At 41.0% G+C, this 143,097-nt stretch overlaps 5 protein-coding genes and 2 long non-coding RNA genes across 12 annotated transcripts in view; 6 read left to right on the top strand and 1 right to left on the bottom strand.

Moving 5' to 3' along the window:
- The window catches only part of LOC146707415 (uncharacterized), a 36,282-nt gene extending 29,284 nt beyond the window's left edge, over positions 1–6,998 (top strand). The window contains exons 60-66 of the mRNA XM_085460758.1: positions 62–97; positions 209–262; positions 405–732; positions 871–983; positions 1,154–1,222; positions 5,772–6,005; positions 6,097–6,998. Of these exons, the coding sequence (XP_085316884.1) occupies positions 62–97; positions 209–262; positions 405–732; positions 871–983; positions 1,154–1,222; positions 5,772–6,005; positions 6,097–6,243 (981 nt within the window). The 3' untranslated portion in view covers positions 6,244–6,998. The remainder of the gene's footprint in view (positions 1–61; positions 98–208; positions 263–404; positions 733–870; positions 984–1,153; positions 1,223–5,771; positions 6,006–6,096) is intronic.
- Positions 6,999–11,405: 4,407 nt separating this feature from the next.
- Positions 11,406–58,685, top strand: LOC146707416 (noelin-2-like). Of its 4 annotated transcripts, none has more exons than XM_085458756.1 (9): positions 11,406–12,294; positions 12,682–12,966; positions 31,206–31,355; positions 35,703–35,858; positions 41,819–42,038; positions 44,362–44,468; positions 56,528–56,704; positions 56,819–56,992; positions 57,768–58,685. In XM_085458756.1, the coding sequence occupies exons 2-9, from the start codon at positions 12,910–12,912 to the stop codon at positions 58,086–58,088; spliced, it is 1,362 nt and encodes a 453-aa protein (XP_085314882.1). In that variant the 5' UTR covers positions 11,406–12,294; positions 12,682–12,909; the 3' UTR covers positions 58,089–58,685. The 4 variants fall into 4 exon arrangements, with proteins under 4 accessions (XP_085314882.1, XP_085314883.1, XP_085314884.1 ...); XM_085458757.1 differs by having other exon boundaries at positions 11,406–12,290; XM_085458758.1 differs by having other exon boundaries at positions 11,406–12,290; positions 12,686–12,966.
- Positions 58,686–85,511: 26,826 nt separating this feature from the next.
- On the top strand, positions 85,512–89,196 carry LOC146707417 (microfibril-associated glycoprotein 4-like). The gene is made up of 5 exons (XM_085458759.1): positions 85,512–86,162; positions 86,961–87,152; positions 87,486–87,582; positions 87,753–87,920; positions 88,390–89,196. The coding sequence occupies exons 1-5, from the start codon at positions 86,154–86,156 to the stop codon at positions 88,659–88,661; spliced, it is 738 nt and encodes a 245-aa protein (XP_085314885.1). The 5' UTR covers positions 85,512–86,153; the 3' UTR covers positions 88,662–89,196.
- A 2,786-nt stretch (positions 89,197–91,982) lies between these two features.
- On the top strand, positions 91,983–112,891 carry LOC146707418 (cdc42-interacting protein 4 homolog). 2 transcript variants are annotated; one of them, XM_085458761.1, is made up of 15 exons: positions 91,983–92,271; positions 98,415–98,530; positions 98,651–98,704; positions 99,573–99,720; positions 99,881–99,943; positions 100,302–100,406; positions 100,682–100,810; positions 100,989–101,135; positions 101,894–102,055; positions 103,407–103,430; positions 108,876–108,985; positions 109,454–109,586; positions 109,682–109,749; positions 110,261–110,382; positions 110,471–112,891. In XM_085458761.1, exons 1-15 carry the CDS (start codon positions 92,248–92,250, stop codon positions 110,614–110,616), a joined length of 1,551 nt encoding a protein of 516 aa, XP_085314887.1. In that variant the 5' UTR covers positions 91,983–92,247; the 3' UTR covers positions 110,617–112,891. The 2 variants fall into 2 exon arrangements, with proteins under 2 accessions (XP_085314887.1, XP_085314889.1); XM_085458763.1 differs by lacking the exon at positions 103,407–103,430.
- sh2d3a (SH2 domain containing 3A) lies at positions 112,620–130,799 on the bottom strand. The gene is made up of 20 exons (XM_085458760.1): positions 130,581–130,799; positions 130,277–130,368; positions 130,038–130,155; positions 128,802–128,831; positions 128,651–128,712; positions 128,384–128,532; positions 121,796–121,835; positions 121,533–121,649; positions 120,765–120,908; positions 120,093–120,382; positions 119,919–120,004; positions 119,105–119,224; positions 118,870–119,027; positions 118,536–118,736; positions 117,481–117,642; positions 117,204–117,319; positions 116,700–116,871; positions 116,475–116,586; positions 113,758–113,943; positions 112,620–113,250 (listed from the first exon to the last, which is right to left on the bottom strand). Exons 2-20 carry the CDS (start codon positions 130,364–130,366, stop codon positions 113,075–113,077), a joined length of 2,529 nt encoding a protein of 842 aa, XP_085314886.1. The 5' UTR covers positions 130,367–130,368; positions 130,581–130,799; the 3' UTR covers positions 112,620–113,074.
- On the top strand, positions 125,749–128,996 carry LOC146707420 (uncharacterized). Of its 2 annotated transcripts, XR_014920832.1 has the most exons (3): positions 125,749–126,323; positions 127,501–127,596; positions 128,405–128,996. It is a non-coding gene; the product is annotated as an uncharacterized LOC146707420 (long non-coding RNA). The 2 variants fall into 2 exon arrangements; XR_014920831.1 differs by lacking the exon at positions 127,501–127,596.
- Positions 130,800–134,430: 3,631 nt separating the features above from the next.
- On the top strand, positions 134,431–135,239 carry LOC146707421 (uncharacterized). The gene is made up of 2 exons (XR_014921067.1): positions 134,431–135,028; positions 135,160–135,239. It is a non-coding gene; the product is annotated as an uncharacterized LOC146707421 (long non-coding RNA).
- Positions 135,240–143,097: the final 7,858 nt, after the last annotated feature.

Raw genomic sequence — 143,097 nt, forward strand, 5'->3', positions numbered from 1 at the left:
GGAGATTTCTGAAACAGTGCATCCGTGTTTCCTCTTTTTTGCTCTCTCATTTCTCTCATAGGGTGTGATTGGTCAGAAGGGCTCTAAAGGAAATCAGGTAACTCTGAGATTCATCATTTCACACAACTGAATTATTCAGTGCTGTTATATTACACCATAACTACTCATAACTGAAACTGAAAGACTGATCATTTTGTGGCTCATTTAGGGTCCAATTGGTCCTAGAGGAGACACTGGGCCCGCAGGACCTCCAGGACTCCCAGTGAGTAATATTTAGTTCATTCAAGAATCGTATGACCTTTGTTTACTTTGCCATTGATCCATGTGCATCTGGACTCTTCTCTTCTTTTTTTGTCTACTTCAATCCATTCTTCTTTCTGTCTTTTCATCTACTTCCGTCTCAGGGACTACCAGCAGCTGGTGTGGTCCCTCTGCCACAACGAGGCAGAAGGAGGAGAAATCACTCCTGGGTGGATGGTGCTGCACTTGAAGATGAAGAGGATGGGGAGGAGGAGGCCATAGGTGGGGGAGAGGAGGAAATGATGCAAGGGGATCAGGCAGAGCAGGACAGCCAGCTAAACGAAAAGAAGGGCCAAGGCATGGAGGAAGTGTTTGCCTCTCTATCCTCGATGAAAGTCGAAGTAGAAGGTCTGCGCACCCCGCAAGGGACATACCACAGCCCCGCCCGCACCTGCAAAGAGCTTTGGCTTCTCCACCCAGATCTCCCCAACGGTACTTCATCAGTTTATGTTCTTGGCCATCTGTTGAGCACAGCTGTCTCATTTCAAGATAATCTGTAGATTTTTTCTGCTGCTTCTGTCTGCTGTGGCCTTGGCCCCCCTGAGGTCCTCTCTTTGTCTCTCTATCCAGGCGAATACTGGATAGATCCCAACCAGGGTTGCCATAGAGACTCCTTCAAGGTGTTTTGTAACTTCACCGCACAGGGAGAGACGTGTCTGTACCCCGACAAGAAGTTCCAGTCGGTTCGTTTACATAAATAACACAGTGTGCTATTTTTTTGGAGCAATACGATTAACATTAAAAATAAGCAGGAGGCTGTATCAAAAGCTGCATGATGTAAACACTATTTAGTCATCACCAGTTTGCTGACTGTGTGAATTTGGAGGTGATTCTTTTGTTTGTCTATTTTTAGGTAAAATTAGCATCCTGGAAAGAGGAAAAGCCTGGCAGATGGTACAGTCAATTCAGGAAAGGAAAAAAGGTATAGTTTGATGATTATTGCACATATTTGTTGGGCTTAACACATCTGGATGAGTGCCAGTTGCAAAGCTTTAAAAGAAACTCTGAATTTTAGAGACACTTGGGGCAGATTTACTAACAGACTGTGCCAGCACAAAATCCTCTTTTGGCATAAGAAAAGCTGCTGCTGGTATTTACTAAAGACACACAGTGTCAGTTTGCAACTGAAGGATGTTTTTGTAGCTGGCCTCTCCACATAAATATTTGTCTGGGATTCTCTTTCAGAGCTTAACATTTTGAGAGGATAGGATTTAAATGATTAAACGTGATTTATTAAAGTTTGTAGCCTCACATTGAGTTAAATTAATAGTGAAATAAGGCATGTCTTATTTTTTTCACCTCATCCGGCTTAGGAGTTAGACCAGATTATCTACTCATTAGAAGGTTGGTGATTCGATCTCTGGCTCCTCCAGTCTTCATGCCAAAGTTTTCTTGGGCAAATTATTGAACCTTGATGCACTGATTGGATTGTTGAATGTTAGCTAGAAAGTAGGGTACAAAATGCCTATGTAAGGACCAGTAAATTTACTTAAAATAACATTAATTTTAAATAACAAAGAGAACAAGTTAGTTATAAGAATGAGTAAGGCAGATGGCTCAAAGCTGTGAGTCCTGTGCCAAAGCTTTGGCTGTCTAACTCAGAGTCCTCACCCTGCATGTTTAGACCCAAGCCCCACATATTTCTGGCTCTCAGTAACACTGTTTTTATCAAACAGAGCTGAACTTAATTGAACTGTAGTTAACGCGGAGTGTCGGTGGATGATGCCTCAATAATGCAACCTCTTTTACAGAGAGTCAAGTTACTTTTTACAGTGAGCAGAGGTACTTATAGTAAATCACACTTATAGTCACATTTCTACACAGAAATCAGTACACAGTGAAAAAGTCTTTGACGCCTTTACTCAGAAGCACTCGCACAAAGAGTGACTTTCATGTCATTTCTTTTTTCTTAGTTGTTTTTAACATATTGAAATATCTGTTAGATTCATGTCTGAATGTTCTGTATGTAGTATTAAAACATTGATCCAGCAGCCACAGAGTGAAAAAGACACACACAAAAACATCTGGGGTGAATTTACACACATTAACAGTATCTTCATCAAGGCTCTGGATCTGACTGTAAACACTTTTACAAGTGGTACAGGTCACCTGTTACCCACAGATTTAAGGTTTAGAAAGGTTTGTAATATTTTGCATCTTTGTCTTTGCTTTTTTGCTATTGTAACATCGTGTTAATTTGTCGAACCAAGTAAATCTGGTCTAAGCATCTTACAGATTTCATGAGTAATTCCAAACCATCTGATTTAGACTTAGACTTTGGCAGCAATCGTATCAGTGATGGGTACACCAGGAACTGTCTCCCTCACTAAAGGCCAGTTCATGCTTTTTGCATGCAAACGTCAGAGTGACGCACATTTCATCATGTACATAAATCTGTGTGGGTGGATGAATACTCCTCTGCAGACGTGCAGCCCAAAATATTTGACTGAGTGGACTGCGCAGACTGCATGGGCCAGTGGGGAAATAATAAATACTGTGGGATATGTGACGAGGTTTTTTGTTATCCACAATTTTAGATTTCAGCTTTAAATGAATACAAAGACACAGATGGCTTTAAACTCCTGCTAAGAAATAGTTCCAACTTCTCCAGAAATCCTGTCCGCCTACTGTGGTACTGTAGAGATGGGATGGAAACACACTCTGGCTTTAAAATCGCTTGGCTCACCTAAAGAATCATTGGTGTGTTGCAGCAAGCCAATTTGTGACTATAGCTGCTGCATTCTACTGCAAAGATCCTGAAACTTAAAATTATTTAAAAGTCAAAGCTAACCTCTCATGAACATCCATGGGGACCATGTGTTTTTTCTGGTTTGATGTAAGGGGCAGCAACCCTGTCAATAATAAAATATTTATCTGTCTGTATTGCAGACAGGTGCATAGTATTTGTAATAGCAACCATATTCACATCTGCATGTGTTTACCTTAGCTGGCTATTCTCATGGGAAAATTGGCTGCATTAAAAGCTAATAATAATAATAATAATATCATAATAACAATAATAATAACAACAACAATAATAATAATAAAGCTTGAATAGGTTTGTGTCCTTGATGTTCAACTGCAAAATAAACATACATTTTTATGCTAATTATGGTACTTTCGTACTTATCATGTCAAGTAAAAGGAAAGTCCAGCGGTTAATAGCGGAATAGGCAGCATGTTCTGCAAAACTTGCTAACTCCAACAAGAGGAAGAAGAAGTCTGCAGGTGAAGACAGAGAATAATTGTGCAGCCAAAGCTGCCCAGCTAAGACTGTTAAAGAGGAGAAATTAAAATGCTTTTTGTTTTTTTAAGTTTTAGTGAGGGAGGATTCAGGTGAGGGCAAAAATCTGAATGTGTGCTGCTCCGTCAAATGAACTGCTGTGGCCTGGAGGGACGCAGGTGCTGCTCCATTCTTGTCTTTACGAGTTCAGAATTCTGCAAAGGGTAGTAGACTTGGAAAAACAAGCTCAAAGAAAACTTCAGATTAATGTTAAACAACAGTTGTGTGGTAAATTTAAATTTAAAAATAATATAACAGTTTAAAAAAGCTAAGAGGTATGAAAGTTGGTTTGTAAAACTAGTACTCTACGTGTACTAGATGTGCCCGTTTCTTGTCATTTCAAAACATGTGTCTCTCTGACTTGTGCTGCACTTTGCTCGGCGCAGCAGGAAACCATTATAGACACGAATGAGTTTCAGAACACAGCGCTGCGTGTGCTGCGTCCGATGTGAAAGGGCCTTAAGGCTAGGAAGCTTGGTTAACAAGTTTTTGTGTGCATATTCTGATTTACACTTCTAGGGCAAACATTTGTAGAACCAACAATGTAACCTACTTAAATGCCCAGCGGTCAAAGGAGATTGCAAAGAAAAGCGTCTGGACTTCTTTAAGTTGCTTGAAGACGTTTCACCTCTCATCCGAGAAGCTTCTTCAGTTCTAAGGTCAAATGGTGGAGAGTCCCAGATATAAACCTAGTGGGAGTGACCCCCCACAGAGGGACAAAAGGACCCCCTGATGATCCTCTAATCGCCTGAGCCAAGGTGGGAAACTGGGCGTGGGTCCCAATCAGCCAGAGTTTCGGGTGTGTTCATTGTGAAACCTGGCCCCACCTTATCATGCGAATTCCTGAGGTCAGATGGCCCAGGATGTGTGTGGGCGTTAAGGCGTCTGGGAAGGGAACTCAAAACTGGATTATAGATGGCAGAGAGTTGGTGCCGTAAACCACCGCCTCTGTTCAAAGATGGTCGCTCACAGTGGACATAGATGGCTTCTTTGTCCATTCCCATTTTATTACAGTGTATCCATATGAATGGCCCACCCTGTATAATGACCTAGTCTGCAAGATCTTCATCTCCAACCTCTAGCAGAGCTATGGCAGCATTCCAAGGGAGACTGGGGACACTGAGTCCAAATAGATCATGTTTAGCATCTCCACTGGTGAAGCTGCTACTCTGAGCTGCGGCTTCAGGGTGTTTGGTGCCCGTTGTGGTGGTGACTCCCAAACTAGATGGTGGACACTGGAGGTAAAGGGAATAATCAGGCTGAAGGAGTCCTATCAGGCTTGGTTAGCCTGGGGGACTTTGGAGGCAGCCGATAGCTACTGACAGGCCAGTGGGCAGCGGCTGAAGCAAAAACTGGGAGGAGTTCTGCAAGACCATGGAAAAAGGCTTTTGGACTGCCTCGGAGAGATTCTGGCAAACTGTGAGGCAACTTGGGAGGGGAAAGATGTGCTTTACCTGCACTGTGTATCGTTGGTGGAGCGCTGTTGACTTTGACTGAGGATATAGTCGGGCGGTGGAAGGAATACTTCGAGGACCTCCTTAATCCCTCTGACATGTCTTCCGTAGAGGAAGCAGTCTGGGGATGAGAGGGCCGGTGGCAGTAAATCGGACTTGTTCCCGGCAAGGCTGCTCTTTGCCTTTGTCATCGATCCTGTTCATAATTTTTATGGACAGAATTTCTAGGTGTAGCCAAGTGGGAGAAGGCATTTATTCGGGTGGTCTGAGAATCTTGTCTGCTTTTCATACATGATGTGGTTCTGTTGGCTTCATCAGGTGGTGGCCTTATGAAGCCACCCTACTCTCATCTATGGTCATGAGCTTTGGATAGTGACTGAAAGAATAAGATCGCAAATACTAGGGGTGGAATTGAGCTTTGTCTTTGCTGGTCTCTCCCTTAGGGAAAACAACATGTTTGTTTGATTTTTTTTCTCTCTATTTGCCCAGCATTCAGATAAGCGAAGAACCTTTGTAACGCAAGTAACAAGATACTTGCAACCGTAAGGTGATTACCGAATTTAACATAGCAATGCTTTACATACCGTGCTACTGAAAAATGTAATGTGATTGCAGTAATGTGTTACTTTGTAATGTGTTACACCCAAAACTGTTTGCAGTTATATTTGCTTTGTCTGCACTGTTTTGACTTTGTATGGTGTTGTTAATGAGTCAGTGTGATCTTGGTGCTCCAGTTTTCCTACTCCGGGTCAGATGGCGTTTCAGTCCACATTGTCCAGATGACCTTCCTGAAGCTGCTAAGTGCCACAGCCAAGCAGATATTCACCTACCACTGCCTTAACTCTGCTGCTTGGCTGCACACCGCCACGTACAACCACGAATACGCACTGCGCTTTAGAAGCAGCGACGGCGAGGAGCTGACATACGAGAACACACATTACATCACTGCACTATACGACGGGTGTCGGGTGAGGAACTCAGACACGCTTTTGAGGATAACTTATTAATTAATGATTTTATTATTTATTTACTTTATTCAATTGTCTTTGTCTGCTCTAGACACGCTCAGGGCAGGAGAGGACAGTTTTGGAATTTGACTCTCCGCTGTCCAACACGCTTCCCATCATCGATGTAGCTGTGTCCGATTTTGGAAATAAGAACCAGAAATTTGGTTTCGAAGTTGGCCCGGTTTGTTTCAACGGTTAACAGAGTCAGGGAGTAATTTACAGGGAAAACGAGCCATGGACATTTTTTACATGCAGGGATAAAAAGAAAAAAAAAATGATTCAAAACCACATATTTATAAGTTGATATACCTACAACAGTGTTCCTTCTTCTGTACACACACTCGTTTGCATACTCTGTCCTTCATTCACACAGCCCTGTCATGCATTCTCACTGTGGGCTTACATGCTGTGATTAAGAGAACTGCATACATGTAATGATTGTTAAAAACCCCTCAGCGACACTCATTTTGTCCTCTTTTCTTTTTGAAGGAGTAAGTGGTGCTCTCACAGTTTCATTCGTGTCCTTCTGTTCTTACAAATAATGAGCTGTGCACTCAAATCTCATCCATATGTAGTCACACAGAAGCATGTTTCTGCAACATTCATTCTCCACGTTCTTCAGCATTGTCATCAAACCTCAATTTGTTGTGTTGTTTTTATCTGTTGTTGTTGTAATTTTTCAATTATGCCAATTTGTTATGTCATGTATATTGGAGTTTAATTCATCATGGTGCTATAATGGAGCTCCTTCTGGAGTAAATATTTTTAAAAAATGGGTACTGGGGCAGTGCATTTTTTTTCTTTTTTTTCAACATTGCGAAGCCATGTTTAATATTTTTTTCTGCTTAACAAACTGTGGTGTGTGATTGCCTCGAGATCTTTCTATGCATATATGTGTGGGGAAGTGACTGATTAACATATTTTAATAAAAGTACACAATGTACATTTAAGTTAATATGATGAAATTTGTTTGTTTTTTTTAGTGAATACATTTGCTTAACAAAGACAACTCCAGGAGCAGCTTTAGTTCTGCAATTTCATAATACATGTCAGTTTGAAACTGTTCTTAGAGCCTGCAGGTGTGTCGGTCTCAGCAAATGTTGATGGTTTCTTATTGGTAACTTATTTTTTATTTCCTTTAAACTAAATCGCACTCGTGGACACATTTAAAAGATAGAACATGAAAATAAATAAATAAATAAATAAAAACTAATGAACAAGATTAGCTACATAAAAGCTGCATAAAATTGCTAATCACATTCCTTAATAATCAAATTGCATTTGAAATTTAGCTGAATTATGCACACTGTCATGTACAATGTTGAACACACTATATCAGATTAGTTGTGTGTGGTCTGCTAGGTTGTGTTACGTTACAAGTGATTACCAATTCCTTCTTTTACCAACATTCAACCTTTATTTTTAGTTTTTAAAATCTAATTTATTTATTTATTTATTTATTTATTTTGTATCTTCAAGTACTGCAGAGCTATGGTAGTTAGCATATCTGACAATTGTTTACAGTCACTTCATTGTTTCCAATTTCCTGTCACAAAGAGAGGTGCTGCCGCTGTCAGGGCTGGAGCTCCAGTTGGTGGTCGGTGGGACGTCATAATCTATCTTTGACACAACAGGTAACTGCTGCGTGATACTAAAATGAGAATAATTCTTAATTGGCTAGTATTTCTCGTGATGACTAGCAAGAGCAGCAATCTTTAAACGTCTAGTTGTGCGCATTCTTAGTTTCTTGGTATGAAATCCACCTATAATAAAGTATCTTGACCATAAGGGTAGAAAGTATAAAATGTTACAAAAATTGATTTATGCACTAAAATGCCATTCATACACAGCTGCACAGAAACCTGCTTCTGCAACATTCACTCTTCATGTTCTAAGTAAAAGTATAAAAAGGGGGAACCTTGTTTCAGGTGAAAGCAGAAGTGTCTTAAACGAGCATTCTTTTTAATGGCCACCGGTGAGGCTACAGTTGTCACAAAAAGATGTGTGGTCTGATAGAAGTCATCATCTGTCAGTCTGCCCCAGGGCAGCTGTGGCTACAACTATAGCTTGCCTCCACCAGTGTGTGAATGTGAGAGTGAATGAATAGCAGAACTGTAAAGCACTTTGAGGGCCCAGAAAAGCGCTATATAAATGCAATCCATTATTATTATTATTATTATTATTATCATAGACAGCCATTGGACTTGACATTTTCCTGGTGAGTTTATGGGCTCAGCCATTCATTCATGGGGTAGCTCAGGAGGTAGAGCAGGTGATCTGCTGATTGGAAGTTTGGTGGTTCAATCCCTGGCTCCCCTAGTCTGTATGCCAAATATCCTTGGGCAAAATATTAACCAACTCCAATGGATGCTCTCTGATGCATCCATTGGAGTGTGAATGGTAAGTAAGCACTTAAAAGCATAGAAGACAGTGCATGTGTCTGGTGAATGTGGCATGTTGTATAGAGCGGAAAAGTAGAAAAGCGCTATAGAGGAATCAGCCCATTTACCATTTCTGTTCATACTATTTCCATTTTTAAAATTTGGGTTATTCCAAGTTTCATAAAGGAGGATTATCTGTGATCCGATCATTACCATTTCAGATCAGTCCCTTTGCTCTGCCAAGAGGCCAAGACGGCAAAAGTAAATTACGATCATCTCAAGACTTTGAAATGGGATTTGAAGAAACAGAGGATCACACTGAGGTAGTTATGTCTCTGGAAGTGTCCATATTTTGGGGTAGTGTGGGGGTACTTGTTCTGAAAATTGAATGAATCACATAATAAATTACAAAATACATTAAGTTACTTTCTCTCAGCAGATAATTATTTGTTACAGTATTCGTTATATTACTTTCTAGTTAATCTTCAACATGGCCTGAGATGTACTGAATAAGCAATGCATCGAATTAACATAAACCAAAGGCTACAGCTCCACAGAAGACACACTTTCTTATAGTGATTAATTACCACCACGAAGCCAAGAGCAAAGCTGGGAAGGAAAATGTGGCCAGGCTGACTCTGCTGGAGAAAAAAGTAGTGCTAGAAATGGAGATTAATCCTACAAGCCTGACTGCTCATCACTGCTTTTGCTCTTTCACATGGGTCAGTTTCTCACAATTTGCTTTATATAAGCATGCTGTCTTTACAAAGAGTTGATGTCCTGTTAGCTGCTGCATTTGTGGCTGTTTGCATTTTCATCACGTTCTTGTTCTTTCACAAAACAAAACAAAAACAACATTGCTCATATCTTCACTGCACACAGCTTCTGAGGAGTGAAGATTGTAACACAAGTGCAGGAAAAAAAAGACCTGAAAAATGAGCCAATTTTCCAAATACTTGAGATACTTATGGAGCTCTTCATGACGTATAGTAAAACTACATTTTGTGAGTGTAACGAGCACATGTTTGAACTCCCTTATTTTGAAAGGTCACTGTGTAGGCTGATGTGTAAAATGTTAAACCTATCGTTAACTGGATTGCAGTGACCTTAACATGCTTGAAATGTCATCTCTAAACATGAATTTAAAACCCAATTAAATTTTGAATCATTTCCAAAGTGCAGAATATCGAAGGTGAAAATAAAGCCACTGCTGGGTTTACATCAGCAGCATTCAAAAGCTTTCACTGAAAATAATAAAAATACAAAAATAAGTAATAATAATAATAATTTCTTTAACCAGAACATTTGAGTGAAAAGTGATTCATGAATTTCTGGCTGGGCCCTGTTGTTTGGTTGGCATGAAGTCAGGTTTGTCTTTAATTTCAGACACAGCTGGAGTAATGAGGTTGTGCGTAAGGTGTATGACTATTTGTTATTGGGTTTATACTACAGGCCGAGCATGCGTGCACTATATTTCTCTCTCGCCACCCATGTCTTCTTCAGTTGGCCTTTGCTGTTACTCTCTCTCTCTGCCTGCTGTGCCGTCTTGAAATCTGCATTACAATCATGCTGAAACTTTAATGAGGGGAAGCGAGTGAACACAGCGAGCTCATCCAAGAGTATTTAACAGCTAATTTCCAGCAATGAAATATGGATTGTGTGACATGAAAGTCACCTACATTGTGTTTAAAGCCAGAGTGGCAGGTTCACATGGAAGACAGCCAGCACAAGTTAGTAATTTATTCCTGTTCGGTTTGTGTACTGAAGATAGATGTCAGTGTCCAGAGAGAGAACAATGCAGAGGAAAGGAAGTTTTTTTTCTCTTTATCTTATTTGTTTTAAGCCATCTGAGGTGTGTACTGGGAATAATTACCAGAATATATGCTAACATTTTACTTACCAACATGACAAAGCTTGCCTTGACTTGTATCATGTTCGTTAACTGGGGCTAGCCTAGCCTTTAACCTAATGCTCAAAACCATAGACATTATAACACATGGACATAACTTATAGGTGGAAAAAATTAACCCAATACATCAGTGCCTAAAAGGCTGCATTCTGCCTAAAGGCCACCAGATGGCGATAGCTGTGGTTGAAAAAGACCTGGGGTCCCATAGACGTTTATGGGAAAAAGGCTTTCTGTCATGGCCTCTGTAAACACTTTCCTGCTAGGTTTATATGTTTAGTCACTCCGTTTTGTTCTTATTGAATAAAACATTGAGTCTGTTTTCTTAAAATTGTGGTATGTACCCAAACCCTAATTGGGTAAACACTTGTCAATCACAAGTCATTAGACTTATTATTAGAAAACAATGGGTGACGTTACTGTACCACACCAGCATACGTGACAGTTACAGTACAACGTCCATCTTTTATACTATGCTGTAAAATGCTGTTCAGTCACATCTAATATTGATTTAACATGCTGCTACCTTAATCATAGCTTAACACAGGGCTAGTGATGGCCAAATGAATCTATTAAAAGAAAGCTGACACATGTGAGACTTAATTAGAGATGTAAACAGAGAGTTATGAAACCTGCAGCTGCAGAAGCCAGCGGGGAAAAAAAGAGGCAAACACAGCGCGGACCCGACGACGCACCAAAATCTGACTCTGACGCGTCGGGTCCGCGCTCTGTGTTCACGTTTGTATGCAGAATCCGTAAACCTGCTCCCAGGTACTGTTTTAGCTGTATGGTGTTTGACGACATGTTGTGAGGTTTAACCTGAGATGCTGGCGTTTCAGGCATAATAACGTTAATTTACAAATCGACACGGGATTTTAATGAATCAATATCACTTTATTCAATTTAGTATGGATTGTAATCAGAAAGGCGATAATCAAAGCCCACCCCTAATCAAGAACTTGCAAAGTAAAAACATGATCAATGTCAGGTAGCCCTTTTGTTATTTACATTTAAAAAGAGGATTAGTGTTACTGTGCGCTGGCTGAGTCTGTTTCTTTTCTTAGAAATAGTTTCTCCTGCCCTGGAGAAAATCCACTTGCATGGAACAGAAGAGGCTGTGGAGTGCAGGAACTACACTGCAAGCTGGTAGATATGCAGGTATTCCTGGGTCCTGCAGACTATCACCTAAAAACAATAAACAAAATGATTTTCTAAACTGTAGCAATGTAATGTACGTATAGTGTCAAATACATTGTTGTAGTCTTCATTAGCTTTAATTCACATGGAAGTGTTCCTAAAGTCATATGCTGTAATGATATTTCCATTATGAAAACATGATTTTGGACATTTCAAGTTTTTCACTTCGGCAGATAAAATAAATTGAGCAAAATCAACTCAAAATATTCCCACACGCCAGAACGTCCTCTCTTCCTCGCTGGCTCCATATCTGTCAGTGGAATGATCACCTCTTCGCTCTCTGTCACCATCAACACACTCCACGAATCCCGTGGATGATTCACTTCCTTATATCCGTTTGAATCAGGTACCGAAGCAGTTACGTGCGTAATGAAGCTTCGGACGTCACTGGTCACGTGACTTTTGCCAAACGAAGCAAGCCTCGACACAGTGCTTCTGAACCAGTGTGTTGTTTTTTTCGACACGCTCCGGAGCGTCAGCTTCAAGCGGGCCATCACTACACAGGGCTAAACTACTAGCAGTTAAAAGGCTAACGTTAATGTGCGCGGCAGCTAGATTAGCATTAGCAACTGTTTAATGTTCCAGTTTTGTGAAAGTGAGGGCTTTGCTTAACTTTAGAAAATGTTCAGTGTTGTGAACTATGAGTGTAAAAAACTCTTTTATATATCACTCTTATATAGTCATGCGATATGAGATGAATCACTATTCCTGTGTCATGAGGGGCTGAAGTCGTGTATCAACTGCAGGAGCCAAGACAGCACTGTTGGTATTATACCAATTTTTAGTATCGATTATTAAATTATCTGAGTAATGATTTTTTTTATTTTGACAACCTTACCAGTGAACAGTTTTTATTATTACATTTAGGAGTTTTTAAAAACTCCCAAATTTGGGAGAATTTGAGAGTTTTTAAAAACTAAGATTCCGTACAATTACGCCCCTTTTTCCAAATTAATAGAAAAAGTTTTCCTGAGTTCCAGGGAGTAAGTTTATGATACCAGAATCAGCAGTACAATCTCACATGCAATCTGTTACTAACAAGTGCACCCACTCACTAATTAACTGTATATTCACTGGCTGTGTTAAGCACCAAATAATCATCCTTTTCACCAACTCCTCCTTCCCTACGCCTCCTCTCTAATCTTCCTCAAAGACAGTTGCTGTCTCCAGTCAGCTCCTGAGTGGCTCTCCACAGCAAGAACACTAGCACTGTGCTCTTCTTCCACAGCCTGAGGGGATTCAGTCACTCCAGACTAGTCAAATTAGTCATAACCTCAAGGCTAAGCAAGGAAGGTGTACAGTACCAAGTTTTCTTTCATGTCTGGTGCGTGTCAAAGCTGGGTCAAGACCAGGAATACCAGAGGGAGAGAAAAGGACAGCCATGAGTCCACCTGAAGCCCTGTGGTTGCTGCTGCTGGTCACTGTCAGCTCATGTAAGGTAAGGAGACACCGTGTCCCCAACTTATCCATTCAACCTTTGTGTCAAATGAGTCAAAATTTAAAAGTTTCTAAACTTTAAAGTGGTTCTTGGAAAGAATTGATGTACTCTGATTTATCATTTTGTTAACCAACCTTGTGTCTTTTATATCTCCTGGTATTTGCTGGACATCCCCAAAATAGTTTAGCCATATTGCCTACATGCTAACAGTTAGAGCATGCATTTTTTTTTTTAAGGGAAACATATAAGTCACAAAAACAGGACTAAAATAAAATGAAATAAATTGACTGAAAGAAATAAAATGCTTTATATAGATCCACATCTTAAAACATATTAGATAAAATATTGCTGACAAAGGAGTTTAGATCAAAATCGACCTCCCAAAATTTTTTTTATAGATTTGTTTTGCCAAGTTTTATGCTCAGAGAAATCACGATCATCTATATTCATTGTTTGAGTTATTTTTTTTATTATATTATAGTTTTGAGTTTTCTTCTTGTTTTGATCTGTTGTACTGTATTGTTCTGAGAAACTTTGTCGTTCCACTCTACTGAAAAGATGGCGATGATTAGTTTGTAAAAATGCAGAGAGGCAGCCACCTGAGTCAGTGACCAGAAACACCCTGAAGGTGTTTTACACCACTCACTTGTCATGTTGGCTCTGTTGTTGCCCTCCTCCTCATGACTGTGTAACCTTAAGTGCAGCTGATTGAAATATTCATGTTTAGAATATTTGCTGAAGGAGATTTTATGTATAATCCATGTGTATTCTGCAGACTCTTTATCTAGAAAAAAACAACGAGTATGTTACTCCTGATGAGAACAAAGGCGCTATAAAATATTTAGTGTTGGTTAGTTAAATTGTTGACACATAATTGCTCGAGGCAGGAGACGGGGAAGAGCCATGTCCTTCTATAGCTCTTGAAGTTGTTACAGGGCTGCTAGTTGTGCACTGCAGTCTGTTTAGCATCACGGGTGGCCTTTTACAGCTCAAAAACACCAGCCTGATGTGTCAGTATTATCCTATTTTCATTAGACTCTGTCATGAATCGCTGTGCGGCAGGCAGGAGTTGGACCCAAAGTGCAGGACTCACAGACTCAGGGAGGTGAACTCAAAACTCAGCTTTATTTGCTGGCAGGGAAAAAAAAAAAAAAAAAAAAAAAAAACATACAAACTAATCTAAACTGGGAACTTGGAAAACTCACAGAGAGACACACAGGGAGATCCACACAGCAAGAGGGACGACGCGACACTGACTCAGAGAAACACAGGGTTTAAATACACTGGGAAGTAACGAGGGGAATGAGACACAGAAGGAGGGCACAGCTGGGAGAAATCAGGACTGACGAGACAAGCAAAGCAGGACGCATTCACATGAGACACGGACCATCAAAGTAAAACAGGAAGTATCACACAGAGACGCGAACTTGACACAGTGGAGACAGCAACTAAGAAATACAGAGACATAAACCATAAGGCAGAGGTCTAAGAACCAAAATACACAGGGAAATACTCAGCTGGGAACACAAGAGACTAGACTAGAGAGAGTAACAAAAAAACCAACCATGAGAACATAATGCACAATGCAGAGTGACAGAAAACAAGAAACTCAAACATGCAAAGACACACAATTACACAGAACAGAGGGGACACAGAGACATGAAGGGCAAGGGATCAAAACTAGAAGCCATAGAATAAATCACACACAAGTACAATAATACAAAAATCACAAAGAACTAAAAACGCTGGGTCAGGAGACCCAGGACCGTGACAGTACCCCCCCCTCAAGGGCTGGCTCCAGACAGCCCAAACACAGAAAAACAAAACCAAACAGAAAACAACCCAGGGCGGGCGGCGGGGGCCCAGGACGGAGGGCTCGGAACAGAAAACAAAAGAAGAGCACAGCAAACACCGGAGCCCAAGAAAACAACCCAAACACAGAGCAGTTCAGGGGGCCGACCATGCGGAAGGCAACGGCGGAGACGCGGAACCAGTTCAGGGGGCCGACCGTGCGCAAGGCAACGGCGGCGACGCGGAAACAGTGCAGGAGGCCGGCCGTGCGCAAGGCAACGGCGGCGACGCGGAAACAGTTCAGGAGGCCGGCCGTGCGCAAGGCAACGGCGGCGACGCGGAAACAGTTCAGGGGGCCGGCCGTGCGCAAGGCAACGGCGGCGACGCGGAAACAGTTCAGGAGGCCGGCCGTGCGCAAGGCAATGGCGGCGACGAAGGAGACAACGGAGCAGTTCAGTGGGCCGACCGCGCGGAAGGCAGCGGCGGCCCTCCAGTCTCAGGCGTGCAGGCCATGGCCTGGTGGGCACAGGACCAGACGAGGCAGGACCAGACGAGGCAGGACCAGACGAGGCAGGACCAGACGGTGGCGATGCGGGGGCAGGACCAGGCGAAGCACAGGCTGAGGCCGGACCAGACGAGGACGAAGACTCGGAGGCCGGACCAGACGAGGACGAAGACTCGGAGGCCGGACCAGACGAGGACGAAGACTCGGAGGCCGGACCAGACGAGGTTGCAGAGGCTGAAGGCTGAACGGGCTCCTCGGGCCCTCCAGCTGACGTGGCAGAAGGCTGAACGGGCTCCTCGGGCCCTCCAGCTGACGTGGCAGGTGGCTGAACGGGCTCCTCGGGCCCTCCAGCTGACGTGGCAGGTGGCTGAACGGGCTCCTCGGGCCCTCCAGCTGACGTGGCAGGTGGCTGAACGGGCTCCTCGGGCCCTCCAGCTGACGTGGCAGGTGGCTGAACGGGCTCCTCGGGCCCTCCAGCGGAGACAGGTGGCTGAACGGGCTCCTCGGGCCCTCCAGCGGAGACAGGTGGCTGAACGGGCTCCTCGGGCCCTCCAGCGGAGACAGGTGGCTGAACGGGCTCCTCGGGCCCTCCAGCGGAGACAGGTGGCTGAACGGGCTCCTCGGGCCCTCCAGCGGAGACAGGTGGCTGAACGGGCCCCTCGGGCCCTTCAGCGGAGACGAGGAGGTGCTGGCCGGGCTCACTGGAACCCCCAGCGGACGAGGTAGATGGCGGCGTGGGAGCCGCGGAGTCCTGGATGAGCTCATCCGAGCTTCCAGCAGGAGCTGATGTAGAGCCAGAGAGGTTTGGGACCCCTGGCTGAATGTTAAGCCGAACAGAAGACCGTATTGCTATCGGGGACTGGGCCAATGGTTCAGGTGCGAGCTGAGCTACTGGAGATGCGGATGAGAGTGGGAGCTGAGCTACTGATGGTGGTGAAGTAGATAACTGCACGGGAGACTGAACTGAGGGCGTCTGCACTGGCACAGGGGACTGAACTGATGTCTGTTGTAACGGAGGTGGTGAGAGTGGAGTAGGCAGTGGAGTTGATGACTTCACAGGAGAATGAACCAGAGGTGAGTGCACAGGAGACTGAGCTAGAGGTGGTAGTGATAGTTGAGGGGAAAGTGGAGCTGGTGATTGAGTGGATGACTGTGCTAAGGGATGCTGCACTGGGGACACTGGAGACTGCGCTGGGGACACTGGAGACTGCACTAGAGACTGCAGTGACGGTTGTAGTGGAGGTGTAACGGGTGGAGGAGTGGCTGAAGTGGCTGCGGGTCGGGCAGCTAGTGGCTCAGCTACAGAGTGTATTAATGGCAGGGCTATGGGTTGAATGTCTGACTGAGTAGCAGCCTGAATGGCTGGGTGTAGTGATGGTGGTGGTGGAGGCGGCGACTGGGCTTTAGGCCGGGCGGCTAACTGAGCTGAGGGCTGGGGAACACACAGTTCATTTTTAACCGAACCCTCAGGACCCTTCATTTCAGTTTGTAGCTCACAACCATCTGAGTCTAAAACAGTCTTTGGATCCTTGGAGTTATTGAGCACAGAGACACCAATCTTCCTAGTTTCATGGATAGGCTCGAAAGGAACAGGAGTGACACAGTTTGAATGGCTCAATGGGCCAGAATAATTGTCCTTAAAATAAGCAGTTCTTTCATTTCCGGTGCCGCTTACACAACAAGCCGGCCCGGAATTAACAGTTTTTATTTCTGCAGGAGCCAAAAGAGTAGCTCCACCACTCACCCTAGCCGACTGTACAGGAAGAAATCCAGGCCCTCGCTGGGGCTGTGAATGCTGGCGGGGTGTCTGCCGCTTCCCTGTTGAAGAGGGAGAAGGGCTGGCTGAAGGTGATGTGGGAAAACTCGGCTGCAGTTGCTCCTGCTGCGGTGTGGAAATGTTGGGTGCACTGGGGGGAACAATGATAATCCCCAGCATTTTATAAAATGCCTGTGCTGGCGTTAGCTGGTTGCTCGCAGGCTCATAGTATTTCTCGCGGTGCCGCCTCGGGTGCTTTCCTCGGGTCCGGGTCGCAGGCGTCAACAGTGGAGAGGAAACAGAAAAGTGAGTAGACGGGTTAGTGGCAAACGAAGACGACCGGCTACACGGAGGACCCCCAAGAACCAACCGGGTCCCATCAAAAGCCAAGCGGCGCCTCCTCATTGAGTCCGCTGGATCCTTTTTGTGGTCGCGTCGTTCTGTCATGAATCGCTGTGCGGCAGGCAGGAGTTGGACCCAAAGTGCAGGACTCACAGACTCAGGGAGGTGAACTCAAAACTCAGCTTTATTTGCTGGCAGGGAAAAAACATACAAACTAATCTAAACTGGGAACTTGGAAAACTCACAGAGAGACACACAGGGAGATCCACACAGCAAGAGGGACGACGCGACACTGACTCAGAGAAACACAGGGTTTAAATACACTGGGAAGTAACGAGGGGAATGAGACACAGAAGGAGGGCACAGCTGGGAGAAATCAGGACTGACGAGACAAGCAAAGCAGGACGCATTCACATGAGACACGGACCATCAAAGTAAAACAGGAAGTATCACACAGAGACGCGAACTTGACACAGTGGAGACAGCAACTAAGAAATACAGAGACATAAACCATAAGGCAGAGGTCTAAGAACCAAAATACACAGGGAAATACTCAGCTGGGAACACAAGAGACTAGACTAGAGAGAGTAACAAAAAACCAACCATGAGAACATAATGCACAATGCAGAGTGACAGAAAACAAGAAACTCAAACATGCAAAGACACACAATTACACAGAACAGAGGGGACACAGAGACATGAAGGGCAAGGGATCAAAACTAGAAGCCATAGAATAAATCACACACAAGTACAATAATACAAAAATCACAAAGAACTAAAAACGCTGGGTCAGGAGACCCAGGACCGTGACAGTCTCAACTAATTACAAACTGCAAATGTCCATTGCTAAAAATGTATATCATTCAATGATTTTGATCCTCCTCTTGACTGGTGATTAGCGTGAGGCCTATTTGACACTATTCCAATATTGTGTTTGATCCTTGCATTACATTTTCATACACACGATGAATTTACAGTACAGTATACTTAGTTTGTGTTTAGTTCTTTTTTTAAGCTTTACATTCATTACCGTATTTTGTAGACTTCATCAAAAATTGCCACTTAAGTGCTGTCCTAAATACGGTCAGAAAAAAATACAGTGAAATGTGTCTCATGGGTAAAGGATTCATTTAGCAGCAGCTCACAACAACACTCAACTCAAGCCACTGTTGCAAGAAAAAAAAAGATGTATGTGCAGGCTTTAAAAAAAGAAATGTACAGCGTCTTTCACATTTAAGGTTTTATATGTCAGGTTATATTAAATAAAAGAAAAAAGACTTTATATGGGTTATTATAAACATCAGCCAAAATGCAGAACACTTACTGCTTCCATAACAATTAAGAGTAGCCAGGCGCTGCTGATCAAATACACGTGATTAACTGATCATGAGCGGGTGCGAGCGCCTCTATAAAAGCAGATGTTTCGTCAGTTTGCTGGTCTGGAGCATTCAGGTGTGTGTTAACACACTGCCAGTGAGGAAACACAAAGACGCAAATGTTGCTGCCCATCGATCTGAGAAGGGTTATAGGGACATTTCCAAGCAATTTGAAGTCCATCGTTCAACACTGACAAAGAATATTCATAAGTGGAAAACATTCAAGGCAGTTGCCAGTTTTCCCAAGAGTGGACGCTTCTAGGAAATTTACCTCAAGGTCAGTACTCAGAGAAACTGCAAAAAATTCAAGAGATTTCCAGGCCTCAGTTGGCATGTTAAATATTAAAGTTCACAACAGTATACAGTTTAAAAATGACTGAACAAGTATTGCCTGGCTGGACGGGTTACCAGAAGAAAGCCTCTTCTTTCTGAGAAGAAGCTGTTTGGAGAAAACCAAACACAGATTATCAGCACAAGCCCATCATACCAGCTGTCAGCTTTGTTGGTGGAGGGCTGATTATTTGAGCTTATTTTGAAGCCACGGGACAAGTCACTCGTTCAAACATGAACTACTCTGTTAACAAAGTATTCTGGAGTCAGCTGTCTGTCTGACAGCTCAAGCTTGGCCCAAATTGGGAAATTCAACAGGACAATGATCCCAATCTACAAATTAATGGCTGAAAAAGAAAAGAATCAAGGCATTGCAATGGTCCAGTCAAAGTCCAGAGCTCAACCTGACTGAAATACTTTTGTGGACTTTAAAAGAGATGTGCATAAAACCAGTGAACTGAATTAACTCTGTCAAGAAGAGTGGGCTGAAAATTCCTTCAATATTTTTTCTATGACAAAGTCACACAGCTTTTTTTAAGGTTAGGTTTAAGGTTTTTCTACAAGCTACTAAATCTTACAGTGCTTCTGCATCCTGGCTTAGATGTTATTAAATAGATGATACATGACATGGTCTAATATGTAATGTACCCCCCTCCCCCAATCTGTTGTGCAAACCTTGTGTTTGTGAAGCACAGCCAATCACAGGGAAGAGAAGGGAAACAAAATGTCATGGCTCAGCGTAAGACTAACAAATGGGATTGTTTTGAACTACTAATTGTGCTAGTTAGCATAATAATGGCACTTAATTTTTTTACGGCCTGCAAGGCTTTCATTTATTCATTCATATAAATAAATAAGCCAGTGATTAGGGCAGTTAGTCATTTGGTTTAAAAAAGTGCCAGAAAACATTTTTTTAAAGAAACACAGCTCACCGCTTCACAAAAATTAAGACAAACTGTGGTTGTAAGTTAAACCACTGGGAAAATAAAACATATCAAGCTAGAAAAACTCATCTTCATTGCAAAAACAATCAATAACAGAACAATAGTCTGAAGAGTAGCAGTGTTGCAAATGCTGCTGATAGACAGAGTGGGTACCAGGAATAAAAGCCTTCAAAATGCACATAGAGACTTAGACTTAGGTAGTATAGTGTATCGTGTATACAGTAAGTATATTATTTAACTGGGACACAGTTAGGCTTTGTGCATAAGTGCTGTACCAACTCCTTTTAATCTGCAGTCCCCAGCAGGTGGATGCAAACGTTGTAAACACAGTGACAGAAGTGGCACACAGGCTGAACTTTATTTTTGGAGTTTGTTGCTGCCATGGAAATGCTGCAGAGCCAGATCAAATAAAGCATCTGTACATCTTGTACTTTCTCTGAAGTTTTGATCAAATCCAGTGTAAAATCTCTTACACAGTTTGGTTGTCGGCAGGCACCGAGGGCCACGTGGTGGCAGTGTTGCATCAGTGTGTGATTTACATGAAGCACAAATGCACACACGCACGCACACACTTAAGGGAGAGGTCAGTCCAGATCATTGTGCATTCCTGTAGGCGTCTGCATTTAATCAATATCAACATTGGACAGAAAGGAAAAAGAAAGGTGTTGACTGCAGTCAGGATGAAAAGGGAAAATTAAAGGTCAGGTAAAAGAAGAAGAAAATGGGTATGGAAATGATAAAAGGGTGAAAAAAGCAAGAGAATGGGATAAGTGTCAGATGAATATTCTTTTTTTTCTCGTTAGCACTTTTTTTGCGGCGTGCTTTTTTTCATTGAATGAAATATGGTTTGAGAGGAGACTGTGGCGCTTGGATAAAGAAGTGGAAGGAATAGGTGAGAGTCTGGGAGAGAGATGGAGGAGTGTGTCTGCGAGAGAGGGTGGAGGAAAGGCGGGAGGGAGGGAGAGGCAGAGAGTTAGAGCATAAATGAGAGAGCAGCGCTGGCTCAGCCACAACGCCTCACTGCCAGACGAAGGAAGGAGTCCAGGAAACACACACATACACACACGCACACACACATACGCGCACAGTTCAGACCAGCTGTTTCCAGGAGCACCTCCTGCAGCCTGAGCTGGATGTTTGGACTTGATGCGTCTTTGCATGGATGCATCTGGATTTATCTACTAACCTGTGGCAGTGTCTTAGACTTCAGAGGGAACATTCGTGGTTTTTTCTCTTCTTTTCTTTTTAAACAAACACTACAGAGCGACTGCACAACCTGTAACACCATGCTGTGCAGCTGCTCTTGTTAGAATGACTGCTGTGAACAGTTTGGACTGTGTGTGAGAGCCGGCCAGAGTTTCTGTTAGTGTGTGTGTGTGTGTGTGTGCGGTGTGTGAATGTGTATGCATCAGGATGAGTGTTCCCATGTTGAAAATTGGAGCGGTGCTCAGCACCATGGCTATGGTAACTAACTGGATGTCCCAGACCTTACCGTCGCTGGTTGGACTCAATGGAACCATCATCTCCTCAGAGGGCACGCATGAACGGATCGTCAGCGTACGTATTCATATTCATATGACTAAACACGCACGCATACACGCTGCATCTGTGCACTTCCAGAACTTCGTCTTCATCAAACGATAGAGACGCGTTTTTGTTGTCACTTGAGTTGTGATTTTCAGCAGCACCTTTACATACTTCTCTTTTCTACACAGCAACATCCACTTTCAGTAAATATAATGACATAAGCTCTCCTTTGTGACATGATCTGTAATTATTCCAAGATAAATGTCTGCTTATTCACTGTAGAAGAAAAAAAGCCCCAGCTTCTAAGATATCTACAATGACGGGGGAAGTAAGTCAGATTCAATTATCAAGATCTTCGGGGATATTTTAGCCTGCATGCAGCAGATATTTGATCTGTTCACTGGTGCAGAAAAGACATGAAAGAAGGTAGAGGAGGAAAAAAAAGCGCTCACAAGATCAGAGTCAGAGCACAATTAGAAAATACACTACAGCAGGTGGCACAACTGAAGAATAAATGGCACTAATGAATAAATAAATAAGCTTTTATGAGTCATAAAGAACACATGTACAGTATGCACACACTGCTGCACACACACACACTACACCCACAGACCGGTAATAGGATTGCTCTTTCTCAGACTTACTGGGGTGATATTTCTCCTAGGGAAGGCTGACTCACCCAATGGGACAGCCGGTGATTTGTTGCCCTAGCAACCCCCCTGGCAACCCGAGACATGGGGGATCACTGCACGCACCCTGGTTTCTTCACCCCGTATGCGTATCCTGTCCGTGCATTGCAGTTTGTGTGCGTTTGTGCGCACACTCAGGGTTTGCATGATTTACCTTTCTGGCACCTCGCATCTGCTGCGTGGTGGCACTTTGCAAGTTCAGCAAAGTGCATGTAGTCTCATGCAAGCAGGTGCCCACACACACACACACACACACACACACACAGAGACCGTGGCTGAAGCAGATGGAGATGTTAGATGGGCAGTGTTGCTACTGCAATAGTTGACAGACAGTTTCTAAATGGGAAATGTCTGAAATCTGGCTGTTGTGTCTCTGTAATCCAGCTTAATTGCACATAAATTTAATTGTTAGCTACATCACTTTCGCCAAAGTGTTTATTTATTTATTTTTTGCCAATTGTGCTTCCCTGGAGTCTTATCAAATGAACTCAAATGCTCTTTAATCAGCACTACTTGTCAGGTTCCAAATGTGCTTCAACTTTGCTGAATTAATTTTAAACTGCATGGTAATTAAAACATAAATTGTATTAAAAGGTTTTTCTTTTTGTTTTTTAAGATAAGGGCTGCTAATGAATTGGTGCTTTGTTCAGCTTACATACTGAGTAACAGAAGCATTTCAATGGATTCTTTATTGTTTTAAGCAGCTGTTGTAACTATTCACTATCCTCTGACTCTTTAGCATTTAGTTTAAGCTTGATTGAGTTTTTATTGGTCATTTTTAAACTGTTCTATTCATTTATTTACCCATTTAGCCTGTTGCCACAACACATTTCAGTTGTTGGCCTTTTAATTTTTGCTACATAATATTATTATATTGAGATTAATGTTGCAGCGTTTCTGTTGCTAACCTGTTTTGCCATGCTCAGTCAGAGCATTCAGTGTTTATGTGTTACTGCTGACTCACTATGCATATTTTTCTTATGTCATAAGAGCATATGACTTTTAAAAAAGAAGGCTTCTATACAGTCTATTCATTGCAGTGCTAGTCTGGGTAAACACACTCTAAGCTACATGGTGTCAGTAAGACTTTCCGATTTTTCTCTTATATAGGATGTTACACACATTTTTCTGAGTTGCGTACGTCCTCCTGTCTCCTCAGCCTCTTATCAACAATTTGTCAACTGCAGAAATGCGGCTCTGTTTGCTCTGCGCTCTCTGTATTTGCTCTGATCACAATCAGTCGAGCTGCCTGTGTAGATTTTTATCATTTTTCCCTCGTGTGAAATGAGCCCCGAGGTGCCATATGTCCTCTGTTTAATTACATCGAGCAGGAGGCACAGCCGATGCTCATACATTCAGCTCATTCACATCTTCCTCTTTTTAAACCTCAACGCTCGCGTCATCAGCTCCATTGTGAACATTGTGAAGGTTACCCCTCTGAACCCAGCTGATAGATTTATCAGATGTTTCCCTCCAGGCCACCATGGTCCCCCCTCCATATTTCCCTCTCGTGCCTTCATCCTCTCGGCAGCCTCCTTCTCTCATCCTCCCCCTCTGCCATTATTCTTTTTCAGGGTTTTTAGGGCAGCTCAGTGCGACAGGCTGTGAGTGTCAGATCAAACTCAGCCGTTCCTTTACATTGTTCTAAAGTGTTATCACTAAGTAGGTCAAGCTGCAGACCTGGATAAACCTCACAGTAATGAGCTCGTGATTTAGCGTCTTCTGTGTTTTTGTCTTTATGGTTTTTAACTTCCTCTGCTGTTACTTGCTTCCAAATGGTCAGCCCTCTGGGAACAATCGGTGTCGCCTCAACCTAATGAGTCCCAAATAACCCAAAACATAAAAAAAGGGTCTGATTATATAACAGCTTAGACTGTATTTTTCAAGTGCTAATAATTGCCTGTCCACTCCTCTGTGCTGCAGTTTTTAAAATCACCTCAGCAGGTTGGATTTGTGCCATTCTTTAGGCTACAAAAGGTTAAAAATAGGATTCCCCTGTGGTGAGGCAAATAATAACTTTTTTTTTAATTTTCCTACTGTCTGAATAACAAAAAGCAAAACGTACATACTATTACACCAGCAGGAGTGCTGACATTTAAATAGCTGCAAATGTACAGCGTACAAACAGAGTTGTAAAGGAGCCACTTGAAATGCCTCTTAAATGCTAGAATTCGCACACGGTGTGCCTCTTAAGCCCTTTCAATTAAATCTCTGTTTTGTTTGTTCTTCGTATCACGATGGAGACTCTCTGATCTGAAACCCATTGTTTGATTCATGAATTAATACTTTTTTGTCTTAAACCAAAGCCCCTCTGATTTCGTCCCCCACTCCCCAAATCAATACCAAGGACTGCCATTAATAATAAGCACAAACGTTGTTTTTCTTTTTGAACATTAAAATCTCTATTCGACCGCTGGCCTCGTCTTTGAAGAGCACCTGATTGTGGATTATCAACACTAATCTTCTGACCCTGTGCTTTTTTTCTTTTTCACTTTAATCAAATATTCAATTAATAACTGGATTTTAGATCCTCATGGGTAGATTCAAGTGGTGCATGTTAAAATAAATATTGATTTTGAAGTGATTTTTTAAAGGATGTCATAAATGCAGGCTCCAGAATCCTTTCATGTTGAACATGCAGACTGACCCACAGTGATTTGATTAGTTATTGAACTTGGGCCTGGTTAAACATAGACTGTTTAGAACTGTGAGATGTGTAGTGAGAGGACCCAAATGCAAGATGCAGGGAGGCAGAGTTCCAATAACAAAAGGCGAGCTGTTCATTTAGGCTGTAGCGAGAGCCAAGAAACTAAATAGCAGAATTCCAAAAACAAGGCAACAACATGGGAACACAGAGAGAAGGTACGACTACAGGCAGCTCAACAAAAGACCAAGGGGATGCGGGACAAGTTATACACAGAAGGCTAATCAAGGCAGGGAGTAATATCAGCTGTACAATCAGCTAGATGAGGACAGATGGGAAGTAAAAGCAACTGTAAAACACAAGAGGCAAAGGATTACCAAAGTAAAGCAGGAAATGAAGAATAGACAAAAGAACACACTGGATATGTATAAGCTTGACAGAAGCAAATATGAAACATTAACCAGAAGTAAAACATGACAAGTACTTAATGCTCAGAAAGCTCAGGAATCAATGAAAATCAGATCCTAAAAGCTGAGATGTCAAACTCATTTTACACTGTGGACCACATGCAGCCCACTTTGAGTGGACCAAACTCGTGAAGCTCTCCTCTCTGTCAGTGCAAAGACATTTTATTACACATTTAGTCCCTGAAACACTTTAATATAAGGAAATGAAGTGCAGTTGAAACAATGCGTCTCAGTTTTTCTTCATGATGAAGAAATGATGCTGAAGTCTGTCGTCACTAATCTTTGGCCTTAGATTTTAAGACATACATGTGTAAAATTAAAGAAAAAGTCCTGTTAGCTCCTGTAATTATAAAACTGAACATTTTTGTTAAATGACAGAATGTCTTTCTATCAAAGATTTAAAAAAAAAACCCAATAACTTTCTGTCATTTATTTACTTTGGTGTGTATCAGTGGCCACGAGGGACATTTTTATTAGTAGGAAAAGCTCTAAAATCTACAAAAATATCGTTAAAATCCCCAAATGTATGCTTTCCTTTACACTTTACAGTGCTGTCCCATGGGCCAGACTGGAGTCTTCAGCAGGCCTCAGGCCTCATGTTTGACACCCCTGTCCTAATAACATTAAAGAACAGGACAAATCCTGTCATATTATAATTTCTTGCTGGAATCTCGTGGTACGGTTAAATAATACGTTTATACTTACTGGCTAAACAAGAGCTGAACATGACCTTATATCTGTGTGTGTGTTTGTACCAGGCTTGTTTCACACATTAGCTTGCTGAGGTGCTATCTATTAATAGCCAACTCGTACTACTAGGGCTGAACGATTATGGAAAATAATCTAATTGCGATTTTTTGCCCCAATATTGCGATTGCGATGCGATATGCGATTATTTTTTAAGGTCTTTGTCTTCTGTATTATTAAACAAAGACAAGCAATACATCATATAGTATGGCCAATACTATATTACATTAATTTTAAACTGTTCTTTCCTGGAAGACAGACCTCTGTTATGATGACATGAGGTGATGCATGAATTGATGACTGACATTTTTATTTAACTTCTTCAATCACAACAGTATATTTGAACATACACAATAGTTTATTTTTAGCTTACAAACATCTGAGCATAAAGTGCTGACAAGGAACCCTGGTGTAAACATTAAAATGAAAGTCAGTACAATGTGCAGATTGCAGAAATATACATAAAAAAAATCAGTGGCTTTACCACACTCAGTTTTTCGACATCTGTGAACTACTAGACAGTCATTCAATTAAAAAATAATATTAAATAAATAAAACTAATAAATAAAAAATACACACATCTTACTGATCTCTGCAGTCAGTAACATTACACATAAAGTGCAAACATAATAGCAATTGTATAAACACACACACAAACACGCCTTTAAAGTTTAAAGGCGTGAAATTGGACGGTCTAGCCTTCTGATTAGCTAATCAGAAGGCTAGTTCTGATTAGCGTCACCGCTGTCTCGGTGGAGTTTAATAAACTCGGCCGTCTGCTTCTTGCTATCTAAAATATAACCAGACACTGGCGTAAATTCTCGACTGTCTCATACTTCTGTTTAATAAGTTTTCTGTTTGACGTTTAGTCAGCTGTGTGAAAACCAAGGAGGAACCCACCCGGGGGATTAATAAAGTTTTATTTTATCTAATCTAATAACTTTAATCTCAGCCAAACCGATTTACTCACGAACAAACAAAACACTGAAAAAAGCCCAACAATAACATTTTTAGGTTGTCTAAGTGACTTATATATTACGTTTAACCCGAGCAGCGAAACTCCGCGGTGATCTGAAAATGATGTGCCGGGAGTTGTGCCGTTCTCGGCCGCATCAGTAACCCTCGAGCTCCCGGCTAGCTGTCGAGCTGGTGGGTAGCAGACGCCTCTGAAAACGTCGAAGCACTTTTGCAAATATGGGATATCTTGATAAACCGAGCAGATATTTGATGTTTACACAACTACTTTCTCGCCTGAAAATATGTTAAAAGTTTATTTTGTGACCCAGAAAGATTAGTATGAGTAATTTTAAAACTTAGTAGCGGCCGCCATTGCTGGAAACTGGAGTTTGGCTGGGCCGCGCTATGAATTCTGGGATATGGTAGTAATTTGGACAGCCTTCGGCACGTCGCTGTGACGTAATCGGTCTACAAATGCGGCCTCAGGAGGATGCAGCCCATGAATTGTATAATATAATCGCAGTATAATCGCAGCCTTTGCGGTTAGAAAATTGCACTTGATCATGTCGCGATATTATCGCAAATGCGATATATCGTTCAGCCCTACGTACTACTAACTGTTGTTGAAGCCAGTCTTGATTTCAGTCAGATTTGCTTTATTAAGTGATCCACAGAGCAGATAAAAGTACTTGTTCATATCCATAGGGAAGAAAATCTGCTAACACAGCTTTTCTCCTTTTTTATCAGCTTACCTGAAACTACTGAATCAACAAAATGGCATTGATCTCTCCCCCACCTCTACAACAGCCAAACCACACACTACTACAGTGTTTCCTGTTTCCCTGCTGTTAGCTTTGTGACAGCGTTGTTTAGCTAATTCAATTTTTATGTTTTCTTAATGTAAAAAAGAGAATTTTCCTCATACACAAAAGAAAGTTCAATCCTGCAGTTTATCACAAACCTGACATAGTCTTTACTCACCAGGACGGTTATGAAAAATTGTAACAGGAGAAATAACTTGTAACTATAGTTAGATAAATGTAGTGGGGTAAAAAAGAAAAAAAGCACTATAAAAGCAATATTTTCGTTTGACTGTTAAGTAGAAATTGAAACCTCAGTGAAAAACGCCCACTCCATTGCAGCAGGAGGACCTATAATAGGCACTTAAGGACAGTACTGGAGTCGACGTATTTTTGCAGCTGATAGTTTTATAAGAATTGTGAACGTAATGAAAGCCGATAACCACTTTAGATGAAAAAATGAGCATTTTGTTGTCCATGTGAATGAACACACAGGTGCTTTTCCTTGGATGAGCTAATGTCATTTAGCGGTTCAGCCATTTTTATGATGAGATTCATTCTTAATAACTTGGAACACCACGTTTCCTGCTGCGTTGCTCTGCAGCAGTGGGTCATCCATCGTCATATTCACGCTCTCAATACAGGCAGAACAGACAACAATTGTACATACTACTATAAAACAATGACTAAAAATACCTTGGGCTTCATGTCGCCCCCGCTAAGGGAAAAAACTGCAAAAACTCTCATTTGTTCATTTGAGTAATGGCTGCTACAGCAAAGCTATTTTTAACTTTTGTTGTTTTACATTTTGGGAACAGAAGCGTTCGACCAGAAGGAAGAAACTGGAACTGTCTGGTGTGCAGGGATGCTGTGGTTAACCAGTCAGCCTGTTAGACCACTTAACAGTTTGATTGAGTGAGTTTGTGTTATTTACAGATAAGAATCCAAACCACGACAACAAAGAAAAGGATAAAACAGATTCAATAAAAGCAGGATAAAATGAAATCATCATGGTTTTATCAGTGCGGAAACAAGAAAGCCTTCTCAAACATGGGAGTCGCTGGGGCCCCTTCTTGCACACAGCTCCACAGTTTGCTTTAAAATCAAGCTTCGGATCAACAACTATTCAAAGGCATTAACATTAAACACACTCCACAATCTGACCTTTAATAATTTAGTATTTAGTATTTATTTATTTATTGTCATTGTCAAGAACAATGAAATTGCGTTTGGGGCAATAAAAGTAGCTTTGTGTTTAGGAGGGCTTTTCCTAAAATCAGTAATTGTGTATTTAATCTTAGACGTGTTCAGCTGTTTATGAGTCCTCACTGAGATAATAAGACAAAGCTCCTTGTGTTTGTTACCTTCCAATTACGTGTTGCCAACAAGGAAGTTGCAGAGTGCCCTCTGGTGGACACACTATGCAGCCTCAACACTCGTAACATGGTTAAAATATTTTTTCCACCTCAATTTCTTACCTTTTAAATTTTCATTATCAGTCCCGACTCCCAACCAATATATTGATCAGGCTCTGATTTGTGTTATCAAAATCATTTGTACTAGCTACTGTTTCCAAGGTGTCCAGAATATTATCTAAAAGAAAGTCAGGCTTAATTGGATTTATCAAATCTATCAAAAACATTTTCCCTCAGTCACTGTGATCACTGTTGAGGGTGTTATGAATGATTTTACCTTGAATCACATGCTTCAATAACGGCTTCGCTTAAGAATGAATACATTTCCTACCTCCCATTTACAGTATGTGCTGAAAGATAAAAGTAGGCATACATATAAACAGATCATGGGAGATGTGCATTCATCATTTGGAAAAAAAACCCCTCATATTTTGGTGTAAAGGTAGAAATAAAGATAAGAGGAGTTACCGCTCTGTGCTTTTTTCTTTTTCTATTTTTTAGGAGAATGTAGTCTCTATTAAATCTCCGTTTCGTAGCCTTTGTAGGGTTTTTCATGTATTTTTTATTTTCAGCCAACACACTTCTTTTCAGCGTCTCAGTCTTATTCAGGTCAGACTGCAGTCATCAGGGCTGAACAGATATTTTCCTTTTATGTCATTATCGTCGTAGCCAGCACGTAAATCTCTGCGTGATCTCACCATGATGCATCTCGTGATTTCAGCGTCTTTTTATGTTTGTCAAACGGAGATTGTGCGCTTTCTGTGTTTTCATTGGGCTCGACTTCACCAGAGACATCCATGTCCAATTCTGAATTTCTCATTTGTTGCTAAAATCAGCTGTGACGCCTCCCACATGTCTGTGTCCAGGAAAGCTAGCAGCATTACTGGAGAGTTTCCACTCTCTGCCTCCACGGACGGAACTGCTGATCTCTCTGGCAGAAAGTCACCGACTCCCCAGAGCTCCCACAAATCTGCACAAAAGATGATTTCTACCCTGCAAACAGTCCACACCAGTGCACAACCAAACATCTATGAGCAACCACTTAATCTCTAAAAACTTCAATCATCAACTTAAATTTTAATCACTGATATTTGCTTTCTGTTTTGTTGTATTATTATTATGCAATGTCAAAGCATACGAGTGAGTTCATAGCACTGAAGCTTTTCGCTTTAATCTCTAAATGTAGCATCCGGTTTTCAGATTCCTCTAAAAACCCTTTTTAAGCTAAATTTAAATCAAACTGACAAAGCAGAAATAAATAACCACCAATACCTGAACCTCTGCTTTTTTTCTTTCTTTTTCTTCTTCGTTTCTTGCTGTTTTCACAGTTGAAGAACAAAATGTGTCTCTCAAAGATATTCGACATTCACAAGACCGTGAATGTTGAACATCATCACCCTACATTCATCAACAACTTCAAATGAATGTCAATGTTGCTCCATCCATCTCTGGATGTTCATTGTTTTACCAATAAGTTTCCTGCATTACTGCATTTACACATTTGTTTCCTGCTACCTGGCTGTAGCATGCAGACCAAAAAGGCATTTTAACCATAAATCATTTAATCCCTCCCAGTTTGATTTGATGGTTTCAAATGTCAAACCTGTGCATTGTTAAATGTCAGTTTTACACATTTTAACTTGGTTTCCATTGTGGTTAATCTAATCTGAGCCAGACGTTTTAGAGTCTTTTTACTGACAAAAACAGTCCCATGGCCTGCGTGTCACAGAAGCATAAAGTAGTTAAGCCAAGGAGCAATGGTGAGGTGTTTATTTGGTAATGGAAATAGTTGTACTCCAGCTTGTTGTGTACATCATCTGCTCTGCTAATAGGTGATGAATTTGTTTGTTGTTCTGTTTTGCTTTCTGTGCTTTCCTCTGCTCACCCTCTCGTCTGGTAATGTGTTATCCCGCAGTGACTTCATTAACACCGGGCGTGTTTGTGTGCAGGGGCTGTACCCGGGCTCAGAGGAAGGCTGGCAGGTTTACAGCACGGCCTCGGATCCCGACGGCAGGTGCATGTGCACGGTGGTCGCCCCGGCACGGAACCTCTGTAAACGAGACCCTCGGAGTCGACAGCTACGCTCGCTGACCGAGCAGGTGCGTGTGCATTTGTGAGTGTTCGTCTCGCGCCTTGACGTTTCAGTGGTCAGCATTGACATGCGGCACGGGGCAGAGGCGGTGTACTGGAATGAAAATATTCACTGGACTGTCTCTTTGTTTTGACACTTGCAGAAACACACATGAACAGACACACACGGGCTTCGCTGACAGATGTATTCCTGATAAATCAGTAGCCAAATCCTCTGTAGACTGCCAGTCATTCAGCATGCCAAAAGAGTTTAAACTCAAAGAAACGCTGACAGATGGGTGGGAAAGAAACACTTTGTTCTGTGTTGTGGGTGCAGCTCAGCATACGACCATACAAGCGTGTAACTGCTTGTGTGTGTGTACATGTGTACGGGGCTATTCAGTTCATGCCTGTGTCCTAAGAGAGGGTAATAAAAGTGATTTGTGACAGAAATTGATGAATTATTGAACGGCATCAAGTAAGCAAACATTTCTGAATGCATTCGCTATTCTCAGCCTCGCACACGACGGCACGTTTTCTCACCAACGCTGTAGTAAACCGGAGCACACCAATGGCAATATCACAAAGATTACTACTCTTTTTGTCCTACACTGGTGCTGTTACATCCTGTTCTCGCTTCACACAAAACGAGAGAGAAATGAGAAAAAGGTAGATGAACACTATCAGAAATAACTCCCTCTTCTCTCCTCGCTCTGCTCTTGTTGAGAGTCTTTTGTATTTATGAATCTTAATCAGCTCAGCATGTCTGTGGAAGTGACACCTAGATCCCGCTGTGAGTTTGTGTGCGGTGGTATGAGCGCTTATTTTTTATTTTTCTATTTTTTTTGCTTGTCTGGCCTCCACAGAACGTGTTGTACAGGAGATGTGTGGGCGGGTTTGTTTGTTTGTTTGTTTGCATATCACTCCTGAATATCTGGAAATATCTGGGTCATTTTTATAGTAGATTTTTTTAAACACTTGTTTTTCATTCAACATTAAAAGAGATTTCAAGTGTGTGGTACACCCTCTGCCTGGTTAATGAGACGGGGCGTGAGTGGGGGTTGTTTTTTAGAGCAGGACACGAAAGGAGAGGGACTTCTGTTTAAATGGACCTAATGAGATCTAAGAGAGGGGAACTGCTTTTAATTTACAAAGCATATTTTCCTCACACTCTTTTATTTATCCATTTTTATTTATTTACCTATTTCTATTTTCAGTTAGGAGCTAAAAATGTTACGTGTTACGTGTAAAAAATGTTTTTTAATGTGGTGCCTACAACTTTTATGAAACAACAATAATAATAATAATAATAATGATAATGATGATGACGATGATAATAATAATACTAATAATACTACTAATAATAATATATTCTACTACTACTACAACTTTAAAAACTCTCACCACCTTCCTTTAATACAGAAAATTAAAAACATATACACAATTAAATTAGTAAATAAAATTAATCAATTATTTAAATGAACAATTAAATAAAATAAACACATAAAACCACAGAACAATAAAACTGCCCACCATACTGTTTGCAGTTTAAATTTTGAACCACATGAACAGAATGACTGTATTTAGCACTGCCAGCCTGTTGGTCACTGCTTTAGACTCAAATATCTCGACCAGTTTGGAAGAATTGCTGTAACCCTTGCTGCAGATATTCACGGACCCCAGAGGTTATCTCGGATAACTTTGGTGATCCTTTTGTTTTCATCTTTTAACATTCGAGATCTGTTAAATCTGCCAAAAAAAACCCCAGCCTGTTAATTTTGTTGGTAGAATTTAACTCCAAGGATCACTGTGTCACTGTACAGTGCTGCAAAGTTTACATCCAGAGTTGCTAGCTTAATTGTAACTCTGTCCCTTTGTTGCATATAAACATTATGTAGTATATTATGTATACTTTGGGGTTTTGGAGTCCCATCACTATTAACCACTTATATATCAAAGGTAGGGTCAGGTGACTAAAGCCCCATTCACACAGTGCCAGAGACTGGTTAGTGACCCTTTTTGAACCACCGGTTGCTAGCAAAATGTTTATACTCTGGTCTGTTGGTGAAAACCTTCTAATGATTGCCTTTATCACCAGCAGATTGCTGTGGTCACCAATAGTTTGTATGGACCTTGCTGGCATGTTAGCAAACATTTGCTAGCTACTTTCTGAGAGGTAGTAAAACTGTGAAAAGTGAGACACAAACTGTAAATGGAGACTAGTTGTCTTCAGAGTAAAAAGTCTGCCCTTGAAATGTGTTGGAAACAGCACTGTGGCACAACTTTTAGATTAAAGCGACCATTTACAGTTTGTATTGCACTTTTCACAGTTTCACTACTGCTTGAAAGTAATTTCAATCTTCCATGCAAACAACACGTGACTGTGGCAGCCTGCTAACGACCAGAGCAATCGGAAAGAGGTTTGTGTTGCAACCCTCTATTTATAACTGATTTCTCTTAGAGATTGTCAGCAACGTCCAGAAACCACTTGGCAACCAGTTGGTGAATGCACATTTTTTCACTTCACAACAGGCAGTTGTATCATGTCCAGCATGGTGGATGGCTCTTGAGGAATATGCACATGACATCACACGAGAAACCTCTAGCATAGTGCGTGAATTCTGCCAGGGTAGTGTTGTCTCAAGTTGAAAACAGCAAGCTGTGAAGTACTTAATAGCAGCTACGATATTCTTCTTCAGTGAAAATGAAAATTTAAAACAATCACCAATGAATCCCTGAACACCTGTAACATCAGTGTCTGAAAACATCTGCAGCTGTTAGCTAACACTGGCATCACTATCAGTTCTGACAGCTTGTCTTCCTCCTGCTGCCTCCTCCGTCTTGGTTGGTGGCCCGTGTCACTACTAGATCCATAAAGGTGTAGACCTAGATGGCATTGCATCACCAGGGGTGGGTACTACAAAGTAAGATTACTGGGCTAGCAGGCTTAACATCAGAGTGTACTCTGTCAAGAAAGTGGCTCACTTTTTACCGAGCTAATTCACCATGGTAACTTACATTGAACACATAACCTGGTCAGGAGCAGGTTCTTTCACTTACGGCATGTTTTCAGAGCAATATATATTATCTGCGTAGAAAATGGAGTATTTGTATAAGTAGTTGTAAACCTTACTAATGTCAGGAAAGAAGCCAAGGTGTAGGTTAAAGCAGCTCAGACTGTGTGCTGCATTGTCATTAAAATGGGCATGTATTGATTTTGTGATGCAAAAAGTGTATAAATGGTTTTATACTTGATTTAAATTCACTTAGTTTTACACGGGTAGAATTGCAGCAATGAGAACACAGCGCATACTTTAAGTATATCTATTCAATCAATAAAAATAATTTTACTTTGATCAGCCAGTAAACTGAAGCAATTTCCACATCTTTATCACATCTTTCCACTCAGTGTATTAGGCTGTGGGACAGTAAGCTAGTCTCAGAACTCTAATATGCAGCAACCACTTTAGAGATAACTAGCAGCACTGAGAGCACACTCAGCTGTAAGATTATGAACGCACATTAAAATGTTTATTTTAAATGATTAGCTAAATACATAAATAACCAAGTTAATGATCTTCTATAGAAAAGATCTGTTATTCTATTTGCTGTTGTTTTTAGGGTCTCTAAAGAGACCAATTTATCATCATCATCTGATAACTCCTCTGACTGAAGCAGGCGTTGCTCATAGGGATCATTTTGTGTGGTAGAAGGGTCAAACGCTCATTGATTGTCATTTACAAGTCGATAGCTAATGAGCATACTCCAGATAATACTTCTTTCTGAAACATAGAATTATCAACATTTAAAAATTGATCTAATTTTTTATACATTATGTTTTCCATAGACTTCCATAGGATTTTGCGTCCCCTCTGTTGGCCATTAAAAAGACGAATTCCACATTGGTTTCACTTTTCAGACCTGGAATCTTTTCTGCTGTCTGTGCTACAGACAGCAACTACGTGGTTCTTCCTGCTCTTTCATTTCACAATAAAAGTCCCTATATACATATACATTATAAAATATAAAAAATAACATAAAATAATAAGTAAATGATTATTGAAATACAGCATTTGTTTTGTTGTTTAACATTAACACTCAAACCAGCGTGCAACAACTTTTTTTTGTCTTTGCTATACTAGTTACCATGGGGGGTTAAAAATTCAGTGAACTAGCCCTTTGTTTGTCATCATATCACCACACAGCCATATTTGTAGGCAAACAACAGGTGTTTGGAAACAAATAACAGGTGCCAGTAATCAGACAGCATCCAAAGCCAATCATAAATATTAATGGAAGGGACAAACAGTAATCACTGATGGCATCAGCAGCATTATGCATATGCGTGTGTGTGTGTGTGTGTGTGTGTACATCAGGTCCAGAACGTGAGTCAGTCCATGGAGGTGGTTGACCTGCGGACATCCAGAGACCTGCAATATGTTCGAGACTCTGAGCCACTGCTGAGAGGAGTGGATGGACGGTTACACACTTATGTGGCCAGTCCCCGCAGTCTGACAGCTAGGAGCCTGCAGGTAAACACACACACAGAAACACACACACAAACAGACACACACACACATACACATCAAGTCGCATACAATGCAGACAGTCGCTGCAGGGAACATATAACCTTTGGTGTGAAAACATTGATTTCACGCATGCCAAGCTGAAGTTTCTTGCCTGCTCTCAGACACGCGAGCATCTTTCATCAAGAGGACAAAACTTGTCTTGAAGCTGTCAATTTGCTGGCTTCATGTCTGCTGTGTTAAAGTGTCGCACAGCCTTTTTTCTGAAGGTTCCAGTAAAACTGCAGCATCACTGCACACATTAAGGCTTCAAGCTGTCATAAAAAAAAAAATCTGTATGGAAAGAGTCTGAATTTTAATATTAATGACCAGATTAGAATAATATTGAAACACAAAAGCACAGAACATTTTTTCTGCATTTGTCTTTTATAGTTTGTTCCTTGGTACTTTAAATTTGCAGGAGAGAAGATAAGATTGCCTTCCTGGATAAGTATTGTGTTTTACTGAGGGAAATCTGAATGTATTTCACTTTCTAAATTAGGAGTACTAATCTCATTAGGCTTGGTGCTTTCTGCCATGATGCCACTGGCAGGCGTCTGTGCCAACAACAAAACATGGGGAGGGGTAGTGAAAGATTATTTCAAGAGCTACAGAGAATGACAGGCCGTGGATCTCAGGAGGGAGAGTTGAATGATCTAAACAGTTAAATCAGCTGTGAAACGGCTTCATTTGGCAGCTTAATGACACTGAAGTGGAAGCCTAGCATAACCCAGCTCACTGTTTACACATGGATGTAACTTTAAGCAGTGATTTAGGGACTTTCATCTCACGGAAAAGATAGGCAAAAACTATATGGTAAAGTATGGTTGACATTTTTCCACATTTAAGGTTTGTTAATCTGCTGCTTTTACAGGTTTTTTAATCTATATTAAGTTGATCAGAAACGGATGTAAATGGATTTTATGAATGGAAAGTGATGTGAAAAAGTAATTATTTTCTTGTGTGACTTTAGATAGACAGATAAAAGTAATAAATAAAACAGCCAACACATTTGAAATATGGAAATGTGGTCAAAAATCATATTATTGTGCATTAAACAGCTGCTGTAAAGTGGTCGGTTTAAAGGACCTCCTGGAGCGCTCTGACTGAAGGTGCTACTGGTGATAACCTCCTGGGCATGGCGTGGTCATGTTAGCTTTAAGAGCATTCTTCTCTCTGCCACAACAGTGCTGAACTGTTTCAAATTCAGACGTGACCACAGAGCCTTCTTAATAAGTTTTCTCTGTTCCTGTCTGCTGTGCGGTCTCCTTCCTCCCAGCAGGCCAAAGCATAAACAAAGCACTGGCCACCATCGTATTGTCCACACTGCACAGCAGGAGTGGAAAGGCCTCAGCCTTTGTCTCTTACTGTACCCCGCCTCCATATGGTTCTTCCAGTCCAGCTTATTATTGGTCACACCAAGATACTTGCAACTGAAGATAACTTTCACCTCGATGCCTCAAGTGTCATTTATTGTCATTTGTCATTTATTATTTTTGTGGTTTTCTTCATATACCACACTGCAATACGGCCAAACATCTCGACTTTGTTCTTGTCTGTCCAATAGACATTGTTCCATAAGTCTTGTGTAGATGCAGCTTTGCAAACACGGCCATGCTCTGACATGATCCAGTGCTAATTTCAATTCACACAGTTCTCAAATGCAGTGTAAAATAATGAAAAAGCTGTCATAAAACTGCACAACCCCATATTCACACACACAAATAACAGCCCTATATTACAGTGAACAGAGATAAACTAATACAACAAGCATGAAAACAACAATAACTAACAAATGTACATAAGTTAATAACATTAAAGGTTTATCTTAAAACACAATGAGAACAAGTTCAACAGGAAGTTATTACTATTTCAGTTAATTGGACCATGTATATAAATGTAATAAACTGATATAATAGCAATCAATCTTAAAAATTGTTGGTCAGTGCTACTATTCACAGAAGTAGATTTCTACTTAAAAATAATGAGTATTTTTACAGCCAAACATTTGAATTATTTGCTCTTTCTATCAAATTACCTCACTTCCAGCTTTGAAAAGGCAACATGGGAGGAAAAAAATGCTTAAAAGAAAGGTGACATAAATGTCAAATAGAAAATGTTTAAACCTCAGTTAAAAACGATACAGATCCAAAGTAAACATTGTAATTCGACAGTCATTTTGAGGGGTCACACACAGCACACATTATGCACAGTAAATTAGATCACGGGGCCAAACTGTCAAGCTCTGCTGTAACGTCTGCAAAACAACATTCGTGCAAACACCTTGACTTTGGCACGCAGCACAAATTCGGCTTGCTTCTGCATCCTCTTCCTGAAAATGAAACAAAATGTCACCTTTTTGACACAGTGGGGGAGACAAAGAATCCATCGCAAATAGTCAGAGCAGGACTTCCCGGGAGCGCTCTGAGGCTCACAGCTGTTGACAAAAAAAGACAACCCGATGGAGGATAGCAGCCAAATATAAATCAGGTTTTTTTGTTTTGTTATGGACGGAGTTCCAGAAAACTGAGCACACCTCGTGGCCTCAGTTGTTGCCATCTTTAGACCATCTACTTTTACTCTACTGAAATACAGCCTTTCACAGTCATAGTACCTTAAAGGTATACTTAATAGATGAATAAATGCAGAATAAACACAGGGAATGGCATTAACCTACATTCTAATCTTGGAGACCTTTTGGATTTTATTAAATTTAGATTTTATAACAAAATGTAAATAAAGAACAACGAACAATGAGGCAAGCAGCTGCAAGGGCATTTATGTGCACTCAGCTTAAGTTTGCAGAATTTAACGTTATTATCCATTTTTATTCGTGTTTATTTAAAGAAAACTTTTTTAATACAGCATATTTACACTGGAAAAGGAAAGAAAAGCTGTGTAAATTTGAAGGAAGCCTTTTTGACTCAACTAAGCGGTGAACTGTTGTATCAACTTGATTCAGTCAAGTTTAGGATCACTGATCTAATTGTGTGTTCAGTGACTAATTCAAATGAAAACACTTCTATTGTCCTGTTTGAATGGCTAATGAGGTAAGGCCTGTGCTAATTCGGATTAAAACTGATAATCTACTATTGGAAAGGTAATTGCTTTTCCACCGTGCTCTCCAACTGAGAGGTGAACTCAGACAAATATTCACACACATGTGTGTATGTGTAGCCTCAGGAAGTATAACCTAAATTCAGTAGGTGATAGCTGATCGAAAGACTGCCATCCCAGTTCATTCAGAAGCTTGATATCTCGGGTTATATTTGTGAAATATTTGCTTGCTCATCTTGTCAATGTCAGTAATTCCAAATTTACAGGTGAATCTTTTCAATAAATTCAGTTCAATTTTATTTTTATAATGCCAAATCACAACAACAGTTGCCTCAAAGCATTTAATATTGTAAAGTACAGACAAACCTCAACATTAAGGCGACCCTCAATGAACAAGTGCTTGGCGACAGGGGGAAGGAAAAACTCCCTTTTAATAGGCTTTGGGATCCGTCTGTCGTGACTGGTTGGGGGTGATTGGAGGAAATAGGACAAAAGATCCAGTACTTCACAGTCCTTCATTGGTTAGTTTGTCTTATCATGGATTTATGAAATATACATTTAATATTCTGTGGTCCCAGGACGAATAGTTTTGTTTTTAGTGTGTACAAGAAATAACCCTCCACAAACCATCTTGTCCGACTGTAATCCTCACCATAACCCCAAACCAAGTCTTCATATTAGAATTCATTAATAATTAAGAATTAAAAATATTTAATTCATGCGGACTTTGTCTACAAAAGGGACGCAAGCTCCACACTGTGACTGTACACACAGATTTTTTTTTGCCTGCTCATAAAAAGCAGTAGAAGTACACACACACACACACACACACACTAACCCTTACTTACCCCAATAGGGCATATTACCGCCTCCCCATAAATCCATTCTGCCTTTCATCTCTTGCCGAGCATATCTTAACAGCTGGGGGGGGTCTGTTTTTAAGTTTTTATATAGTTGGTTTATGCATACGCGTGCGTGTGTGTGTGTGTGTGTGTGTGTGTGTGTGTGTGTGTGTGTGTGTGTGTGTGTGCATATGATTGTTGCTCCTGGGGGTTTTCACAGTCATAAGCTTTTGCCTTTGCACTGAGAGGAAAGACTCCTGAATATTTATGTGGAACTTCAGTAAGTTTATCAATAACTAAACAGTATTTTTAACCCATGGAGGAAGGAAACAAGGGTGGAGGGCGGGAGTGGAGAATGGGATGTCAAATGGGAGTCATAAACAGAGAGAGGTGGTGGAGGAAAGAGGAGGAAAGAGACAGGAAAGTAAGCCTTATTGCACCTAAATATTTCTTGGTGGGAGGGAGGACATGAGAGGACTGTGCAAGGAGAAGTAAGAGGGAAAGTAAAGGTTAAGCAGAGACTGGAGGAGAGATAAAAGTGTGAATCAGGAAGGGAGAGATTAGAGAAATCGAGATGAAGGCGGAGACGTGGCAGGGGAGGGATTAGCCAGGTAAAGTGGTTCGCTATCTAACAAACCGTGGCACCTTTGGCATTTTGTCAAAATTGGGGTTTTAATGAATATTTAATCAACTTGCAATTATATGCAAAGAACACTGCCAATATCAATGAGCGGTGATGATGTAGTGAGCTGAAGCTGCTTGGAATTACAGAGTTTTCACGCTGTGCTCTTGTGACATGTAGAAATTGGAAAAATGCGTCGTAGCGATGTTGGAAAAGTATTCAGGTCGTGATTTCAAGACAGCAGGGGAGGGATTGGATACATAAAGTGTTTGACTGACTGCCAACTGCTGACTGTTAACTGGATATGTTGTTGTGTTTGTGTGCGGGGGTGCAGAGATGTTATAAGAAGATGATAACATTTTTGTCTTCGCTTTTGACACTTCTCTTTATCCTTCTCTCTTTTCCATATCAAATCCAGATCTTTGTTCAGCAAGCTGAAAGAGAAGATACATCTAAGTATCAAGGCTAAAAGTAGAGATATAAAAGTAGCAAATAAAAATTTATTGTCCCTCTTGCTGCAAGCACAATTGTTTCATATGCTATCCATATTTTTATTGATCTCCATTTAAGCTGATTAGAGGGGGGAAAGGGGGCCTTTCTGGCCCGATATGATCCAGAGTGCATTTTTTTAAAATGAGAGTTTTCCTCCATCCATTTTATGCTGCTTATTTGGGTCACGTTGCCAGAAAAGACTTGCCCAGATGTACTCTCTTCCAGCACATCTTCCATCACCTCCTGTGGGACTGTGAAGCGTTCTCAGGCCAGATGGATTGCGCAGTCCCTCTAGCATGTTCTGGGGGCGCTTTCCATTCGGTTAACGTGATTCTCCGCTTCCCTCGCTCACGTCTGTTCCTCGGGGTGAGCAAAGAGATGCGGCGACAGAGGCAGAAATGAAATATGATGTGCAGCATCTCAGCTGCCAAATGCACAGAAAGAATTAAGGACGCAAAGTAAATATTCTTCTGAACCAAACCCAAAGGAAATGAGAGCTTTATGTGTCTCAGTTCATTTCATTTGTCTCCTACCAACAAGTTTATCAGCAACAGGTAGACCGGGGGGCTGCCTTGTGACACAAGGATTGTCTCAAACATGTGCTCAGTTTTTAGCATCGACGAGTGAACAAAAGGGACAGGTGAACAGATTCATTTGAAACATTCACAGGTGGAAGGCAGCACAACGGGAGATTAAGGATGACAAGGAGAGTAATCAGCCGAATGAGAAACAAACCACCAACCCTGTTACACATGCTGGGATGAGGTCACCCTTACGGGGCACCCTGACCAGTCCGGACACATAAACTGCCTCAAGTGTGCCTCAAAGGGTGGCACTACGCCGAACTACAGCAACTGAAAGAGAAAAATAATGACTGCAAATGGCCTCTCTCACTTTCTTTAACTCATTCGCAGGAGTTAAAGGGTCAGATGTCTCAGCTACGGCCCCTGTTGTCAGTGGTGGAGCAGTACAGACTGGATCTACAGACGCTGGCCACCTTGCGGATGGAGCTGCTTAACCTGTCGATCGTCCTGACAGCCATCCAGGAAGAGATTGGAGCATACGACTACGAGGAGCTTCAGCAGAGGGTCCTGTTGCTGGAGACCAGGCTGCACAGCTGCATGAATAAACTGGGTACGTGCTGGAAAGAAAGCAATAACAAAATATGACTTGTGCTGCTTTTGAAAGTAACTCACGCGTTTGCAATTTGAACATGAAAGCGAAGAACGTGAGCGCGCGGGGGGTGGAAGCACGCAAAGGAGCACTCCGCAGGTTTACACACTCAAAGATTTATTTATACAACGATTCATCAGTCTGCAAAAATAGTTCTATAACAAACTGAGAAGAAGAACGTTCAGGAAGAATAAAGGAGGGGAGTGAAGTTTAAAAACATGCAAATTTACCACAGGGAGTGAGGAAGGAGTGTAACAGAAAATAGGACCAAGTTTCATCAAGTTGGTACACAATTTGCAAAGTCAGGCCTACCAAACTAGGATATACCCAACTAGTTCACTTACACTAAATGAATCTGTGTAGGTTCTCAGTCGACTGTGAAAGCGACTGGACTTCTTTATATTTGTTGAAAATATTTCACCTCTCATCCAAGAGACTTCCTCCGTTCTAAAACCAAAATGAAGCGACTCTGAGGAATTTAACTTCTAGCAGGGTTTCTTTGCATCCGGTGACCTCAGTAGTTCACATGATAGGGTGGGTCAAGGTCTCACAGTGGTTTCACCCAAAGCCCCTGGTGATGTCATTTTTAACACCTTGGCTCATGCGATGATGCTCAATAGTGGGTCAAGACTTCACTAAACAGGATATTTAGGGAAAGATGCATACATACATAAGGAAAATCTGAGCTTGAAAAAGATGACATTGGGAATACAAATTAAGAAGTTGGCCTAGCTGACTTAGAAGCAAACAGGACCAACTGGCAAAGGAACAAAGGGAAGCAGAGGAGTACAAAGTGGACATACAACCCAGTATCGTGGCAAAACGTATAATAGACATGCCGGTCCACTGTGTCCATTCCACAATTTGTCTCTCCAAAACATGAAATCGACTTCACTGCGTGCAGAAGTTGCATTACCAGCAGGGGGAGATAATATTTAAGCCACGAAGTCAGTAGTGAGCAACAAATGTATTAAGTACATTCCAGGGTCCTTAATTGGCAGAACAGATTAAGCTAGGCGGCTAATGTGTATATACATGCAAAGGTGTTAATAAAGTCTGTTTAAGCACTTTCCCGTGATAATTTTTATGTTGGCTTGAAATAAAATATTTTCCTCTGCTGTTACTGCAACTTCTGCATGCATGTACAATTCACGTTTTAGAGAGGCAAAGCTCGATGTGTCTGTTGCAAGCTTTGTCATGATATCGGGTTGGAATATGTGCAGCTTTTGCAGAGGAGCACATGGAATAGCTGTAGTGAAGTAAGACTATGGTTTAGGATTAAAGAGATTTTTAGGAAGGATTCTTATTTTATTTACTTGGTAAGAGTTGAGGGTGTTTCTTCAGTAAAAAGAAAAAAAGACGGATAGCCATCGGGTAGTAACATGCGGAGACAGCTATGGGAAAACAGATGGACATTCCCAGTTTCCTCTTTGTGCTAAGCTAGGCTGCTGGCAGTCGCTTCATTTTTACTGGACAGACATAAGAGTGGTATTGATTTTCTCATCTAACACTCCAACGGGCAGTGAATAAATATTTTCCACAAAATGTCAAAGTATTGCTTTAAGAGCAGCAGAGAGTGCTCTAACAACAAAGTCTAACATGGGGACAGAAACAGAAGTGCACCTATTTAGGCCCATTTTGAGGAAAATTGAAAAGCCGGGACATAATAAGCCTGTTTGTGGAAAGCATACAAGTGGATGTTGATGTAGAAATGCATTTTGACATTGGGTTTGATCTAAATAGCTGTCTCTGTTGAGAGCCATTATAACTGATGTTAATTCAGGTGGCTGAAAAGGCTCTATTAAAACTCTCAGTGAAATAACCAACTACACTTTTCAAACCTAAAAACGGTGTTTTATAGTTGGAATAATGTAAATGCGGTATCACTGTGAGTGGGCAGTTTCATTTACCTGAAAAACAAAATGTCTTAAAGTTATTATCTAAATGACTAAAACACCCAAATGTATTCCTCTGTGTTATCTTTTCGAGAAATAGAAGCTGCTTTTTCACAGCTCACGCCTGTGGCGTCAACACATTTTCAAGTTTTTATGAAGCATTGCTGAAGTGAGTTAAGACTGGTGGCAGGTGATGGCTGCTCATAAACCAGCTGGCCAAGTCACCTTGACGACGAGCATTACTCAGACCAATCCGGATAACATGAGCACAAACTGGTGCTCCATCTGCATTATCTTCTCCATGTGGCTGCTCTATGCATAAACAACAGATCTAGGATGGAGGATCTCCGCCTCAGCGTTTACATGGTCCGTTTATCATTTGTTAACAGGATGTGGTCGTCTGACTGCTGTTAGCAACCCCATCACTGTGAGGGCCTCGGGATCCCGCTTTGGCTCTTGGATGACTGATGCCATGATTCCCAGCTCTGACAGCAGGGTAGGTGTACAGTGTGATTTGTCTTTTTTCTGTTTTTTCTTCTTCTTCAGTTTGTTCCATTTATATATTTAAAAAAAAAAAGGTTTACAGTCGGGGTTAGAACAAGGTTTAGGTTGGGATTGAGGCATTTGGTGGTCTGGCTCGGGGAAAGTCCTTCTAGAAGCAAGTCTCGCCACTCAGTAGCCATATATTTGTAATTATTTGTAACTCTTACAGAACCCCGTACTTACATGTAAGTGGACAGAGATGTTGCTTTAATTTCACTGAAACATAAAAAGTGCAGCTTTAAAAAGTCTGATAACTTGGTTTTGCTCTGACCACCATGCAGACTGCCCTCAACCCTTAAATTATCATCTCTATCTCATGCATTTCACTTCTTTCTGTCATTTATCTTGTTGTATCCTGTTTTTATTGAGTGTTTATCACTATTTCTGAGATTATTTAATTAATTACATTTATTTATTTATGGTTGTAGCTGGAGGAATGTTTGTTTGTTTGCTGCTGGGTATTTAAATCTCTGCAAATTTCATGATGTTACAGAGTCATTATTACTCAATCCAGAGTGATGTCTTTGACGGCCCACCAGAGCAGCTGAACAAACTAAGACCAGTGAAACTCTGCTGTCACATGTGGGCAACATGACTGGCTAATAGTTTCCTGGTTTATATAAGCACCTTTTCTGGTAGTACAAACTTCCTCTGCTTTCTTCTTTAGTTGGAAATGCACCAATCAATTTCCTGGCTGAGGTTCAGACTAGAGATGGACCGATCCGATATTACGTATCGGTATCGGTCCGATACTGACCTAAATTACTGGATCAGATATCGGAGAAAAATAAAAAATGTAATCCGATCCATTAAATATCACGAAAGCACCTCGCAAAACTTGCAACACGCCGTAACTCACCTCAGAACGTTAGCAGTCGGAGCAGTATGCATCACGTGATAGAGCAGCTGTGGCATGCCGGACCGGTGGTCTGGATAGCATTTGGAGCTTCGCTAGCAACCTGGCATTTCATCGCCGACAAAGTTATCCCCGAGAGAAGTAAAGCAAGTGTGTAAGTCCATCTCTGAATGTTTGTAAAGCATTCCCACGTTAAGCTTAACAAGCGACTGCCTCTCGCTCTCCGGCTGCTACTTCAATCGTGAAACTGCTTAAATGATCAGCTGATCGGCTTTTCTGTTGCGAGTCCGTGTCTCTAGTTTGCTTTTGGCCCACTTTGCACCAGAAAGAGCAAACCAGCGGCTGAACAACAGCAGAACGTTTAAGCTTGATAAGCTGTTGTTAGAATTTATTTAATATTTCTTTCTACACCAGGATCTTTTTCTACGTAGCTGACGCTGGTAACTGTGCAGGGGCGGATCTAGCAAAGTTTAGCCAGGGGGGCCGATAGGGCATGAACAGGGAAAAGGGGGCACAAAGACATACTTTTCTTTCTTATTCTCATTTAAAATGTCTAGCTTTTAATAAATAATTATCTGACACCCAAAGTTTTAATTTGATGTAAAATGAATAGAAGTCAATTACTGTATATAGTAACTATTAAGTCTAATATATATACCCTAGTAAGCTATAGTACTTTTTACTTTGGGAAGGTACCATCTGTGCAGTTTGCAATTTTGTTGAAGAAAGATGTTGAATCTATTTAATATTTCTTGAAAAATAATTGATTTCTGTGCATTTTTTTTCACACTGCATCAAATTAAGGTTGATTACGTCGATTAAGCATCATGAGGTGGAGCGTGAGGGGTGGTTCCTTATTTTTTATTTATTTCTTTTTGTTGTTGCTGGGAGTTGGAACCCTATTAGTTAGGTTACTTAATATTTACGCTAAGTACTCTTTAAAATACCAGAATAGGGAGGATGGTGTAGGTCTAAGTTTATTAGATTGATCAGTATTGCTGAACTATGAAATTTTTTTTTGTATACAGGTATAACAGAATAGCTTTAGTGTAGTTGTTGTTTTAAACTTGAGTATGAACTTGCAGACTTGCAAAATGCAGCAAGATATTTTAAAAACAGTTTTGTTGATTAAAAAACACTATATCGGATTCATATCGGTATCGGCAGATATCCAAATTTATGATATCGGTATCGGTATCGGACATAAAAAAGTGGTATCGTGCCATCTCTAGTTCAGACTGGTGACTGGTTACCTTCTCCTGTGCGTGTGCGTGTGGGAGCCGTTCTTTCTGTAAACATGATAGCTCGAAAAGTTTTGAATGAATTCTCATAAAACTTTGCAGGAATGCAGAGTGAGGTCACACATACTTACATCCACCAAGGTCGGCAAGGTCAACTTAATGATTTATTGGTCAAAAACTGACAAAAAGCTCAATACTGTAGAAACTATGATTCTTAGAAACTTAGAAACAAAGTGTAGCATGTATTGTCAACATATACATTATAAAATATCATCTCAAATTTGACCTCTGACCTCTTCTTCAAGGTCAAAAGATTGATCTGAAGGTCAAAGTGATAATAATGCTATATAGAGCTGTGTTTATTAAAACTATATTCCTTACTGCTGTTGTTTGTATTGACAGCATATAGACATATAGGGAATGATATATCTGGATTCTAGATATCATGTTACTTTGGACCTCTGACCTCTTTTTTAAGGTCAAACGGTCAAACTTTCACAAAATTGTTTTTTTTATTTTTAAATTGTGTGTAAAATGCTTTTGCTTTTGTTTGTATTGGCAACAGTTAGGAAATGATACGGCTATTTGGGGTTTCTTCTGTCATATAGTTTGCATCCAAATATCATGCCAGTTGGTAGATCTGAGATGTGTTATATCTCTAACAAAAGTATTATCAAGTGAAAGAGACAAGCTGCTAGTTAGAAATATGGTGTAGTATCATATTATATAATAGGCTCAAGTTATTGACAAATCAACACTCGTTATCCATCGCCTACTCCCACACATTTTGTTTTTATAATGAATATATACAAAATAAAATACTATTTCTTTAAGAGCAAATACAGCCCAGAGAACGAGCTGCCTTGATGGAGGTTTGTGCTCTTGGAGTGCTTCTTGTTTATTTATGTAATAGTCTCTGGCTCTATCTCGCCTCCTTCATATTGCCAATGTAACTATTTGCAGTTTCTTCTTTTCACTGCCCCGCTGAACAATTTACGAGCTTCATTGATTTAACTTAAATTACTGCACCTCAAAAAAGGAGACATTTTCACACCACCTGCATTTCGGTGTTTATTTGCTCCAACTCACACATGATCCGCTCGATGCAGTTGTCGCAGCGGCATCGGGTCACCCGCTAATGTTCTGGAGATATATTTAGATGTTAAATCATGTTAGGTTAAGTTCTTAGCAGGTCAGTTTTTTTTTTTAAATCAAAAATTTTCTCTGCTAGGTGTTCCATTCATAAGGGTCCCCACAAAGATAGGCATGCAAATATATGTGTATGTACTTGTTAGTATTCGTGTTGTGAGGGGATACATGAATGTCATATTAAAGTTTCAATACACATGCACCCATAAGAAATTAATTTTTAGTGTGAAGTCATGTGTGAGCTTAGATGTACTGTAAGTTTGGATTTAGATGGAGTAAAGGGAACTGATGTAATCATCAAAATAAGACTGTGTGCTCTTGTGGGCACATGACAAGTACGGCAGGTGAAAGTGGTCATAAAGTTGCCCGCTTCTATATTTTCGCTGATGTATTTTTCAGTTTCTTTCAGCCTCATTTCTAACATGACTCCTGTGTGCACTCTGTCTCCGCTCACTGCGAGACACACACACACACACACACACACACACACACACACACACACACACACACACACACACACACACACACACACATTCTGTTCAGGGAGTGCATATTAAGCTAGTTGTCAAGGCGACTGTTTCCCAGTTGCCAGGTGTGATTTATATCGCCATGGTGACCCTTGCCTGTTCTCTATTAGAATGTCTCCCTGGTGATGAGAAGGCGCTATACACAGCAGCAGTATCCCATTTATTGCTGTCTGTTTTCCAGTTCCAGGTGTGACTGGTGTAGTTATGGGTGGCGGCTCTTTCTCAGTCTCTCTGTCTATTTGCACCTTTGTCCCAACAATTGGAAGCTTTTTCTGGTCTTTTCATGCTGCACAGTAGGTGATGTTCCTGAATCGGAGCGTGGAGAAAGCACAAGAAGTGCACTTTTATAAATGCACTGGGGTTTTTTTCTGTATTTGTATTGTTTTTAAATAAGCCAGCAAAGCTATTATATGCTGTAAAGTGCTTCAATCACTTTTATCTTATTCCCCCCTCTCAGCCTTATGGAGCCCTGTAGAACAAAGACAGTAATGTTTATCATTAAGTCCTTTACATTTCCTCCCTCACAAGACTATTGCAGGGCTGTTTCCTTTTACAGAAGTAATTATTTCTGCATGTGTTTGCCAGGCTCTAAAAAATGCATTTAAAATTTTACAACCACTCCTGCACTGGCACAACAAAACAAAACAGTTGCTCCGTACACAGCTGGAAAGGGCGCAGCTATAAAACGGTGAATACATTTTACTGAGTGACGCTGCATATGCACTCTTTGGATGCATTAAAGAGAACTAAAAACCAGAGTCAAGATGACTCACTTGGATTAAAATTGCACACTTGGTTCACAGGCACAAAAAAGCTTCAGTATTTGCTCCCATGTTGTGAACAAAAAAGTGGAGCTTTCAAACTGTTGAGTAAGTTCAGCCTGTTCTCATTTCCACTACAGCAAATACTGATGTACTGTAGAAGTCTCTGGCACCTCAGAGTGTCCTCTGAGTTTGATTATATGACACGCCAACTGATGCTTTTTACATATGGGTGCATGTTAAGCAGCTTTAGAAGCATGCCTTCTCTGCTTTCATGCTGTTTACTACAAATTCTGACTCTACCTCCAACATGTGAAAATCCCAGCCGATTCATCGGCTTTTGAAATATTCAAACCAGCCTTGCCACATTCAGTCCACTTAAATCACCTTTGTTGTCCATTTTAAAGCTCGCTTTGAACTTCAGCAGGTCGTCTTGACCATTTTGACATTCCTTAAGGAATGCCATGTGATTGGCTGATTAATTAACAAGCTGAACAGCTGAACAGCAGTGCCAAATAAAGTGGGAAGTGGGTTAATATGTAAACATAGCATACTGATTTGAGCAAACATTTCTCACATGAAACAGAATAATAATACGTAATGGGCTGTGACTGAATCTAGTTTACTTGTAATGATAAATAACATTAGCATAATAACTGACTGTAATTTATAAGGAAGCCATTAATCTGCCAGTAGAACAGCTGCCATTTCCTTGTTTCCATTCGTCTGCCACTCGATCTAATCTTCTCTCTTTTTGTGTTGCGGTAATTGAAAGTTAAAAGATTCAAAATTCAAGATTCAAAGTGTTTATTGTCATGTGTCACAAGAGAAAAGGCATTTCTTTGTGCAATGGAATTTTTTCTTTGCTGACCACCCACAGATTAATATATAAATAAATAGCTGAAGACAGAAAAGGAGACAAAATATGGAGATTTGAAACAGATGTGTGCAAAAGAGCAATAGCTTAATATGTAAGATGACCAGACGGTCAAAAAAATATTATTACTGTTCAAAATGTGTCAGTGAGTCTGATGGCAGTGAGGAAGAAGGAGTTAGTGAGTCTGGATGTTCTGGATTTCACACTTCTAAACCTTCATCTCGAGGGCAGAAGTGTGAACAGTCCGTGTTGGGGTGTGAGGGGTCTTTGAGGATGGAGGCAGCTCTCCTCTGGACTCTGCGATGGTAGATGCTCTGCAGAGAGGGCAGCGGGGTCCTAGTGATCTTCTCCGCGGTTGTTATCACTCTCTGCAGGGGTTTGCGGTCCATAGCAGTAGTGCTGCCGTACCATGCAGTGATGCGGCTGGTCAGGGTGCTCTCCACAATGCAGCTGTAGAACCTGCTGAGGATCTTGGCCGGCATACCAAATTTCCTCAGCCTCCTCAGGAAATACAGCCGCTGCTGAGCCTTCTTGACCAGCTGTGTGGTGTTCAGTGACCAGGTGAGGTCCTCAGAGATGTAGACGCCCAGGTACCTACAGCTGCTCACCCTCTCCACTTCAAGGCCCTGGATAGACAGCGGTGGGTGAGGCCCCCTCAGAGTTAAAAGTTAACTTTGTAGCTATTTATAAAAAGGAAAAAAAAAAAAAGCTCTGTGCAATAACCTGGATTTTAAAGTAGTAATAAAAAAGACCTTCGGTTAAACAAAAGTTACAAACAAGATATTGTGTGTTGTTAAGTTGTCTGGTTACTCTTTAAGAAACAATTTTATCCACTTAATTTTAGTAAATGTGACCAGGTTCTGTAGTTTTTGGCTTCTAAAACTAACTGCAAAATTATGAAGGAGTGAAAATGAAACTAATCAGGGAGTGAAAACAAGGTGTGAAACACAAAGCTCCAGAGGAGGAAAAATCACGCTCTGACAAATTTGTGATTTATTAATATTCTTAAATGCAAATTCAACACCCTAATGATGCAAATTCTGTTTTCTTTACTTTCCTTCCAAACGTTTTTCCAAGCACACAGCAGTTTTGGCATTAATTTCATCTGCTGTGTTCTGAGAAAAAGAATCAAACCTAAGCGAGGCACAAAAGAGTGGTGTGGGTGTAGCGGAGAAGATGATGTGACTTTGACAGCCATTGTGTTCTTGTTGTTAAAGCTGTTATTCTTCATGATTAGACCAGCCAACTAACGGACAATCATCTTATTGAATCGATTTCCCCCCAAAACGGCGTCTTTTTATTCTCATCTCATCAAAAACAGACAAAAAATTCCAAACAATGATGTTGATAATATTTTCTCAGGCTTTGTTTGTAGTAGTGCACATATTGAATCATCACAAACATCACAGACCAAATTAGTTTGTTTGTAAAAGTTTGTTCTCTTTAACAAAAAGACACACACACACACACTGTGAGTCAAAATGAGTAAAGTCATTCTCATACATCCTTTGGTATCCATGACTACAGGGTGCCACTTTGGCATTTATGAATTCTTCATTAGCTCATCAGTGCACAAATGTGCATGTGTATGTGTGTGTGCATATGCACGCGGCACACACTCACACGTGCGCGCACGCACGCATGGACACACCTGTCGCTGTATTTGAGAACAGCTGCTGAGGTGTGGATATCCCCTGATCTGTCAAGATGCCTCAGCTGATAGTGTGAGAACGAGCGAAAGGGCGAGAGAGACATAGCAAATGGAGGGGGCTGGGGGTGGGAGGGGGGCATGAGGACGGTTGCTGAAGAGGTGTTAGGCAGGGAAAGAAGAAGTGAAACAAGGGGCGAACAGAAGGAGGGGACGAGACAAAGAGAAGAAGAAGAAGAAGAAGAGGCAGTGAAGGCTGATCAAAAGAGCAACTGTAGAGGGAGACTAATAGGGGAGCCGTCTGATGGTGAAGGTGAAAAATGTGAAACCAAAGAAAGCAGAAGAAGAAGAAGCGAAAAAGAAAAGGTCAAGCATTTTAGTGCATAATTCCCCAGTTGCAGTGGGTTAAATCAGGGTTAATTCTTCGATTAGCTTCGAATTGTAGTTGTTGATCTGGTTCACCCTGCTGAAAACTACACTGTGAATGCTGCAGTAGATCCTCTTTTGGTGAGGGTTTTTAGGAAGATGCTCTGTAAGCGATGGTGAAATTCAATGCATTTGTTACTTCTAGGCTTCGTTTTTGTATTTCTATGCTATACAGTTATCTTTAAAGCTCCCCGAAAAGCCTCCTGGTGATCGAAAATGCAGCGGCAGGAGAGCTAACAGGGAACAAGAGTAGGAGATCACATTTCTCCTGGATTATCTTCTCTTCATTGCCTCCCTGTTAAAGCCAGAATTAAATTACAGGGTTAGAATATAATACTATGTTTGCATCAAAGCTCAAGCGTGCTTAACATGACATTACACTGAGATATGGTTAAAGATGAGCCAGGTTCACAGCCCTCTGGTATTTACTGTAGCCCTCTGCTTGCAGGCCTTTGATTTGTCAGGGTTGATCAGGTTAAATAGGAGCTGCGTTTTTGTCAGACAGTTAGGGCTGAATGTGAAGCAGTAGTCTGACATTTTGGCAAATATGCTCATTGTTGTTAGGGTAAGATGTAAAGAGCCTAACAATGGGCAAGTTCTGCAAATTACCTGTGTCTAGTTGTCCTATAAATACAATGCATCAATGACCTTTCACTTAAATAGCATAAGTACTTTAAGTAATGCATCAGTATTAGTGGTGTAACTAATGTATTGGTATTTCCAGTACTGTGCTAAAGTCTCAAGCCACCCCTCGTTTCCTTGTATTTTCCCTCCAAGGAGCCAAACATTCTTGTAATTTTTTAAAGTGGTCTTGAGCAATAGTTCTCCAGGTTTTCTGAAGGTCTTTCAAAGGTTGCCTTTGGACACTGGATGCTTTTTCACCCAAGGGGTGAAGTTCTGTCCAAACATAACAGGCAACAAATGAATAATCAGCAGGCTTAAAAACCATTGAGATGAACTCACATCCTTAAGAAACAGGAAATAATCCAGCAGTGACCTGACACAGGACCTGAGAGATGCATCTGGGGCTTCAGTTGATCCATCTACTGTTCACTGAAGCCTCATCAGAAATGGTCTCAGTGAAAGGTTTAGTATCAAGAAGCCGTTTTTAAAGAAAGGAACAGGAGAAAAGGTTGAGGTATGCCAAATCATGCAATAACACTATCAGTCATGGATTGGCCTCCCCAGAGCTCAGACCTCAACATTATTGAAGCAGTGTGGGATCATCTTGATACAGAACAAAACAAAAGGCAGCAAAAAACCAAAGAGCTTTGAATGTCCTTTAACAAGCCTGGAGAAATATTTTAAGACTACTTAAAGAAGAGACTTTGTCTATGAAAGTTCAGGCAGTGGCTCTAGCAAATTTACATGGAAAATATATATTTCCATGTATATTTTCAGGTGATTCAATAAATCCCTGTATCTATTTCCCATTTCTCTAGAAAAATATTTTTAAAAAGAGAGTGACTTTTGCACAGTACTGTATGTTTCCCTCTTAAGAAAATATAAATACAAGAGCCTACTCTATATGAAGCTACAAACCGCTAAGCTAAGCTAACTGGCAGTAGTTTCAGAGTAGGATCAGTCCACTGATCACAGCAGTGTTTATTCGGCCTCTGGCTCCTCATGTTTGAGTATCCTTGTGAGAGATGCTGATCCCTAAATTGCACCTGATGCTGAGATCGGTGCCTTTACTGGCAATAGTGTATCAGTACATCAGTTACATGCTAAAAATGCCCTGTAAATGCAGTCCAACCCACTAATGTAAACCAACATGTGACTGCCAGTATGAAGAGACCCACTTGAAATGTCAGACGTGCTCCCGAATGAATATTTGCAGGACCTGTGGATATTCTTTCCCCTTAGTGTAGTCACAATGGGGAGGGATCACTTCATAGCATGTGGATACTGTAATAGGATACAACTGATCCTTTAAGGGCGTATGTGAGTAGGCCAGCCGGGAGGGGAGCAGAAAGAAAATAGCTCACTAATTTGTAAAACTTAGACGTAAGCTCTAGAAGCAGAAGAAGAAAACAAAATCCCAAGTCACTTTCCGTGCGCACCGTTTGCTATATAATCAGTATCTGGAGCTTGTTTATTTAAAGTACCGTATTTCCCGGACTACAGAGCGCACCTGAATATTAGCCGCACAAGCTAAAATCAGGGGAAAATCCTGTTTTGTACATACATTAGCCGCACCTGACTAAAAGCCGCAGGTGTTTCAATGTTGACTTATCATATGTAAGAGAATATGCACAAATCGAATTGTCAGGAAAGAGATGGCTGTTTGGAGACACACCACTTTTATTAATATTTTGAAAAACAAGTTATGGGTACATATTTGCATAACCTTTTAGGGTATATGTACAAGTAGCGGTAATTACAAGTACAAAACATGTACTGTGCTTCATAAATGAGTAACAAATGTAGTACATAACAATAACCTACAGCACACCAGAAAAATAGATTCGGACTACCTTTTAGGCTCAGGTGCAGTGACACGGCTTTAACAAGAAGAAAAGTCAGTCATTCACCACCATCTTTCTCTTCTTCCTGCGCACTAAAACCACCAAAGTCCTCTTCTCCAGTGTCGGAAACGAACAGGCTCAGGGTGGCTTCATCATCCACTCTCAGCTCCTTTCTTTCGTTGTCACTTTCAAAACCAAAGAAATCCTCATTGTCAGTGTCAGAGTCGAACACCCTCTGAAGAGCCTCCTCTCCATCAGGCAGCAGTCCAGCCCTTCGAAATCCGTTGGTGATCGTGGATGTTTTCACACTTTTCCACGCTGTCAGAATCCACCGGTGGAGTTGGGCATAACTTGCTTTTTGCAAGTTTATCGCCGCTCATCATCCACGCCTCCAGCTGAACGCGTAGTGCTACTTTGAAGTTTGTTTTTCGCGCTACTTCGTACGGCACTACGTTGCCTGGTGGATGGACATGTGACTAACATACCACTCTTGAACTCCGATCCTTCCGCCAGGCAACGTAGTGCCGTACAACAGCGGAACAAACAAAACAAATCCGCTCATGGACAATCCATAGAAAAGCCGCACCTGACTAAAAGCCGCAGGGTTCAAAGCTTGTGCAAAAAGTAGCGGCTTATAGCCCGACAATTACGGTAAATGGTGCATTCAGACACGAGAAGATTACAGCTGCCAATAAACAAAGGGACTCGTCTTCCTTTGAAACCTATTTAAAAGCGAATTAAAACTGAGAAAGCTTCATCAGTGTTTGGAGGAGAGAAGAGAGCGCACTGGAAGGAGCGGGAAAGGCCAATCAGTCTGCTTCATTGTCTTTTCAAACCACTAGCCGAGTCTCAATTAAACTCTGTTATTGAAGGCCCTCAAAATAACCGCAATCAGTTACCTTTGTCTGAAAGTCTCTAATTCAATGTGAATTTTAAATATTGCTGCTACAAATGAACTGTAATTTAAAAAATTGCTGTTCTACTGCAGGAGAGGGTTTTTTCCCCTTAACAAAAAGGTTCCTTTTCATCTGCCCCCTCCCCACCCCCCTTTTTTTTATCTGGCCTCAGTACTTTTCAGTCTTTGCGGGGGGGGGGGGGGGATAACGAGCATCTTTTTCACCAACAATGCTCTCTCTTCCCAGTGCTCTCTGCTCTTTTCTTTCATCTGCTTCACCTCTCGTCCCCTCCCCGGGTAATTAATCCTCCACGCTGCCGACGCGCAATTTTCCACCCATCCCATTTCTTCTCTGGTCGTTTGTTTCACCACTGATCTTTTTCATCTTCTGCTCCCTCCCCACAACTTCTTCCACTGTCCTATATTTACAGCTCTTCTCATTACACTAAGATTATTGGGTTTTTACTTCTCATCGGGCGGTGATTTAAATTCAGGTCAGCTTGATTGAGGAGGTGGGAAAAAGGTGGACATCAAACATCCATACCTGGGATAGATCAGAATTTATTGCTGCTAATTATCTCCGGGAATGTTATAAACTGTGGAAATGCATAGCCAAAACTGCTTGCACTGTCTAGTCCTGAAATAGGAATATGATAGGGGGGAGCAGGCGTTCCCTAGATGGAGGCAGACAAAAAGCAGTTTTGTTATTTCTGGTGAGCAACCTTCGCCGAACACCGACTTGCATACACTTTTTGCTATTTGTGATGCAGGAAAAGCAGCTGAAGAAAAGCCCTATAACCTTTTGTATATTGAGCATCTCTCTTGCTGCGGCCTCATGCGCACAACTTCAGCATGCTGACAAATCCAGAGCTTTGGCAGGCCTGCTGAACCTGCATTTGTTATCTTCCCCACCTGAAGGTCTGGGTGATACCAAACTGTTGCCTTTGCTTTTATTTTATTTGACCGACTCGAGGTTTGCATCATCCAACTGCGACAGTCTGAGTACATTATGTCGTGATCTAATCAGTTTTTTGGACAGCAGGAGGGGGGGGGGGCATGATGGATCACTCTCAAAGCGTAACAGAATTTATTGCTCAGCAGGAGTTCATTTTACGAGCTGGCTATAGATGAGCCATCTGCGCTCCTTTCCCTTCTCTCCAACAGGTGTGGTCGATGGATGGCTACTATAAGGGCAGACGTGTGCTAGAGTACAGGACCATGGGGGACTTCACAAAAGGCCAAAACTTCGTGCAGCATCTCTTACCCCACCCCTGGGCGGGAACCGGCCACGTGGTCTACAACGGGTCTCTCTATTACAACAAGCACCAGAGCAACATCCTGGTACGAGACTGGGTCACGATCAGTAACAGCTGATGCTGATGATTGACGGTCGAGTAAAATGAGATGCTGTACGTGTATGTACGTGCATATGCGTGTGTGTGTGTGTCTTTCTAGGTTCAGTACCATTTCCGCTCTCGCAGTGTGTTACTCCAGCGTAGCCTAAGCGGTGCAGGATACAACAACACTTTCCCCTACAGCTGGGGAGGATCCTCTGACATCGACCTCATGGCAGATGAGACAGGACTCTGGGCTGTCTACACCTCCATCCCAAACGCTGGAAACATTATGGTCTGTCTCCGTTTTCTCTAACTTTCCTTCACAGAGACACATGAGACACATTGCCACACAGCAAATTTTGACTGATTTAAGTGTTATGACTAGCACACTGAAACAGAGAGAAGAAGCTGCTGTGCTGTACATCAAATTCATGTGACAGCCAGGATCTTATGTATGGTACTGGATCTTAAGAAAACACCAGCAAATAGAAACATCCAGCAAAAGCACACGATATGCAGTGGAATTTGAATAAAGCAAATACAAATACAATGAAATGCAAATACAATGAAAACAAACGACAGAGATGGACAAAAAAGCCACACGCTCACAAAAAACACCCTTCACAAGACACAACAGTTGTGTTTTGGGGAGACAGTTAGTAATTAGCTGTGCCCTAAATCATATCCTCGCCATCATCTACTTTATAATGCACCAATGAACATTGTGCTGTTTTCAGTGAAGACAGAAACTAGTGATTGAGTGTTTTCTGAATCAGTTGAAATGTAGGGTCATTCTCTCATCCACCTCCATCAGATAGAAGACCGGTTTATGGCTCCTTGGCTTCTCTTTTCAAGCCCACAGTTTGCATCCATCTTTTATGCAGACGGTCTGTGATACTGTGAGGCCCTTTAGAAAACAAAAAATAAAAGTCCTCTCTCATGTACAATCTACGACAAACACGCTGCTTTCAACAAATTTCACCATTTCTGCAGCTACAGATTTACCTCAGCTTATTCACAACCGTGTGAGACGGCATCATTGCCAACCCTGTCCTCTCTGCCTCCAGGTGAGTCGCCTCGACCCTCATTCGCTTGAAGTCCTCCACAGCTGGGACACGGGGTTTCCTAAGCGGAGTGCTGGGGAGGCTTTCATGATTTGCGGCACCCTGTACGTCACCAACTCCCATCTGGCCGGAGCAAAGGTCCACTTTGCCTACCACACCAACACCTCCACGTACGAATACACCGACATCCCCTTCCACAACCAGTACTCCCACATCAGCATGATGGACTACAACCCCAGAGAGAGAGCACTGTACACCTGGAACAACGGTCACCAGGTCCTCTATAATGTCACACTGTTTCACGTTATCAGGAGCGATGGATAGATTTACACCTAAAAGATATAAATAAAAATGAAAATGAAAAAAACAAAGTAGAGATGAAGGAGAAAGGTTTTTAAAGGACACTTCAAAACTTGCAAAAATACACACGCATGCACACACACACGCACACAACAGCGACTGACATCTCAACAAGGTAATAAGTACTGTCTGTGTTTGAATTTGAATGACTTCTAGATGATGTGAGCTCGCTGAGCTAATAACTAGACACAGTACATGGTTGTCAAACACCAGTCTAAAGGTCACAGACAAGAAGTGTTCATCACCGCGACGATGGGCTTAACTGCCTCTGCAGCAGGGACGCTGATAGAAAAGAAGGAAGTCAGACATTTTGAGCTCATCCATATTCTGTTACGTTTCATTCCACTCGTATATCAAGAAGTGACTTTGGAAGTAGAGGTCGCATTGTTGGAAAAAAAAAATTATATATATATACACACAGCTCATGAACTGAATTTCACCTCGCTTCAAACCTCGAGCTATGACGATGGCCCTGACTGAGATATTCCGGGTTTGTGATGTGATCGTGGACGTGTTCAGTCAGCATGGTTGTTCATTCAATAAAGTTTACTGTCAAACTTTGCCAAGACTTCTTTGTCCTGATCTCTACACAACATAGTATACACAAATACACCAAAACAAAAAAGGCTTTGTGCTTTCTCTCCTTCTACCTTTCTCCACTTGGGCATCTGGTTGGATGGAGCCTCATGAATTTAGAGGATTAAAAAACACAAACAGGGAACCAAAGATGTCCTCATGGGATGGCAGGTGTAAGCAGTATATTCAAATAGCCACAGATGCTCTTCAGTGCACATCTTCCAGAACAAAGCAGCATCCAATCATGTGACAGTCTGCTAAATTTTTCCTTCTTAACGTTAGCTTTTCAGGATCTGCTTGCTATGTTGTGTGAGGTACTTTTTAACATGGCTTTGGAAGAGCTCAATACAGAGTGAAAAATAAAGAGTGTAATGGATACTAAAGGGCAGTGACGATCGCACAGTGTCTGGAATGCCATTCCTATAACCAGTGCACTGATTGCAATTAGCTCCTCAAGTAGAGCTGGGCGATAGAACGATAACGATATGTATCGCGATATAACTTTTACTCGATAGAGAAATTAAGCTATCGCGATAGACCTTGCCGCTCTTGTCCTCTTAAAAAAAAAAAAAAAAAAAAAAAAAAGGTCAGCCAATCCAAATTAAGTAGCGCAGAGCCGAACCAATCACAGCCGCAGCGTCACATCGCGTGACTTGTTACGTACAGCACAAGTGCCAAGCCGCACGTGTGTTTGTTTGGGAAGCAGCCAGCGGGTAATGGAGCCAGCGCGTAATGGAGGAAATGAGTGTGCCGACTAGAAAAATCAACCGAGCGTGACCGAAGAGAAAACAGATGCTGGTTCCAATGCCGGAGAGATTGTCGAACGGAAGAGCCAAAGAAGTTCCGTAGTGTGAAGGTATTTCGGCTATTTCAAGTCTGACAAAAAACAGAGTAGCATGCACTGTAAATTGTGCCGAAAGCAAGTCTGGAAATACAATGAACTGGTGCATGCGTCACACTGTGCGCCACGTTATTGTTTCGGTGAAATGAATTTCTACAATACTGTTACTGTTAATTCTACTCTCTGCAGTGTTTAAATGCTTACATATACACACAGTTACTGTCCGTCCTCACATACGACTCTGTTCTGCTTCTATGCCCCAGCTTTGTTTACTTTTTCCCACCGAGGCTTCTAGACTTCTGATTGGCCAACATTTCTGCACAGTTAGGAATCTAGCGCCACCTGCTGCTTTGGCATGTTCATAGCAGCGTTTTCCTTCATTTCTGCCTTTATGTGTGGACGGGATTATTTTTTAAAACGAAAACGGAAAATCTCCGTTTTCAAAAATACCCGTGTACGTGTGGACGTAGCCTCAGTCTCTGACTGGAAGCGCTAATTCGCCATTCGGCTTTTGTCAGACTAAAGTAACTGTTAAAACTGTTTGAAAAGCTCAGCTATACAACAAGGAGAGATTGAGAATTTCCTTTTAGTTCTCAGTTTACTTGATATTGACAAAAGTTAGTCAGTTTTGTCTGTTCTTCTGTAAAACAAACTAAGATTTATTTTTAGAATTAATATTTTGTTTCTAAGTGGAATTGACAATTTAGTCTGTTTCATTTGTTCTATTTTGAAACTTAAACGCTTTAGCGGCTGCCTTTTGTGTAGTTTGCAATATTTGCCTTTATTTATCTGAAAAAGTCTCATGTTCCTTAAGTACATCTACCCTGTTGAACTTATTATGGGAAATAAATATTTAAATAAAAACAAGCTGCTGATTATTTCACATTTTACTTGTGAGCAACGGCACATTTAAATCTTACAAATATAGTTATTTGGCTTATATCGTGATAGATATCGTTATCGCCTGAAATGAAAAAAACATATCGTGATATGAAAAAATCTCATATCGCCCAGCTCTATCCTCAGGCATGCAGCAGTGTGGTTGGGCAGCTGGCTTCCATGAGTCAGTAGACCATCTCCCACATGTTGCTGTGACAGAAAATACAAATGCTGCTTACAAAAACACCTGAAAAAGCCATAACTCCACATATAAACAACTGGTTCCTCCAATCTTAATAACAATATATGGAAAATGCCTCTTATGTTTATGTGCTAGCATTCCCAATGAGGGTCAAAAAATTGAATTTTTCTGCAAGAAAAAACCCCAAATGAGCATTTCTAAGGGAAAATTATGTGATCGACATGTTAGTAATGATTTCCACCATGTACCAAAGGAAACTTGGTAAATTGTGGTTAGTGTAAACTGTGTCTCCATTTTTCCTTCTCAGTTTCTACACTTACTAGAGTGATTATGTGTTGGACACACATATTTCTTAATTTGGGCAAATTTGAATATCGAGCTGATGGTAATCTTCTCTCACAGCAATTATACATCTGATTTTGAGGTTTAGCTTTGTAAGTAACCAGGTGAGCATATCAGGGGACAGTTTGTCTGCACTTTATTTCTCTCATGATGGTGATAAAAATCAGTTTATTTTTTCATTTGATGGGTCAAACTACACGTTTACTCTTATGCTGTGCATTGAAATTTAAAAGGATAACTAGCTAGCAAATTCTGAAAAGAATGTAAGTGTAGTCTGCCGTAACGCCACGTTTAGGAATAAACAAGCACAGCATATTGGCACAAAGACCCCAACTAACTGTCAAGCATGGAGGTGGAGGGGTGATGATTTGGGCTTGTTTTGTAGCTGCTGAGCCAGTTGCGAACGCCTCAACATCGATCCCAAACATATCAACAATCTCGAACAGAATGGCTGAAAAAGGAAAGAATCAGAGAGTTTCAGTTGCCTAGTGAAAGTTCAGACCTCAACCTGATCGAAATACTGTGGATGTGTATAAACAAATCCCTGCTAACCTCAATAAAAGAAGGCAATGATATACAAAAGAGTTGGTCAAATTTCTTCCATGACAACACAAGGTACTGATAAAGTCATAGAGAAAATGACTACTTCAATTATTGCTACAAAGAGTCATGAGAAAACTTTTTTCACAGTACTGTAAGGAGCTGGGCCTTGAAATTTCAGCTGGTAGCTACCAAGCATCAGTTTCCTTCTTACTGTATGTGGATGTCTCTTTAAATACTAATGTTTCTGTCATCATGAGGTCTCCCAGATGATACATTGGTGCTGTACGATAAGATAAAACTTGATGCACATTTTACTAATTTTTAGCAAATGTTCTTAGTTTTAAAATTATTTTAGGGAGTATAACAAGTTAATGCGGAAGGCAGATTCAAATACGACTCAAAAACACACAAAAAAATATCACGCTTTTTATTATCCCAAAAAAAAATTAGGCAGCTGGGACAACTCGGAATAGGATGGTACACCTGTAACTAAGATCCATGTGATACAAATTAGTGTATCGCAGGTAATCACAGAGAAGGAAAACACACAAGGGCAGGATGTCAGGATCTGAAATGACAGGATGGCTCAGTTAAAAAATAATAATAATAATAATAGAAAACTTCACAATACAAAGTAGAGTCAAAGATTGAAGAAAATAATAGCACTGTGTGCTGTATAAAGCACCCCCCCCCCCCCCCCCCCAAATAAAAAAAAAAAAATTAAAAAAGATTTGATGATAACTTGTTTTCCGATGTTGGACCTCAGCTTGAAATCAAAAAGAGCCCAGCCGTGTTACACGGGATTTGAGTTGAACGAGCTTGGAACAAGCACAGCTGAAAAGGTTAACCTGCTCATTATAATTTAAGTGGCTATTATGGGCTGAAAATGAAGAGATTACACAGCCAGAAATTAGTCAGTGCTGCTTCTTAAAACCGGCAGTCTCACAGAAACACACACTCGCATTCGCACAGATGAGCTCACGTACACGAAATGCATACTGTAACACAGCAGATGTACAGACGAGGCAGGAGTCACAGGCGGTGGCGTGCTCATGGATAACAAGATGAACAAAATATTGGATTGATAGAAAGCGATGGAGGATAATAAAGACAGTGGAAACATCACAAATGGCCATTCTGTTGCCATGGTGACTGTGATTATATTGTGTCTAACTGCTTTGAGTTCAGGTCACTGCTCAGAAACATCCACTTATTTTAGCACAAAAATGAAGAGACATTAAAGCAAATGAAATTTCTTGTGTATGGACACTAATCTAAAATTTGTGGATTCATTCTACAGACCGTGCTGACAACACTCAGCATTACTGAGTCTGCATAACTGGCTTCTTTTACACAGGCTGAGCTTTTTTCCATTCTCTGGAGAGAACAGGTGTGATCCTACCACCTCCCTTCACTGCCTTTCCAACAGCAATAATTAGCTGATTATAATCACCAAGGCAATGCTTTTTAATTACAACAATTATACACAGGGCTAAATGAGGTTTTTACATTCAGGTTGTAATGGCAAGAAGCATAATTCAAGTGACAAAACTGAAACAACTGAACAAGCATGTGTAACAAAATGTGATCATATTAGTCTTTGGTTGAGCAAAACTGCTCCATCTTTCGATTTGCAAACAGCAGGACTAAAAGAAACAAGCCGCTGTGAGTGCTGAAAAACTGCAGTTCCTCGGCTGGCCACTTGAGGCTGGCTACCGAAGTGAGTCAATTCTTGCAGACTCGCATGTTAACATTCTCCTCTTTAGAGGGTAAAAAGAGGGGTTCACAGCCTGGAAAAAAAACTGTTAATTTCTCCCTTCATACCAAATGTTTGCACTATAAGAAAAAAATCCCAAGATGCAAAACAGCCAAAATGTTAACGGTTGGCAGCGTACATTTTATGAATCAGCTTCACCAGATGTTCTGACATCATGGTTTCTTTTCAGTTAATACAGGAAACCCAAAGGAGACCAATCAGATTGTAAGCTTTGTAGTTTTTGTCACGTTTTCCGGCGCTGAACTCAAAAGGCAGAACTCTGAACTATGCAATCAAACAAGTGGGTTTGTACATATATAAAGTGAGGCGGGGAAAAGAGGATTCCAAGTGCAGGTCCAGACCTGGGAAAAGGGGAACACACGCTCACACTCCACTATGTACAGTCCAAATCCAGACAGTGGACTCTCACTCACGGTCAACTGGGAAGGGTCCAGAAAAGACAGGTTCAGATCCCAGAAAGTCTACACAAGGGAGATGGAGACAGACGTCAGAGAAACACTCAGGAGCACAGGGAGAACAACAAGAGACTAAACCGGGCTACACTAACACTAGTAAGTACAACACTTCAGTGAGGAACGCCAGCCAGGCCTTAAGTTTGGTTGGTGTTTGTCAGCCGTGAGGAGCCACAGGTGCGTGTGCGTGGGTGTGAAGATCAGGTGACCACTGGTAAACAGGCACCACACCCCAGGACATCCACTGGTGGATCATGGCAGTTTGGGGTTTGACTTTCTCTAAGTGGGAGTTGTTGGGTCTGTGTTTCCACAAGCCCCGCTAATTCTAGAGACTTATTCATCATGAAGAAAACAAGACAGTCGATCGATCAAACACTTGCGCAAGGGAGGCCTGTGTCCACCACGAAAATGACCTCGACGACGACCTCCCTTGCTGCCCTTTTTATTGAGACACAGTTCACACAAAACACGTCTAAGACAAAGCATTTTATGTACATTTGTGAACTTCTGTGAGAATGTGTGTGTGTGTGTGTGTGTGTGTGCGCGTGCGTGCGTGCGCGCGTGTGTGTGTCAGACCTCCTGCTGTCCAAAGGGTCGTAAACGCAGGAAGCTTACATCAAAAGAAGCAGATCTTCCAGATAGGATGTATCTGCAATAAGACATTACAGCCCCCCACCAGAACCTCGAGAATCTGGGGGGAAGGACAGTGGAATTCCTTTCATCAGAGTTAAAACACTGTACAAATGGTAAACATAAAAATGACAAACATTTAACAATTTAACTCTAACAGGAGTTCTCCTAGAACTACTCTAGGGACAGGATGGCGCACAGAGGTTTAACTGCATTAACAGATTTACTTACATTACACATGGGAATGTGACCATGATATATTTGATCACATTTAACAGTTGTGATTTCTTAGTTAAATTCATTTTTATTGACACTATCAGAAATATTCAGCATCACGATAATTCCGGCCACGTGCAGACAAGTCCTGTTGTCTGAGAATATGATTTTACTGCTGCACTTTTTCTCTTATGACTTAATATAGTGACTCAATTCCAATTCACTTTCCACTTGCAAATGCAAAGTGTCTCTTAATTAAGTCTTTTGGAGCAAGCATGCTGGCTCAATCTCAATGCCCACACTCACAGACTTTGAGACACGTTCCCCTTCAGACCTTGAGAGCTCAGGGCTATCCCACTGTTAAATCGGCAATGCATGAGCACTCTCTATTGCAGACGTTTTAAGCCCTTTATGCACACTTTCCTGTTCAACAAGTCTGCGTTTCTACAGACTTTGCCTGAGGGAATTACCCACAGTTCATAGCGCTGTGACTTTAAACGTTTACCAGGGAAAGCCTGGGAGAATTAAACAGTAAACAAACAAGGGCATAATCAGCCACTCCACTGCATTACAAGGAAAAGGAAGATGGAACTATGAAGCAATGTTATAGCTTTAATTGTGTGCAGTTGCTTTTCTTGTGATGGCAAGATGATGAAAGTCATATATTGTTTAATCAGATATGAGCCAACGGGATTTTTCTTAAAACTGTACATGTCAACAAATACTGCCTGATCTCTGTTTACACTTTCTCAAGCTCGTGCAGCCTGTGGCACTCAATCATTTACCAGGTGACTTCAGTTAAGTCTGTGAGGGTTTACTGATTGGGCCCTTAGGGTGGAGATTGGAAATGAGCCACTGGCAGGCTGTAAGAAACCTTCACCTTTTTCAGATGGAAACAGAAGCTTCGAGCATCTGTGGTGATTTATACTGCTATCAGATGGATGTATTATTCCACAGATTCTGCCTTCAAACACGAAGCACTGCCAATATCCTTTTTTTTATATTTCCAACAAAGTCATTTCATGTTATTTATTAGTAAGGAACTGCCTCTGAAATAACTATAGGGAACTTCTATTTGTAGGTGTGTGGCACGCCATCCATCTGGAAAACAAGGCAGGTGGTGTGCTGGTGAAGATTGTGCTTAATAAACCTGCATACTTTGTATGCAGTCTTCACACCATGCTGTTATTTTACTGTTGGCCAGTTTTGAAAAAATAAATAAATAAAAAAGGTCTGTACAGATAACCTGCTATGCAGCGGTAGGCTTTATGCTTTCTAGCTCAGTCACCTGACCTTCCACACCTGCCTGCTCACCTGCTTCCCACTCCATACTGAGCCATTCAGCAGTTTTACTCCCTACTTTTCAAACAGAGTACAGTATCAAGTCAATTACACTTTGTAATACTGATCTGGTCACTTAAGGAATATAGAGTACTGTTTTGACTTAGCTGACTGAAATGAAATAAACTAGCCTGGATCATCATTTTTTTAATTTGACTTTCCAGGTTGTCTTTAAATTCAATCCTCTGTACACCGATCATTTCCATTTCCATCAAACGATGTGGATAAGCAAAAGAGGCAGGGTTCTTTTAATTGTTTTGAATGATGTATATTCAATGTGGTAGCCTTCCCAGTCCTGTTTTTTCTTTTTTTCTTTTTTTTGTTTGGGGGGGGGGGGATTTTCAAATTCCCATCATATCCAAACTAAGTCCTGTTTGCTTTTACTGAGTCATGATGTGAATGCCAATTAGCTTTGTCTGGTGCTTGGATATGGGCATGTAGTTTAGAGTGTTTTTGCTTTTTAAAAGCTGGCTCTGAAATAAGCGAACCAAAGGGTCATTTGTGGCTAAAAAAGAACAAAAAACAAAATCACACACACGCACACACACACACACACGCACACACACAAACAATCCTGGAAGCCAGTATAAAGCTGTAGGTTGATGTGTGGATTTATCATATAAGCAATCAGAAGAACAATCATTCAGTCTGTTGATGCAGCATTAAATCTTATGTTTTCACATAGAACAACAACAATAACAATAATAGTTGTAATAAATGTATATAGCACATTTCTACACATGGCGTCTGACTGACACTGTTTGTCGAGCATTGCAATATCCAAGTCAATAAAAGGAAAAAATATATAACAGCATGCATAAGGTTTGGAAATTGTGACAGACAAGAATGATCTAATTTTGGAAATTTGGTTAAGCCAACAGCTGCATGACTGGACAACTTTTTCTTTTTTTTTACATGTGCATCGAAAGTGAGCGCAGTATCAAAAATCACTCCCCTGTCATGAGTGCAAGGCTTGACATTTTGGTCAGTGAGTTAATTTTCCTGTAGGCTCAGGCAGTAGAACTTTTAGAAAGGTAACTAATACATTGGATTTACTGTCAGGGAAAAGTGCAGGTAAATAAATTGTCAAGGCTACTGGGATTGGAGAGGGACATGTGTCATCTGCATAGCTGTAACGGCAATGTCATGATTATGACTGATCTGATCAGGAAACATATATATTAAAAAACAAGAGTGGGCCAAGGATAGAGTCTTGAGGAACGCCGCATTTTAAACTGAGAATTAGAATATTTGAATTAAAATTAGCCTTTTTTTTCTAAAGATGAATGCCACCACCATGATTTGTGCAAAAATAGCCTCAAACCAGTTCTGAAATCTTGAGTTGACCTTTTTGCCCATTACTATCTTGTTTTTTGAAACTGGACATAGCAAGTGAGAGATGAATCTGAGTGAGGAACCAAGAACACTGGACTCTCAGATGTTTGTCAAGCACAAATTAAGTATACTCTAAAACATTTATTTGATCTTAAATTTAACCAACAAAGCAAGCATTAAGTTGCATTTAGTGAATATTACACTAAACTCACGAAAAAAGGTTTCTATTTACAAAAAGTGAGTCCTATAGTTATTTTTCCACAGATTTATGTACAACCAGGCTTCAGACCTTTCTCAGACCTGAAGGTCAGAATCCTTCTTATATTTATCATTTACATTCAAGTTTCTAAGAAAATAAGAGGGAACAGCATAAGTGAGGTGTGAGTCATCTTCTTTGCAGACGCTATTATCTCAAATAGTTTAACAGAAAATGTTTGTGTGCTCCTATGTTACCCTCCAAAGAAAAGCTGGTTAAGGTTCTAATTTTCAAGAATTTCCATGTAAAACTAATTTGGCACTAATAACAGGGAAATATCAGGCTTTTATCTATCCAGTAAAATTAGATTAGCAAGTAACTGTACCTAATGGACACTGCTTTTATTTCCCCTATAATTAGTACCAAATTGCGCAGCTCTTTCCTGGCAGCCACACAGGAAATTACCAACCCATAATTTAGTGTCATCTTCACATCCAATAATGGTTGCACTTTTTAAAAACACAGGTAGCAGGAGGTTTTTCAAACACACACACACACACACACACACACACACACACACACACACACACACACACACACACACACACATATATATGTGTGGATTCTTGTGTCAGTATTGTGTCACTGCTGCCTATTGCATGCAGTAAACCACGGTCGTTGTCTGGTATTGCAGGTTGTGATGTTATCCTTGCAGACATGTTACATAACAGCTTGGCACACATTTTTATTCCGCTTTCTGAGACAAGTGAACATATTGTTGAATGCACATCTCAGTGATAGACTGCAGGCAGACAGACTCCTGGAAAATTTACTCCAGTTGCTTTGTGCACCTCCACCTTTATGTCTCACTTTTACCATCTATCTCTTGCTCCTTTGTTTGGCCACCTCCCTGCTGTCTTTGGCAGGGCCCCAGTCAGTCTGGCATGGTCCCTGCTGCAAGGTTCCCTTCTCCCCATCTATCACCATCATTGGCTCAGATTTTCTGCATAGTGGAAGCACCTCTCCGGAAGACCTGCCCGAATTCCACACAGCGATGCAGTCTCACACGCCCACACACACACACACACACACACACACACACACACACACACACACACACACACACACACACACACACACTGTTCATTTAGACACACAATCACGACTTGGACAAAATGCTGCTCCGCAAGGAATAGACAGGTGGATATATCATTTTTATCTTTTTATTTATTCATCTCTATCTGTCCAAGTATCCCCTGGCTTTTTGTCTCCTGGGCGGAAATCAGCCTGTTGAATAATTTAGTGCTGTTAAAAAGAGACCACCTGAGGGGAACAGAAGGGGGAGAGAAGGAAACAGAATAAGGAGAGTTAAAGTGAGGAAGGAAAGACAAAAAGAGAGACCTTTGGAAGAGAAACGCAATCCCGATTTGGGAGATAGTGGGGCACACCGATGCAAAGCAAAGCACACAGAGAGACATGATCATGTTTAATTAATAATGGAGAGATCAGCCTATTTAACAAGGACACAGGCTGAAAGACTAGCCTGAGAGGAAAGCATGGGCTGGTGGGAGGAAGAGGTCAGGGAAGTTTTCCTGCTTGGGTGTAAATGAGCAATGAAGAGGATGCTGGGGTCTGAGAGAGAAAAGAGAGGCATAAGGTTCCACCCGGGCTCGTCTGCTGTTCTATTAATAGAAGCCCTTGCACATTGGGGAGGGAAATCCAGCCAATTAGAATCAAGCTCCAGTACCAGCGGTAAACCCCTTACTCAGTCTCTCTCTCGAACATTCATAGAGATGTCAGCTGCGTTGTCTTTGTCACTTATTGTCAACTGGATCTTCTCTTCAGGGACCTCCGTGGGAAGCTTTCCACCAAGAACACTAATGATGTCCCCTCACCGATGTTTGGTTGGTTGTGTTGTGAGAAGGAACATCACAAGAAATGGTTGAAATTCACAGGTCTGATTATGTGATGCTGTGCTGGTTTTGGGGAATTTTGAAAGTAATGGTGATCTAAATTAGGAGTTGCAGCAATTGATACACAAGCTATGAATTTGTTTTGTGTAAGCATAATTACTATACAGAGGCAATAGACTAGGAAATTTATTTTATCTAGATCATCCCCTTGAAATGCAACATCTCATTTTCAATTAGTCTAAAAATGTCTTTATTTATATCCGTTAGCCAGTAAACACTAGATGCTGAATGGTGTTTGGAGATTACACTTCAAACCGTATAGGTTTTCAATGAGGAGAGCCTAATGAAAAAAGGCAATTATTTTTGATAGGCAGACAAGGCTGTCTGCCAATCACACAATCATGTCCTTGGTTCGCACACAAGGACGTTGCTTTCCGAATTGTTTCGGTCTGTTTACAACAATTCGTTCATAAGGAGGTGTGTGTTTGCTCTCCAGGAAAAGTGGGGGGAAGTTTCATTCACAAAACTGCAACCTAAGAAGAAGCTGCCAAATTGTGACACATGGAGGCGTGTTGTCTGCAGTCACTTGTGTCACTATAAGAAATGCTGCTAAATAATAAATGCTACTACTACTGCAACTAAGATGGGCATGAAATATATCTTCATTGATCCAGGCAGAGACGCTCCAGCTTTGCATATTATATATCAAAAGTATAAGAAGCAAGGTGCAGCCAAGGTTCAGCTCCTCGGGATCAGGATGTAAGCCACCACCTTGTTATAGGCCGCAACAACATGAGAATTTACCTACTTTGTTTTTGAGAAATCAGAAGAATCCCACAATCCCAGGTTTGAATTCATAGTTAATATTAGAGTTGTAGGAATGACTGAATATTATATGATGTTGAGGTTACAGGATGATCGTTTACACCAAACTGCATAAATAAGGCAACAGCAATGATGCTCTGCTGAAATATATCAACAAAGCCTGAAGAAAAACTGACTTTATAATAATTTTACATTACATAAATCTTTGTTCATGTAAATGTTTCATTTGCTTTTGGAAGTATTAAGAAAATTCAGCAAAGAAACCAGGAATATAGTTTCACCATATGGGGTAAAACAAATGTTTCTTTATCCTTCTTCAAAACAGTTATGAGCGATACAATTTACAAAATTAGCATCATGTTGTCTTCAACAAGATGTGAAGCCAGTGATTAAGCACAATTATTGATCAGGAAATTTAAAGGGCATATTCCATTGTTATAGATCAACTTGTGACTATTTTTCACCCACAGAGGTCGCCCCCTGCTGCCATTACTAAATATATTCAGCTGTTGGCTTCAGTTTTGTGCTCCAGAGGTATGCCCGTGTTTTATCTACAGATAATGGTCCACTTCAAGAATATGCCAGTGATCTTTGATCATATTCTCTATAAACTCATTTTACATCGTGGGCCACATGCAGTTCATTTTGATCTTAAGTAGGCCACACCAGCGAAACTGTCCTTTCTGTCAGTGAAAAGAAGTTTAACGGCACATTTAGCGGAGATGTTATTTCAGCTGTATTTCTTAGTTTCTCTACATGATAAAGAAATTCTGCCGCACTAAATGAAAGAAATGTGTCAGCATGACTCTTTTGGCTTATGCTGTAAGAAATAAATGAGTAGAAGTGCAGAAAAAGTGCTGTCAGACTGTGCTGTAACAGATAGTTTCTGTTAATCAACAGTAACGAACATTAGTTTTCTTTTTCTTTCTTTCTTTTTTTTGTTTCTTTACCATGGGCCCAACCATTTTCCAAAGACGTCCAGTGGGCCAGTTTGGAGTCTTTGCCAGGCCGATTACGGCCACCAGGCCTTATGTTTGACACCGTACAGCATTAGATACAAGTGAACACTGTATAATGCAAATGATTTTATGTTGCTTTTCTTTTCAGTTGAAAGTAGCAAAACATTTAGTTTGTGACAAGTTGGAAAAGTTTAATTATAAATTTTCTGACTCAGTTATCCAAAAGCCTAATTTGGATGCAAAAGTCCCCTTTTAGAGCTGCAGATCTGTTTAATTCTGTTAAACTGACTTTGGATGATTTAACTGCGTTGGTTTGTTTTGGTATCACATACTGTATCTTTACTGAGATGAAGGGTCAATGACTGTAGGGTTTATGCGTTTCTGATCTTTGCAGCTGTGCTTCATGCAGCTTGTTGACATGCCAAGTTGGAGACATCATCTCTCATACCGTAGTCAGGAATCCAGCACATCTCATTTGTTCCACAGACTCGAGGCTGAGATGAAAAGTGAACACTTGCTGCCTATAATTCGGTCTGAACTAACCAATGTATATACAGCGAAGGCATGACTCACATCACTTTCATACTCATCAAACCATTCAGTGAGCTTCTTTGCCCTTTAGGGAAGCATTTGTTATGCTTCACAAATCATTTATTCAAGTTATTCATGTTTGTCACGCCTCTGTAGTTGTCAGACATATCTGGACCTGCTCCCGAGAACTTTTTGTTTAATTCAAGTCAGACATCTGAGAAAAGAAAACTTTTTAAAATACAATTAAATAGGTCTAGGTGTAATTTAATCTAATGGTTTTGAATAGTTCAGGGTTAAATTAAATTACACTGAACACCAAAGCCTCTATATTTAAATTTATTTGTACTTGAATGACAATATAAATGACAGGCATGCAAGAAATAAAGTCCACACAGACAACACTGTAGAATCACTGGGGAAACATAAACCTCGTGCTGACAGCAGCAGTCGCCTTTCGTATGAGTTATGATGACAGAGTTTTCAAGCTTGATTGTGTCCTGCGTAACAATATGCGTATTCTGCACGAACTGCGAAGAGAGTCCACCAATTTGCATGTAATACAGTTCCACTTGCTGTGTAACATTAAAAGTCTAAAAATATCAGCTCACATAAAGCAGGACAGTTCATCGCTGTTGTTGTCTTGGCAAGAACCCAGCTCTTAAGCTCGAAATATCGCCTCGCTTCATTCAAGTGAATTTGAAAGCTGAAACCATAGACTGTATATAAAGATGGATAACATGACCACGTCCTGTTCAGTCGTCCCCTGGTGGCTGGTTGCAGTATAGGTTAAAAATATCTACCAGCTCCATGTTTAACATGGATGGAATTTTTCTCATCTCGATAGATAGATAGATAGATAGATAGATAGATAGATAGATAGATAGATAGATAGCTAGCTAGCTAGCTAGCACTGGTCACATGTATTACAATACCAGAAGGGAAAAAAGGAACTACATGGAAGGTGTAGGTTATCTGTGCCAAACAAGTGTACTATTGGAATAATACACAGGCCTACTACATGCATCAGGGTAGTTGGAAAACAGTGCTTGGATGCATGAGTCACTCTGTCACTTCTGTCTCTCAGCTACAGAGTCTCACTGACCTCACACCTATGGCTCTGCCTCACAGTGTAACAAGGAAGGACCTCTGCACTCTTCTATTCTCCTGACTCTTCAGCCTCGTCTAAGGAGAGGAATATAGTTTTTCTTATCATAAACTTCAGTGGTTCACACATCCTCCAACCACACACCCCCATATTTTGCTTCATTGCAGTTTATTTCACACCTCAAACATTTAGTAAACAATTAAGCAAATACAAGTAATCTGCAATAAATTACAGGTAATAATAAAATAAACTACTAACTCTTTTACGCTACGTCAGCACCTACACGGGTATCTTTGAAAACGCAGCTGTTTCGTCCACACGTAAACAGCGTTTGGAATCAGCAAAACTGAGATTTTTTAAAAACTCATGTTTTGCGTTTACATGTGGACGAGGAATACAGAGTTCGTCACACAACATCAAAGGTATGTGCCTTTTTTCATGTCACGCTGTGCGCCACGTTATTGTTTACATGAGATGAATTGCAGAATGGCAGATAGAGACAAAATACTGTTAATCTGACTATGCAGTTTTTACACGCAGTTACTGTCCCTCTATTTACAAAGGCAGAGGCGTCACGGTGTGATTATTTTACGTGTAGTTTTTTTTCCCTGTGTAATAAAATTCAACATTGCTAGCAATACATTTTTCAAAAAATGCCTCTCTGTGCAAAATGGGTTTAAAAACATAAACAGCTGTGGGATACTGTTTGTCCGGGATTTGAACCAGGGGAACAAATCGTGGCAGGATCAGCCTGATCCTGTATCCCGCTGTAACTTTACTGTACAAAGTATAGTATAGTATGTATATCTCCAAAATGTCAGGAGTAGTCATTACAAGAAGTGTTTGTGAACTAAAAATCACGAATGTGGGATACTGTTTGTCCGTGATTTAAACAGCCCAGCGCTGCTCCTGATGAAGGGAAAACCAATTCTGCAGGGAGACCTACCTCGGCACTTGTGCAGGTGAAACCAAAGGGCAGATATGCTTCACCATATTTTATAGTCTTTGGCTTAGAATGAAGTTGGTTTGGAAACATATTCAGTGATGCCTCATCTCCTGCTTTGCGTTTCTGTAGGCGCCCGTGCTAGCAGTGTCCAAGTGTTTTGTTTTTTTTCCCCCCTTTTCATGCCACGCCCCCCCTGCCATGGGCCCCAAACTTTGGGAAGGTCTGTTATAAACAAACTCTGCTGTCTTCAAGCTCTTTATTTTTATTTTTTCACAGTACTCATATTAGTGACTCACCTCATATTAAGCCACTTAAAATGAAGAAGCAAAGTATTTCTGCAGCAGAGATGATTTTATCCACTTTGTTCATACTTGGATGGAAAGTAACAGAAGAAAACCGAACACAGCTCATAAACACAAACACCTCATACTAACTGCAGAGCACGGTGGTGGAGGTGTGATTTGTTTTGTAGCGTGGGCACAAGCTTCAGTCAATGAGTCGACCATGAAATCCGTCTGATAGGTAAGATGTGGGTATAACTGGGTCATGCAGCAGGTTTACGATCCCAGATACAGCAGCAAATCTACAACAGCATGGCTGAAAAAGAAAAGAATCAAGGTGTTGCAATGACCCAGGCAAAGTCCAGACGTCAACCTGAAACCCTGTGATGTGAAGAGAGCTGTGCATAAACAAATGACCGCAGTCTCTTTTATTTTCTTTATGTAAAGAAGATGGGCCAGAATTCCTCCACAGAAACTGATAAAGAGATAACAGAAAGCAATTACTTAAATTATTGCCGCTAAAAGCTGTTCTATAAGCTACTCAACGCTTGGCTGTATTTGTTTTGTTTTATTTTATTTTTTATTTTTTCACAGTTCTCGGTCTTCAGAGAGGTACTTCAGTGTGTATATCACCAGATGCAGGAAATGTTTGCTTTTCTGACTTATTACCTGGTACTGGACTTTAACCCTGAGCTCCTGGAATATACTGTGTCCTTTGTCCGGGACCTCCCCTTCACTGAACCACTACAGGCGAGGTTCCCGCTCAGCCCACATTATTGATTCCCTGCATTATTCCATCCTCGCTACCTTGCCTCTTGTTCCCCTTTCATCCTCTAATTTGATCTCTCTCCCTCCCACAGAGTCTCTCTTCATTGAGATGCCGTCCCCTTCCCCACATCCATCAGAGCATCGCCTCCCTCTCCCACTCCTCTTATCTCATTACTCTCTCTAATTAGCCCCAAACGAGCCCGTAGGAACCAATAACACGCCTTTGCTCACACATATCAATGAGTTTCTCACACACGTAGAGACACATGACTATTTGAACTTGCTGATATGGCCATTAGTTTAGACAGACCTTTCTTTGGTTCATTATGCAAGTAGGAAAGGAAGTGTGTGTGTGTGTGTGCGTGTGTGTGTGTGTGTGTGTGTGTGTGTGTGTGTGTGTGTGTGTGTGTGTGTGTGTGCTCGCTGGTCACCTCCTGGTATATAGTTCTGCCTGGGACAGAGTGGTTCACCATCAACTGTTCCCAAACAAACACCCATTTCCTGTGCCCAACTGAGATGCAAGCTGGTCTCACACACACACACACACACACACACACACACACACACACACACACACACACACACACACACACACACACACACACACGGTGTTCACACATGCAAACCCATGTGCAAACACGCAAGCAAACAGACAAGTGTGCAAGTCCATTCATGCGATTAACTCAGAGCCCCAGCAAAAGTAATGAGATAATTTCCTGTTTGTTGGTTTTTTTTACTGTCATTTCACCAAATGTCATGTTCCTCTGTTTGTGAATGTGTTGTTGGAACATTTTATAATGTAAACATTGCGTGTTGACAGTCAGACAGTTTTAAATGGAGCACTGTGTTTAATTATGGCAAGAGAAAGTCGTGTCTGACCGAGAATGGGAAGCAACCCAGGCACAGCTGCAAGTGCAGCTAAACAAACACTCATACATAAAAGATGAGTCCCCCAACCCCACCGCCCTCCCCACGACATACACACATACACGCGCTGCACTATATCTATAAGTGTTTACCTGAGTCTATTGACTAATCTCCTTTTCGTGGGATTTCATTTACCACCTCTCCGTGTACCCTGGAAGTGGACAAACAAGGTTCCTCCGTTCCACTTGTTATTTTAAACCTGTATGGATCTGTGCACCTGTGCGTTTATTTCCGACTTTTCCGTCTCTCCTCTCCGTTTTCCTCTCCCCTCCTTCAGGCCCCAAGTCGGTCTGAGAGGACAGAAAAATACCTTTAGGTGTTTTTCATCAGCGCCACTCACCTATCTGTGTATAAAATGGGTTATATGCTGCCTCACCGAGCCTCAGCTCAGCCTGTTTAGCATTGTGTAATGAATTAAGAGTGCTGCCCATTATGAGTGTGTGTGCAAGCAGGTTAGAGTGGATCAATAGCATCCGTGGAGTGAAAGGAAACTAAATCTCTCATCTCTGTCCCCATCTCACTCAGCTGTATCTGTCTCCTTTATTATCGGTGCTCCCCCCATCCTCACCCCCAACCCCCTGCTATCCCTCTCTCCTTCTATTTCTCTCTGCCTCTCTCTCTCACCCAGAAGCAATGAGTGACTTGAAGGGCATGGTGAAAATAGGAATTAACCACAGAGAGCGAGTGAGTGACAGAGCCTGAGAGGAGAAGGAAACAGAGGGATAGACCATGTAAAAGAGATGGGAGAGAAAGATTGTCCCCGATATTGATCTGGTAATCCTCGTTGTGCTCTCTGGCGATTCTAATCTTCCTCCTACACAAGATAAGGAGACGTAAGGAAAGGGCAAGAGAGAGAGGGAGAGAGAGAGAGACAGACTACATGGTGGGAGGGAGTGGTGGGTGAAATGAAACTGTGGGAGGAGGAGCAGTGCCATCCAGTGGTTCAGAGAAACCCTGCACTCAGGGTTTCTTATTATGTCATTATCATACACGTGATAGTGCTCGTGGTAATGTTTCGTCAACATTGAGAGGTGCCTATTCGTAATGCCGTGATCGAACACTCGAACATATCACCTCCTTTCCCCTCAGCACAGAAGGAGCTACAAGAGTTCAACATGCTTTAAATGTAGGGCGACATGTGTGGCATTATGTAGACACAAATACACGTTGAGATACACAATTTGTCCCATTAAACACAGTAAAATACTGTCAGATATCGCAGGTGTTTTAATGTGTTTAAACTGTTTTCATGCACTTTCTCACTTGTTTGTTTCCTTGGTTTTCTGCACATTATTTAACTTATTTTTTTTCTTGAGCGAAGACAAAATCACAGCTTCCGTGGCAAATCCTGTGCGTTTACATTTCCCACAGGGGTGCAGCTTAGTTAGTGTTCAAGTGACCGCTCTGCAAAAGAACGCTGACTGGCTGACTACATGTAGTTATTCAGCCAGAGTGTTGATGTCCCCACATCCACACACGTCCCCACACACTCTCTGCCACACAAACATTAGAGACCACATTACGCACCCATAACAAATACAGTACTTTAGAGCCCGAGCATTTACACTGGCATCAGTCACTACTTTTGCCACTGCAGACCTGAGGGACAGCCTCTGCAGTTCACTTTGTCATTTTACAGCTTTTTAAAGATCACACACGTTATATCAAGGTCAAGGAACTTGATATAACGTGATTTCACACAGATGAGTTATGGGTGGACTCAAGCAAAAGAGGACTCGAGTGTGACTTAGAAAGAATAAAAAAGTACTGTATAATACAATACAGTGGTGTACACTTGGAAAAGCACCAAGGTCACTGCAGTTAAATAACACTAAAATAACTTCTGAAATTAACTGTGGAAAAAACTATTTAGTTTGCTGGCACAAAAACTTGCACAAAAATATATCTGAAACAACACTGTGTGTCAAAATAACTCAAAAAGCATACAGGAAATGTGTCTTCACTTTGAATTTTGCTCATTTTTGTCACATTTGTTAACACAACACTTAGTGCTGCATATGTTTACTTAGAGTGGAGCTATCTGTGTGAATGGTATATTTCAGTCACATTGCTGCCTCCAGTTTCACTCATTTGCATCTTCAGTTGTAAGCTACATGTATGTTACCTGCCCAGCTAACACAGTCAAAGACTAGCTGGTGAACCTATTGGAGCATTAAGTCGGTCTATATTCAGATATTACCATTAAAAGTTGACAGAGTTTAAAAACAGAAGTAAAAAGAGAATTTGTATTGATCTGCAGGCTTGAAACTCCAGATGAATTGTAATGCTGCTCCACATCTACTGAATGCATAATTAAGCAGCTGCTTGCTCGACATTCCACCATGACAGTTTTATAAGGTAATGGGTTTTGGCCACTAAAGTTAAAATGTAAAGTGCAGCCATCATCAGATCATTCGCTCTGAGAATGAATTCCTAGACCTGAATATCAGCATTGCTTAGGAGGTGAGACTACATGCAGGGTCCAGGTACTACCTGGAGGTACCTGGAACTCCTGGAAATACCTGGAAGTGTGCTGTTGATTAACCCCAACCACACTTTACTATTGCAGCTGCCTCAAGTGTGTTTTCTGATGCTAAAAAAGAGGCCCAGTTATAGAAAAAGGGATCAACATAAGGATTTTTTTATTATACTGTCTGCAAAATCAACATAAATCATCATAGGACATAAAACATAACTAACATTGATATAGAACATTTAAAACATTAACAGTGACAAAAGGCAGGTTGCTTACCATATTTGCACTACCTTTTACCTTTTTATCACAGAGCTAAGTCATCCTGAGTGATAACAACCCTTACATGTGTGTTTTTTGTTTGTTTTGTTGGGTTTTTTTGGACAAGCTGGACTATTTTGAGATGAGTTTTTTAAAGGGTTTTCGATATGTGGGTAATTCCATGTTATGCAGCCAATTTTTAGGACATTTTCAGCTCAAATATCTTCAATTTGCAATATGGTATAAGGTCTGAACATATACAAAGAGTCCTGTGAGATTTTAGCTTCATATATCAAATAGTTTTCAAAATATATATTTCTGAAAAATGATCCTTTGACCCACTTGCAAATTATTTTTTACACTTTGAAATCTGTGGCAACGTTTGAACATGAATATGTCAACAACTATTAAAGATGAAAGCTGATATTTTCACTGGTCTTTTGTGCCATCACAATGATTTACGATCTGTAATTTTGGACAGATACATCACAAAACTTCTGAGCGTTGGCTAATACTGTCTATGGATATAACTTTCTGAAGTGTTTAACTGAGAACTATGGTCATGTTCCGGTAACTCTCAAGACTTTGAAAAACCGAAAAACACAAATATTTTAGAAATCTGTCAAAAACTTGTTTAAAACTAAAAATTATGGAATATTCACAGAACTCACATTTTTATGCTCAAATCTGAGCCGCCACACTGGACTAACAGAAACTAATCAAGCATAACATCCAATCACTGAAATGATTTTTCCTCTCCAGTAAGTAAATAACTATAATTTTTCATCTCAATCAAAATAATAATAATTGACTTTACTATTTTTTCTGCTTTTGGACAACAACAGTTTTAGCAATTAGATTTAATAGCTTGAACAAACTAGATGATTAACCATTATATAAACATAAATTAAACTGAATTACCAATGCTGGCTTAAACCTTACTTTAGGTGGTGGTGTGATAAATTTCTTTTAAGCACTCTATGTATTCTGAAAGTACAGGTTGGGGTCATCAGAGGTGATGACTCGGATCTCACTGGGTTAAACCTGGAAAAGTGTTGCGTTATCAACTAAGAATGGAAATAAAGAACTTGTTTGCTCACAGTATGTCACGGTTCTGGGTCCGTTGGACCCAGTATTTTGAGTTTATTATGTTTTGGTTTATTTTTGCATTATGGATTGTTTTCTGATGTTCTGGTGCTTTGTTTATTATTATCATTATGGATCTGTTTCTGTTATTCTTGGTGAGGGATCAGTTCTTGGGTTTTGGGTTCTCATGTGTGTTGCAGTTTCTGTTCAGTGTCTAGTCTGTCTCTCAGTGTCATGTCTGCATCTGGTTTAGTAATTCTTGTTTCCTGTCTTATTGTGAAAGTCTTTGTCTTATGTTAGTGTGTGCAGCTTAGCTCCCCCGTCTCGTTAGCCCTGATCTCCCCCAACTGTGTCTCCCTTCTGTTGCCCATTCCCTCATTACTACCCTGTGTATTTAAGCCCTGTGTTTTCCCATGCTCGGTGTCGTGTCGTACCATCAGATTATGCCTGTGTGTTTCTGTTCTCCATAGTCCGTGTTCACTTCATGTTTTGTTTTCGTACCAGCAATAAAGCCGAGGTTTTTGAGTTTCAAGTTAGTGTCTGAGTCCTGCGTTTGGATCCTCCTTTCCGTCTGCCCGCACACAGAGCCCTGACACAGTAGCTTACTTAAGTTGCTTACTAAACAGCAACAAGGAAATACTGTATGTGCTCCATCTGAAACATGCCTCTGTATAAACTACAACAGTTACTCAAAGAGCAACCAGGTAATGGGAATCCCTCAAAATCTTGTGGAGCTCAAACTTAAAGGCTCTTTTAGGTGCACTTTCAACCAATATCTCTAGCTGGATACAACATTTTGGACAATATGTGAACACTCTTAATTTAACACAAACACTCCTTTTCTTCCTTCCTTTCTATCTCCCCTTTTCCTCCAGCCGCATTTGACATCCTCAAGGGCCATTTATTAACATGGATTATTTGTCGAAACGAACAAAACCTGGCAGGAAAATAGCAGCCTCTCTACCGACCCCTCATCCCCACCCCTTTTCTCTGAGCCAATACACCACCAGAAGCCCCGCAGCAAGACTGAGATAAAATGAAAGAAAGACAGAGAGACATGTGAGAACAGCAGAAATAATCCACTTTTTCATTGACCTTTTCTTGGAACATCATTCACAAGGCCCTGGGTTTGATTGCATCTCTGTGTTTGAGATTAGCCATCAATAACTGTGTCGTTAATGTCAAGCCACCGCTGACCTGACTTCCTCTGGTAGGCAGATAGGAAGGAAAAAAGAGAGAGCAGCTAGCTGTCTAGTAACCCAAGCACCACAAAAGCTGGATCACAACTCCAGTGTTTGAACTGTGCAGGAAATCAAATAAAAAGGAGCCACATCCAGAAAGCACTGGCATTTGTACAGTATAAGACAATATCGATCCCTTTATTCACCACACCTGCTGCTGTACGTCCTACGAGTGATGTAACAGTTTCAGTTCCACTGCAGTTGATTTTGGTCAGAAAATTAGGAATGTTGCCAGGGAAACAGGACTGTAAAATCAGTCAGTAAACGTGACAACATGACACACTGGTACATTACATGCCCAACATTTTTTACATATAATCAGTTACAGTTACATTTTTGTCACTATAACAAGACTATGTGAGGAATAATAATATTCACATTTACTACTGTACATTCCATGAAATATATTACATGAAATTTTAACATCCTGTTTCCTGCAAATATTTTAGAAATGTTTGTTAATGTAATGTTAAGCTGTTTTGTTTTATAAGCAGTTAATTTGTTTTACTTTACTATTATAAATAAATAGATATTTATTAGCATTACTACATTATCTGTATTTGAAACCACAATATTGTAAATGAAAGAATAATGTATAAATGTTTATGTATGGTATGACGTTGATAAGTTTGATAATACATTTAAAAATTACATTTCTTTACCATATTCCCACAGACATGCATTTGTAGCTAACTGGTATGAATGTGAGAGTGAATGATTGTCTTTCTCTCTGTGTGTTAGCCTTGCATTAGACTGAACAGCTGTTAAAACCATGGTGTAACTAGCCTTTCTCCCTATGACAGCTGGAATAGGCTCCAGCCCCATTGCAAACTTGAATTAGACGAGCAGAAGAAAACGAATGGATGATTTATATATTTTGAATTGTATGATTGGAAGATATATTTGTACAAATTATTCTCAGGTTGAACTGGGTCCTGAAAACCTTGCAGACAGTGAAGTAGATGAGACAGATGTTCTGTAGATATTTTGTATATAAAGCACCAGGTGTTTCTGTGTGACCAGTCACTGCTTCAGGGAGCAGATCAGGGAGACTGGGATATGCTGGAAGGTAATATGTTAAGATTTTGCAGAACTGGGTGAGCTGACTTCAGATCATGACGTTGGGGATCAAAGGTTGCCAGGTTTGCCTCTTTGGAGCAGGAAAGAAAAAACAAGTTTACTGTACAGATGATGTGCGCGCCCTGCACTGTCTGCAGGATGTGAATTCCAAAAAGGCTGACAATCTTGAGAAACCTTAATAATAACATGGAATTTGATCAAGTGTGTTTATTTTTATCATTTTCATCATGTGGATTTTATTTATTAATAAATTTTTATTTATATTAGGGGAAAATCCCAGACCAGTACAAACCATTTACACTTACACAGTGTGACACTGCTGCCTACCTGTAAGCAAGGATGCAGACCGGGAACACCATGCTAGCGTGATGAGGAGGAAGGCCGAGGCACCAAAGCTACGGTCGAATATGGGGATAGCAACAGAGCTGTTGGCAAAATTGGTATTATACATAAGGAGACAGACGCAGAGGAAATCAACGGCTGCCAGGTCCTTCAGGTAGATCCCAATCCTCCTGGAAGCCTGCTGATGAGCTTGGCAGAAGTGAAACGCCTTGCCAGCGAAGAGAACAGAAGCCGAGGGAGCAGATTTACAACTGAAGGAAAAAGTTTCAACAGTTTGAGATTGGTTTAATTACTCGTGAAATTCTGCAAAGGAAAATAAATTAGGTCCCTGTGTCTGTGATCCTTTTCCTTTAGTCAATTAAAACATAAAACTAATGAGCAATGCTCTGCTGAGCCACATGTGACACACTCTACTGTTTATGAAATACCCAAGATCCAACAACATCACTAAACATCAACATGAGAATGATGGACTCAAATGTCAAGCTGTGCACAGATCACAGCCGAGAAAATACGAGTCCAACAGAAGAGCCAGACCATCCAGTCCAATTCAAGTTCATTTTTAGAGCAATTTAGAATAAATAAAACTAAAAAAGTCTGAAAAAAAGATTATTAAGTGTCAAATAACTGAGTAGAAGCTAACTCTAATCCCGTGGAGAACATGTTTGTTTTCAAAAGGGATTTTAAAATGTCAAGTGTAGGAGCCAGCTTAATATAGAGAGGCAGTTCATTCCATTATTTGTAACCACAACAGGAAACGCTCGTCCCGTGGGTGCTTCAGTCTTCACAACAAGAAATGACCGGACAGAGGATCCGAGAGATATGTGCAGAAGATGTGCCAGGTAGGCAGGAGCCAGACCATTTCAAAATTTAATGAAAAGCGGTTCAGGGCACTTTCCCAAAGTGATGGAACTGTTTCCTACAAAGCTAATGTGACTTTGTTTTTTGTTAGTTACTTTCACATTAACACTTGGTAAAAACTTAACTTTTAATTTCACAGAGGTGAAAATTTGCTTTGCATTCAGAAGTCAATTAAGAAAGCTCATGTTAGTGTCTTAAAAGTTTGAGTTAGGTTTCCCCAAACTTTTACTTACAAGCTCTCAGTTCTGAAAAAGCAACTGAAAATTGCAAAATCTAATTTTTCAAGGGCAGCATTTTTTTCCAGTGGCAGAAGCAAGCTTCTATAGTCAGCAGTATAGCCTGTAGAAAAACTAGGATTGTAACGTATTCCTCTGCCTTTGTTTGCCTGCACAGTGAAGGTTTGTCATTTTTCACTTACAAATAACCTTCTTCCTTTCTAGCTTTGATGGCTAAAAGACTTCACACAAGGCTGATTGGATGCCTGTTTGAGTCGAGTTTTTCAAATTACACTATAAAAAGAGTTTTTTCCTTCAGCGAGTAAAAGAGAAAGCTCTCTGGGCATCTTCAGGGCAAAGAGTCAAAATTCAGTAAAAATCCTTGGATCTTTTTCTTCCTACATTTTCAAATGGTCCCCTTGGTAGGACCTGGGACCATTTCGTGGCCTTTCCGTTTTTTAATTCCACGCCATTTCCACTGTGTTTAATGGAGTATAGCCAAATTTTCAAACATGTATTTTTTTCCCATTTTATTTTAAAATTTCAGTCTGAGTTTTTTAAATGAGCTTAAATGGCTGAATAAAAGGCATACATCCACTATCGAACCTCGTGGCCGATTTGTGCCCCATTGAAACCCATTATAAACGCTATTTTTCACGCCAGAAAAATTACGGTCAAAGGGATCGTCAGGTTTCCAGCTTAGGTTTCGTTTTGGACTACAGGCCTTAGAGTTGTAATTTTTTTATTTGTCCACCGGGTGGCGCCCTTGCTCCACATGTGACGCCTGCTGGAACATACACATGTTCTCCAGCGGCCTGCTCGAGCAACCCGTTCTCACTCCCAAAGCGTAACATTTTACGCTAGGTGACAAATCGTCACCATATTACGTTTTCGGCTACCCACCACGTTCCTAAATGACGACCTCGGAAAAAGAGGAAATATGAGAACCGTCTGGACTGAACCTACACATGTTCGCTCTTATTCTTCAAATCGCTTAGAAACACGCTATTTAACATCATTAAAGTCCTGGTTAAGGTCAGGAATAAGGTTATGGTCAGGGCTAGGGATAAGGTTAGGTTTAGGGCTGGAATACAGGGCTGGAACGTCTACTCCCGCGGGAGCGTCATTGCACTGGATTCCAGCCATAACCCGCCGCGTACCATAAGAACGCCGAAGGTCTCCTTTCGCGTTCCTCAGGAACGCCGCGGGACATGACAAAACGTCGACATGTTACGCCTCGGGAGTGAGAACGCTCTGGCTCGAGACAGATACCCGGAAAAGGCAGACTAATTTCCCGCGTACAGCAGCAGCTTGGCCCGCTGCTCGTTCCGGACCATTTTCTGCCCTTAGGTTCGTTTGAGGGTGCATTAATTTTTTTTAATCAACAGGAAATGACGTATTTGTTTTCACGTGGTAGCGGAAGTGTGTGCTGCAGACACGGGAACCGAACCATATGCTCCGGCGCTGCGCGAAACACACCCGCGGCAGAGGCACTCCTCCCCGGGGGAGCAGGAGCAGCAGCGCCGCCTGGGGACATTTTTGGCTTCTGCAAAAAAAATTAAAACCGGATCGAAATTAATGTTCGTGCCAATCTTTTGTCCACCTAAAGGCCTAATTATAATAACAATAAAATATTACTTCAAATGTTTTTTTTGGAAAATATTTTATGTTTTATGTTTTTGGGGCAAAAAAAGCAGTGCGCTCATGTGACGAAACCGGGATATAAAGGGTTAAAATCCGCGAAATGTAATTAAAACTTGACATGAATATTTCAAGGAGAAGTAGGTCTAAAAGACTGGCTAATTTAAAGTGGAATAAAATATTAATATATAAATTTTTTATAGCACTTTTTGGGCGGGCGTGGTCGATAGTGTGCATTTTATGAAATGCGCTCCTGGAAAAAAATAAAAGGCGATCGAAATGACTCTTGGTGCCAATCTTTAGTCCATCTAAAGGCCTAATTATAATAACAAACAAATATTACTTCAAATGTTTTTTTTGGAAAATATTTAGTTTTTTTGTTTTTTGGGGCTAAAAAAACAGGGCGCTCATGTAATAAAACTGGGATTTAAAGGGTTAAAACAATGAAAATATAATTAAAACTTGACATGGATATTTTAAGCAGAAGTAGTTTTAAAAGATTGACTAATTTAAAGTAGAAAAAAATATTGATATATAACATTTTTAGAGCACTTTTGGGGTTCTAAAAGGATGGGATTTTGAGGTTCTACCAAAGGTTAGTAACGTCTTCATAGTATAAGGGACACATTTCAGAATATTGATTTGATAATGTCAAATATCTGTTTAATAATTCAGAGTATTAAACATAATATTTACATATTTTCTTTAAACTAAAGCAGAATGCTGGGAGCCAAAGGTATAATTTAAGCACTATAGTATAGTAATACTATCCAAGTATGCTAAAACATCAGCATTGTTGCTACTATTACTAACTGGTTTTGCCTTGTTACCAAATCTTTATTTTGACATTATCACCCCCAGTTTCTGGTCACATTTCAGTGGAGTCAACTGTAATCACTGTTCCTACCATGTTATTACTGATAATTAATTAATAATTTAGAAATTTCCACATTATTTCCTTCTTGATTCTAACTTGTTACTGTGCTATTACCACTTTTTAACAATTGTGCTGTGCTGAAAAAAAAGTGCTACCCAGTTTGTCTCATTAAAAAAATAAATCAGAGTTAGATATGTATGTAACAAAAATTGACCAGTATATTTTATCAGACTGTGGGTGTCTACAGACAAACGCCCATGTCACATGACTCCACAGACAGACCCTGCTTGGACTATTTAAAACTGTCCCTCCTCTGAGATCCTTTACCATAGACTGACCTGAACAGGAGACCCACCTCCACATTACGATGATGCAGGTAAGAATAATGCAAGCTACACATTAACGACACCCCCCCCCCCCCCCCCCAAAAAAAAAAAATGTTAAATTTAAAATGATATGATGATAGGGTATGGTATATTCTGCATCTGACAGAATATACCATATATACTTCAATATTGGGGTTGAAGGCTGCAGACATCAACAAAAATGCCAGACTACCTCGTCCTAACAGACAACCTACGTGTGCTGCCTGTAATCTCTTTCTACTGTTGACTTTATCCTGTTACCTGATATTTTTAGTTAACCATTAGCAGGCACTCCCAGTTCCGCTGACAACGTGTCATCAGTTTACAGACGCCTGACCTGTGACCTCACTCTCTGTGACGCATGCACAGAACAAATGTGGGGGAATAAAACAGATTTTGCTTCACTGAGCCCGTGTAACACCCTGTTCTCCAGAGAAGTTACACAAATAATTGCAAAACTTTATGGCAAACATCAGAGTCATCCTGCAGGGAAACCCCAAATGTCATCACTGCTGGATACTGGTGGTATCATAGCAGAGGTGGCAAAATTACACACATTGCTTACTGAAGTAGAAGTACAGGAACGTGTTAAAAAATATACCAGTAAAAGCTGGTAAGTACTGAAGGATCTTCTTTTCTCAGGTACAAGTGAAAAAGTACAGACTCTGAAATATAAGTATTTTTAAGAGGCGATCAAAAGAACAAAATATCTGCATGATTTTCCGTGATAAATAAGACAAACATTTTTCTAGGGTACAGGAAACCAGTGTAGATACTGGAGGTGCTATAATCTCTTTCCTCTCCTCTAGGAGACATTCCTCGTAGCTCTGCTCGTTCTTGTGGCCTCAGTCCACTCCAGCTCCCAGTTTTACCTTCCCATTGACTGTGATGACATATATGACAACACAAGCTCCAGTGGAGTCTACAAAATCTACCCAGGAGGTCCCACTACTCCCCTGCATGTCTACTGCGACATGGACACTGATGGAGGGAGATGGACTGTCAGTATCAAATCCTATCATCATATTTTCAAATAAATGTCAAAGTTTTTTGGGGGGTGGGGGGGTGTCACCGTGCTGCAGAATAAAACATGTATTTTTGTGCTGACAAACATGTCTGTTTGTCAGCACAAAAATACCAAGCTGAATTTCACGAAACCCTCTGGAGTGGTGGCACCTGGGCAAAAATGAAAAATTACATCTTTAATTATGATATATGTTTTTGGCATCAGTGGAGAATGCAGATGTGACCAACTAATAATGTTAGATAAATATATAGCATTTAATGTTAGTAAACATTAAAGGTCTCAGTTTGTTTCGTATTCTCCCTCTCAGGTATTTCAGAGGAGGATCGATGGGACAGAAAGCTTCTTCAGGCCCTGGAGGCACTATAAGACAGGGTTTGGGAATGTGGCTGGAGAATATTGGCTGGGTGAGTGCAGGAAGGAGAAGTGCATTAAATACAAGGCGCTTGTGCTGCTTTTAATCTAAACTTGGTGTGGCGAGATGAAATGATGGAGCCTGGGAAAGAAACAGTGTCAGAAATAGGATGCTGGTGCACGATGCAAAGTGAAACAGAGCTGTGTGTGTGTGTCTTTCCAGGTCTGGAAAACATCTTCCTGCTGACTATGAGGAAGGAGAACGAGCTGCGGGTCGACATGGAGGACTGGAACGGAGAAAGGAGGTCCGCACAGTACTCCTCTTTCTCAATTGAGTCTGAGACTGTTGGGTATCAGCTTCACCTGGGCAGCTTCACTGGCGGTGCAGCAGGTGAGGAGTGTGTCGAGCACAAGAGACTGGATCATTTTTAAACCTGGCCAAAAATAAAATTATAATAATGAAAGAACATACTGATTTTTAAAATTTTGTTTAAGTGGAAAAATCCTATTAAAGAGATATGCCAGTGTAGCTTATTAATTTGAATAATGTTTTTTTTTTATCTTAATGGTTTGCAAAGTGCAGTATTTGGTCTGTACAGAGTCATTCTCTTCCTTTGAAAGGAAAAACAGCTAAAGAGACAATTGTTAAGATAATAATTAGGAATTAACTGCTGAAAATAAAGGCTGAGGAAAAGTTCCAAACTATTTTCCTCTACATATTATCTCCAAGTAAATTAACTACTTCTGTCAAACACAAAAAGCCAAATAACAAATACAAACCCGTGTGAGAAAAGTAAAAAAGACCATAGAACCTTCTTAGTCTTGACTGCACTCACATTTTCCCTGTTTTCTTCTTCTAGGGGACAGTTTATCTGAACACAACTCCATGAAGTTCACCACGTACGACAAAGATCAGGATCTGTGGGATAAAAACTGCGCTCAGCATTATTTGGGTGGGTTCTGGTACAATCAGTGTCACATCACTAACCCAAACGGCATGTATGTGCCTCATGGTGCCATTGGGTATGATAACGTCCACGTGATTTGGCATACATGGAAGGGCTGGAACTACTCCCTCAAGACCATTGCCATGAAAATTCGATTAAGACCTAAGTGTTCATGCAGAAATTAACCTGATTTTCTAAAGATAAACAAGATTATGATAGTACCCACCCTCCATTGCACGAGAAGAGCTGGGATGTGTGGGGACACCATCTCTAACACCCAAGTTGTTCTTGCTGAAATTAATTTACAAGCAATAAAGAAACAGTTAAAACACCCATTTATTTCCTTTTTTTTTTAGTTTAGTGCCTTGTTTCAAAAATACAAACTGTAATAATAGTTTAAATCTGCATACATCTACTTTTGAAATTTCTTATTACAATATTATGTTATTTAATAACATATCGACCCAAATATCAGTAGTATTGATACTAACGCTGGTAATGGCATCTGATCGATACTAGCGCTACAGGACTGGTGCTTTCTCTCTATCCTCTAAGATAGAGTAGACTAAGTTTAAAAGTTGCAGTTAGTAGGAGGAGGAGAAGGAGGTGCCATTCAGCTCCTATTAGAAACCCAATGATATGCTACTGGAAAAGGTGAAAGGCATTTTCATTGTGCTAGCTCTTTCATAAATATAATAAATGGTGTTTTTTTTTTAACTATCTCTGTTCTTGACTTCTGTCATTTTTCAAAGAGTCTACATGCTTGCCAGGAGACTAACATCAGGGGCAGCAGAGCTTTGAGCTTAAAGCTAATTTCATCTGGCTAACTAGCTAACAGGGATAATGCTAGCATGTTCGTCAATGGCTTTCTGATGGTTTTTTAATTCTTATTTTGATATTCGCTGTTTTCACACTCATTTAAAGTCCATACCTTGTACTTCACCATTTTCATTTACTTACTATTAGTAGCGGCCTCTCACAAAGCACATTATATGTTCCCAATTTTTAGTTGAATCTGCCAAAGATAACCCAGTTAGACAGGTATTAAATATTATATTAGCAATATTTATTAATATTCCCAAGTGTAAATTGCCCTATGGAGTTACAAATCAAAGTTTTTGTTTTTTTTTCTCATCATTGTTTTTATTGCAGATTTTCCTTTAACACGACAGTGTCTCGACAGTAGACACAGAACGACAAAACAGTACAAACACAAAACGTACACAACAGCTCTTAAATAAGGCATAATACAAGATACAAAATACAAAATATAACATACAAGAGGTGGTGAGTCAGTCTTACAGCGCCCGGGTGGTGATCACGTGTGTAGTAGTCCTTTGAATAAGATAGCGGAAAGGTCCGGTCCAATATAGTCCAAAAAGGGGTGCCACATCCCATAGAACTGACCCACACTGTGGTGTATAACGTGTGTGAGGTATTCCAGAGGAATCAGTTCAAAAACTATTTTGCGCCAGCCACAGACAGTGGGAGTCCTATCGTTGATCCATTGTAAGAGGATATTTTTCCTGGCTGCAAATGTTAGAGTGTTATACAATCTTTTGTTGGCCGCCGCTTTTAGGCGGTCACTTGGAAGACCTAGAATCAGGGACAAAGGGTCCATCTCTATATCAACGTGGAAGATTTTCCCCAGTTCACCTGTAATGTCAGCCCAGTATTCTTGAAGCTTATAACAGGACCAAAAACAGTGAGTTAAAGTCCCTACATCAGTTTTGCACTTAAGACACACAGGGGAAAGAGAGCGGCTGAAGAGGTGTCTGCGGTGAGGGGATACGTGTAATCTGTGTAAAATCTTAAATTGGATTGCTCTTGTCCGAGTACAAATTGAAATCCTTTTTGCGAGATACCAAACGGTATCCCACTTATCTTCATCTATGGTTACCGACAGTTCCCTCTCCCACACACCTCTAATCCCCTGCGCATCAGTGGTAGTCAAAGCATTAAGCACATGGTAAAATGAACTCAGAGACACCGTCAGCTGTTGCCCAAACAAAACCCTCTCAACATCAGATACTTCAGGGTGCTCAGCAAGGGTTGTATTGTGAGTGATATAGTGTCGTATTTGCAAAAAACGAAAGAAATCCTGTCTAGGCAAGCCGTAACTGTTGGTAAGCTGTTCAAACGACATGAGTTCACCACCCGAGAAAAGGTCACCAAGAGACTTAATATTCTTATCAGACCATCGTTGAAAGCCGGGGTCCAAAGAACCCGGAGGGAAAGCAGGGTTATTCATTATAGGGGTAAAGGTTGATGTTATTCTCGATCTTCCCTCAAGACGGCGGACAATTCGCCACGCTTTTAGGGTGTTGATTGTTACAGGATTTGTACAAAGGGCCTTAATTCCGTTAAAATCAAAGTTAAAAATTTTGGGGACAAACGGGGAAGTTTGGGAGAGAGGTAGACATCTGTTAAACATGGTGGACGCTCTGTCATGGTTTAGGGCGAAATTTCAGCCTGTGGTATTAGAGAGATCTCCAAAATTGATGGAATTATGAACTCAGAAAAGTACCGTCAGGTTTTGGTCCATTAAGCAATATTATTTAGAAAGCATCTGAATGGCAAATGCTTCACTTTCATCATGACAATGATCCCAAACTGACTGCCAATGCAGTGAAAGCATACCTGGATGTAACACTATCAGTCATGTATGTCAGGAAGAGTTCAGGCTGTGTTGAAGAATAAAGGTGGTCATACTAGATTTGACTCTGAAGCTCATTAGAATTGCACAAACTCTGTTTGTGCCTTATATGGTGCATTTCCATGTTCATTTACATATTTCGGTAAATCACTGCACCTATTTTGCGTTTTCATAGCAAAACATAGAGGAATGTCTAAAGACTTTTGCAGTGGTATAAAAAGAAGAGCCCGAGTGACACTGCCCACTAGTTAGTGAAGTGACTCTTATTTTTCAAAAAAACCCAGAAGTCACAGGTTTAGACTGCTATATCATCTGTTTTTCTTTAAATTTGACTATAATTTACAAAATTAACACCACGTTACATTATCAGAAACTAGTGAGATCATAAACACATCTGGAACGTGTGCACTGATGTCATAGAACAACACAGCTGGAGAATTTTTTTCCCCAAAATGGGCTATACAAGGGCGCTCCTTGAGGTCGCCCCCTGCTGGCCATTAAAAAACTTTTATACTTTTTAAACACAAAAAAGGGCCCCACAAGGAAGGTGCTGTTTTATGTTACAACGAGGGTAAAAAAAAAAAAAGTTTTAAGTAGCTTAAAGAATGTTCTTACTTCCTCTATCAGTGCTGTGGGGGAAAAAGTTAATTAGTTTATTTGGTTTAATCTTATTTGTAATGTTGTGAGTTATCTGACGAGCACTGGATACATCATTGGGTTAAAGTTTGGAGCCCAACACCAGCTTTTATTATGAAAAAAACAACAACCTCAAGCTGCTTCTTTAAGATAAAACAAACAGAAAGGCCGCTTCCTCCTCCTCCTCCCTCTCTCGGACCCAGAGTTGTTTCAGGAACACTTTTTTTTTGCGCTCGCTGCCTGCTGGAAGAAACAGGACAGTCGCGTCCGTGCCAAGGAGAAGGCGTAGACTTCCTTCAAACATTTCCTCTACCATCTCCGCTTTCGTGCCTCAAAGTTTTGTTCCGAGAAGAGTTTTACTTTAAAGAACATACTAATAATTAAAAAACAATCTCTGCCTGATCGCCTTTTGCCTTTGCTTTAACACACCGAAGAGTCCTGCTCTGCGAATCTTCTCGCATCTGAACTTTTTTGGCGACATGGACTGGGGAACACAGCTCTGGGTAAGTTGACAGCTGGCTCAGAAGAAGCGGAGGAGCCTTCTGGGATAAGTCCTTAGAGGACAGCGTTCCGCCTTTTCACTGTTTCTTTAAGTGCGGTGCCCTCTTAATTGTTTTCGTCGACATTCACCGTAGCACACGGTGGTTTTTCAGTAGCTGGCCTTGGCTAAGCAAGACAACAGCAGGAGTCTATCTGTAAAGCCTGCAGCGACAGGATTTCGCAACTCCTGCTGCATACCTTATCATAAGCAGAGGGGAAAGGAGAGGTTTATTACTCTTTTCTGGTGCACTTTTGTGTACACACAGTGAGCTTAGGGTGTGCTCCACCACACACACTGTTTGTTTTATCCTCTTCTTTCATATGAGCTCAAACCTGAAATTTTCCTTTGTGACAGGAAGTGTCCTGGCTGCAGATACAAACAGTGCAATGTTTAGGAAAGTATAACCTCCTTGCTCTTGCCCGTGTCTCAGTTGTTGAATCATCAGTACAGTCAGCTCCCTCATCAGTCACGGCACACCAACACCAGCGCCTTCAGTTGGGTGACAGGGCATTTAAGGGACTGTGGCTACAAGCCACAAGATCTAAGGCACTGACTGATAAAGATCTCTCAGCGTTTGGCTCTAAAGATCAGAAATCCTCTTCCCCAAAATCCTAAAGCAAAGTTCTGTCCTGCCCGGTGTCACAGAACGACAGGAAATCCTCCCATCTGGAAAGCTCCAGATAGAGATCGTTCACCATCTCTGCTTCTTGAACAGTTCATTGATTATCAGAGTAGTTCCTAGTTAATCAGATGAGTGAAGGTGGCTGCATGTGCCTTTGACTACACATTGTTGTATTTTAGGTCAAAGAAAATGAAAACATTTGGGCACAGCGATCTGAAATGATTGCACAGATAGAGTTAGACTTAGTGAGGCTGATGGCCTGAATCTAATGTGTGTCTGTTCCAAAAGAGTTGAAAGTCATTCAACTGCATTCAATTGCTTGCAGTGGGTTTGGCTGCATACCATAAACTTGGGTGTATGACGCTTCATTGATACTGGAGCAAGAGTTAGAGGCCTAGACCTGAAACGATGAGAAAAGCGTTATTTATTTATTAGTTTAGTGAGTAAATGTCTTGTAGACAAAAGCATGATGTGACATTTGAGAATTCTTTCCAAAATCAGAAGATATTTGGTTTGTCATGGAACATAGAAACAGGTATGATTCTCACGTTCGAGGATTTGAAACCATAGCTTTTTTGCATTAAAATTGAGATAAGCGGTACTGAAATATGAAATTGAGCCTGCACAGTGCAGTGGTTAGCACTGCTGACTCATAGCAAGAAGTGTCCTGAGCCTTTCTGGGTGGAGTTTGCATGCTCTCCCTGTAGCAGTATGCTTTCTGTCCAGGTGTCCCAGCTTCCTCCCACAGTCCAAAGACATGCTGGTGATTCTAAATTGGCTCTTGGTGTGAATGTGAGCATCAGTAGATATCTGTCTCTGTGTGTTATCTCTGCAATAGACTGGGGACTTTTCCATGGTGTACCTCACCTCTTGCCCTATGATAGCTTGGAGAGGTTGAAGCCCTCCCCCTGATTTGGATAAACAAGAGAAGATAGATGGATTGATCCAGTTTTAGGTTAACATGCTCTCTCTCTGTTTGTGTAAACTGAATATCTTGGGGATGAGGAGAGACAAACCCTGGAAACATGTCATGCATTTCCTTTTCAGCTGATTTAATAGTGCTGTTTTAATTCTGGAAGAACTTTCAGCTGTTCCGGCTTCTTGGTTGTGCATCGTCACCATCTCATCAAATTAAATCATAAAAGATTTATTGGGCCTGATTTCAGACACATGCCCTCTAAAATACGCTCAGACATATTAATTGTCTTTGGTGAGCGTTCGACTCTGTGCTTGATGTCAAAATAAAGTCCTGTGGGTTTAGACAATATTTTGTTGCACGGCATAGCTTTGTAATGACCGACTTACTGGCTGCTTAGTTAAAACCACCACCAGTTCTTATTAAATATGACGCAATCCAGAAGGTGTCGAATCACCGCGGAGCCAAGTCAATCGCATGTTGTTCAAAAGAGAAAAAAATCTTGCAATTTGTAACAAGAACGCATGATGTAAGCAGCGTACTTTGTGCAGAAGGTTCAGCATTTCTATTGTCCTATCAAAGATTTTGATTATTTAAAGCATGAGTTATCCCATTAATAGAAGTGAAACATCTCAGGTCATGTGGATTTAAACTCTTGCTTGAGGACATGCAGCTCTGTCACATTGAAAACCATCTACTTCGCAATCAGGATGATTGTGTGTCCGTGTACGTGCGTTTTGCTTTTTGCCAGTTCAGTTGGAAGAAATCTCCCTGATCACATGATGACACTAAAACAAGCTAGCTGTGGAAAATAGTGGAAACTGACTCGTTCATTTAGGTCATTTTGATAACAAATATTGTACATGTTTGCACAGAGCAGGTAATCAAACTTAAAGAATGATGTTGCTGTGGAATGGTCTCTCTTTGTTGACCTGCCTGCATCCTGCTGATATGTAATTCAGGGACCTAGATATAAATCAGCTACATCACTGCTTCCTCCATTGTGCCCAATTTCTCCTTTATCTTGATCCCAAGTTGTATTGGCATGTAAAGCAATGGTGGTTGTATAAGAAATATTAATTGTATGTTATGCATTTCTGGAAATTACGGCATGTTTATTGATGTAACGCCTATTTTGCACACAGAGCAGTGTAGTACAGTGTTTTAGGACACCACTCATTTCTTTATATTCTACTATGAAAGTTGCAAATGGGTGCAGCGATTTATTAATGTGCAAACATGAATGGAAATACAGTATATAAAGCAAAAGCAGAGTTTGTACAATTCTAACAAGCTTGAAAGTCAATATGTGGTTTGACTACATTTTTTTTAACACCGCCTGAACGGATACACACAAGTATGAAGGCGTAGTAGAGAGAAGGTATTGCAGGCAGCTTTCTTGTCATTTCTTTCAGCAGTTTTCAGGAATAGTTCTCCAGGCTTCTTAAAGGACTTTCAAAGCTGTTCTTTGGTATTCTGGCTCTCTTTTATTCTGCTCTCTGTCAGGATGAGCCCACACTGCTGGTTGAGGTCTCTGGCGAGGCCAATCCATCACTGATAGTGTTTCATTGTGTGTTTTCTCTATCCTGATATGATTTTAGTGCCTTGGCCGTGTGTTTGAGATTTGACAAATTAAGCATTTGGCAATAAGATGCTTTCCAGATGGTATTGCATGGTCAATCAAAATCTCACTATACTTTTTTGTGTTCATAATTCCATCACTTTTGGAGTTTTGGAAGATGCCCAACACCACTGGCTGAAATGCAGCCCCGAACCATGACATGCTTGACCAATTTTACACCTGTCAAAGTAGGTTATCTTTCAACTAACGAAATGGGAACAAATTCGTTGCAAAGCAAAGTCTAAGTTTTAAATGGTTTCTTTGGTTGAGTTGCCTGTTATATGTAAACACAGCACTGGTTCATCTTTTGAGTTAGGGGCCTTTTTTTTTAATCTTTGAATGATTTAGAGAACAGTATTTAAGTGGCTTAACAAACGAAAAAGATTCCTCTGCAAATGCTCAGTTACATTGACTGCAATTTGCTAAAATATTTAACTTAACTTATTTAACTGTGCATTACGTTTTCCAGTAAATACACAGAATCCCACACTGCATATCTTTAAAGGGTGATTTCTATAAGTCATGCTTTAAGTGACAGATTTCCACTTTGGCAAAATTGACATCCACTAAGCTTTCAGCTTTTTCTTTAATTCTTTGCTGTCCATATTCTAAATTTACATTTATCGTATTTTGTAAAAATAACAACAAAAACAATTCTAAAAGAGCCTCTTTGAAAATCTTTGACTCCAATATGTCAATTAAATTCAACATGTATCTAATATTTCAGTGACAGTGTATTCAGTTTTCTGAAAATGGGTATAACATTTAGATAATTAGCTTTATTTGCACGGACAATTTAACATGAAATTCACATTCAAAAGTTGTATGATTTAAAAAAAAAAAATTGCAAAGTAAGTAATAGAATTCATAGTAATGCGTAGTAAACCTGCCTGGACGTGGTCTTTAAACACGAGTCGTACAACCCATTTGAGTAAATTACCACTCTGACAAAAGCTATTAATAACTTAGAAGCTGACTTACAAGTAGTTATTACAGTAAATGTTGTTGGGTGGCTTTTATGAGTAGATGAGGTAAAAACCTGACACCAGATCAGCTGCAGTCAGGAAGCACGGCTGCTGCTGGCAGTACTGTGAGGGCAGGACCAGTCAGACTGGTTCCAGGGTTTAGATAGGCCCCTGGGAGCGTCAGTCACAGGGCGGAGGTTCACGCTGAGCTAATCATTATCTCATTCTTGAACGCTCTTTGTCTTACAATCAGTTTCCTTTTGTCACACAAGCATGCACATGTATTCCAGTAAAAGTGAGGTAGTGCAACAGAAGTGGGAAATGCACGCATTAATCTGTGTCAAGAACTCGTCATACACTCTTTAATCTCTTGCATCGAAACCTGCATTAAATAATTCAATCTGATTTCCACGGTCATTTTACTTCCTGGCATAAACTATGTTGCTTTATCATACTTTCCTATTTTCTTATCCCGTTCGCCTCCTTCATGGCCTCTCATATCAAACTGTGTTACTGTGTGATCTCCATTTAGATTCCCCCTTCTCTGAGGACTCTGTATCTGTGTCTCTGGTCCCAGAAGGCCCTCCAGCACCAACGCATGCACTTAACCACACACACACACCACAACAAAGAAAAAGGTGGAGCCCTCCTTTGTGCTTCACAAGAGACACAACAAGGGACCCACCCGTGGGGCTTTATTACGTGTCCCAGACTCTCATGTTTCCATGTAATCAGATTGTTTTCTCCTCCGAGGTGCTTCTCACTGTATGTCATTAAACAGTGTAAATAAAAGCCAGCAGGGCTCCCTTACCGGTCCAACAGGTTTTTGTGTGTGTGTGGATTGATTTGCACAGATGTGTCTAAAGCGAGGGAGGAATGCTGACAGGAGAGTACTGTTGGAGCGCTTTTATTCTCTACTACACCTTCATACTTGTGTGTATCCGTGTGCAGTGAGTTATTCTTAGGCCTCCATTTTCTATTTGTGGCAGATCGACAGCCTGATTAAATGAGTTGCGAAAGGCAATTTAATTAAAGCTCAAACGATTAGCTGAGCCACAGGAAATTAATCAGTGTTCGTCTTAATAAGGGATCAATTTTTGTTGTTTTAATTATTTTTTTAATGCAAAATGGCACAAGTGAATGTTTTCTGCTTATTGTTTTATGAAGGAAATAATTTTGTTGTTTTTAAAAATTTTAATGGGCAAAAAATGAGTTACATGAAGGCATGTTGGACTGTGGGAACTTACAGCCCAACTTACATTGAGAAAAAGACCTAATATTAGCTTGATAGAAGAAGAAAAATTAAGAAGAACAATCAATAATGAGAATATTAAGTTAACTGCAACCCTAAATTAAATGCAGAATATGCGCCTTGTGAAATACATCCCGGGTTGAGCAATGAGTCTCATTTTGTGAACTAATTGTGTAAGTCAAGCAAAAAGGCCAAATATTCTCCAATGTCTGCGCTGTGAGAACTTTTGCTTCCTTTTGTGATTGCAAACTGTGTATTCTGGGCTTTCGTGACCTTGTGTCAGACAAAAGAAACAATTTCATAACATCTGTTATGGCTTCGGAAAATTCTCGTGGGCATTTAAAAGTATTTCCTGACATTTTCAAGACCAAGTCGTCTCACTGAGAAAATACTCAGCAGCAATGATAAAAACAATAATTTTTTGCAGCCCTGCAGCACACGGCGCTGTGGATGTTTGCTTTATCAGAGTGGCTGTTGGTGAAAAACTCTTTTAAGTCCTGTGTCATAGTTTGCTGAAGCCGTGTTTTTGCTTGTGCATGGTCAGCTTACAGAGTTTTAAAAGGCAATCTGACCTACTGACATGCTATGGCATTTGTATAGTTAGGGAAGTAACAGGATGAGGAAGGAAGGACAATTTCAATGGAAGGAGAAGTTTCCATTGAAATTGTCCAGAAACCAAAGGTGATATTTTGATATAAAACATGTTTCTCTGTGCTGTTCTTCTTTCAGGATCAGTATGATGTCATCGACAAGCATACACAGTCGGGCCTTGACCTGCTGGACCGCTACATCAAATTTGTGAAGGAGCGGTCGGAGATAGAACAAAATTACGCCAAGCAGCTCAGGTGTGGTCCTTCTGAATGTTTATTCATTTTTATATGAAATGGGATCTTGAATTTATTTTTTGTGTGTGCTCTTACCCTATGCATGCTAGTCAAGTGGATGTTTTTACACTTTTCCAACAGAAATCTCACAAAGAAATATGCCAAACGAGGAAACAGGGAAGATCAAGACTGCAAGTAAGAAAACAAAAACTCGTTTCCAGCTCCAGTTTGAGTTGCATTGTTACATTTCTCCATTTCAGCTCTTATATTTTTATTTGTATATAACATTTTCTTGGTTTTTGAGGTTTTTCTGATATAACCTTTAACTATATACTTTAATGACTGCAGATAAGTTGCAAATGGTGCAAAGTTTTTGCAGAAATGACTGAAGATTGTATGTAAGAGAATGCTGTGATCATGTGGGCTAACATTTTCAAGTTTCACGTTTAGCATCTTTTTTTCTTCTTTGCATTCACACATTCGGATAAAAAGCTTGAGCTAGTGGAGTAGCATGGCACATAATTATATATGATACTAAAAATTGTGCTAACTGTGGTTTGGAGGCTTAAAAGATTTTGAACAGATGGTCCAAAACTATGCTAATCAGTAGATAGCTATAGCTTGGTAGCATGGTAGTTAGCTTGAAGTAATAAAGGCTGCATGTCAAACATAGAGAATATGCAAACCATATACGAAACTATATCATTCTGAGTCTGAAAAACAAAGCAAATGAAGAAGTGCCTTATACCTGAAACTATGATGTCCATTATAACCTCACTCATTAGCATGTAGCGCAACTCAGTTTCTCAGTCAGACGTGCTGCTCGCCACGTCTGGTTTAAAAACACACAGACGGCAATGCAAAAACACTCCAACAGGACTTCAGTAACCAGTATGTGACATGTGATGCTATGATCATTATGTCCATTTTTTAATAGTTTGTTTATTACTTTTTTTTTTACAACTGCTGTTCAGAGTAGGGTTTGTTTTGTTTTTTTACCAAATAGTACGTTAAATCTTGACCTTTGGAGCCAACACTTTATCCCTTTGCCATCTTCTCGCAGGTTCAGCAACCATGCTTCATTCCAGGAGATCCTCAACGAGCTCAACGATTACGCCGGGCAACGTGAGCTCATTGCTGAAAACTTGATAACTGGCATCTGTGTTGATCTCTTGAAGAAGCTTCAGGATTTTAAACAAGAACGGAAAACGGTGAGAGAAGGAGGAAGCGAGTGTGAGAGGGAGATAGGGAGGGGGAGAAAAAGAAAGGAAGAACTGACGGGAAAGTTTGGCAGGTTAAAGACTGATTTGCACACTTTGCCGTCATCATCTTGAACCGCCTGACATTTATTGCATCCTCTTCCTTCCTCAGCACCTGGCTGATGTCAAGAAGGCCCAGCAGAATTTAGAGAGCAGCTTTAAGCACCTAGAAAATGTGAGTCTTGTGTTGTTCGCGGTTTTAGTTTGTTACTGAGCAGATCACTCAAGTGGTACCTCAAGATGAAGATATTCTTGGTAGTAATTCTTATTCTACAGATGTTACAGCAATATCTCAATGACATCATTGGAGTTTACGTTATTATGATTTTTGCTGTCATACTGTTAATAATTTATTGGTAACTCTTCAGGTGACAGATTACCCGAGGGGCAGTAAAATATGGCCATGACTTTACTCTTAGTATCTCAAGTGGAACTCAGTTCTTTCATTTTTAAATTGTTAATACTACTAGGGCTGAAATTATTAAAAATAAAGTTTGTGTTTAAGTTTAATATGTGTGTGTTTATGCCTACAGACGAAGAAGCGCTATGCCAAGGAGTGGGCGGAGGCGGAAAAAGCCTCACAACAAGCAGAGAAAGCGGAGTGCGAGGTCTATGCCACCAAAGTCGATGTCGAAAAAGTAAACACACACATGCACGCGCTAGCTTTACTTGAGCAGTGTTTCGTTTTTAGTTTGTTTTTACCACTTTTGGATTTTGTGATATTTTCCCTCCATGAACTTTTACTTTCTGTCTCCCGCTCACCTCCTTGTGTATCCTCCCATCACCTCCGTGCATCTATTCCTGCATTCCACTTTGCATTTTGTTTTGTCTCTCTTCATTTCTTTTTCTTGCTGAACCCTTTTATCCTCCCATCTCTTGTTTCTGTTGTTCCATCTGCCCTTCACTCTGAAAGGCCAAGCAGCATGCCCATGCTCGCACTCACACGGCAGAGGAGTGCAGGAACGACTATGCAGCAGAACTCCAGAAATACAACAAGGAACAGAACAACCACTATTACACCGACATACCGCAGCTCCTCAATGTAAGGCAAACGTATTCATAAAAACACTGTGATGATGTAGCACAAGTGGACAAAGCTAATATGACATATGTCAATATAAACAAAACAATTCAGTGAGTTCATACATTGATGAGTGGCCATTGTAGAAATCAGCAAGTCTGATTGTGAAAGGAGGCCCTTTAATTTGTGCTGTGAACAGAAATTGCAAGGCATGGATGAGCGGAGGATCCAGAGCCTTGCGGATGGCTACTGCAAGTTTTCAGATATTGAGAAGAAGGTGCTGCCCATCATCTCGAAGTGTCTAGAAGGAATTTCTGCTGCTGGGACAAAAGTTAATGAGAAACAGGCAAGTGTGAAATGTTTGTCATATTTTTTTTTCTGTCAGGTTTAGAGTCATCTCCACGAAAACACAACTTTAAGCAAAACTTGGAGATGTCACTGTTAACATTTTCCTGCAGAGTTTATGGGCTCAGTCACTTGTTTTTGGGTGATTTTGATTAAAAAATTAAACAGTTTTATTAGTTTTTCTCATACTGTATTCCAAAATACAGGATTATCTGTGGTATGAAACTGCATCGATATTGGTTAGTGGATTGGCCAATCGCAAGCCATTAGCCACTGAGTGTGTTTGGGGTCATGACATCAAGGCTGCAGCCATCTTTTATACTGTCTGACTGTCACACAGATAACGGCTAATTATTAAGCTACAGAATTTCTCTTAACGTCTGGAAAATCCAGATCTGTCATGTAAAACGTTAAGTGGAAAAAAAAAAAAAAAAAAACTCTCAGGCTACAAATTGGAAATGAGTCACTTATACAGAAATTCACCTCTTCACTGTTTTTACAGAGGGGTAAAAATGTACCTAAATGCATTTACTTCTGACCAGCGTATGTAGACAGCATCTAGTGGAAGGAATGGTGGTTTTTGACTTTGATGTTGCTTTTTAGCTGTAAAATTTGTAAAATAAAATAAATAATTAAATAAAAAGATTAAACGCCTCTAATTGCTGCACTTAAAAATCCAGTGTCACTGCCAACCCTTTTAAGGTCTCCGTTTGTTGCTTTGATGTGACTGAGTCTATTTCTTTGTTTTGTTCTCTGGAGGACTCTATTCTGGTCATCGAGCAGCACAAATCTGGTTTCGAGCCACCTGCAGATGTGGACTTTGAAGACTACTCCCAGGGCATTAAATCGGCAACCTCAGAGTCCAGCCTCAACCCGCCAAAAGTGCGCGGCCTGATCTGGCCGTTCAGCAAGAAACACAAGGTGAACTTGTACCGCACTCTCCTCTTCTGCATGTAAAAACCTGAATATCATTTCTAATCTGGGCTAAGATGATCCCAACATTTTTAAAAAGATGTGTAGCTAACTTAGTTAGTTTTGTTAGTCTTTCCTAAAATAGTACATGTTTTTACATTATTTTGAAATGAAGACACAGAGTTGATTTCACGATTGGGCATGCTAATCAACTTACAAAGACACTCTTTTTCTTTTGCCTTGAGTTATTTAAATATGGAGCTTGAAATTACAAATCTCATCAGGATGTAACATAAACCTTGTTGTTAGTATTATAGAGAGAATTTTAACCTGACAGGCAGTTTGTTTTTGTGTTGCAAGTCTCTGAAATTGTGATGAAAGACCTTTTTTTCTCTACAGACCTTTATGACCTTTTATACTGTAATACAGAAAGCACAGCCCATTTCCTTTCAGTGTCCCATTAAGCCACTGCATGGAACAAAAGCAGGACCTCCCTTAAGTGGAATGCAGCCATCATTAAGGCATCTGTGTTTTCCCTGCTGTGACGTGTCAAGTTATGAAAAAGGTCTATTATCCAGCAGACTGCAGGAAGAGCTTCATTCTGTATTTTCTTTTCATCAGCAGGTCCCATTCAAAGTCCATTTACAATACAGTGTTAGTCAGTCTCTCAACACTTTTACAGAGTTAATCTCCAAACTCTAGAAACAGAAAACCTGCAGGTGCTCGATGCAGTGTGGGACTCTGGCTCCTGTCAACCTTATCGAGAATTGCAAATACGGTCCTGTCATAGTCTTATAACAGCAGTTTCGAACAAACGCACACACGCATACATCAGACTCAGCTCACATTCCACTCATGTCGTACCCCACTACCCCATTGCCTAGGGGGCCGATTCTGATTCCAGGCTGCTGCACAGACATGCCCCAAACATATTTCTCACTGTCCCTCTTTACACACATTATTTCAAGCTGTGCACCTCTTTCACCCGCTCTCTCCCCTTTCTTCTTTTCTCATTACCATTGTTATTTTATCCCTCCTATTCTCCGCTCCCTTGCTCCTCCACCTTGTCTTGTTCTGTTCTCCATCTTCCCCTCCTTCTTTATTCCACCCCAACCCTCAGCCTCTGTCAAACTCAGGATTTCCACCTTAAAGACATTAAACAAATGTTGCTTGGTGAGTGACGCCCCCGTCTTGGTTCACGTCTGACCTCCATCCCCTCGCTTGCTGTCGTGTTCACACCCTTGTTTTGCTGTCCTAATCTGTTTCATGTACACAAGCTTTTGTTGATATTGTATCTGTGCGTTCCATGCCATGTGTTTGATGTGTACCTGCCTCATAGTCTTTGTTTCTTTCTGTCTAGATAATGCAAGCTCAAAAGCAAATGGTAACAATTATGATCACTACATAGAGGGTATACCGGTAGAACTTGATCTGGTGCTGGATTCTTTTCAAGGGGAAGTGATATATAAGGAGTAACTCCACACTAATTAATGCTGCACTGACCTTTGTGGGTAGAAAGCACAGACACCCTTGCTGTCAAGTTATCCCAGTAGCCACTCAGTAAAAAATGTCCCCTATAGACCACCACAATAATAAAAGAGACAGAGAACTGTTAAGAGGACATAATCAATTGCAAAGAAGTTTAGTTTTTACTATTTTGATCGCTCATCGCAGCTGAGGGGCATATCTGTTTCCGTTTGACAGCTTCTGTTCGTGACTGACCCCACTTTCTTGCGCTTAGCTACAGTTCAGTTGGCTTTCAGTACCTTTGACCCCTACAAAGCAAGGAATTTACTTCCTGCTTGACTTTAGATTCCTGACACAGGGAGGCATCTGCTCCAAGTCATGTCATTCAGGAAATAAATGTCACCGGATAGCTGGTTGATGTTGTACTTCCTCCAACTCTTCCAGTCACTGCTTGCAGGGGGATGCTGCAACACATTACACTGCTCATAATTAAGGAACACTTTGAAAATACATCATATCTCAATGGGGGAAAAAGTCATACTGGATATCTATACTGTAATGGACTAGGTAATGTGTTAGGACTGAAAGGTGGCCACATTGTGTGATGGAAATAAAAAATTATCAATCTACAGTGGGCTGAAAAAATGAGGTGGCAGGCGAGTCCATTTTAATTGCAATTTCATTTAATTGCAAGAGCTCAGAATGGCACTCAGTAGTTCGTTTGTATGCCTGACAACATCCTAATGATGGGTTATTACCTGGGGGATCTCCTCCACGATCTGGTCCAAGGCATCGCTGAGCTCCTGGACAGTCTGAGATGCAACCCAGCACCACTGGATGGACTGAAACATAATGTCCCAGTTCTGTTGGATTTAGGTCAGGTGAGCTTGGAAGTCAGTTAATGGTATGAAGTCTTTCAACTTCTAGGAACTGCCTGCATGCTCTCACACATGAAGCCGGGCATGGTCTCGCACCAGGAGGACCCCAGCACCCACTGCACTGATGTAGGGTCTGCCAGGTGATCCAAGGATATCTAATAGCAGTCAGGGTGTTGTTGCTTAGCCTGTATGGGTCTTTGTGTCCCTCCATGGATATGCCTGTCCAGACCACCAAATCGGTCATCCTTAACAATATTATGGGCAGCATAACACTGTCATGGCCTTTCCAGTCCAATGGCCTCCTCCTCTTGTTCCTCCTTGCAAAAAGGAGCAGACACTGGTCCTGCTGATGGGTTAAGGACCTTCTACAGCCCTGTCCAGCTCTCCTAGAGTAACTGCCTGTCTGCCGAAATCTCCTTCATGCTTGTGAGACAGTGGTTGGAAACACAGCAAACCTTCACGCAATGGCACATACCGATGAGCTATCGTGAGACTACTTGAGCAACCTCTGTAGCGTCCAGGTATCACCTCGTGGTACCAGTAGTGACACTGACCTTAGCCAAATGCAAAACTAGTTAAAAAAGCAGTCAGAAAAGATGAGGGGAAAATATCAGTGTCCTCCACCTGTGAAACAATTCCTGTTTTTGTAGTATCTCATCGTTGCCCCTCTAGTGCACCTGTTGTTACCTTCTTTAAAAACAGAACAGCTGAAACTGATTAAACCCCCCCCCCACCACCACCACCACCACCACCCCCCGCTAGTTAACTGAGCACGTCATTAGCCAAGAAGTTTAAATGACTTGATGCTTTTCTCTCATTTAAAAAGTGTTCCTTAAATATTTTGACCAGTATAGATGTAAACTAGAGCTCCTTCCACAGATGGGAACTATTTCCTCCAGTCATATGTGTATATAAACTACAGTTAGGTCCATAACTATTTGCACAGTGACTAAATTGTTGTCATTTTTCTTGATACATCGCAGCTGAGGATTTAAATAAAAAAAAAAAAATCAAGATGTGATTGAAATGCAGACTTAATTAATCCCCTACTTTAACAAAAGTATGGCATTAAGTGTTTTCGAATTACAGACATTTCTTTTTTCCCAAAGCTCAAAAGCAATTGTTGAGTGACAAGCATAGCCACAGGAGGGCAGTTTCCTCTTTATCTTACGATTTAAAAATAAATTGAGTTGATCACAAACATTGAACTTGTGTTCAGTTGTTTACTGGAGCTCTCGGTTCAAAACCAAAAGAGATGTGATGGAACATCATTAGGTTTATTTTGTTTTTTCAGCCTATCAGAGAGACCAGAAAAAAATCACTGACAAACCTATCAGCACATAAAGCCCTGAAAGACCACAGAAGACCACTGAAATGGATGATTAAATAATTTTTTTAATGGGTAAGAATAACTTCTCAATATCTAACCAAGTCACGAACATTCAGAATCCCAGGTGTTCTCAAATGTGTTAGATATGCTTCAGAGTAGCCTTATCTAAGTCAAGAACAAGAGACGCCTTCGTGAATAAAATACGGGGCATTTACAACATAGCGCAAACTACTAGTTACATTCAACAACAGAAAGGCAAGATTTAACTTAAAAATCATTAGACAGATAAAACCAAGATTAACGGAGAGAAATCGCTCATGATCTGAAGCATACACATTATCTCTCAAACATGTTGGGGGCAGTGTTATGGTATGGGCATGCAAGGCTGCCAGCGGAACTGGGAAACTAGTGTTTATTGATGTTGTGCCTGCCGACAGAAGTGGCAGCATGAATTCTGAAGTATACAGAGCCATACTTTGCTCAGATTCAGCAGGTTCACTGAGCAGATAGCTAATAACCAACAACACACTGCAAAAGCAAACCAAGAATTTCTCAAGACAAAAAAATTGGATATTTCTAAATACACAAGTCAGGTACGTGATCTCAAAGCAACAGAGAACGCATTTGAGTTACGGAAGACAAAACTGAATGCACAGAGACCCACAAACAAACAGCAACTGAGTGTGGCTGCACTAAAGAGCATCTCAAGGGAGGAAACAGGGTTTCAGACTCCAGGCAATCATTGACTGCAAAAATAACTACATGGAAAAACACTATATGACTAAAATTTCTAAACATCTAATAGAATACATTTGTTAAACCCCTTTGAATTAAAACTGAAAGCCTGCACTTCAATCACATCTTGATTGTTTGATTGTAAAATCCACTGTGGTGGCGTGCAGAGGAGAAATTACAAATGTTGTCATTGTCCAGATGCTTGGAACGGCCGTACCTTTATAATTGTGTGAGCATGTAGCCTGTTTGAAGAAGAGAAGAAAGGTGCTGTTAGCATAATAGAAACGTGTCTTTTGAATCCTTTGGTAGCTCCAGGCAGTATCCAGGTACAGAGAGGGCGAGACAGCGCGAGTGCAGCTTTCATTTATCACTGACCGTGGGAAAGGAAGCTTCGCTTTGTGGGGTAATTTTCAAACAACACCAGTTCCCCGCGCTCCTAAAGCCACATGCCATTTAATTTACGCTATTATAAAGACGTTCTTATTATATAATTAATAAGCACACTTGTTTTAAAATGAAAGCGCAAGTAAGGAAGTGATGAAATAACTAATTGCCACAATAAAGAGCTCTGTAAAGGTCGGGCTGCATTGTGGGAGTTGGGCTGGTAGTGAAGCTTGTTTCTGGGCTCCCGTCTCATCAGTTCAATAAAATATTTCTCAGTTTTATTAGAACGCCTCTGATGGTGGAATGGCTGTTTTATTGCCAATATTGTAAATGTATTCATGTGTCATTTGCTTCCACCCAGCGCTGACGGATGCACATTTGAACAGCACATCATGTCATAATTTTATATAAACCAGAAAATGCTGTGTAACCTGCAGATCCCAGTCGTCTTCTACACCTGCTGGTGCATTTCTAGATGCTCCACCCTAAATGAGATTTAGCTTTTGTAGGCGATTCTCCAAGAGCAGCAGCTCGCTGCGTTTACTGTCCATTTACTGTTTCTGGACATGGAAAGTTTTGAAACACAGTCGCTGTTATCAGCATTAGTACTGGTGGCACCAGCGTGGGTTATGCTAGATAAGAGATCTGAAAGGAAATAAGTGATATGGCATTACACCTGTAATCACAGTCGGGTGTGGTGTGTGGAAAAAGGCCTAGTGGGCAGTGCACGCAGGGTTCTCAGTGTGGTTGCAGTTACTCTTTAATTCCCCCGATCAAATGCTGTTATCTCATGGGAAAATCGACTGTTTTTGTTCTATTGAGGACGTCCTCTGAATTTTCTCTCTCTGTGATGACATACAGGTATGTAACATTTAAGGTGAAACATTGAAGTAAATTCAGATCAATTTAATTTAAAGATTTATTTTACATACTATTTACAGTATATGTATATTATAGCTTGACTATCCAATCCAGGAAAAAGCTTAAAAAAAGTTACAAAATATGACATTTTAACCTGGAGGTTCACTTCACAAATATATTAAAAACAACAGTGAAGACAGCCAAAGTGGTTTTTATTAACTATCATGTATAACGAGTGCGCATAAAGCAGTAAAGACCCAACATTGATTGTTGCTGCTCCAGCTGTTTCCAAAAATAGATTGGACTAGCTTATTGAGTCCAAAGTCCAGATTAACATTTGTTTAATGTTAAATGCTTGTGCATGTAGGCATAAGGAGCTCCTTACCTTTTCTAACTACGCTCCTTCTCCTACTTTTTAGTAGTTTAAAACATATTTCTTTTAAACTGGTGTGCCAATATTATTATTATTATTATTGTCTTACTGTAGAATCAGTAGTGCTGGCACTTTACCTTCCAGTGTAGCTTAACACAACACCTGCTACCTTCACAGAAGTCCTCGCTCTTCGTGTAAAACACTTTTTGGTTCGTAAACTAAGAACCAAAACCAGCAAGAAAGTCCCAGTATCATAAATCATACAGGGTCATATTTTTCCCAATTAGGCACATTCCTAAAAACGTATAATATAAAACAGTATTCTGTAGTTTGCATTTGCATTGTGTGTCATATTTTACTTGTTTGCTGTGCCTCTTTGTTATATTGTCTTTTAAAATTTACTATGTGTGATGAATTGAATCTTTTCTGCTACTTAAATGCGTACTTGTATACCATCACAGGAGAGAGAGTCGGCCTTGTTCTGTCTGTAAACTGTTCATCCAGTATAAACTGTAAATGCATTATTACTTACTGGGTTTTTACTATAAATGTCTCTCCCTCGTTTCTGTTTCCTTAACTAACAACCTGCATTTGCTGCATTAACCTGTGTGTGTGTGTGTGTGTGTGTGTGTGTGTGTGTGTGTGTGTGTGTGTGTGTGAAGATGTCTGTCTAGAGGTGGGAAAGATGAAGACAGCCGGTGGTCAGAATTCATATGATTGTTGTATACGTGATGCTCAGGAGATTTAACTGTTTGCGTGTGCGTTTCCGTTGTTGTTGGTGTCGTGTGTGTGTTTGTGTAGCAAACTCCTGCAGAAGATTACTCTCACCTTCCTCCGGAGCAGAGGAAGAAGAGGCTGCAGACGAAGATTGACGATATCCACAAAGATCTGCAGAAGGCACAGGACCAAAGGTGAAAGCGTCGGCAACACTATGACAGACGTCTCTGAAAAATGCTTTTGACTGTGACAGACAGCCGAGTGCGAGCTCCTTTGTGCATGAACTAACTTTGAAATGAAACGCGGCTGCCCGAGGCTATATCTCCCACACATGCTTCTTGTTTAAACCAAAACAGCAGCAAATATATAAGAGAGATAGAAATGCAAAGTCATCATTTCATATCTTAAATAAATGTGTACTTCTAACTTTGTGGAAGCTTAAAAAGGTTATTTTCTGTTTGAACGTAATAGTACCTAGAGCTCATGTCAGCTCCATTAATAGATAACAAAATAACTTCACCAAGCTCTGACCCCGACCCCATTCAACAGCTTTGCAGTGATTTAAAACAGCAGCTCAACAAGTGTTCTCAAAAAGACTTCCTTAAACATCACATTCCCCAAACATTAACACCTCTCTCTTCTTGTTTCATCACTTTTGTCAGTGAAGCCCTGGAGAAGATGAAGGGTGTGTATGAGCAGAATCCACAGATGGGAGACCCCTCCAGTCTGGAACCTCGGATCCTGGAAATGACCAAGGACATGGGCCGCCTGAGGGGAGAGCTCGCCAAATACGAGGTTATCGCGCATATACATATGCACACGCAAGCTAATACCGTACTGTATTTTGGGGCAATTTTCATAAACATTTCAAATCTTCATGTTCTTGACAGACGTGGCTCTCAGAAGCTCTGGGAGGAGAGGAATCTCCATTTCCTGTCAACAACAACACAGAGTATGGGTAAGTTTAAAGGAAACGTACGAGGAGACTTTCAGTTTGCTTAGCTTAGCTTAGCTTGATGTAAATAGCACAGTACTAAAGAAATGTAGACCACCTGTCATAAAAAGAGAAGAAACTGTCCAAAACACGTTTAAAACTGAAATCACATATTTATGCTTATAGAAAATCATAATTTTCTAGTTCGGTGATCAGATTTGTGACAAAAAAGTTTGGCTGGGCCACTGAAGATGTTCACATTTTAAACTTGGCTGTGGTGGTCTGACGTTTATGTGACTTTTTTCCCCTCTCAAAAAAGCAAGGCACCTCCTTAGGAGCTATTGCTTGATGTAATTTTAAAAAGTCACATGGCCATCACATGACAGTTGTCTGAATCAGGGGTGCCTTGTGTCCTGAGTCAACTGACTGCTGGCTGTAGCTTGATGTCTGCCTTTTAGACACTGATACCAGTTACCTTAGCGTGTGAACATTTAAAGTGAAACAGAATGAGTAATCTTTTTTTTTTCCATCTGAGGACGAGCATGTCCAGCAGGGTAACACATGATCCTGATGCGAACATCTACGCAGAGTTCGATGAAGAGTTTGATGAAATAGAAAGTCCTATTGGCCAGTGCACGGCTCTGTACAGCTTTGAAGGTGAATTTTATGACTGACATGAAACTTGTTAATAAATAGGTCTCCATTTAGCCTATTATACATCTCTTACTTGGGTGTTTATGTGCAGGCAACAGCGAGGGCACCGTTTCCATTAAAGAGGGAGAGCTATTGAGCATAATGGAAGAGGATAAAGGCGACGGATGGATGAGAGTCCTTAGAGCCAGTGGAGACGAGGGCTATATACCTTCATCCTATGTCAAACTCGCATCCTAACTTCCATCACAGAGCTTGTGATGGAAGTTAACAGCCAAAGGTGAACACAAAGTCATTCCAGATAATTGGAGCTGCTCTCTACATCTTTTATCTCAGCTAGTGATGTGTATGGAGAGATGAAAGTGAGTGATTATAAAGCTTGTTATCGAGGCTGATCGCAATATCATACACTCCATCTCTGCTCGCCGTGGCAGACGTTGCCTCTAAACGCAGACGGACGAAACTTTGACTTTTATAGATCTCAGCTCTTTTAAAACAAAAAACCCCAAAACTTTTGAATGTATGCCTGAACATTTTGTCACGTGTGAAGTGACCACTCCTGTAACATACTTTGATATGTTTATGGCAATGTTTGTATCCATCCACTTGACTTTCCCACTAATGATTTGAATTAACCTGCTGAACCTTTTCTTGTTTTAACACCAACTATTTACCCAATTCCTTCATGTGAGAGGATAATGTGAGGGTTTTTTATTATTATTGTTATTATTATTATTTAGAAATGTGATGTTTAATTATTTTAACTGAAAACCACTACTCAGTAGGGAGTGCACAATGACCCTCCCAGTAGACGGTGAGAGGAAAGGATAGGTTTACGTGTGTTTATGGTCTGTTTGGAACAGAACTCGGGCTCCATGTGAAGATTAGTCATTTTTCTCCATGGCTTCACCAACCGGTTATTCAAACACTTTCACTTTGTTGCTGACTCCTCCTGACCTGATTCAGACATGCCGCGACAATGATGGAGACAGTCACGCTATGGAAGTGTAACTATACTTTTGAACATTTAGATCTCGCAGCAATTGTCATGCAGAGCACAGCGTCTCTGTCTGCACGGTGCCTCTCAGAGACCTGTAGCTTGCCCGTCACACGCAGGCCCTGACAGCGAGCGAGATTTCTCTTCTAGATTGGGAATGGGGAAACTGCAGAGGTCTGTCTTAATCTTATTGGAAATTAATAACTGACTTGGCCAGATAACGAAAGCACAATGGTTGTTGCTGTCTGGGGCATTTTCTGGTGAGTCAAGCAACTCACAAAGAGCCTGTGCGCGGTCTAATTCGGCGCACGCTCCTCGGTTAACCCGTGGCATGCGTTCAGGCTCGTGTCGCGTAAAAAGTGATGTTACACATTCTAACATAGTGACGTTTACAGAAGTGTCCATGAAGCTGTCAGAATAAAGGAAGGTGGCTGAAAGGGGGCTTATGCAGGATCTGAGTACTGTGAAGACAGACTTTTTAAACCATGTGAACCTATCCTTTGTCTTCACACCAGACATTGTAGTTTCTCTGTGACAGAGGGTTGGAAGGGAACTTGCTTTGCGGTGCTTTTTGTGAATTAAAGGTTTGTCCGAAGCGAAAGGAAAAGTGCTGGCAATGAAAGATCAAAGTTGTGAAAAAAAAAAAATGCAGAGTTTATTAATTTTTGATCCCTGTGAATTGCTTGTGTTTGAGGGTGCAGCTTCACTGGCTTTATCATATCTGTTAATACAAATGTGGTCTACAGGCAGTTTTTGGCGGTGGTCGGACTCACGCTGGAAGGGTTACAGCTCTCATGGTCAGCTGTTTGCTTTCTGTTTCTCATATTCTCAAATTGTTTAAACTGCATGTTTCCTGAATGTTTGCCTGGTCAGATTGTCTAAAATGAGGTCCTTTAAAAAGCAAAACTCTTTCCTTTTCTTTTTTTCTTTAAACTTGAAATGCCGATATTATGAAGAATCACGGCATCAGTGGAAAGGAAATGAGTTTTATGATTCACCTCCTCACTGGAATCCCTCCCAACAGCTATCAAATATTTCTAAGATCAAATCTGAAACGTTTAAAGATGAGCCACATAAGGTTTACGCACGTCTTCTCCAGCACTCTGACCCGCACCAGTAAATGTTTTCTCAACATTCAAAAGGAATCATTGTCATTTTTTAAAAGAAAATGTTTGTATTTACTTGTATCATAAAAAAGGAAAAACATTTGTCTCGTTTTATTGCAGTGTTACTCATAAGAAACAAATGACAAAGGAAAACTTTTATTTATGCTTCGAAACACTGAAGTGAAAAATAGAGTATCCAGTCAGGCTTCTTTAAACAATGATTTTTTTAAAAAAAGGATCAGAAATGTACATTTTGTAAACACATTCCAGTTTTTGGAAAAGCAATTTTGAAATCTGGCGCAGGCCTATTTCACAATAAAGGTGTGTGCACACATTCCTGTTTAAAAAAAAAAATAAAAGAAAAAGAAAGTTGTTAAGCTGTTGTTTGACGAGCTCGACATACAGTCTTTTCTCAGCAAGTACAGGAAGAAAAAAACAAAACATTTTTTTCTCTATTTTATCTCCCAGTAGAAATGTCTCTTCCTTTACCTCCACAGCACGCAGAGGCTCGGCTGAAACCTTTTCTCGTTTTCCTCAAGTGAAGAAAGTGCCGATTTCGCTCTCTGCTCAGAGAAACGGAGGGCTGAGGCTCAGGTTAAAGGTTCGGGTTGTCTTTAGATTCCAGTTTTTTTGAGAGGACACAAAGAACCTTATCAAACTTCTCATATCGCTCCTTCCTCTCTGCTCTTGCGCCCAGCTGACCCCAGAACAGCCGCAGGGCGAACTCTGTGCGGAAAGCCTCGAGCAGTTCGGGGATCGGCTCCCAGCCTCCTGTTGGAACAGTGCGTTGGACACTTAGTCAGATCAGATACCACCAAGATACAAGTTTCACAATGTACACAGTTTTTGAGCATAACGCTTTTTACTTTTCCACTTCCTGTCTCAGCCAGTGTTTATTTTATATTACAATGGGCTCGGTGCAAAAGCTACTCAGATGAACCAATTATCTGTAGCCTGTGGGAGCAATCCACTTCATTTCCATATTTCACAAAACACTCTCTCGACTTACTTAATAAAGCTGAAGGAAATTGATGCACAGTGAATATTCTGCTCACCATATCACCAGGTTGCCAGTTTTGGCTTCAACATTTTCTCGACTTGAATTTCAGCTCAGTAACACAGCTGCCTCCCAGCATCTTTACACAAGCTGTATTTGCCTTAAACGTTTTACTGAATATTATTTCCCCCCTCATTTGGACTCACGTGCACTGACATTTTTGTTTCCTTAATAACACTAATGATAATGTTGTACTGTATTGTGTGGATGAACGTGCATACCTGAGAGCAGAGCGTGTGCGTGCTCCTGATAATCATGGGCATGCAACGCAGCGCTGCGAGCAGATTGGAGGACATCATAGAGTAGCTGACAGCCTCTTTCACTGTCCTCTACTGGGTCCTCACCCTCCATTAGCATCAGCAGTGGAACCAGATGTGGCAAGGCTATGGGGCCCTGGACCACAGAGCCTGCAAACAAAAGCACTGCACCCATTAATCTCACAGGGGTAATGCAAAGATTTTACACATCAGTGTTTGCTTACACATTTCAGGGAATACTACATCAACTGCATATTCATAAGAGCTTAACATATATAATTAAAGCCTGACTGATGTATCAGCCAATATTAGATATTTGCCAATATTTGTATTAGCTGGCAACTGAAAATTTAGTAAAGGGGAAAAAAAAAGGAAAGCGATTGACCATGCTATTCATGTTGATGTTGCATAGTTTGTCTGTGAGACGGCATTCTGCAACTTGATGTTTTTGGGACACCACAAACAGCCAGCTGATGCAAGGAGAACTGTGCAGATTGTAAATGACTAATTCACAAATTGTTGCGACAATAAAGGAAAAACTGCATTGTCACATTATCTAAGAAAGGACTGATAAATGATTACATATGTCAAATTTTAGTGAAAGTTATGTTTTGTGTGTTTGCCAAAATACATCAAATCGCCAAATATTAGTATTGGTCTTGATTGTGATTGTTGATTTGATTGTGCTCTATATGTAATTTCACTAGTTGGGACCACATTGTCATTTAGGTTTGACAGCTTGTCCAGTAGATGATGGCAGACGGCTTGACCATGAATTGAGGCTGCGGTTTAGGGAAGGCCGGGCAGATCCTCATGTAGTAATGAGGAGTGGCTGCATTGAGAAAGGGAGGGAGAGTGAGTGGGGCCTGAAAATGAGAATGCACAGCTTTCACACAGGGTCATAGACAGAGAACAGGAAGTGTATGGAGGCGTGGTCCTGCTCCTGAAATCCAGATAAACTATTTCCAATTATATTAAAGTTTAACCAAATGTGCACAGTACTGAGCAGAGTTACATAAAGTTCATTTTCTTGGTAGGCTTTCAAACTTAAGACTGTCCAGAGAAGAGAATGAATGATGCTGCAGGGCTTCTAGACAGGTCTTCATTATCCAGCTGCATGAAGTTATTTCATTTCTTTTTCTAACCTATACATGCTTAGCAACAATAATGAGAAAGTCTTGTTATTAATAAACCTATACATTCAAGAGGACATATTATACTTTCTTTGAATAATTAAAAAAAAATATTATTACTAAATTAGAAAAGCTTTAAATGGGGGGAAAATCCCATGCTGGTTCAGGCAGAGAAAAGCCCTCAGCTCCAGTCTCTTTCTCTCTCTGAGAGATTAGCTGGACCTCACCAAGCAGAACCTCCTTAGAGTTATATATGAGGAGCATAACAAGCATAACTGGACCTTAAATGAATTTGAATATTACACAGAAATCCTTGTTGTGAATTTACAGTGCTGTGCAAAAGTCTTGAGCCACCACTCATTTCTTTATATTTTGCCTCTAAGGAGCCAGACATCATTAATCGTTCTCCAGGTTTTTCTGATGCTCTTTCAAAGTTTCGGGCGTTGGTAGCTTTTTCACTCATTTTCGGTCCAGGCCTTGTACCTGACCACTTTCAGATGAATGGGAGTTTTTGTTTGTTTGTCAATGTTAAGATTCATCACCTAACTCATGTGATGAATCAGTGTTGTATCTGCATGTAACAGACAACTTAGCAAAGATGCACTTTAAAATTGTATCTTTAGGCACTTTGTACAGCTTGTGGGGGAAAAGTAGATAATTGTTCATATTTCTTTAGCCGAATCTATGAAAAATGCCAAAGATAACAGTTTGACAGGCACAGAGTAGTATTTTTGCACCAGCAAGTTTTTTCCCAAAGAGCTGTTAGCTGTAAACTTGCCATATCTCAGCATTTTCTGCAGTCTCTCCTTAAAAAAGAAAGGAGGAAGGAAAGAAGGAAAACTATGCAAGTGGAGGACAAAAGAAGAAGTGGGAGGCATAAAAAAACTGTCTACAGCAGATAAACAGTCTGATATTCATGTCCTTAAGAAACAGAAAAAATACAGCAGAGGACTGAGACAGGACCTGAGTGATGAATTGATCCATTTACTGTTTGCTGAAGCCTCATCAGAAATAAGTTAGCTGTCAAGAAGCCATTCTTACGCAAGGGAAATGAGGAGAAAGGGCTGAGGTGTGCCAAATTACACTAGAGGTAGACTGAAAATCACTGCCAACTGCTAGTATAAGGAGAAGGGATACTGCAGCAAAATCATGACAGAGAGAAGAAAAGAGGGACCAAAAAGCTTCCAAAGAAGAGCTTTGATTGTTCTTCAAGAAGCCTGGAGAACTGTTCCTGAAGACTACTTAAAGAAGTTACAAGAAAACCTGCCTAAGAGAGTCTAGGCCAGGTTGAAGAATACGCTCATTAGAAATGTACAAATTCTGTTTTTGCCTTACATACTGTATTTCCGTGCATGTTTGCACAGGTTTCAATAAATTGCTGCACCTATTTCCCCATTTTACAAGCCAAATCTAAAGAAATGAAGGGTGCTCGAGACTTTTGCACAGTACTGTATCTTTGTAACGCCTGATCAAACCACAAGAAACAAATATTTCTAACCGCGCTGAACAAAAGTAACTTGCATAGACGATGTAAACACAGCCACTCACCATCTCCCTCATTCAGCGACTTCATGAACGGTTTGAGATTCTTCTCAAATAAAACTGCGCTCTCTGTGTACTCCCTCCTCAGCTCTTTCCATGTCGCCTCCAGTCGCGTTATCTGCACATTTGTATGTAAACAAATATTCAATATATGCAAGAAAACTTGAACCGCATTTTACTTTGAATAATTTTACATCCAGCAATCACAGTCCTCTGTCATAAATACTCCACCTGAGGCATCTCCAGAGCCTTCATCACAGCTGAGAAAGAGTACAAGTTGTGGGTGTGCTCTTTCAGGGCCTGAGCCAATAAGATTACTTTGTGTAAAACAGATGCTCTCTGTTCCACCCTCCCTGTGCAGCCCAGGATATCCACTGCGACTCCCAGTGCTATTAGATGATGCCTAAAAAATTCACATTGAGTGGATTAGAGGCGTCTGAGTGGACAGAAGATTGAATGCAGTAACTGGTAAGGGACATTTTTCATTTCTGAACGCTGGCTTTCACCCAACCAGAGTCAAAGCAAATACAGTTGAGGTGAAACGAATTTTGTGGTACCCAGAGAATTAAAAAAAAAAAAGATGTGCAAAAAACCCCAAACAAAGAAACAAACAAATAAAAACTGATCCTTTTACAGTTTCTGTGTACAGCCACGAGATAAACCAACACCTCCAAGGATGACTGACAAAGTGTAACATTGGATTGATTTTTAAAATAGTGTGCAGGCTGCGTGTACCTCTCTAATAAATCCTGTCTTAACTGGTGTCCATGTGGCAGAGTGACAAGCTCCAGCCCTGAGCCAACTCCCATTAGCCTCTTCTGCTCATCGGTCACCCCGATGATGCGTGCAACCTGCACAATGAGCGATAAATGGCCAGTCAGATTCCTGATCCAAGAATTTCAACAGCTCATGTGTACATAAAGTGTTTATCAAACTACTCAAGATTAGAAACTACTGTTAAATTCAACACAGCTAAAGTTTTAAATGAGAAAAGAGTAAAAACCAGGGACACCTGGCAGTCAATGCTGAGCATGTGCAAAGCCATGGTTTTAGGGTCTGATCGGGTAAAGAGCTCTTTCAGCGTCACCAGGACGCTGTTCTCCAGAGGTCGGTTATTCTCAGGTAGGAGCAGCGACTTAAACTGATCCAACTGAAAACACGACTGTGACTCCATCTGTAATGAAGGCAGAAGAATATCATATACACACATGATACACATCATGCACATTAGTGTGCAGTTCTATATAACTGCACACTAATGTGCATGGATTGAATTTATTGTGAATATGAAGTTAAGACGGCAGAGTCAGGCTTTACAAACTGGCAAATACAATATGATTCTGACACCTGGTGGCAAAAAGGTAGTAAGTCAGTAATTAAAACTGCAGTAGAGAAACAACAGGAAATATGCATGCAATAGTGCAAAAAAAGTGTCACCTTTAATAACAGTCAAGGTCAATGTTGACATGATCTTAGGAACAATGGAAAACTTCCTCTTACGTCTGGGGTGGGGATCTCCAGGCCTCAAGGGCCGGTGTCCTGCAGGTTTTAGATGTGTCCTTGATCCAACACAGCTGATTCAAATGGCTAAATTTCCCCCTCAACATGTCTTCAAGTTCTCCAGAGGCCTGGTAATGAACTAATCATTTGATTCAGGCGTGTTGACCCAGGGTGCGATCTAAAACCTGCAGGACACCGGCCCTCGAGGCCTGGAGTTCCCTATTACTTTTAACTGGCAAGACTGGTATAGATACAGTTTCTGACACTGTCAGCTCTGTGTAGCTGACCAAACACTGATGTGGAAGTTGGAGCTGCTGTGCCTGTAGACGTATGCAACTATATCTAAGGTAAAGCAGATTTGATAGCACTGTGATGGATTACACAACTCCAACAATTTAAAGAGTACTCTTTTCATAAATCATAATCAAATAATTGGAAATCAACAGCCTCCCAGGGGAGCATAAAATAGATTTATGTACAGATAAGAACTTAATAGTTCCAGAAGCCTCAGAACCAATGGGAAATGTGAAAACTACAAACTGGAAGGTAATTATTATGTATACAAACATGTGGTCGTTCAAAGCACCAGTCCTCCACTTCCTTCTCTGCCTTTTTCTGGAACTGTTTGTCAAACAGCAGCTGTGAGGAGGCTTTTCTTTTCTCAGCCTCCAAAAAGCCAAAGGAAGTCTCTGTGAGGCGGGCACGGCTCTGCCACTTTTCTTCCGCACGCAGCTGATCCACATGACCTTTCCGCCGGCTCTGTGGCACCTAAACAGAACAAGAGGAGGGCTTAAGTCTCCACGGAGGATTTAGTTGTAGCTTGAAAGGCCTTCCTCATTTCTGCAAACATAAACAGTTACAACAGAAAGATGACATCAGCTGTGAAATTTTTTTCTTTTACCCGGATGACCAGCTCATTGTAGAAAGAAGAAGGGTCTTCATCCTGGTCTCTGGGTGGGGGAGGTACAGTATTGGAGAAAACAGTAGAAACCCTGAGAGGCTTAGGAGGAGCTCTGGGGTGTAGCTGCCCATCTGAACCTCTTAAAGTTGCACCACCACCTGCATCAGAGAGAGGGAAGCATGAGCTTTGTTTGTTAGATAAAGAAGTTCTCCATGCGCGTGGCTCTCCACGTTACCTGGATGGGAAGGTCGTGCGTGTCGTGGCTGTGGGCTCAGAAGGGGCTCGCTGCCTGTCCGAAACACTGGGGAGATTTGGGCAGGGCTAGTGTCCTCAGACTGAAGGTTCTGTGGAACACCTGTATGAAGAAGGTGACAGAGCACTGAAGATGGAGCGTGGATGAGTCTCCAAGCATGACAGTGACCCAAAACATATCCAAGGCAACAAAGAAGTGGCTAAAGAAGAAGCACATTAAGGCCATGGAGTGATGGAGGGGCTGAAGCTTCGAGTTGGCCTAAAGGATTTAGAGTGTTTCTGTACAGAGGAGGGGGTCAAGATCCCTCCTGAGGTGTGTCCAAATGTATGGTGACCAACTACATGGAACCTCTTACCTTTGAGCTTGCCACCAAATACTAAGTCATGTCGGGGATCAAATACTTATTTCACTTAACGTAAATTCATCAAATCAATTCATAACTTTTATATAATGTGTTCTTTCTGGATTTGTGGATAAAATCCCCCTCTCTCCATAAAACTACCATAAATACGAGAGACTGTTCATTTCTTTGGAAGCGAGCACACTTACAGCTTCAGCAGGGGATTAAATAATCATTTCCCCTCCACTGTATGTGTATAATGATCTTTGAAACCCTTATCACAATCCAACACAGAAAAACAAAAACATATCAAATGTTTAAATTCCAAAAAAGAATTTAAACATATTCCTTTTTTCTGAGGGGGTCAGAACTGGTTTGGCAGCACGAGTGGTACATCAAGCAGCTGACATTAATGTTGCTGTTCTGCAAATACGCTGCATGTTTGCAATACTGTACCAGTTCGTAGGTTGCTGTCAGACTGTGCAGTCTGAAGTGAAGGCCTCCGTCCCACGTTCTCCAAGTTAGCAGGATGACTTCCACTTCTGCCACACATCAAACAACGCTCAGTAACTTTGCTTTAAATCTCAGTTCTGTGTATGAATGTGCACCACACCAATTACATTCTCGCACCTCAGCAGCGGATTGGCAACTTCCAGTGTGTCGGCATGTGTGGAGCTGAGGCTGCGTCTTTTGCCGTGCTCGGTCTGTTTTTTTCCACCTGCAACTTTATTACAGCTGCTTTTGGACGTGGCCTGTCGCTCGGTGATGACACGCAGAGGAAGGGTCCGTGTGATTGGGTGAAAGATGACAGCGCCCGAACCCTGGGAGATGGGCCGGCGCCCGCCCACGTGGAAACGAACGAGAGCGGGAACGCTGTCAAAGCGATCCTCCTCAAACTGGAACAGCTCCCGAGAGTAGCCCTGTCACACAGATGGAGGCGCAGTCACACACACAAACTTACACACAACGTGTCAAGCAAAGGCAGTAAAGACGTATTGTTAACAACAACAAAAAATGGCTAGTGTAGCTTGCAGCTGTGGTGACCCAGAATCATTACTGTTACTTTTAAGTTGGTATTGATTAAAAAATAATAATAATAATTACAATTTATATGTGTATATATATACAAACATCACACAAGATCTCAAACTTCTTTAGCAGCATTAATATTTTTATGAATTATTTTTATTTATATTTGTTTTTTCTATTGATCTACGGCCAGACATATGGTATGTGCTGTGTGTGTTGTTTGAGACATGGATTGTTGTCAGGTTAGCATGAGCACACGTAGCACAGACACACCTTTTTTGGTCGGAGGACCACTCGTATGACTTTAAAGTGCATGGGGCTGTTCTTCCAAAAGCAGGTCAAAACATAGTCGCCCGCGGAGGAGCTCGATTCTCGGACCAGAAAGTCCCCATCCCTCTCCAGCAGAGACTCGGCAGCCTGGAGAAGAGTCAGCAGGTTAGCTTTGACAGCCAGACAATTACCACACACACTCTCATGTCTGTGTGATAGATACAATGAGTTGCCAGTCAGCTAAAGATAAGTGTTTTAGATGTTCAAGAATGATGTATGATTACTGTAAAGGATATTTATGGTGAGCTATGCTGTTAAACTTAGCCTTCATTTACTTATTCACCTGTTTTTAAACAGGAAGTGGCACTTGAATGAAAACTGGCAATAAGTCTGTATACTGAAGAAAACGTCAATGCTACCTTTATCCAAATGTAATAACAGTAGCAGCTACACTCATTATATCCTGTTTGCTTGTTTGATCTGCAAAATCCAAAAACTGCGAGAACAAGAAACAACTTCCTTGAGGTTTCACTGAATGCCTGACAACCCCAGATGAAGTCACAACTGCAGGAAGTTGGTTTTTTGCGTCTATTTCTGCACTGTCTGTTTACAGTCTTCATGCTAGGCTGACACACAATAACGAGCTACTAGGTGTAACTTGATATTTATTTTGTACAAACATGAAAGTCTAACTTTTCACAGTACAGCAAATAACCATATTTCCAGAGGGGAAGTAAATCTGTTGCTTAAACGTGTAGATCTGATGTGCACCTCTCGGTTCAGCGGTCCGTGGTACCACGCGTGGCTCCTTGGGTCGTCAGTGCTAAGCTTCAGCTCTTCTTCCAGCTCCTTCTTCAGTGAGTCCATCTCTTTTCGACCTCCAAACACCTACAGCACAAAACACAGCAGCCCCCGCAGAGGCCAGAGATACACTGCTGATTTCGTGCTCATATTCTGCATGAACGAGGATTTAAAGGGAAATTTATAGAATGAAAAAGAAAACAGCCAGAAAGGCCATTTGCTTAAGCTCTTACCTTCAGCTGGCTGAAGTATGCAGCGACACTTCTCCTCTTGCTGAAAAACAAGAAGTGATTCGGAGTTACTCGTCTGAACCCCAGAGAGCCACAGATGATGGTGCCATGTTTTTCCTCTGAACAAAAGCAGCACGAGGATGGAAGGTCCAAGGTCTGGGTGTGCGATTAACACCAGAAAATCTGAACAACTTTTAACAGCCTGCCTTCATTTTCTTCCTTCCTTCCTCCCCAAGCTTCCACCTTCCTGCCTCTGTATACACAAGGCTTGCAGATGAAGAGGTCAGACAACTTATAACAGGGCTGGAAAAAGATACCTCCCACAGATTATATTAACTATTCCATAAAAGGTCCATCTGTGTCACTGGAACAAATGATCTGTTTAGGGATTGCTTGTGCACAAACAGTGATGGAAGGTGATTTGAGCCTGGACATCACCACTATCAACATCTAAACAAAACCCGCCACATTTTTTATGGTTTTCTTTGGTTTATGCAGAGAAGTATATTCTGATTACAAAAACAAATTTAGGATCCTCAAATCATACGAGTGCAATTGTTCTGATGAGTCCTGTTTTGTGTCTTTTAATTGTTTGTTCAGTTTACTGTTAAATTAACCTCATCAAACTGAGTCTTTATTTTCAGATCTATACCTTTGCAAAAACCTTTGCAAACAAGTCATAATTTTATATCCCCAAATCACCAAAAATGTTCTTTTCAGACATATAATCTAAAAAACTAGAATATGCATATTTTTAAATGACAACTAAGTCTTTAACACGAGAGTTATTCAACGGTTGTTAAAAAAAAGTCCACCAACCTTCCAGAAAAAAAACTCATATGACCTCCATGACCTCAGAGTCCTCAGTGCCGCTCATCCTACCTGCTTTCACTAGCAATGAAGCCTGACAGCAGCTTTCTCTTCCATGTTTGTCCTCACTGAATTCAAGAGCAGGCGTCCACCAGACTGACAGCAGCCCTTGAAAACTTGCTCCCTGAACAATTTTGTAACATCAGAAATCTTCATCCTGTATGCCTTTTAAATATTCCACTCAGGAGTTTTCTTCTTATTAACTAATCCACCTGTCATTTGATCTATAAATTTTACAAAATGGCAAAATAATAATAATAGTAATCACACTTTCCTAAAGCCAAAAATCCAACTTCCACATAACACAAAGCAAAACAGCAAATCCCCCAAACTGAGAAGCTGCAAAGATCTAAAAACAATTAATTAACTGGGTATGAAGCTCAATCCAAAACACAGGCCAGAGAAATAGCCTTTAATTGTGCTAAGAGGTAGTTTCAGTCTGTGTCTAAACCCTGTGGCAGTGGATAAGTACACTTTAAAAAAAAATGAAAGGAAACACTTAAATCTCCCACATGTTTGCACTGAGGAGGAGACGCTCTGTATCTCATTGCACATCTGGATGGTGACAATAAAAGCATTCTGTTCTCTACTGTAAATCACACATCAGCGTTTGATGAAGGAAATACTCAAACTGAAAATCTTTACTGACATACACTGAGTAATTCAAAGAGAACAAAATGATGTCACAGTGGTCAGTTGGGACGATTAATCATTAACCCCTTGAAGGTTGGAACCACAATCAAACCAAAAATCTGAGATAAAAACTGAAACCACAGGCTGACACACTACAGGGAGTGCAGAATTATTAGGCAAATGAGTATTTTGTCCACATCATCCTCTTCATGCATGTTGTCTTACTCCAAGCTGTATAGGCTCGAAAGCCTACTACCAATTAAGCATATTAGGTGATGTGCATCTCTGTAATGAGAAGGGGTGTGGTCTAATGACATCAACACCCTATATCAGGTGTGCATAATTATTAGGCAACGTCCTTTCTTTTGGCAAAATGGGTCAAAAGAAGGACTTGACAGGTTCAGAAAAGTCAAAAATAGTGAGATATCTTGCAGAGGGATGCAGCAGTCTCAAAATTGCAAAGCTTCTGAAGCGTGATCATCGAACAATCAAGCGTTTCATTCAAAATAGTCAACAGGGTCGCAAGAAGCGTGTGGAAAAACCAAGGCGCAAAATAACTGCCCATGAACTGAGAAAAGTCAAGCGTGCAGCTGCCAAGATGCCACTTGCCACCAGTTTGGCCATATTTCAGAGCTGCAACATCACTGGAGTGCCCAAAAGCACAAGGTGTGCAATACTCAGAGACATGGCCAAGGTAAGAAAGGCTGAAAGACGACCACCACTGAACAAGACACACAAGCTGAAACGTCAAGACTGGGCCAAGAAATATCTCAAGACTGGTTTTTCTAAGGTTTTATGGACTGATGAAATGAGAGTGAGTCTTGATGGGCCAGATGGATGGGCCTGTGGCTGGATTGGTAAAGGGCAGAGAGCTCCAGTCCGACTCAGACGCCAGCAAGGTGGAGGTGGAGTACTGGTTTGGGCTGGTATCATCAAAGATGAGCTTGTGGGGCCTTTTCGGGTTGAGGATGGAGTCAAGTTCAACTCCCAGTCCTACTGCCAGTTTCTGGAAGACACCTTCTTCAAGCAGTGGTACAGGAAGAAGTCCGCATCCTTCAAGAAAAACATGATTTTCATGCAGGACAATGCTCCATCACACGCGTCCAAGTACTCCACAGCGTGGCTGGCAAGAAAGGGTATAAAAGAAGAAAAACTAATGACATGGCCACCTTGTTCACCTGATCTGAACCCCATTGAGAACCTGTGGTCCATCATCAAATGTGAGATTTACAAGGAGGGAAAACAGTACACCTCTCTGAACAGTGTGTGGGAGGCTGTGGTTGCTGCTGCACGCAATGTTGATGGTGAACAGATCAAAACACTGACAGAATCCATGGATGGCAGGCTTTCGAGTGTCCTTGCAAAGAAAGGTGGCTATATTGGTCGCTGATTTGTTTTTGTTTTGTTTTTGAATGTCAGAAATGTATATTTGTGAATGTGGAGATGTTATATTGGTTTCACTGGTAAAAATAAATAATTGAAATGGGTATATATTTGTTTTTTGTTAAGTTGCCTAATAATTATGCACAGTAATAGTCACCTGCACACACAGATATCCCCCTAAAATAGCTAAAACTAAAAACAAACTAAAAACTACTTCCAAAAACATTCAGCTTTGATATTAATGAGTTTTTTGGGTTCATTGAGAACATGCTTGTTGTTCAATAATAAAATTATTCCTCAAAAATACAACTTGCCTAATAATTCTGCACTCCCTGTATTGTCGTAATGTGTCACGGTAGTGTGTATTGGCTGTGCAAACCCACAACAACCTCGGTGTGTGGGTCTATTCGGTGGAGTCACCGATACATGACATCCCAGAGGCTTTCAAATGGATTCAGGTCAGGGAAGCATCAGAACCGTAACACCATCACAGCCTTCGTACAGGTAGCAGGTTTAGTGTAATATACGAGTTATGTTGAGGGGTGTCCCATGTTGATAATAAAAACAACAACAGCAACAATAATAATAATAATGGACATTTTGAACAGAGTGAAGGAGGTTTCTTCCTGTTATAAGGGAGTTTTTCCTTTCCACTGTCGCCAAGTGCTTGTTCATAGGGGGTCGTTTACTTGCTGGGGTTTTCTCTTTGTTATTGCAAGGTCCTTACCTCACAATATAAAGTGCTTTGAGATGACTGCTATTGCGATTTGGCGCTATATAAATAAAACCGGGGGGTAAAAAACTAAAATTGAAGGACATCCGAATAAATCACAGTTGTAAGATTTTCTGTGTGGTTCTTAGTTCAACATCCGGTCTGAGGGGCGTTGGTCTGGGCAGAAACACCTGTACAACGCGCTGGACAGCCAGCTATTGAGAAATGTAACCTGACACCACATATTTCTATGTTTGATACAATTTTATTAAAGTTCTCTGGAAATTTGGCACACCAGAGGAGACAGCTGCCATTATATCCTCTAACAGCTCTTGTTGTCAACCTGAACATTCTTCGACAGCGTCTAAACTTGCCAGTGCCTTAAAATTGTGCAACAGGTCGTTAGTTCGCTGGCAGAGGTACAGGTAACAACAACCCAAAAGTAACCACTCTCGACTTTTTGGTTCTAGCTTTACCACTTCGTGTGCTGAGTTCTGAGTACTGCATGTTCAGAAAATGTCCAGAAAGCCTTGCACAATCCGCAATAAAAGGTAAATTAACTGTTGAGAAAACACCCGTCTTAACCTCCAACATCTCGCGTTAGTTAAAGTTGTTCGTTGTTTAAAAAAAACGGCACTGACGGCGGTCAGCGGTCCGTCCTACCTGTCAGCCCGACTCACAGCTCACTCTCCGCGGACATGTTTTACTGTTTGCGGTCCGAGTTCACACCAACAAACAACAGCTGGGAAGTTTAACGTTGTGTCCGTCTGTGCTGCGGTCCCTCCCAGCTCCCCCCTCCTCTCTTCTCCCTCCTGCCTGAGTCGTGCTCAGTACGAGTTCCCACAAGTTGCCCTCAGCTCTCCTCCTCCCCGCCCCTGGCCCCGGTGCTGAAACGCCGCTATCTGTCTGGCATTCCTCGGATACCGACGCAAGGTGAGCTGACACAGCAGCACCTGGGACGACAGGAAGGTGGGGAGCTGTATGGGGGTATATCCTACATGTGGAGCTGGTTTAGATGTCAACTTGGCCAACATTTTATTTTATCACACAAACTGAAGGTCGGTATTGGGCAAAACACGGTCAAGGGCGAGCATAGGATTTAAAAACAAAAGAAGCAGTTGAAGGCTGGGGGGTTACCATGAATAGAAATTTAAAAAAAATTAAAGTAGAAAATAGATATTATTGTTATTATCATTATTATTATTATTATTATTGTTAGAAGAAGAAGAAGAAGAAACAAATGGAAATTTGCTAATAGTATTGCATGAAAAATGACCTAAGCAATAATTTGGAATTGGGGTGAAAGAAGTGTTAAGACGATTTACCAAAACATACACATTACTGCACTACAGTCTATAATATTTGCACAAGTAAAAGTCCCTGCATAGAAAAGCAATAGCATCCAAATATGGCCTAAACATAGTTAGTATAAAGAACAGAGCAGTTCACAATGTTGCAGCTGCTGTTTGTTTTATTTACTTTATATACTGCTGAGTAGCTGGTACCTTTTACAATCTGGCATGATTACTGAGTTTATATTTTATATGAATAATCTAAGCAGTATTTAGTAATCAGTGTTACGTGGAGTAACTAGATTTGCCTCTTTATGTGGGAGTGGACAACATGTTTGTCCCTAGTCCTAGGAACATCATGAAGCATTGTCCCACATTTTGACTTGTTTTTGCAGGTCATGCACTTTTCTAGTCAGAAGAAGCTTATCCTGTCTAGTACCATCAGGGAACGCTACAAGTCACCAAAAAGTTTTTTTGTTGAATATGATGGGAAAAAAATAACGTAAACGTAGTATATGTGTTCATTCTTGGATGAAAATGGTTAAAACAGTCAGATATTGCTCAAAACAAGGTATGCTAGTCTATGGATAGATAGAGTAGCATACCTTGTCTATGTACCTGTCTGTCTCTCAGCATTGTTGACATGTCCCACTTTGTCCCACACAGACACAGTGTTTGCCCCACATTCAGTTTATTGGAAACCGATCACCCTGCTATTGTAGCACTCCTGCACATGCTTTCCTCATCAACAGATTTTACTAAGTCTTTCTTCAGCACAACAAATGCTGTTTGTTTTATGCCTCTTTATACTTTAACAGATGTTGATAATAGAAAGATAAATTGCTCCTGACCTGTCACATCCACTGAGGAGGAGCAACAGAAACCTTACACACAGGCATCTCAAAATTTAAAAAGTAAGTGCATGACTGGATGTTATATATTGGATATAAATAGCCTTTGGATCAGTAAAACTGATTACAGGTGAGGTGATGAGCAGACCTATAGAAAGGAGGTGATATGCTAATATGTAAACGGTCACTTCACACATTATAAAACTATCTTTTCACACACACTTGAAGCTGTATTTAGCCGTGCAGGTGGGTTTGGTTTTACATGCTCAAATGTTCAAATATCCACATCTACAGCTGCCCTCAGACATAGGATGCTAAACTATTGTTTATCCATCTCAGATCTGCTGAAAAACTCCATCGCTGCCTGTTTTGAGAGAAAATAACAGTTAACTGATTCTTTTATGGAGATCTTCTTCATAAGGTCTCTGGATGATTCAAACAAACTGGAACAATGGGTTTAGGAAGGACATGACTTGGTCAAGGTTGCCACTTACCAGGAATAGAGTGAAAATACATGCTTTTTGTAATTTGAATGAACTGGATTTTGTTGCTGGAGATAGTCTGGAGCTAAATCTTCTTCTTTGTAATTGTTTGGACTGTAAGGATTGAACACTTGCAGACGCGTACTTTCACTTTGTCACTGAGTTCTTGACCTTCGTCAGTGGGAGGTGGGACTCAGTGCAGCGTAACATCCTGTCATTTAATATTCATAAAGGCTTTTCATTCGTAATGTCTTTTCAGGCCCATTTATGGATAACTGATTGTTTGCCCCGCCTTACAAACTCTGAGTTAGACTTTGTGAGGTCAAATGTAATCATTAGCCAGAAGGTGGAGGCGGGGGTCACTTTACCTGTGTTTGCTGTCCTGACAGGTGTTGTTACTGATGTTGTCCTCGTCCAGGGGGCGGAGCTGCGAGCAGGAGGCCGACAGGCGATGTTTCTTGTCAGCGCGCTGGAGGCGGGGCAGAACACTCTGACGAAACAGATCCTTCGGCCTCTCCTGCACGCAAAGGCAAATCCCCAGTTAGTGTTGCCTCTGGAGCAGCTGTCTGCATTGCGTTAGGACTTCAGCTGTTTTGTGATGTTCACAGCTTGCAGTGCAAACTTTGCGAGCTCACCAGATCCATGGACGATCCCAGCGAATATTTTCGGCTCACTCTGCGCTTTATGACTTGCCCACCTCAGAGGACAGAAGGACATTTTTAATGGCACAGGTTGACATGCTGGAAAACAGAGTTAAAGAAGAGTTGAAGAAGACAAGATCCGTACCGCTGCCTTGACTGTCCGTTAGAATTGAAGCTGGAATTTAAAAAAAACATAGTCAATGTTAATTTAAATTAATTGGTGATTAAAGTCTGTTAGTTTTTGTGTTTTCATCCACAGAACTGTTCAGCATATTTGTTTATTTCCAAGCATGCACTGTGCCAGATATTAAATAAGTTGTGAGTTCATCATTCGTTCAGAGATCTTCACCTACTTTCATTTATACTAAGCACCAAGAGCCAGAAAAAACCCTAAAAAGATAACATTTGACTTCATAAACCGACTCGTCACGCACTGCGTTAATTATTCTAACAGATTCTGCTCTGTGAAAGTTAAGGATGAATCAACCCAAGATAAGATGTTATCTTTCTGTCTGTGTTCTTTCGTAACAGAGACATACACTCACTGGCCACTTTGTTAGGTACACATGTTGATGCATATATAGCACGGCGTGGTCGCTGCCTCCTAGACAGGGTGGTCTGATTATTTCAGAAACTGCTGATTTCCTGGGATTTTTCCACACAATTATCTCAAGAATTTACAAGTGGCAGTTCTCTGGGTGAAAACGACTTGTTGATGTCAGAGGTCACGAGCGAATGGCCAAACAGCTTTGAGCTGATAGGAAGGCAGCAGTAACTCAAATAACCAGACATTAGAGGCGAGGTACTCAGAAGAGCATCTCTGACCACACATGTCAAACCTTAAATCCCTTCAGAGCACAAGACCACACAGGGTGCTACTCTATTTAGCTAGGAACAGGAAACTGAGGCCTACAGTGCGCTTGAATTCACCAAAATTGGATAGTAGGAGATTAGAAAAAACATTGCCTGGTCTGATGAGTCTTGATTTTTGCTTGGATGCAAGGTCAGAATTTGGCATAAAAAGACATGGATGCAAGCATGGATGCATCCAATAGAGCATGTTGTAGGATGTGATGAAACGGGAAATGTGGTCATGGATGTGCTGCATGTTTATTGGCTGCACATCCATGACCACATTTACTTTTGTCATGTCAGTATGAACCAAAATCTTCCAGGATATAAGTGGAGTGGGATAAACTATTGAAATACATGATTTACCAAAAGAAAGCCTGACAAAACTGTAATCTGTGATGTGATAATGCTCCACTTTATATGCTGTCGTCCAGTACGTTTCAATATTTAATCAGCATATTTATACATAATCTCCAAACTTCCCAGCCCTTGTGTGTACGTGCAAATGCATCTAGCGAATGCATGTCACCGTAGTGTGGGTCCATTCGCTCTCTCTGTTTTGAAAGCTGGTTGAGGATGGTTTCTCTGTGTGTTGCATCTTCTATCCCTGCATCCTTCAACTCTCCGTCCGTCACATTCAGCAAACCCTGTAAACAAGTAAACAAACAAACAAAGTCAGGCCGGGGAACATCATTTAAAAAAAGGCAATGATTAGGGTACAAGAAAAAAAAAGAAAAAATATGCATTTTGAATATTTACTGTTCATACCTCCAGACCATAATATTCATTTTCAAGTATCTTGGTGTACTGGGGCAGGCCAATCTGTCTCAGCCACCAGGCGATGGAGCGATTATTCATGTCTGAACAGCAAGTTGGGGGGAAGATACGGATTACATACCAGCACATATGCAAACACGCACATGCTTGCACATGTTTCTGTGCATAAGAGTTTTAGAAGAAACACAAATGAAGGATCAGCCTGATTATCAGCTTACTTCCAGAAAGCAGCCAGCTAGAAACACAAGCAGACAGTCCAGTTTGCCTTGCAGCAGCTACAGTATGCAACGCCTACCTGTTTACTGGGTCCCCCGTCTCACTCTGGGAGTCTTCTCTCTCTTCTCTTTTTAATATCTCTCTTTCATTCTGCTTTTTTCTTTCCTTACTTTTCCTCCCTTCTTTGAGTAGTCCTTGTCAAAGTTTCTTATATCATTAAGTCTGCCTCTCACTTTCTGTTTGTGGTAACAGTGGAAGCCCGCTCCCCCTCAAACCTGCGGGGTCAACAGAAAGCCAATCAGATTTTACACTGGGAACACAGCACCCTGCCCAAAACGGCAAATCACATCACAGGAATCCTCTTGAGTTCTCGGTAGGTGGAGAGCGCAGGTAGAGACATGCCGTGAGATAGATACAGAGTTCCAAAAAACAAGAAGGGGGATATTAAATGTTAGGCAGCTGTCAGCATGTCAAGTCAGAGATAGGCATGCAGGCCCAGCGGTATGTCTTCCAACCTGTCTGACTGTCTGTTAAGGTAGCATGTTGTGAGATACAGTCCCTGCAGGAATACTGGTGCTTTGCATGAGGCTGACACCCAGTGTTGAAGTGAAAAGTGACACAGACCTGCCAGTTTTATACAACAAAAGGCAATTTACTCAACTTGATGGCAAGTGCTCAGCATAATGTAAAGCCGCAGTATGTTAATCTGAAAGTAAAGAGTGTCAGTAACTAAGGAAATTAAATGGGGACAGTTTGGGTGTTTACTTTTTCTACAGACACTATGGAGCATTAAGTATTTTTGAAGTTTCATACAAAATGCTGTTTTGTTTTTGATATGACTTTGATGTGATCGTGTTATATCATCATATGGTGCAATATTGATTTGGCACAGATAATTATCTTGGCAACTGGCACCAGTGAGTGTGTTCTTGTTTGCTGATAAGGCTGATTGCATTCAGCAAGGCCAATGCTGGCCAATACAGAGCCAGAATAGTTGTTGGAAAGTGAAAGGCTACCTGCAAAGGGGGAAAGTAAACAGTGCAGGATTAATGTCTTATTAGAACAAGACTTTTGAAGCTGTTTGGCCTCTCAACATAAAGGTTTGAAATCCCTGCTGAGCCGGGTGCTTTTCATTAAACCAGCATGTCTTCCTGTTTCCCTCCCTCTCATCTCTTTCTCTCACCGTAGCTCCTCCCAGCGAGGATGTTTAAAGGCGCATATGTAAGGGAGGCTGTATCAGTGTTTGATCGAGAACCCTCCTCGCTTTTTGATTCATAAAGGGGAACTTAAGGGATTTCAACATCTTCCATGATGGTGGTACAGTGCCAGGTTCTTGACAGGAAACATCCCCCTCTATTGTTGCGTGTGTACGAACCAAGACTGAAAGGGTTACATTGAACACATCTGTCTTTTAAGTATGGATGACTTTTAGTGAGGTGAGCCCAAAGAATACCAAGAGCCACAATCTGCCACTGTACCACCAGACTTCACAGTAGTTCATTTCCTCAGGCTGAAATCATCCTGCGCGTTTCACCATGAATAAAAGCTTTTTTCTTCTGGATGAATTATTTATTCCAACATTATCTTGCGTCTTGTTTTACAACCTAGTGCTATATAATAAAAGCATAATGAATTTAACATTATGAGAAGCAGCAGCAGGTCTGTGGACAGAGTGTGAATAGTCAGACGCTGCTGCTTACATTTTGGGTGCCATCATTTATTTGCATAGTCTGGTTTCAAGGCTTCACTCCACATTTGGACCAGTCTCTCCAGCAAGTTATGAGTTTGATGTCCGTTTTGATTGAATGTGGATTGTGAGTTGTTTTTTACTTTTAACATCCTGTGAGAATTTAGTTCAATTATTTATCTCAAAGTGCTTTTTGAGATTTTAAGGTAAACACCCTACAATAATACAGAGAAAACCTCCACAATCAGATGAGCCCCTTTGAGCAAGCACATGGTGACAGTAGGAAGGAAAAACTCAGTTTTAACGATATTGTATTACTGATACGGTTACACCCCAGGGATCAGGAAAAAGTTGTAGTCTTGTGACTCGACAGCATTAAATTCTGTTTAGGTGGTAAACTTCCTAATCTTCAGTGGAGTAAAGGTTATCATTTACCATAGTTTCAGTCATCCAGGTCATAGTAGTCTTGAGAGCTTAAAAAAAGGCAACTGTAGTTTCTCTGACAAACTTGCTACATAAAGGACGACAGTTGTTCCATTTGGTATTCATTTTGGTTTCTGACATTTTTTCCTGTGCATCTTTGCTGATTTGATTTAGGCCAACATGTGTGTACTCCTCTTCTTTTTGTCCTCCCTTAGAGATAATGTTCTTCTCCCATGGTGTAGAGGTCCTGATCACAGCTACTTTGAGTTCCAGTGGGTGATGAGAAATCCTCTTTTTGTTTTGAGGACTGAAGAAGCCCTGAATGAATGAAGTATTTTCTCCAAAAATGACATCACAACCAGATACAAACTGGTTTGTCCCGAGGGTAAAACACAAGCTAAACAACATAGTGTTTGCTGTGCAGGGCAGTGAGGAGTGCTCGGACCTCTATGTAGATGAAACACCTGCTCTATAAACACAAGGTTCAACATAGAATAGCCTCGTCAACAGGAGAGGACTCCGCAGTACAAACGCACCTAAAGGACAAAGGATACTTTTGAGGATGCCACATACAGCCCACTTAAGTTAGCCGGACCAGTGGTAGTCTATTTTCTGTCAGTGTAAAGAATTTTAAATATACATTAAATCAGTGAGATTAAAAATAAAGAAGAGCAATTTCAAGAATGCACATCAGTCTTTCTACACAACAAAGAAATGCTGCTGCAGTGAATGAAATAAATCTGTCAGCTGTATAAAATAAATGTGTAAAACTAGAGAAAAAGCTCTGGTAGCTCAATGCACTCAATTCATTTAGTTATAAAAGAGAAAGTCTTTGTTAACTGACAAAAAACAAGCAAAAATTATTGTACAACGAGACCTTTTCTGTCATTTAAATTTCTGAATTTAACTGTTTATCTGTTACTTGATTACTTTGGTGCAGTATGAATGGCCATGGGAGAGTCTTTACCTGTAGGAAAAACTGTAAAACATTAAAAAAAAGTAGAGTTAAAAATCCAAAATTTATGCTGTCCTTCACATTTTCCAGAGCTATCCAGTGGGCTGGATCGGGCCTTATGTTTGACACCCCTGATCTATGTCCACTGTGAACAACCAGCGTTGAATACAGGTGGTAATTTATGACACCAGCTATCAGCCCCCGATGATGCAGTCTTCCCAGATGCTTCACCCCCACTCACACCTTGTGTCAGGTGACCTCAATAAGTCTCATGATGGCTTGGGGACAAGGTCTCACAGTAGGTTCGCCCTTAACCACTAGTGATGGTAATGGCCCATGTCTTTTTTTTCCACACCTTAGCTCATGTTATGACTAACATGATCAATAGTGGCTCAACGACCTGGTTCACCTCCAAAGGGGACAACGTCCACTAGGGGTTAAATACCTGGGACTCTCCATATTGCTTTTTAGAGCTGAAGAAGCCTCTTGGACGAGCTGTGAAACAGCCTTACAAACCTCCAGAAGATCTGCTGCCTTTTTTTTTATCTAGCTCTCAACCCAGGGCTTTAGGGTTCCATCATAATCACATCATTAGCACCCGTTTGAAATTTAAGATATGTAATAGCCTTGACTAAAACATGAGGGAGGTGCGTCATACCTGTGACAAAGTGGCTAGGACAGAATTCATTTGCCATTTGTCACTTGCGTATATTGTTATTCTGTGTTCTGTTATTTTACAGTCAGCCATAATGCTTTAATTTAGACAGTGCTGGTGTAACTTCTCTTAACACACAATATCCCGGGTTTTGTTTGTGGTAGCAGTAGTTACATTCTTTACATCCATGCATGTGTTTTAAAGCAAACACTACTAACTAGTGATGGGACGTTCTGTATCGAGGCTTCGGAGCGTGTGTCGAGTAATGGAGGGGGCGTTTCCGCGAAGCGCGTATCGAGGCTTGCTTCATTTATGGGAGGAGCTGAAAATGATGACGTCCGAAGCCTCGCTGCCCGGCTGTACCACGTGACTGGTTCATGAAGTGGTTCGAACTTTGCCGCGAGATATGACAGCGATATAAACCCCTCAGACTTCATTCAAAATGTGGGTGTTTGATGGAGAGTTGCGGTTAGAGAGAGTTTGGAGACCGTTTGGAGGTTTATGAGAGTGAGGAGAGAAAGTCAGGAGAGAATGGAGCCAGCTAAGAAGAGGAGGATGTCCTCCCCTGTGTGGGAACATTTTGATTTTATTCCTCCCAACAAGGTATGTAAATTTCTACAGAAGATGTATTGTCATGATACTGATGGTGCAATACAATTTATGTTGAGCTGTCTTGACTTTTGTACAAGGTGAAGTGTTTGCTATGTGCCAGGGAGCTGGGATATAACAACAACACCTCATCCATGCTTAGGCACTACAGAGCTTTGCATGAGAATAAGAGGAACACCGATTGTGGAGCAAGACCAGGTGAGCCATCAAATGCAATGATAATATAGCATGCAGTAATGTTACTAAATGATATAACAATATTATACAACTGTTATAAGTTACGTGTGTGATATTTATATTTGTGCTTTGTCTTTATTGTCTTTCCTCAGGAGAACAATCTCAAATAGATGAAGACCTGGTCAGCATGGTGATTGAGGACTCCCAGCCATTTAGCATTGTGGAGGACAAAGGATTCAAAAGATTTGTTAAATCATTAAATCCCAGCTATGTTCTCCCCACTAAAAAGGACGTAAAAGCAGTGAAAATTTAGTTTTTACAGAATAAAATGTGAACAGGCAGGACTGAGGCTCAAAGCCTCAGTGTGTAGCTGTCCATACCTCAACGTTACAAAAGCACAACTACTGTCCACACCCCAACCACACCTCACCTCACAGTAAATGATCATTTCCATTTCAAGCATTTCCAAATAATCATTTCCCATACTGCCACTATAAATATACACAGTATACTGCCATCACTACAATATACATGTTTTACACACTCCTTTTGTTGTTGACATTTACAGGCTGTGTGCAAAATGCCACACTCTTCAAATTCATGCCAGCTATTATTTTTACGTCCAGTAGGTGTCCTGCTAGAGCAAATGAAGCTTCATGAAGCTTCGCGTTGGGGTGAACCAATTGGATGAAAAGCTTCAGTGCTTCATGGGGCTTCATCTGCCCATCACTACTACTAACCATCAGATCATCTGAATTTTCTTCTGTTTACAGGCACATGTCTAGTAAATTATGTTTCTTTATGTTGCTTTGGTTATACTTACCATGTTGTGCATGTTGTGCATTCAGGTCCTGTATGTGAGACGGGTGTATGGGAAGGGCCGCCCACTACTTCCTGTTTATATAGGGTCATGAGGTCAATGATTGGATCACTGGGTGTAACCAAATGGAGGGTTTTCATTTTGTATAGTATTGTTTGTTTTCTTTAAAGTAGCCTTTTGAGTTATATTGTATGCAGTGTTTTACTTTACAAACCATTTAGTTGAGTAAATGAGTTTGTCAGTTTCATGCATGACTTTATTCCTGTTCTTTGTTTAGAATTGTATTATTTGGTTTGACCTATTTTGTTCAATGGTAGGGACTAACGAGGTCAGGTGTGGGCAAAGTCTTGTATAACGCCAGTGGGATTTTTGCATGCCTGATTGATTGTTTTATGGTAAAAGGGAGATGCTAGCAATAAAGTATGCTTAAAAAGAACTTCAATTGTCTGCTAATGCTATTTACTTATCACCTTCCTTGCTGCTTAAGTTATGCTACATCACAAATGGTGGCAGCAGTGGCTCCAGGCCAATAGGTTATAGCAATGCAGAAATCAGCCAAGTCAAGGAAACCTCAAGGGCCAACAGATTTTCCCCCAGAGGAGGCCCAAGATGATGGCAACCTGCCAGAAGCTACGGGTGAGCACAGCACGGAAGCACAAAGTCTCTCAGAGCTCTCAACTTTATTAAAAGGCCTGATGCAACAGCAGGCTGACCGTGAGGCAAAATGGGAGCAGGACAGACAACGCCAGGATGAACGGTGGCATAGAATGCAACACCAGTTCAGCCAACTGCAGCAGGAGGTCCAGTCGGAGCACCGGGAGCATCAGATGCTGTGGGAAGGTGCAGTAGCTGATTCCGGAGTGCCTCTGAGTTCCTCAGTGCGGCAAAAGGTGCAGCAACCTGTTCAACAGCGAGGAAACCCCCCTGAATCTTCCGCAGCACCACATTCATCCAATCTGGGCAGAGTAAGCGGTTGGAAAGGCCCGAAGATGCAGCCCTATGGTGAGGATGAAGATATTGAACATTATTTAACCACTTTTGAGAGGATTGCAACAGGATGTCAGTGGCCACAAGAAGAATGGGCACTGCATCTGGCTCCACTTCTTAGTGGTAAAGCACGTGCGGCATATGTTGCTATGGACACTGAAGAAACAATGGACTATGATAAGGTAAAAACCGCCGTTCTTGAAAAATTTGAAATAAGTGCTGAGACTTACCGAACCAGATTTCGCAACATGACGGTGAAGGACGATGAGACACCCAAAGAGCTGCGAACCCGCCTTAAAGACCTATATGAAAAGTGGATGCTTCCAAAGGAGAAGACAAAGGACCAAATAGGAGATGTCATAGTGATGGAACAGTTTCTCAGAGTTCTTAACCCAGAGCTGAGGACCTGGGTGAAAGAGCGCAACCCCACCACTTCAAAAGAAGCTGCAGAGATGGCAGAGGCTTTTCTTGCAGCCCGACGCCCACAAAAAGGGTACATGGTAGGAAAACCCAGTTCAGCCAATGTTTTTGTGGGTAGGTCCGGGGGTGGGAATGGGTACAAAGCTAAAAGCCCTAAACAAAGTTCCCCAATCACTAGCAGTAGCCGCGCTAGAGAAGTAAAGCAGAGAGGCCTGTTGGTGTGTCATGCCTGTGGTCAAGCAGGTCACTTTAAGGCAGATTGCCCAGGTCAGCAAGTCAGTAAGACTTACATGTGTCTTTCACCACAGTGTTTTGACTTGCTAGAGGAAGAAACAGAGTCTCTAGTACCCTCCAGTGATCAGGAGCACACCATCTGTGTTTTCATTGAGGGAAAACCGTGTGTTGCCCTCTTGGATTCAGGCAGTAGCCGCACACTTGTCAGGCAAGATTGCCTCCCTAGCGACACCACATTTTGTGGTAAAGTTAAAGTCTGGTGTGTTCATGGTGATAATGTTGATTATCCTATTGCCAATGTTTGCCTTCAAGTTAATGAAAAGGAGTACGTACTTACAGTTGGAGTAATGGATAAACTTCCCTACCAGATTGTGTTGGGCCGGGACATGCCAATTCTTGGGGAGTTATTAGCAAAGACAGAGAAGGACAGAGAAGAGAAGAATCTGCATGTTGCATGTGAAGGTCTGCTAGTAGTCACTAGGTCTGGTAATAAAGCTTCTCAGTCAAAGCCAGGTTTGAGTGAGTTGCCCTATGCAGACAGTGAAATTCCAGATATTGACAGACCAAGTAGGCCGCATATAAAGAAAAGTAAAATGCAGAGAAGACAGGAAAAAGTGAGGGGGACAGAAATTGCTGAGTCACTTCCTGAACCAGAGATCGATGAGCTCCTGGTTGTCCCGAGCAATATTGTCCAACTCCAAAGGGAGGACCCCTCTTTAGCACCTCTGTTTGCTAAGAGCACCCAAGAATCAGCACAGATTACAGACAGAGTACGGGAAGTATTCATTGTTAAGAATGAACGACTATATCGTCGTAGCAAAGTTGGTGACCAGTTGGTTGTTCCCAAAAGCTTAAGGCCTGTAGTCTTGCAGTTGGCTCATTCAGTTCCTTGGGCAGGCCACTTAGGACATCTTAAAACCTTTTCCAGAATGGTAACTCGTTTTTTTTGGCCACAGCAATTTTCAGACACTGCCCAGTTTTGCAAATCATGTCCACAGTGTCAGTTGACAGCCCCAAGTAGGAAAGGAGACAGAGCCCCACTCATTCCTATGCCTGTAATAGACGTCCCCTTTTCTCGTGTTGCCATGGATATTGTCGGCCCATTGGAGAGAAGTGGTTCAGGGCATAGGTACATTCTAGTGATTTGTGACTATGCAACAAGGTATCCTGAAGCTTTCCCATTGAGAAGGGTCAAAGCCCGCCAAATAGCTAATTGTCTGATACAGATGTTTTCAAGGGTGGGTATTCCCAAAGAAATCTTGACAGACCAAGGCTCAAACTTCACTTCCAACCTGTTGAAAGAAGTCTACAAACTTCTGGGAATTACCGGAATCAAAACGAGCCCTTATCATCCACAAACTGATGGACTTGTTGAGAGGTTTAATAAAACCCTGAAATCAATGCTGAGGAGGTTCGTAAGAGAATCGGGAAAAGACTGGGACCAATGGCTTCCATTTTTGCTTTTCGCCTATAGAGAGGTACCACAAGCATCAACTGGATTTTCTCCGTTTCAGCTCTTGTACGGCCATAATGTCAGAGGTCCACTGGATGTACTTCGGGAAGCTTGGGAGGAAGCTAGCCCTGAAAAACAGTGCTCTTCCCTCTCTTATGTGTTGAAAATGAGGGACAAGCTTGAACAGTTTCAGGAACTGGCTCATTGTCACCTAGTAAGTGCCCAGCGACGTCAAAAACAGAACTATGATAAGACAGCTCGCAGGAGGACCTTTAAAGAAGGACAAAAAGTGTTGCTCCTTTTGCCAACCACTGAAAGCAGTCTCTTAGCCAAATGGCAGGGGCCATTTGTGATAAACAGGAAAGCAGGTCCTGTCACTTATGAGCTCAACATGCCGAATCGTCGGAAAAAGCAACAGGTGTTTCATGTCAACATGTTGAGGGAGTGGATTGAGAAGCCAGAGCAATCACTTCAGTTGTGGGCTCGTGTTGTACTGCAGGAAGAAGAGCCTCAAGAGCAATTCTTTCCCACCAGTACTGAAGAAAAGCTATTTCCGGATTTGAGCCATCTATCACCAGAACAGCAGGAGGAGCTCGCGGCCATAATGCCACAGGAGCTTTTCAGCACAAAGCCAGGCTACACCCATCTTATTCAGCATGACATACACCTGCGTTGTTCGAATCAACCACCCATCAGGGATACCACCTCCAGAGTTCCAGCAAAGCTAATGCCAGCATTGAAACAGGAGGTGGAAGAAATGCTTGCAACAGGGATTATAGAGCCATCTAGAGGTGAGTGGTGTAGCCCTGTGGTACTCGTCCCCAAGAAAAATGATGCAAGACAGAGATTTTGTGTTGACTTCTCAAAACTTAATGCTGTCTCTGCTTTTGATGCATATCCTATGCCAAGAGTGGATGAATTGATTGAGCGCTTGGGTAATGCCAAGTACCTCACAACACTCGACCTTTGTAAAGGTTATTGGCAAGTCCCCCTAACAGAGTCCTCAAGGGATTTAACTACATTCAGGGTTCCCAGCGGACTTTATCGTTTCAGAACTATGCCTTTCGGACTACATGGAGCTCCAGCCACGTTCCAGAGGCTGGTGGACTTGGTTCTGAAAGGAGCTGATGGCTATGCAGCAGCGTATATTGACGACATTGTGGTGTTCAGCGAGACATGGGAGGACCATGTGAAACATCTGGCTGATGTCCTGCAACGCATCAGAACAGCTGGACTAGTCATCAACCCTGGGAAATGCCACATTGCACAGACCGAGGTGGAGTACCTGGGATACGTCATTGGGGGTGGGGTCATCCGCCCTCAGGTGAGTAAGGTCGAGAACCTTGCCTCTTGTCCTCCTCCGACTACAAAGAAAAAGTTGAGATCCTTCCTGGGTTTAGCTGGCTGGTATCGTCGTTTCATCCCTAATTTCTCTACCAGATCAGCTATTCTTAGTGATTTAACTCGTAAATCATGCCCCAACAAAATTAAATGGACTCCAGAGTGTGAGGCTGCATTCATGGATTTGAAAAACTGTTTGTGTAATGAGCCTGTGTTGCAGTGTCCAGACTTTACGTGCCCGTTTATTGTACAGACTGATGCTTCAGGAGTTGGGCTGGGAGCTGTGTTGCTGCAAGGTGATGGAGAGGACCAAAGACCTGTGCAGTACATAAGCCGTAAGCTCTTCCCCAGAGAAATGAAGTATTCCACAATTGAAAAAGAAGCTTTGGCAATAAAATGGGCTTTGGACACTCTGAGATACTATCTACTGGGAGGTGAATTTGTGCTTGAAACCGATCATCGAGCTTTACAGTGGATGAGCAGAATGAGAGACACCAACGCAAGGATCACGAGGTGGTATCTTTCATTGCAGCCATATTGTTTTAAGATTCGATATAGGGCAGGGAAAAAGAATGTTGTGGCAGACTTTCTTTCCCGTTCCTATGAAGAGTAACGGACTTAAGGGGGGGGGAATGTGACAAAGTGGCTAGGACAGAATTCATTTGCCATTTGTCACTTGCGTATATTGTTATTCTGTGTTCTGTTATTTTACAGTCAGCCATAATGCTTTAATTTAGACAGTGCTGGTGTAACTTCTCTTAACACACAATATCCCGGGTTTTGTTTGTGGTAGCAGTAGTTACATTCTTTACATCCATGCATGTGTTTTAAAGCAAACACTACTAACCATCAGATCATCTGAATTTTCTTCTGTTTACAGGCACATGTCTAGTAAATTATGTTTCTTTATGTTGCTTTGGTTATACTTACCATGGTGTCCATGTTGTGCATTCAGGTCCTGTATGTGAGACGGGTGTATGGGAAGGGCCGCCCACTACTTCCTGTTTATATAGGGTCATGAGGTCAATGATTGGATCACTGGGTGTAACCAAATGGAGGGTTTTCATTTTGTATAGTATTGTTTGTTTTCTTTAAAGTAGCCTTTTGAGTTATATTGTATGCAGTGTTTTACTTTACAAACCATTTAGTTGAGTAAATGAGTTTGTCAGTTTCATGCATGACTTTATTCCTGTTCTTTGTTTAGAATTGTATTATTTGGTTTGACCTATTTTGTTTCAATGGTAGGGACTAACGAGGTCAGGTGTGGGCAAAGTCTTGTATAAAGCCAGTGGGATTTTTGCATGCCTGATTGATTGTTTTATGGTAAAAGGGAGATGCTAGCAATAAAGTATGCTTAAAAAGAACTTCAATTGTCTGCTAATGCTATTTACTTATCACCTTCCTTGCTGCTTAAGTTATGCTACATCACAATACCCTTCATCAGTCACGTCTTCTCTTCTGTTTCCTGGTCTACATGAATCAGCTCACTGTCCCGTCCATATATTTTAAACCAAGACTATGCCACCATAAGAAGAAATACCCATAAAACCCTCCCTCTGTGAACGCTTGGGTCAAATGTGTGTAACGCCTAATGTTGCTCAATCATCAGTAATGCTATTACTGTAATCCTGCAATTTCATCTTGTGGCCACAGTGGTTGCTGTTCACCATAAGTTAAACCGACTTTTCTTGCAAAACAGCTCTTCCATACTTCTTTCTTTTTTCCCCTTCCAACTCTAACCTAGACACTCAGATCATTTTGACACATTTCCTGCCACCTCAGAACAGAGATTTGAGTGAAAAGTTATCGGCCATTTTAAAAATAAATGCATATTTGAAAAAAAGCTCAGCAGTCTCCAAGAAGCCATACCACCAGCATAAATTTAGAAAGATAAATCTGATATTTAAAAATACAGATAACTCACAGTGGAAAGCGTTCCGGACTTGAATAGACCTGTTAATATTGCAACTTTATAGTTCTGAGGAAAGGATTGTAATCTAATTTTATCTTTATTATGATAAGTAACAGTAACTACAATGCCCCCCAAATTGCCAAAATCAACAGTGTTTACATTTTTATGTGGCTCTATCTATTATTTACTATGTGACAAATTTGTAGTCATGTGCACAACACTGCATGAAAATTCAATGTGTGGATTTTGCATATTATCCTTGTGACTGCATAGGCTCTCTGTCTGGGTACTTTGACTTCCTCCCACAGTTTAAGGGCTTGCACGTTAGGTTAAGTGGTGATTCTAAATTCACTGTAAGTGTGAAGCAGAGTGTGAGCAGTTGTCTGACTCTCTGTGTCAATCGTCCTGTAGACTGGCAAGCTCTTCATGGTTTACCAGCTTCCTGTCACTCTGAACTGGACAAACCGTCAAAAAAACATAGATGGCATTGAAATTTGAAATCAACAGTTGTATGTTTTGAAAGTAAAATGTGCAAAAGCCATTCCATTTCCTTCTCATATATTGGATGGAGTAAAAATGCAAAGTACCAGTGGAAGTACTTATATGGATAACAATATCCCAAAATTGTACTTGACTAAATACTGCTCTCCTGCTTTATTGTTAATGAGTGAAGGCTTAAATTACTGATATCACTAGACGGTACTTCCACTGTTTTTAGTCGCACAAAAAGAAATTCGTAAAGATTTAGTTTGAGATGTTACATCTGAATGAGTTTTGATTTTGGGGCGTCTCAGCTGTGAATTTTTTTTTTTTTTAAGTGCCAACATGAGGGTAAAATCACCCCTGGGTGCTGTCAGAGTGTTTGAGGAGATGTTTCATTATTCATTAGGCAGCTCGAGGATTTTCCTTTGATAGACAGTGTG

The sequence above is a fragment of the Copadichromis virginalis genome, linkage group LG6, assembly GCF_057382275.1.
Source record: "Copadichromis virginalis isolate Kocher_CV1m ecotype Utaka linkage group LG6, C_Virginalis_male_GT1.1, whole genome shotgun sequence".
NCBI lineage: Eukaryota > Metazoa > Chordata > Actinopteri > Cichliformes > Cichlidae > Copadichromis > Copadichromis virginalis.

Coding starts and splice junctions, on each gene's coding strand:
- LOC146707416 (XM_085458755.1), top strand. CDS start 21,424: ATGAGTGTTCCCATGTTGAAAATTGGAGCGGTGCTCAGCACCATGGCT. Junction 35,859..41,818: donor TGACAGCTAGGAGCCTGCAG/GTAAACACACAC, acceptor ACTCATTCGCAG/GAGTTAAAGGGTCAGATGTC. Junction 44,469..56,527: donor TTCCCAGCTCTGACAGCAGG/GTAGGTGTACAG, acceptor TCTCTCCAACAG/GTGTGGTCGATGGATGGCTA.
- LOC146707417 (XM_085458759.1), top strand. Junction 87,153..87,485: donor CTGATGGAGGGAGATGGACT/GTCAGTATCAAA, acceptor TCTCCCTCTCAG/GTATTTCAGAGGAGGATCGA. Junction 87,583..87,752: donor GGCTGGAGAATATTGGCTGG/GTGAGTGCAGGA, acceptor GTGTCTTTCCAG/GTCTGGAAAACATCTTCCTG.
- LOC146707418 (XM_085458761.1), top strand. CDS start 92,248: ATGGACTGGGGAACACAGCTCTGG. Junction 100,407..100,681: donor CCAAAGTCGATGTCGAAAAA/GTAAACACACAC, acceptor TCACTCTGAAAG/GCCAAGCAGCATGCCCATGC. Junction 100,811..100,988: donor ACATACCGCAGCTCCTCAAT/GTAAGGCAAACG, acceptor TGCTGTGAACAG/AAATTGCAAGGCATGGATGA.
- sh2d3a (XM_085458760.1), bottom strand. CDS start 130,366: ATGAATAATCGCTCCATCGCCTGGTGGCTGAGACAGATTGGCCTGCCC. Junction 130,156..130,276: donor ATGAATATTATGGTCTGGAG/GTATGAACAGTA, acceptor ACTTGTTTACAG/GGTTTGCTGAATGTGACGGA. Junction 117,643..118,535: donor GGTGCTTTGAACGACCACAT/GTTTGTATACAT, acceptor CCTTCATTACAG/ATGGAGTCACAGTCGTGTTT.